The following is a 123,094-nucleotide window of genomic DNA, read 5'->3' as shown; positions in this document are numbered from 1 at the left end:
TGCTATTGTGGGAACCCATTGCTCCAGCCTTCTTCAATCGTTCGTCTAGGCCTGGCACGGTGGCTCATGCCTATAATCCCAGCACTCTGGGAGACCGAGGCTGGCGGATCACTTGAGATCAGGAGTTCGAGACCAGCCTGGCCAATGTGGTGAAACCCCAGCTCTACTAAAAATACAAAATTAGCCAAGCGTGGTGGTGGGTGCCTGTAGTCCCAGCTACTTGGGAGGCTGAGGCAGGAGAATTGCTTGAGCCCAGGAGGTGGAGGTTGCAGTGAGCCACGATCACACCACTGTACTCCAGCCTGGGTGACAGAGCAAGACTCTGTCTCAAAAATAAATAAATAGAAAACAGTTCATGTAGCAAAAAAGAAATTGACCCCAGTTTCATTGCAGGGAGGGGAGAGATGATTCAGGTTACAAATGGGATGAGGCATTAATTGTTCACTTTCCTTTGCTGGAAAAAAATGGAGGATTTTAAATATTATTTTCTCCTTTTACAGTCAGAAAAATCCTATTTGCTAATTCTAAACGTACTATTTTTTGAAAGTGTATCCTAGTGAGATACTGTTAATTGATATCAAATTTTAGTGAGCCACAGTTTGAAAGAGTTTTAATAAAAGACTATCATAAGGCTGGGTGTGGTGGCTTATGCCTATAATCCCAGCCCTTTGGGAGGCCAAGGCAGGTGGATCACCTGAGGTCAGGAATTTGAGACCAGCCTGGCCAACATGGTGAAACCCCATCTCTACTAAAAATACAAAAAATTACCTGGGCATGGTGGTGGGTGCCTGTAATCCAAGGTACTGAGGAGGCTGAGGCAGGAGAATCACTTGAACCCAGGAGGCGGAGGTTGCAGTGAGCTGAGATCACGCCATTCCATTCCAGCCTGGGCAACAAGAGCAAAAGTTCATCTTAAAAAAAAAAAAAAAAAAAAAAAAAAGACTATCATAAAACAATTATATTCTGTTAAAAAAAAAAAAAAAAAAAAGAGCCGGGCGCGGTGGCTCAAGCCTGTAATCCCAGCACTTTGGGAGGCTGAGACGGGCGGATCACAAGGTCAGGAGATCGAGACCATCCTGGCTAACACGGTGAAACCCCGTCTCTACTAAAAAATACAAAAAGCTAGCCGGGCGAGGTGGCGGGCGCCTGTAGTCCCAGCTACTCGGGAGGCTGAGGCAGGAGAATGGCGTGAACCCGGGAGGCGGAGCTTGCAGTGAGCTGAGATCCGGCCACTGCACTCCAGCCCGGGTGACAGAGTGAGACTCCATCTCAAAAAAAAAAAAAAGCTTTTTTGCATAAGCTTTATTACATAGACAAAATTGGGTGACCAAAATAATTTTGTATTATAATATTTTAGTAATTTTGTATTTTAATACAAAATTCTTCTTGAGGAGAAGCCTTCATATTGGCAAACTTTCTTCCCTCTCCAGATAGACGGTGATCTGGCATTTTCATATCATAGCTGTATGAGTGCAGCCCTGAGGGGACATGCCAGTCTAGTCGATGTGAAATCGATGTGTACTCCCATTGTTTCATCTTTTTATACCGTGCAGCCACAGCTCCGTGATAATCCACATGTACTATTGGCTGTCTAATTCCAGAGCAAATAATATCCTCTTACTGGAAGGAATTTTTGCTTGTGTTCAGAGCATAACACATCTTTCAAAGTCATTCTGGTTTTGAGAAACATGTTATAATCGAATGAGTCTCTGTCTTTCCTGGCAAGGCAGGTAGGGGGCACTAGTCTATTTTTCTTAGGAAGCTGGGGCAAGAGCCAATAAGGGCTGCCCCTGTAATTATACAGTGTCTAGAAATTAATCATTTTGCCCAATTCTAGGAAGAGCCTCTCAGTTCTCACCCAATTGCTATTCTTATTTTAGGGAACAGCTAACTTACTTAGTTTTCTAATATAACCACAACAGATCAGAAGCAGTAAATGTAAAAGGCTCACACTAAAAGCAGAAACAATGACTGAACAGTAAGTGAAAGGTGAAGCACTAAGAGGCAGATATTCTGGAATTCTTTTTAAAAAGCAGCGTTCTGGGGCATTCGATGTAAGAAGGGGTGAACAGCCTTCACCCATGACGGTTCCTTCTGCATTAATGCCTTGTGTGATGCTTCCGAGCAAGAAAAAGAAATTCTTTTCCGCATGCTCTGAATAGAAAGTCAAGGAAACATGCCGTTTATTTTAGCTTGCCAACAAAAACTACAAACACACACACACACACACACACACAGCTTAAGGCGATGTTAAAAAATAAAAGGATTACTCCATTGTGCCAGATAAACAGTTATTCTGACTCTGTTACGTACTTCATGTTAGTTCATGGAAGATACCTTCGAAGTACCTACTACATTTCATCGGGTGTTGAGGGACTGAATAATATTGGTGTAAAGTTGAATTTTTCTAACTGTAAACCAAGTGGGCTTGATGAGAGCTCAGCTGACGTTAGGTCAGAAAGGGCCATCCATAAAGTGGTTCTGCAAATGCTGATGTCAACCGAGGACACACAATTAGAGGGGTCAAAGAATATAACCACCTCACTTGTCCTACTGCCCAGCCCTGTTTCACAGTGATTGGGGGCCAGCACCCCTTCAGGGAGTGTATGCATGTAATGTTACCTATTCCTTCCCCACCCACCACCACACACACACTAGGCCATCAGCTTCTAGTTAGGTAGGATTCATTTTTGAAACCTGGTGCCCCAGTGCCATCCCTGGCACTTAACTATGTGTTCAATACATAATTTTGAATAAAGAAAACATGGTGAACAATACAGAGCAGGATCTCAGCAAATCCCAAATTGTGTGAAACTCATATCGACCACAGGTGCCATGGGAGGTGGAGAAACATTCAGTGATGTGCCCACAGGCTCTGTTAAGCAGGCTACAGAGTGGAGTAAGATGCTCCCACATCCCAAGGACCTCGCAGTCCCGTGATGGGGACAGATGCAAGAATGCCCCTGAGAACTGGAGAGAGGGGAAAAAGCTCACGCCAAAGGGGTGCGAAAAGCTTAGTAGGGAAGCGGCACTTGAGCTGAGTTTTGAGAGAAGGGTAAAGTGCCTCTGTGTGAAAAGGAGGAACATTCCAGGAAGAGGGAGCAACCAGGGCAAAGGCACAGAGGCCCCTGGGCCCGCTGGCGGAATGCCGGGCCGTTTCTTGAGAAATGCAGGACTGGACATAGCTGAGGGGGAGGACAGATGGTAAGGGCTTGGGCTCTCCTCCTCTGGATGAGGGAAAGTCCCAGGAGGAGTGTAAGCTGCCGAGTGCTTGAGAGATCACCCTGCAGGAGTGTGGATGGATTGGAGGTGGCTGAGCTAACGGGGCCATTTAGAAGAGGGTCATCAGATTTAACTTTTGCAGCTATTGTGGTGGGGGGCACAGGGGAAGGGCACCACTGCAAGCTGAGTTCTTTGAAGGTAGGGATGACGGAATTTGGTGACTGGCTGACTGGGGAGGGGGCTGGGAGGAAGGGGAGATTCAGGCTTATTCCTGGGTTTTTGCTTAGCCACTGACTACACTTGCTGATGCAGGGAATACAGCGGGAGGGGGAAGGAGGATTGGAAAGGTAAGGTCAGGAATTACTTTTGGACATTTGTTTCCAGGTGCCTGAGGAACATCTAAATCATCTGGTTATGTCTGAAATAAAGGAGAGATTATGCATATTATCGCCTCTACAGGTCTGGATCTATTGATAAAGGAGATTTGGGCAGGGAGGGCAAGAAGGAGTGCAGAGAAGAAAGCCGGGGGAAAGCATATAACTGGGGAAGGACAGGCCATGAGGAGAACTGGGAGCAAGTGATTTGCGGAAGAGGAATTTACCAGAAGCCACAGAGGGCCTGGGCGTGGGGGCTCACACCTGTAGTCCCAGCACTTTGGGAGGCTGAGGCAGGAGGATTGCTTGAGGCCATGTGTTCTAGACTGGTCTGGGCAACATAGTGAGGCCCTGTCTGTAGAAAAAGTTATTAGTTGGGAGCAGTTGTGTGTGCCTATAGTCCTAGCTACTTGGGAGGCTGAGGTGGGAGGATAACTTTAGCCCAGGAGTTCTAGACTGCAGTGAACTGTGATTGTACCATGGCACTCCAGCCTGGGCAACAGAGCAAGGCTGTCTCTTAAAAAAAAAAAAAAAAAAAAAAGGAAGCCACAGAGAGAGGCCAGCTTAGGGCCCAGGGTCTTGTGGATTTGGTAATGGAGGTAAACACAGTGTGGGCTGATGCAATCAGTGTTTGCTGCCCTTGGGCGCTTCACTTCACGTGTAAGGGGCTCTGTAACATGATAGAGTTGGGCCAGTGAATTTGTCAAGTGTCTTCTGGCTGTTACCTTTGTCTGTGTGTGAACCCTTATTTTAGGCCATTTCTGTAGTTAGTGAGCAGGGCAGATGGAGTTCAGTCATTTTGCAGAAATGTTTCCGTTTGGATGATGAAACAAGCTCGATTGCTGAAGCTGGTGCACTCATCCCACTGGCATGGTGCTAGCCGAGAGCTTTGAAATACCTGAGGACACCTCTTGCCTATTTATAGAGGTTGCTTCTGTCTGCTGCATAGGGCTTTTTAATTAACTAGGAGGTGCATTGAGTGACACTGGCCATTTTTCTCTGCATACCAAGTCTATAACATCAAAGAAGAAATTTAAGATAAAAATTCTTTAACATCTTAGGCCAGGTGCTGCTGCTATTACCACTGCAAGGACGTGCGGCAGTCCGGTTGGGAAACGTTTGTTCTGCATGTGTTCCGTGCCAGGTGTTGGCTATAAGATTCTAAGGTTTTGGAACTAGGCTACGACGATGAAACAACTTTCTCTGTTAGGGAAGTGTCCTGGGCCGTCAAGAATTGTCATCAAGAGCAGCAGGTTTTATGAGATACGTGGACCTATTTGGCATTTACCAGCCCCTGCCGCTCGGATAGAGGGACAGGGCTGGGCCCCAAGTGTGGGCTTTCCGGAAGAGCCAAGCGCCGGCTGCTCATATGGGATGGGTGGGGGTGGTGCAGGTGCCCTGCATGGGTTCCGCTGCCCTAAGGAGGGTGCCAAGGCCACGCCTCTGCGTGTCTGCCAGGGCTGGGCTCAGAGCCTCCCCGGCTTCCTGGGCACTCTGCCTATCACACAGCGATTCTAATATGATCACGTGTTCAGAACAGTCACACTTGTCAAAGCAAGGAGAGAACGCTTGAGCAATGTTCAAAAACGTATCTCCAGGGATAAAAAAAGAAAAAAAAATGAAAGCTTCATTTTCCTCCTTAGTGGGAAAGTCTGCCTTACTCACAGACTCTTCCTGAGTTGGTGTCTGTCGTGAAACATTCTTTGAAAGCATAGTAAAGTGAAGGATTTAATTTACAATAGTAGTACACATTTGCACAGAACCTCAAGTTTGTAGTGCATTTCATCATCTTTATGTGAATCTCATGGCAGCTCTTACAGGGAAAACAGGAAGAACTGGCCCCATTTTCTAAATGTAGAGACGGGAGGAGGTGAGATGGCTCACCTCTGCCAGCCGACTGGGAAATGCAGAGCCCAGAAAGACAGCAAGTCAGGAGAGGTGGATCCAGGGAGATTTTCATTCTGCCACCCACCCCATCGATGGAAACACCGACATTATCAAGGCTGCGTTTAGATTTCAAAACAAAAACAAGCAAACATGCCAGGCTCGTAGTATGCTGTTGTTTTAACCAAAATGATATAGCTCAAAGGGTGAGCAGCCATCAGTGCTGTGAGTGAAGCGCGATCACACATCTTGTGTGTTTAGCAACCCAGGAGGTAGCTGAGCCTGGAAGTGACTTTCCTGGTATGTAGCAATTCAGAGAATACAAAACCACATTCATTATCTGAAATGGGCTCAGCTGCCTCTATGTTTTACCATATAGAGCTGGGAACTTTGATGTGTGTGGTGTGTGCGTGTTTTGCTGCATATGCAGATAATCTACACAACTGGAGGCTTCAGCCTTGATGTTTACACACACACACACACACACACACACACACACACACACACACACACACCAGCAGATACATCACACACAGACTTCTCACCTGTTATGTTACTAACAGTGGTGCTGGTTTGTTTGAAAAGTATTTGAACTTATCAACAACCTTCCCCCAGAAGGCTCAGCATAGCTGTAGCATATGCTGTGTGTGGAAAATATAACCTAAGAAACACATTGGAATTGAATCGTGACCACTATTGCTATGAGACAGAATCCACAGCGATGAAGTGGGCGCTGGGGTCAGACTGCCTGCGTGTGGACCCTAGGTGAGTCACATAATAGCTGGATGAATGGCCAAGTTTTCACCGTTTTTCCCTCATTTGGGAAATGGGATGATAATAGGAGCTATCCTGAAGGGTGGTGATGAGGATTAAATTAATAATATAGGTAAAGGCTTAGAACAGTGTGTGGCAGATGGTAGGTAAGCCCTTAATAAACATAAAATATCATTATTTGTCTCCATCATTTGAGATATATCTCACATCTTATCCAGAGGACTCCCAAACACTCGTGCCTTCCCTTCTCTCTCCTGTCTCTGGATTCCTCTACAAGTCAGTTTTGTACCGTGCAGTCTCACATATGACGGACATGCAGCATTACTTAGCTCCATGAATGATTCATGTGTCTTAATGTTGCTTCCCCAACAGACTCTAAATTCCTTGATGGCAGGAACCCTGTAACTGGCTTTTGTTAGATTTCCACAACTCAAGACCCAGTCCGGGGCAACTGTTGGACCCTTAAACATCTTTCATCACTAGCTGTGTTCATCACTAGGAAAAAGTAGGAAAAATCCAGTGTTGTGGGATTGTAAGTGGGTATTAGATCCAGCAGCTGAAACTTAAGATGTGAAGATGTATATTGACACAGATGTGCACACAAAACGTTTATAGCAGCTTTATTGATAATAGCCAAAAACCAGGAACAACTTGGATGTCCTTCAACAAGGGAAGGGTGACCCAGCCAGTGATGCATCCATCACACCATGGATTGCTGCTTGGCAATGAGGAGGCACAGACTCGATACAGGAACCAGCTTGGGTGACGCTCCAGAGAACTGCACTGAGTGGAGAAGGGCAGTCCCACTGTGTGATTCCGTTATTATTACATTCTTGAAGTGACAGAATTATAGAAAGCAGAACAGAGGAGTGGCTGCCAGAGTTTAAGGAGGGAATGGAAAAGGGGGGAAGAGCAGCGTGCGGGATCCTTGAGATGGAAGTGTTTTGTGTCGTGTTGGTGTCTGTCAGTATCCTAGCTGTGATACTGTACCATTGTTTTGTAAGATGCTGCCATCGGGGGAAACCGGGTAAAGTATATGAGGACCTCTCTGTATGATTTCTTACAACTGCATGTTAATTTACAGTGGTCTCAAAACATTTAATTACACAAAAAACCCACATACATTTAAAGTAGTCCCAACAGAAGCAGAAAAAGTAGACCAGGCTTCCCACTGTTGGGAGAAACATGGCAAACCTCTTCGAGAAGGATTTTGTATATTTTTTATTTTCTGGGTTTGGTTTTTTTTTTTTTTTTTTTTTTTTTTTTTTGAGATGGAGTCTTGCTTTGTCACCCAGGCTGGAGTGCCGTGGCGTGATCTCGTCTTACTGCAACCTCTGCCTCCTAGGTTCAAGCAATTCTTCCGCCTCAGCCTCCTGAGTAGCTGGGATTACAGGCACCCGCCACCACACCCGACTACTTTTTTTTGTGTTTGTGTATTTTTAAGAGAGATGGGGTTTCACCATGTTGGCCAGGCTGGTCTTGAACTCCTGACCTCAGGCGATCCACCCACCTCGGCCTCCCAAAGTGCTGGGATTACAGGCATGAGCCACTGCACCCGGCCAGATTTTATTTTTTAGGAATAAAATGTATCGATTGTCCTTTAACACTTTTGTTTATATTAGTATTTACTCCTTGGAGTATAATAGTAGCAGTGTTTAGTTATGTTAAATGATGATTGTTTAATACAAACAAGATTCCTCTGTTTTCAAAAAGATATATACGGAGAGAAAGAGAGACAGGGTCTCACTCTGTCACCCAGGCTGGAATGTAGTGGCGCAATCATGGCTCACTGCAGCCTTGACCTCCCAGGCCTAGGCAGCCCTCCTGCCTCAGCTCCAAGTAGCTGAGACCAGGCATGCGACACCCTGTCTGGATAATTTTATTTATTTATTTGTAGAGATGGGGTCTCACCATGTTGCCTAGACTGGTCTTGACCTCCCGGGCTCAAGCGACCGTCCCACGTTGGCCTCCCAAACTGCTGGGATTAGAGGAGTGAGCCACTGCACCTGGCCAATACTATATATATATATAAAAAATGTATATATGGTGATATATGTATACACAGTATATATCATAATGTATTTATTGCATTATTATATATTACATTGTATATAATACTATGTGTGTGTATATGTATATATTTCTTATAGTTACTTAAATTGGGGGAATAATTTAGAGAAAATCTTTTCCAATTCTCTCATTTCACATATTCAAAAACTCAGAAGTGACCCAAGGTTACACAGCTAGTTAGCAGCCTTAACAAGGGTTAGAACCCCATCATCTGAGAATCCAGTCCTGTATTTTATACACAATTGTATTTTATAAATGCAGCACAATTAAATGTACATAGAGGAATATTCTGAGTTACTGCAGTTACTCTGCTTGGTACTGAGATGACTCATTGCCACCCAGAGGGGTGCCCCTGCTCCGTTGATGGGTGGCAGCTGCCCATGGAGAAGTGAAGAAACCAGGGTGCTGGATGTGCTCACCCTAGAAGCACATGTAGCACCCGAGTAGGGAAGGACAGGCTAACACTTGGAGAACTGGCAAAGAAAAAACAAAGAAGAAGGAAAAGTTTAGAGCAGAACTGGGATGAGAACCAGCTCTCCAGGCTCAAACCAAGACCTCTCCGATGGGGCACCCCAGAAGTGGGCACCCTTAATGTGAGCTTTTCATCCGTGCTAAGCTGAAAGCACTTATGTACCTCACCACTAAGTGGGAAGCCAGGCTAGAGATGGAGAGATGGGAATGTAAATGTTCTGAACAGCAATTCCTATCCTGGGACCGTGGGCAATGTCCCTCCTTCCTACTCTCTTGCCTCAGTTTACCCACGAGGTGCTTTATTAGCCAGAAAAGCCATTGCAGCTTTTGCTGTAATCTATCTGTGGAGACTGAACACACACACGCAAACTGAAAACATCATGCTTACAAAATGAGGATTGTGCAGATTGCTGTTGAGGCTGGCTAACCAACAGCAAATGTGAAACAGACCCAGATAATTTCCCCAGGCTTATTAAATTGATTCCTGCTTCCCCATGAGTGGTGGTGGAGATGCTGGCTGCAGGGAACAGACACAGGGAAAGAGTGGTAAAAACTTCGCTTTTTGGTATGTTGCACAAACAGCCCCCACTGCCAAGTGAGTCAGAACTTCCGAACAGCATAATTTTAGTGCCCTTCTTGTGGTTCTCTCTCTGGGCTGCTTCTGAAAGGAAGGTCTCAGGGCGGGGTTTCCTGTGTTCAATTCCAGAGATGACAAAGGGGCTTTTCCCCCAATCCTTTGCCAGATTTTTTTTCCAGATAGGTTTTCATGTCCACCCCCTTCTATAGCTGCAGGTAATGCTGAGGACTAAGGCACTGTGGACTTCCTAGTTGCAAACTGCCCCATCCCTTCGTATTGCTTACTCAACTTCTGTTTTTCTTCCATATGGACTACTTTGGAGAGGAAAAAGACTGGCATCAAATAAAAAATAGGGTTCTGTTTTTGATGTAATGTTTATGTCAGGCTTAAGAAAAGTAATGGATGGCCGGGCATGGTGGCTCACACCTGTAATTCCAGCACTTTGGGAGGCCAAGCGGTCGGATCTCTTGAGGTCAGGAATTCGAGACCAGGCTGGCCAACATGGTGAAACCCTGTCTCTACTAAAAATACAAAAAATTAGCTGAGCGTGGTGGTGCATGTCTGTAGTCCCAGGTATTCAAGTGGCTGAGGCACGAGAATTGCTTGAATCGGGGAGGTGGAGGTTGCAGTGAGTCAAGTTTGCACCACTGCACTCCAGCCTGGGTGATAGCGCGAGACTCTGTCTAAGAAAAGCAATGGAATGGGAGAGTATTCTGAAAAGCAGCAAGCCCTGTAAAGCCCAAGATAATAACAATCACATTGATAATAATAAAACTATCTGCACAGTATTTTGCATTTCATAAAATATGTTTATCACATGTGTTTTCACCCATGAAAAATTGTTACTATCCCCATCTAACATGAGAAAAACCAATGTTGTAAGAGGTCACATTCAGTGTAAGATTACACTGTATGTGTACACTGTATGTGTAAGTCAGTCTTACATTGTAAGATTCACTCAGCTAAATAAGTAGCAAAGCTTGACCAGGAAAGTGAATATCTCCCCTGCTCTGAACTGGTGCTCTGCACTGCACCAGCAGCAGGAGGGACAGTTCGTCTCTGTGCACCATGGTGCCCTGACACAGAATTACTACACCCCGACCTTCTTGGAGGTAGTAGTCTGTGCCTCATTCGTCCTCGTATTCCCAGAGGCTGGCACATAGTAGATACGCAGGAATGTTTGACGAAAGACTGAATAGCTGTGTGCCAGAAACTGCAGCAGTCATACCATTCCCAGAACCATAACATAACAGCTCACCTGAGCTGGGTGCTCAAATACCAGGCACAAAACCATACAAGATAAGCTCCTATTATTAGATCTATTTAACAGAAAAGGAAACCAAGTATGAGTAATCAGCTGAAAGTTGCAAATTGGGCACTTTGTCACTAGAGCCTGAGCTCCCAACTATACTCAGCCATCTCTTCCTGCAGGACATGGAGTTACGGCGGCCTGCTCCACCCTCGGAGCAGCCTGGGGGAGCCATCTCTCTCCTTGTGCAAATCACCTGCCCGCTTTGTGCCTTGGTTTCCCTTGTCAGGCGAAACTCATTAAACTTTTCCTAACTACCTGGAGGATGTTTGCAGAGATTTAATGAGGAGACACATTTGAAAGCATTCTGAAAAGCAAAAAGCATGATCCAGATGCAGGCATTATAATCATTGTTACTCACCGCCTTCACCTGCAGTTTGACTGTGGTAACCTCAAGGCCTGCGGCAGCACTCCTAATTGAGTCACAGTGATAAAAACACGTATAATAGCATACTTGGAACCAGTCAGTCGCAGGGAGATGGGAGGGGTCTTGTGTATGTCTTCAGCAATGCTGTGAATAATTACAGCTTAATAAATGGGATCTAACTAAGAGGTGTGGGTCTACCTCAGAGTAAATTCTGGGTTTTGGCTAATTCTTCCACCTCCCTCTCAATTTCGAAAAGACATACACACACACACACACACACACACACACCCCCCATTAACTATCTTGTCCTGCTTTACAATTTAATCTCTTAGGATACTGACTTTTACACGATCTGTTCTGCAAACATCTGGCATCCCTGCTAAGAAACAAAAAAGGAAAACGGCATCCCGGAAGCACTGGATTTGGGTCAGTTACTAACTCCTCATCTGTAAAATCGCTAGCCGCACCTAAATTGTGATGACTGGAGTTCACGTAAAACCTAGTTTTACAACTTGTATCCCTCATTAGTGGCGCTCATCTGATCCAGAGGCGGCGGAGTCAATCATGCAACTATGTAATTACTCGGAAAAAGATAAGAACTGGGGCCCAGGGCTGTTCAAAGCCGGGCTGGACGCACAGGAAGGCCAGTGACTGCTGACCTGGGAGGAGAGGGAGAGAGCGCCAGGGTGCAAAGGCTTCCAGCCACCAAGCAGTAGGAGTTTGGCAGAAGACTGTGGAGCAAACCCCAGGCCAAGGCAACCTCATGTGCACAGGCACAGAGGCAGATACGGTTTAGACATTCTGGGACAAGGTTAAAGGGTTGGCATGGCTGGAGCAGGGGTTGGGAGGACGGGAGGATGTTTCTGCTGGATGGGGAGGGAGAGAGGAGGAGCATTCTGAGGCCTTGGGTTTGTTGGGGGTTCACATTATGCCTGGTGATTCACATTCCTTGCGACTCCCGGACTGTGGGCCCGAACTGTGGAGTGGGAGAGGATGGGCAGGGTGCCAGTCCCCCCGCCCCAACCACCCCGCCCTTTCTTCCCGCGTGAGGCTACCTGATGGGTGTCATTTTCTTCTTGGATTTCGCGCCTCTGGGCGATGTGCCCCTTCCTAGGCCCCCACCTCTGCTCTGTGAGGGCAAGATCTGCCGGCGTCCTAATCCCTTTTCCAAGTCTGGGCGCACAGATCCAACTTTCCCGGGGGAAAGGCAGCTCCGCGCCATTCCCTAGAATGAGAAAAGCGACGGTGGCTGTGTGTGTGTCGGGAAGACAGACAGGGGCCAGGGCTCCGGGCTGCTTTCCAGGCCACCGTGGACAGGACACCCCCTTAACCCCCGCCCCAGGTCCGCGACAGGGAGCGGTAAGGCTCTTCCTCGGCGCTGGTACCCGGGGCCACGCAGGGTGTCCGCCGGGCTGGGGTTGCGCACCCGGGGCCTCCGTTGAGCGCGTGCGGAGAGGGGCGCGGCCTCTCCCGCGGGGCCACCGGGCGTGCCCCGGCGGGGGCGGGGGTACTCGCGGTGTCCGGGCCCGCCCCAGCCCTGCCCCGCCCCGGAGCCGCCCGGGACGCAGGGAGGAGGGAAAGAGGCTCGGCCCCAGCTACCCGCGGCGCCGCGCTCCTCCACGCTCCGGGCGGGTAAGTGGCACGGGGCCGGGAGGCCAGGCCGGGGGCCGGGGCCTGGGCGGGTGGGGTCCTCAGTCCCCGGCCCAGCTCTGACACAGCCCCGGGGATCCAGGGCACCGAAAGTCTGGGGGACCTGGGGAGGCGCGCCCGGCGCGGGGGCGGGGGCTCCGGCGTGACAGCTGCGGGCGGGCGGGTATTTTTAGTTTAAATCCAACCGTTCCGTGCTGGCTGCGAAATTCCCGAGCCTTTCCTTTCAACCCCGGGGAGCTTCGGCCCACAAGAAAAAGCCCTAAAGCCCGGGGCAGCACGTCCCAGGCGGGCCGGGTGCCTCCTCGGGGCTTCCCTCTGCCTCCCCTAGGGACGGGCTGACTTGTCACCAAGGATTGCGCGCGGCGGGGGCCCGACCCGCTCCTGGCGACCGCGAGCGCGCTCAGTAGTGTCTGGGAGAGCAGAGCAGGCGGCGAGGAGGGGAAGTCCAACCCCGAATGCTCAGTTTTATTCTGACGCCTCTTGGCTGTGCAAACTTGACAAGCAGCTCAACCTCTCTGAGCCTCATTCCCACATTTCTAAAGGGGAGGGCAGTGAGGCCAGAGATGGCTTGCAGGGCCTGAGAGAGCCTCAGATGGATGTTGACTTCCCTTGGGGTCTTGGGATCTTGACCCCAAACAGCAGACCCATTGATGTGGCCCATTGGTCAACCCAGGAGCAGTGTCCTACACCGACCAGCCGACTTCTGCTTCAAAACTGGAAGCCAGGGCCTCCAGCCTGGGCGGGGTGATAATGAATATTTTTAGTTAACCACTTTGGCCCTGAAGCTCCAACCGTGGGCTGCCGTGGGACTCTTTCCCAGGTCCCTGGTCACCCCTTTCAACTCTGAAGAGTTACCCTTATCCCAGCACTGGGTGCAGGGGCTGTCTACAGCCAAGGGCTGCTAGTGGGATAACCTGATGTGTCTTGGGGGCATGCCCCATCCCACGTGAATGAGGGCATGAGGAGAATGGACGGTCCTCCCAGAAAGGAGAGCATGTCAAAATCACTGCCGTTCTGAGCTTGGCAGGACAGCCTCCCTCATCCACCAAGAGAAGCAGAAACAGACCCAGAGAGGGGGAGTGATTTGCCCAGAGCCACACTGCCTGGCTCTCTTAAAGGGCCTGGCCTTGCCGCCTGCACTTCCAGGGCAGCTAACAGCCCACAGGAGTCAGGAGCTGGGAGGTGGGAGGGGCGTACCAGTGCCAACGAGCTGTTTTGCTCAGTTTCCTGTCACTGTGCCCCAGCGGGACGCTCCAGCACATGTGGGTCTGCACATTCCTCAGGCCGGACAGCACTCGGCAGGCTGACAGCCACAGCTGTGCCAAGCCTGCTGGCCCCGGGCGTTGTTTTCAACCAGAGAGGCCCCTCTGGGGGTGGCTGAGCGGGAAGTGGGCTGGGATGTCTTATTTCTGGAACTTGTGTCTTGCTGGGGGTCCTGAGGAGAAGACCTGAGGATGTGTTGGTGGCACAGAGGGAAGTGGTGAGAATCCAGGCTCAGGTTTCTGCCTCCAGGTACAGTCTGGCACCTGGCACCTGGCTCCCTGCAGGTACACTTCAGGGTGAGTTGGAGTCCTTTCTGTCTCCATGGGAACAACCCTCCTGCCCAGGTGCTTTGCATGCTCTCCAGCAGCCATGGACCTGGCCATGCCTGGGCAGCCCCTTTGCCTTGTGACACAGCCTGGAGCAGGCTGCCGGGGGCTCTGGCTTGGTGGCCCCGGGAGGCAAGACTGGGCAGGCCCAGCTCAACCTTAAAATCACCCTGGAGGCTTTGGGAACCCACTGGGCAGCTAGGTCTCCTGCACTGTCCAGCTGTTAGGAATGAGGGCAGTCAAGTTGGATTGCCTGAGTCCAGTCCTGCCTTAGCCAGCTCCTGGCTGTGTAGCCTTGGGAAAGTTGCTTCACCTTTCAGAGCTTCAGCGTCCTTCCCCATGGAAAGGGGCTAACCATGGCACTGCAGGTGTTGCCTTGCAGGGCGTCATGAGCACTAAACGAGCTTTGTCCTGATCAGCATCTCATATGATGTCAGACACAGCACATGTGAGAAGGTGTCACAGTTTGAGGCGAAGGGGCCTCATCAGGATACCTGGGTTCCCCTCTGCTCTGCCCCTCCTCTCCCTACCTTGATTTCCCCTTGTCTGTCAATGGTGAGTGGTCCTGGCTCACCCCCTCACAGTCCTTCCAGCACTGAAAGCTGGCCCTTGGCCCCGGGGAAGGCAGGAGGTTCTAGAGAAGCTACAGAGGGACTCAGATGTGTCAATGGGGTCTTCCAAAGCACTTCCTGCCTCTCACCTCCTAGGATCTGGCAGCAGGCAAGGCTGTCACTGCTGGCCCGTTTACAGATGAGGAGGCTGATATCCGTGGCTGGATGTGGTAGAGCCAGGATTAGAACTCAGGGCTTTTGACCTGATGCTCTTCCTGATACCACACGGCCTCTCCTAGACAATCCAAGGACAATGTTGTACATTCATCACTGGAAAAACAGTACCGACCAGACGGGATGCTTATCTTCATTAGGTCATCAGTACTTGCTGGAAAATAATATGGATTCTGAATATATATATATTCCTAAAGCAGCCCGACTGGACCACAAAGATAGGAACCCAGGAGCAATAGTGTTTCCTGACCCTCCCATCCCAAAAGGAACCTTTGCTTTAGGACTGAGGGATGATGTTCTGGGGCTGAGCAGCTATGAAGTGGATGGGAGACAGCTTCGGGAAGCTGATGCCTTAATTCTGTCCTCTCTAAATACTTCCCTTTCGGGCTTGCTGTGAGGATAAGTGAGGTAACTGGGGATGATGCTTAGCAGAACGCCCAGCATGGTGGGGGCACACCATAAATAGGACTGATGGTTTTTATTATTACTCACCTTCTGCTATCACTGTAACACCAGAGTGCAGCCTGGATCTCTCACCTGGGTTTCTAGGCTGCAGTTGCGGCATAGAGAATCCTAGCATCTCCATGGAGAACTGCTAAGGCAATTGTAAAAGCTCAAAACACAAGCACACTAAGCAATGAGTTATTTAGTGACACCCAGCTGAGAAGTAAAATGATGACAAAAAGCAAGAAGGTGATCATCTTGAATAAAAGCCAAGCATTGCCACATGTGCTGAGGAAAGGTGACAGAGGGTCAGGAGACTCAGGGGGGGCAGTTGCAAAGGAAATCACTTTGTAGTTATTGGATGATTACATGTATGTGTTATACATGCGTTTATACATCGATTCTATTTCACAAAGTTAAGCCAGTTTGAAAAAGAGGCCGGGCGCGGTGGCTCACGCCTGTAATCCCAGCACTTTGGGAGGCCGAGACGGGCGGATCACGAGGTCAGGAGATCGAGACCATCCTGGCTAACACGGTGAAACCCCGTCTCTACTAAAAATACAAAAAAACTAGCCGGGCGAGGTGGCGGGCGCCTGTAGTCCCAGCTACTCGGGAGGCTGAGGCAGGAGAATGGCGTGAACCCGGGAGGCGGAGCTTGCAGTGAGCTGAGATCCGGTCACCGCACTCCAGCCTGGGTGACAGAGCGAGACTCCGTCTCAAAAAAAAAAAAAAAAAAAAAAAAAAGAAAAAGAAAAAGGCAAGGGAATGATAATGCAAAATCAAGGTGGTTATCTTTGGGGAGAAGTGGGTAATTGATCAGGGAGATGCCTGTTTCACTCTTAGTGGGATCCATTATGTTCTGTTTCTTCAGTCCAGTGGTAGGCTTGTGGGTGTCGTTTTTAATTTTAATATCTATTTATTTATTTGAGACAGAGTCTCACTCTGTTGCCCAGGCTGGAGTGCAGTGGCGCGATCTTGGCTCACAGCAACCTCCATTCCCCAGGTTCAAGCGATTGTCCTGCCTCAGCCTCCCGACTAGCTGAGATTATAGGCATGTGCCACCATGCCTGGCTAAGAGTGTTATTTTTAAATATTTTTGTGCTTCACCATTTGCAAATAGGAGACACATATATTACATTACATATATATATAATCTTACATAATACCAATTAAATTAAAAGATCATCTGGAGCATTTTCAGATGCTTTCTTAGAAAATCTGCCTCTCTCCTCAGATTCAAATGTTAATCTGGCTGGATTTAAAAAATAAAGCAACAAATCCTGTTGTATGACACATACTTCTCGAGACATAATCTCCCTCTTCCCAAATCATACAATGAGCAAGATAACAATAACACTATAACCTCAGGTGATCAACAGGATTTGTAAAGTTCCTGGCCTAATGATTTATGCTTCTGAATCATAAAATCCTGAAATATTTGAGCTGGGAGGAACCTCAGGTCACCTGGACCAATCTGCTGGTTTTATAACAAAAGGAAGTGTCCCAGCCAAGGGCAACACTGGCACACACGTAGGGAAGACACTTCTCTCCAGACTGCCACACCTGTGTGACTATCATGAGGATACCACCCGACAGACAGACCAGTGTGAGTCCTGGGTCACTAGCCTCCTCCTTAGGGCAGTCAGGGAGAGAGACGGGAAGTATGCATGAGATTAAACTGATAGGATCATTTTATTTATTTATTTTATTTTTATTTGTTATTTTTTATTTTTTTTTTTGACATGGAGTCTTGCTCTGTCTCCCAGGCTGGAGTGCAGTGGTGTGATCTCGGCTCACTGCAACCTCTGCCTCCCAGGTTCAAGCAATTCTCCTGCCTCAGCCTCCTTAGTAGCTGGGACTACAGGCACGTGCCACCATGCCCAGCTAATTTTTTTTTTTTTTTTTTTTTTTGTATTTTTAGTAGAGACAGGGTTTCACCTCATTGGCCAGAATGGTCTTGATCTCCTGACCTCATGATCCGCCCACCTCGGCCTCCCAAAATGCTGGGATTACAGGCTTGAGCCATCATGCCTGGCCCAGGATCATTTTATTTTTTAAAAGTCAGAGGAGAGTTACATTTTACAATGGAACCACACATTTCTAGAACTTATATGAACAGAGACATCCTCAAAGAAAACATATAAGCAGTGCCTAGAATCTTCTTTCCTACAGGAAGTCCTCTTAGGAAAGAGCTCCCCTTACTCATCCTATTTTTGGCTGGCATATTTGATCGCCAAAACAATTGAGTGCTGCAGGTATGGTTATTTCCATTTTTCCGTGGGGGAAACAGGTTCAGAGAGGTTCAGTGCCTTGACCCAAATCACTCAGCAGGTGAAGATGGAGCAGGACTTTCATCCAGAGGGGGAGTAGAAGAGATGAGCCATTTTTGTTTTCAGTGCGCTGTGCTGTGAGCACATTCTTCACTCCTTAGATGCTGAAATTCCGCAGCCCGGCCCAGCCTGGGCGGGCCGTGGGGAAATACCCTGGTGGAGGACAGTTGGGTGGTGGCTTTCCAGCTGTCAGATCACAGAGACGATCTAGAGGCTAAAGCTCTGCCTCTGCCTTGCTGCTCTCCTGCAAGGAAGCCCACTGCCTTTGTGGCATGGGCAGTGGTGAGTCGGGAGTTGGGAGAATCCATCCCATGTTGGTCCTGCAATTTTTTTTTTTTTTTTTTTGAGATGGAGTCTCACTCTGTCACCCAGACTGGAGTGCAATGGTGCAATCTCGGCTCACTGCCACCTCCGCCTCCCAGGTTCAAGCAATTCTCCTCCCTCAGCTTCCCGAGTAGCTGGGATTACAGGTGCCTGCCACCACGCCTGGCTAATTTTTGTATTTTTAGTAGAGATGGGGGTTTCACCATGCTGACCAGGCTGGTCTCGAACTCCTGACCTCAGTCAATCTGCCCGCCTCGGCTGGGATTACAGGCGTGAGCCACCGTGCCCGGCCAAGTGCTGCACATTTTGATTCTTGGCCACTTTCTTCTCTCATCAAAGGTATTCTTCCTGCCCTCCCTCTGCAGAAGTGCCTGTCACAGACAACAGGCCTCCAAGGGACAGATGTTCCAGGACTGCTTAGCTTCAGATGATGGTTTTCCTAATGCACGGTTGCTGTGTCCCAGCATGGGTGCTCCCCTGGGCAGTGGAGGCCTGGGCCCAGGTCTCAGCCCTTGCTGTCTACCCTCTGCTCTGTGAATCCATTTCTTGGCCAGTTGCTGCACTGTGAATCCGTTGTTTCCCATCTAACGGGGTTGGTGATACCTCCCCGTGGGGCAGGGCTTAGTAAGGACCTGATGACAGAGAACTTCACATGGGTAAGGCAGCTTTCGGAGACTAGAAACAAACCCTCATGTCCATGCCCAGAGAGACTGTGTGTGGGCGCTGGAGAAGTATTTAGGAGTGACAGCTGCAGCGGAAACAGCCCGAGCCTCAGAGATGATTTACGCTTATACTTTTACATATGGGGAAACCGAGTCTCCACAGCCGAAATGGTTGGCTCAAGTCTTGCAGGTGCTTCAGGGCCAAGATGGTATCTCCTAACTCCCTGACCAGTGCTCTTACCTTACAACCACCTTCCCCAAGAGTTTGTTTCATTGATACTTGTGGTGTAACACAACTTGGGATGGCTGCTTGATGAAGATGAAATGGCAGCGTTCAGCCCGTGTGGTCATCACCAAGGCGTGGACAGAACAGGGTGGGCCACCATGGCTGGTTGGACTCTAATTTAAGCCAACAGTTTTATTTGAGATCTGAAAAGGACTGAGCCCCTCCCAAGTGACACTTGCTGAAATAATGCAGCCGGCTGACTCACTGGGGTAGCCTCATTCCTTAAGGATGGGAGGAGCCTGCATTTGACCTTCACCTGGGCTGGTCTCTGTTTCCTGCCCTTTAAAGAAAGAGGTTGAGATTAGGAGATTTCTAAGGTACCTTGAAGTTCAGATGTTTTCTCATTCAAGGACCACAGCTTCAAAGTAGGTGTTTGGGGACCTGGGTCTAGCCAGTGCAGTTCACCCACTCACCCCAGGAGGGTCCAGATCACTGGCAGGTGACTCCTTGCTTACCCGCCTTGCTCTGAGGATTAGGTTCCACGTTCCCAACTGGTCCAGCTTTCTACAACCTGGGCCACCTTCAAGGACCATCAGGCCCCTAGCTCATCCTGGCCTTTCTCACCTAGACACCTGTGCTCAAGCTGCTCCCCCACTCAGCTCTCCTTCTCCCTGCCCCTTCCTACCAACACCTGGCTAGACATGACCTCCTCCTGGGAGCCCTCCTCAGCCACCTCCTACAGGATTGGTGATCTCTGTTTCCCTGTTCCCGTTGCACTTTGCCATTGATACTAATCCACAGTTTCAAGAGTGATTCCCCACTAGCCTGTGACCTCCTTGACGGCTGAACGTAGGATTATTCATCTTCACATCCCTGCTCCCAGCCCAGAGAGAGTGTGCCATTATTACTGCTCTTATTAAATTAAAAGCTTTAAAATAGGATCTTACAAACTTTAGGGGTGCTCACAGCTCCCTTGAATGAAGTATAAAGGGCAGATCCTGATATTTCCAGGACACAAGAAAAAAGTGAGCTCTGGAGCCGTGACCTGAGGCTGGGGAGAGAAGGTGCAATACGCAATATCTCCTTCTGTGGCCCCTTTAGGGGACTCTTGGAGATCTCTCTTGAAGATCTCTCCATTCTCCTGGGTTCTGTGGGGGTTGGCCCTGGAACCTTGCAAATATCTCTTGGCTTCCCTGGGGCTCACATCTGATGTTCTCTCTCCTGCGCGTGCCAAGTCTTTCTCCCTGCAGCTTGACTTCTTGTTCTTTCCTCTTCCTAAAAAGTGCCTCCCCCAGGCCTTCCCCTGGCCACACCCTCTCTGCGTTGAGATCTCAGCTCACAGTCACAGCCTCAGAGGGACCCTCCTGCCCACGCAGTGGCACTCATCCCATCCTGCCAACATGCTCTGTCCTGTCACCCTGAAATTATTTGCATTAATTATTTGCAGTTGAGTTTATTGTCTGTCTTCTGCACTAGAAGAAGATAAGGCCAGGGATTGTTATCTGCCCAGAACCCAGCCATCAAAGCTGCTCAATACTGTACATATTTCTAGAATGAATGAATGAATGAGTGAATGGGCCGATGGAGTCCATTGGGTGCCATCTAAGATTCCTGCATGGTTCATCTTTACGGCTCATATCTGCTCAGTGCTTACTGAATGTCTAAGTGCTCTCTGCCTTTTCTCTCTTTATCCTCACAACAGCCTAATGAAGGATGCTCTGATGTTGTTCCCGTTTGGCAGAGAGGTTAATTAACCCATCCTCAGCTACCTCAGTTAGCAGTGGAGTTGGAAATTGACCCCAGGTTACCTGATCCCAGAGTTCTGGCAGGTAACTACCAGGCTACACTGGCCCTTCCACGCCAGGAGTGCTGTGGGCTGGAAGTGGCGAGTCACTCAGCCTCCTAACCAGGCATCTGGTTCTTTCTCCACAGTCCCCAGTGGCTCTCACACTGCCAGGCCATTCCTCAAAGGAAATCCTTTCTGTGGGACCAGTGTCACATGGGCTAGGAACACCAAAGATTTTCCAGAGCCAGGGCCCACCCCGGAGCCTGTCTTCTCTGACCACATCCTTTTCTCCTAGGGAACCCCCTCTGCCACTTGTTCACTAGCTGTTGAGAACTTGGTGACCACAAGCCACTGGCTGTAGGGTTGGGTGTGAGCCGGTTGGGGTTGTCAGGTTAATCTCTGTCATTTATCCAGCACCAGGCAGTGAGCAGGCCTGGCTTCCGTGATTTGCCTGTTTATCTGTTTGCCTTTTTCAAACTCAGGTTTGCTCAGGCATAATTTTAGAAAATTGATTTTTTAAAAAATTTCATCTTGTGGCATCTCTTGTCTCACTTCCCTCTGGGTGAAACCACTCGAATGCCCAGGGAGGGGGATCCAGGCCAAGCTCTTCTGGTCGCAGTCTTCACTTGCTAATGTGCTCCTTTGAGTGGGTGAGAGGATAGCCCCGTAAGTTCCTGTCTGGGTCTCCTGCAGGAAGCTGCAGGGTTAGCCATGCAGCGCTTAGCTGGAGCCAGCTTTGGTTTGGGAGCCAAAGAGGCACGTGTTTGTGGCTGGGATCTGGGCTCTTCCGTTTTGTAACCAGTGCCTTGGGCAATGGCATTTCTTCAACGTACTGACACTGGCTGAGGAGGACACGAACTAGGAAGACTCCAGAGACATGGCCCTGCCCTGTGGGAGGAGTCCAGTGGGTGAGGTGTGTGCTTTAAACAGTCCCATCCTAGGAGACGGTGACTCCATGAGAGAAAAGCTCAGGGGGTCGGGAGAGGCACCAGGAAGGACCCTTTACTTTTGCCCAGAGGCACAGTCTTTCTGGGCCTCAACTCTCTTCTCTGTAAAGTGGGGATGCAGGTGCCACACTCCTTGCCTTGCTGGCTGTGTTGTGAACTGCAGACCACCCCATGGAGGTAAGGGGTCATCACTATTGTTAGTTTAGCCAGCAGAGCAAGGCGTCACTGGTGTCGTCTGTGCAAAGGAAGTTCGACTTTCGACTGTGGTGGAGTTTCTCTCTGCTCCAGGGCGTCAGGTGGAATCCTGCAGATCTGAGCTGGAACCCTGATTTTGTCACCTGTGGCAAGTCACATAACCTCCATGGGCCCGGCTATCACACCTGTAAGATGGGGCTGGCCACACCTTCCCTGCAGAGTCACTGTGAGGCTCAGATGAGATAACAGATGCGGGGATTCCCAGTAAACAGAAAGTGCTGGGTCACACCCATTCCCATGGATTCCCTTCCCAGCCTCTCCAAGTGCTCCCTCTTTTCTTTGGGTGCTCATTAGCTGGGGAGGTGACTTTGCCATTATGCAGGTCACTTGGAAGGGAGTTCAGCACTTCTGCCTGCCTCTGCCCCCAGCACGGGCAGTGAGTTGAACAGGGCACAGCTGCTGGTGTGTCAGCCCTTGGCTCAAGTGTTGCTGGCCGATGCCCGTGCCCTGGCAGGTCTAGGAAGGCATGATGGGCCAGAGTCGACCCAGCTAAGCCTGCGCCCGTGTGCACAGACGGTGTCCCCCCTTTAGAGGTATACAGGGTGCAGACCACACACCTTGACCATTCATTGCCTGCCCAGGGCACCAGCCATCTGCAATTGGCCAATGTGACTTTTTTCTTTTATGGAATTAACTATGGAGAAAAAAGTCAATATCATCGCAGCAGGTCCTGCTGTCTCATTCCCAACCCTGAGCCTCGGGGTCCTCCTCAATACCTAAGCCTCAGGATGGGCTTAGACTAGGTCAGATCTTGGTGAATTTGGACTAGGGGCTACTAGTAATTGCCAGGATAAATTTCGTGGTACAAGCCCAGGGCATTGAATGACAGCCACTCCCTCTTCATCTCCTCTCTATCTTTTTTTTTCTTTTTTACTTTTTCTTTTAATCTTTCTCATTATATGACCTTCTCATAACCACCTGGGCTCCACCCTGGACCAATGAATTAGAGAGCTCTCTGGATGTGGGGCTGCTTACCTGTAGCTTTTTAAAACTCCCCAGGTGATCCTGATGCACAGGGATGGTTGCGAACCTCTGGATTTTGTCTAGGAGAACATCTCAGTGAGTTGCTAATGTGTTTTTAATAGCTCTCCCACACTTGCCTCTGTCTCTAACAATGAGCAGGCCCCAGGTGCAAACTAGCAACATTATCTAGAGTTAAACACTGTTTATGTTCATTATTTTATGATATATGGCAATTGATCCCAACCCTGTTTTTTATTTAAGGTAAAAATATATTTCTTAATCCAGCTATAAGAAAAAAAAAAGAAAAGAAAGAGGTAAAAAGAAAAAAATCTTCATTTAAAATAAGTTTAAATGGGTCAAATTGAAGAATATTAATTAGAAAAAAATGTGGATGTGTCTGCATGGCAGATATAGTCAAAATCATGACTAATGCACAAATGGCCACGCTGTGAAGACGTGGAACTAGATGACCTCTAAGGCCCAACATTCTGACAGATCTGAGGGCTGCCCAATGAGATCACTAACCCAGGACCATTGGCACCAGCCACCTGGACTGGCAGAGAGTGGGGGAAGCAGGCTTGAGAGTGGTTGTATGCATAGCGGGGTTTCCCAGTGTGGCTTTACCCAGAGTTCTCCAGGGACAGTGCAGCTAGATTCTCTCTGTTTCAATGCATTTGCCCTCTTGCTCCACCTTCCCCAGACCATAGGGGCAGCCTGAGAAGCAACCTGTCCAGCAATCAGGGCCATTTCCCTGGGGACAATGCTGCCATGTAAACTCATTGACTGCAACATTACAAGACCCCAGCGCCCACAGGAGCCCAGCTTCTTCACTGGTGCTTGGGTGAACCAAGCCATGGAGGGAAGTGAGTCACCCAGAATCCCAAGGCAGGACCCAGCAGCACTGCTGCTTCCCAGGCCTGGATTTTGTATATCAAATAGGGCCCCTGCCCCCAGGTCTTAAGCTCCCCAGAAGGGAAACAGAAACAGAATGTGATATAAACAGGCCCTGCCTGGCCCTGGCCAGCTTTTTCCACCTGTGTCTGGTGGCCCCTGCCTGTTATCACTGGAGAGTTGGCTGGTGAGCCTTTCTTTTGTGAGTGATTGCGTGAGGCTCCTATTGTCTTTTTTTTTTTTTTTTAAATAGAGGTGGAGTCTCGCTATGTCGTTCAGGTTAATCTTGAACTCCTGGGCTCAAGTGATCCTCACTCCTTGGCCTCCCAAAGTGCTGGGATTACAGCCATGAGCCACCATGCCTGGCCTCCTATTGTCTTTTAACTGATGTAGTAATTCACACCGTGGGCCCCTGGGAGGGTGGGGCCCAGTCTAGCAATGATTCAGATAGTGCTTGGAGGACGTGGGGAGATGGTTTCAGTAGAACAGCCGTGACGGTGTGGGGGATCCTCAGCTTAGTGGCAAAGGCCCCCTAAATGACTGTAAGTAAGATAAATGCCAGATGGAAAGCCCTGATGAAGACACAATTCTTAGCATTTGGAAACCTTTGCCCATCAGCAAAGCTGGCTATCCAGATTGTGTCACGGTTTGCTGAAAGCACTAGTGTAGAATTTTCTAGGAAAATGGACCTGCAGGAATGCCGTGCTGATAGGCAGAGGGTGGGGTGAGGTAATTCCCTTGGGCTGATAAATAGCACTGGCCTCTGGAGCTTCTAGAACAAACTTTTTTGGTAAAAGGCCAGAAAGGAAATATGTAAATATATTTTGGCTCTCCATCATATCGAGAAAGCAGCCACAGACACTATGTAAATGAATGGGTGTTGGTTGTGTTCCAATAAAACTTTGTGGACACTGGAATTTGAATTTCACATAATTTTCATATGCCATGAAACATTATTATTCTTTTGATTTTTTCCAACCACTTAAAAATGTTAGAAAACATTCTTAGCTTGAGAGCTGTACAGAAACAGGCAGTGGGCCGTGGTTGGCAGCCTCCTGTTTAGAAGCCCCGTCTGCAGTGGAGGGTGAGTCTTGCAGGTTTGAGCTAGTCACTCTTCTAAGAATTTCAGTTCTTAAAAATGTAGTTCTGGCCGGGCACAGTGGCTCACACCTGGAAACCCAGCACTTTGGGAGGCTGAGGCAGGAGGATTGCTTGAGCCCAGGAATTTGAGACCAGCGTGGGCAACATGGTGAGACCCATCTCTACAAAAAATATAAGAAAATTAGCTCAGCGTGGTGGCCCATGCCTGTGGTCTCAGCTACTCGATAGGTAGAGGCAGGAGGATCACTGGAGCCCAGAAGGTCAAGGCTGCAGTGAACTGCGATCACACCACCGTGCTCCAGCCTGGGCAACAAAGAGAGACCTGTCTCAAAAAAAAAAAAAAAAAAAAAAGTAGTTCTGAAACAAGTCTCAATCTTGTGTCTACTGTTTAAAATAGAACCTAGTGTTAATTTGTTTGCTCATTCAGCAAATATTAATGGTCTAGTGGTTAAGAGCAGGGGAAACTTGTCATATACTGGCTGTGGGACTTACGGCAGGTGGCTTAGCCTCTCTGAGCCTCAGTTCTTTCATCTGTAAATAGGCAGGAATAGTAGGACCTACGGCAGCAGTGAAAGGATCCTTGTAAGACTGAGCCCAGTGTCTGGCAGATAGCATGCCCTTGGTGAAGGTTTGCTATTACTCTCTCATGTCTATAAAGAGTTAGAGATTGGTACACAAAGGTGGATGGCAATGCTTACCCTGCATGGTAGGGGAGGCCCAGAGAAGTTAAGGGGCATTTCCAAGGTCACAAGCTAATAATAAATGCTAGAACTAGAAAACAGTGTGAGCCACAAGACCCAGCCCTTTCCATGCGACGCCCTTGCAGGGGACTTGAGGGTAGATTAAATCCACTTTATCTGGAGGCTGGCTAATGGGATTAATTTAATCATTAGCACCTTTCCCATGAGAGCTAGAGCTCTTGTAACTCCTCATCCCCGTGCCTCAGATTCTTGGGGAGACCCACATTGTTTGGGGGACCTCAAAACTGGGAGTCAGACCTCCAGCAGCTTGGGGCGGCACCAGCCTGACTGTATTCTGTGAATGTCTTTGGTGGAAACTCGCTGCTTGACATGGAGCTCTACTTTAGAAACCTAGAAACAAGCATCTGCGGAAGACTCAGTTTTTCCGAGTCCTGTGGTTTCTGAGTCTCTGCGGGGCTAGTGGAACGGGCTCTGGAAGTCAAGATTGTGAGTAGCTGCTTTTGAATAATGGAATCCTCGGGGCCTTGTGAAATGAATCCCAGAGGTGAGTTCCTGACCGGTTTTCCCTGCTGGTTTTCCTTCTGCAAAATGGAGATGGTGGTGTCATAATTAGTTGCTCGTTGCTTCAGTTTGGCACGTGGTTGCTTGCGGGGCACCCACAATGGGTCTCCTTCTGAATGCACAAAGACAGGCCGGGGAGGAAGCCTGTCCTTGGATTGTGGAGGCCTCAGGAGATAAAGCTCAGATAAGGAAGACAGTGACTGGATCTGAGAGCCTGTGGCAGCTGTGATTAGGAGCCAGCCGGGGAAGATGGGGCCTTAAAGGCAGGACACACAGGCTGTAGGTGGCTGTCCAGTCCATAACCCAGAGCAAGTCTCCCTCTCCGCCCCGGAGGAAAGGCTGCTCGTGAGCCTGGCTAGTTCTGAGGATGCAGGCTCCGGGAACCCAGCCCCTGTGAGTGGCTGGAAGGTGGGGGTGGGGGTGGGGTGGGGTGTCAGTAAAGTGGGGGACAGTCTGGGGGTCTTGGAAGGGGATATGAAGATGAAAGTAAGTGTGACCAACTGTCCCTGGTTTGCCGAAGACTAAGAGGTTTCCTGGGGTTTGGGACTTTCAAGGTTAAAACCTGGATGGTGTGCATCAACTCAGGATAAATTGGTCATCCTAGGTTAAAGTCACGCTACTCTGACTGTAGCACTGGGCGGTCGAGTCATTGGTAGAAAGAGTAAAGGGGGGATCATCTCTCCCCTGAGCCTTGTTGTACCCTCAGACTAGATTGCCCCTTCACAGTGCTCCCAGAGCCCCCGTGCTATCCTTCAAGGGCCTGTGTGCTCCCCCAAGAGTCTGTAAAGGCAGAAAACGCCCTTGTGCTTGGGGCCAGCTCCTGCCTGCTCTAGGCCAGCGTGTTTTGTAAATACTGTTGAATGAATGAATGAGGCTTGAGGCTCTCCACCTTCATTTCTTCCCCGCTGAAGACAACCTACTCAGATGCTAATTCATGCTTTGCTGCTCTGCACATCTTGTTCCTTCCCCCCATGCCCTTCCCTCCTGCGGCCACCTCCTCCACTGTCCTTTCAGCTCAAGAGTCTCCTCCTCTGTGACTGCTCCTGACCAGCCCTCCTTCTGAGTGGAGTTTCTCCTGCCCCTGCTGTGTCCCCTCTGAACCGAACCTCACTCAGTTCCCTAATCGGGCCTGTTTGTGAATGCATCTTTCTCCCACATGCGCTGTGAGCTCCTCAAGGGCTGGTGACCAGCTTAGTGTTTCCTCTGCTGTACGTGGCACCTGGATGCCCCATGGAGGTGCCTTGAGAGAATGAATGGAGCTGAACACACCGAGCACAGATCCGTTCATTTCCTCACTCACCAGCTCCTCAGCAAGGCCTCCTGTATGACAGGCACAGTCCTGGGCAGTGGGGTGGGAGTCATGGACAAGATTGGCAAAGCCTTTGTGCTGTTGGAGCTCGCATTCTAGAAGGATCTAGAGTCAACAAGCAAGCAAATAAATGAGAACATATGAGAAGGATGCGTGTGCTCCGAAGAAAACACAAAGGAGAAGATGAGTCATCTGAGCTCCTGCCAGCTGCTTGCAGGCTGGGATGGAGTCACCAGCTCCATGGAGCGGACATTGCTGAGGCCCAGCACATGTGCCCATTCTATGGAGGCAGAAGGCATGCATTGTCCCCTGGGTCGTAGCATAGTCAACTTGGGCACAGTGGCTTTTGCCTTTCATGCAAAGTGTGTGGACTGTCAGTCCCTTTAGAGAAATTCATTAAAGCCAGTATTGTCTGAGAGGAGAGAGAAAATATTTTAGAAAGTCAGATGGGGTTTTGTGCCTGGTGTGGGAAGCAAGCGTGTGTCCTTCCCGCTTCACCACTCCCCCTCCCCCACTGGGAGTACAAAGAATGGGGCTCGTGTGCTGACCGTCCGCCTCTTCCAGTTGGGTGGGTGGCCTTGGAGCTGTAGCTGCAGCAGGAAGGGTCAGTGACTCTGCTATGGGGCTGCTGGGGAAAACCCAGGGTCCTGCAAGGGAAAAGGTGTTAAAATGGCCAGCCACTGTCCCTCGGGCTGTCAGGGAGAGGATCAACAGGGATCATGAAGTTGGTTGCTCAGCTTCCAAGCGCTGCACACAACAGTGGGGCATTGTTCTCTGGGTCTGATGGGGAGCTCAGCCCCGGACACAGGCCAGCTCCAGGAGGAAGGCAGCCTCCTCCCACTGAGTCCAGCTGGGCCAAAGCAGAGTCCCAGAGGGCAGTTTCTCTCTGCTGCCTGGCTGTGGGCGGCCGCTGGTGCTGAGGTCTGGGGACTCAAGAGGACACCTACGAGTCTGCAAGGTAGTCACTCACTCCTGCGGGTAGCCCCTTCAGGTTGGGAGCCGCAGAGAGCAGTGGGACAAAAGGCAGTTCCTAGGCTGGGTGCCTGGCTTCTCACAGGCACATCGTAAACCTGGCGTCTCAAAGTTCTGGCAGGAACAAGCAGGTACTAATTATAACCTGCACAGCCTGTTAATGATCGACCTCGGACTCCAAGGAGGTGAAGGTTCTGGGGAGAAGGTCTCAAGGGTTGTCTGGATATTTCAGATATAAGACAGGAGGTAGGCTGGGTGCAGTGGCTCACGCCTGTAATCTCAGCACTTTGGGAGGCCAAGACGGGTGGATCACCTGAGATCAAGAGTTCAAGACCAGCCTGACCAACATGGTGAAACCCCGTCTCTACTAAAAATAAAAAAATTAGTCGGGCATCGTGGCGGGTGCCTGTAGTCCCAGCTATTCGGGAGACTAAGGCAGGAGAATTGCTTGAACATGGGAGGCGGAGGTTGCAGTGAGCCAAGATCGCGCCACTGAACTTCAGCCTGGGCAACAAGAGCGAAACTCCTTCTCAAAAAAAAGACAAGAGTTAGTGATACAGGGGGCTCTTCTAGGTAACTCAGTGACATCATCCTGCAGCCCCAGCAGAATGAGGACAATTTAAAACCGCCCGGGCTCTGCTAAGGTATTGCTTGCTGTGTGACCTTTGGCAGGTTACTTAGCCACTTTGAATCTAACCTCAACTTCTTTATCTACAAAAAGAAGCCAGTCATTCTGGTTTAACGGTGGGTGGGAGGACTCAATGAGCTGATGTGTACAAACTCCTCATGGGTACTTAGTAAAGTGTTAGTTCCCAGTCCTCTACACTATGAAAAATCCTGGAAGACTTTCTGGAGGTGGTGACGCCAAAGCCAATGGGTGAATGTAGCCAGGCAGAGAAGGGCGGAGGGACCAGCAGGAGCAAAGATCAAGGGGAGAAATGATGCATACAGGAGACACAGGTGGCTCCTGCTACAAGCAGAGGAGATGGAAAGTAGGGGAGGCTGAGGCTGCAGGGATGGATGGAGAAGGACTTTGAATGTCCTGTTAAACACCTTGGACTTTCTTGGGTGGAGGCTGTCAGGCACAGGAAGCATTCATTCAGAAAAGCCTTTGACCCTGAGCCTTTAGATGCTCGTTTCTGCCAAGAGAGGACTCTGGTCCCACTGCCTCCTGCAAAACTGGCAGGTTTCCTGGGAAATGAATGGAAGCATCCTCGTGCCTGAGCCTCTGGATCCAGGCATGGATTTGGCTCTGCCAGTCAAGGGCCTAGGCACTGCAGGGCCATGGATCTCCCTAAAGGTTCAGTGAGCTCTGAGATTCACTCCCGCCAAGAACTCCCATTTGAAATGAACCCTACCATTTCTCAGGCTGGGGTGCCAGTTATTAAATTAAAAGTGAGATTCAAATGGTTCTGTGTTGTTTTTGTAAACCAGAGCTGAAAACTGTGGAGAGTATTTTTTTTAGCTGGAAAGTAAAGCATGCCAGGCTTTCTAGTCCGCCTTGTCCTGCTGCCATAGACCCAGGGCCAGCCGGATCCAGCCTGGGGGAGACTGACAGGTGGCTTCTTTGTGTTGAGGGCCTATGGTGCGCCAGGCTTACTCAATGCCAGGCTCTTTGCATGCTTGTCATCCTCATTTGTAAAATGAGGAAACTGAGGAACAGAGAGGTGAATACACTTGCCTGAGTCACACAGCTAGTAGATGGAGAAGCCAGATGCAGTCCTATTCTATACATACTTCAAAGTCTGTGCCTTTTGTGTCTCATGTAATGTGAATGCTGGACTTAATACTCTTAACTTTTTCTGAAAGTCTAGTGGAACAATGAAATCTTTTAATTTCTAGGCCAGGAGTGGTGGCTCACACCTGTAATCCCATCACTTTGGGAGGCTGAGGCAGGCGGATCACCTGAGGTCAGGAGTTCAAGACTAGCCTGGCCAACATGGCGAAACCCTGTCTTTATTAAAAATATAAACATTAGCTGGCTGTGGTGGTGCATGCCTGTAATCCCAGATTTCCGGCGAAGTGAATGGAATCCCAGCTACTTGGGAGGCTGAGGCAGGAGAATGGCTTGAACCCGGTAGGTGGAGGTTGTAGTGAGCCAAGATTATGCCACTACGCTCCAGCCTGGGTGACAGAACAAGACTCCGTCTCCAAAAAAAAAAAAAAAAAATCTTTTAATTGTGATTAAAATGTAACTTTAAAAGCCTCTATTTTTTTTTAACTGTTAATACCATTTTAAGGAAATTGAAATCTTAGAAACATAGCCATGATTTTGCTGCTCTGTGATGCTACTTTTTTCCTTTTTTTTTTTTTTTTAAAGAGATGGGATCTTGTCCTGTCACCCAGGCTGGAGGGGAGTGCAGTGGCGCTCCTGTCACAGCTCACTGCAGCCTTGGATTCTGGGCTCAAGAGATCTGTCTAAGGCTCTCTAGTTGTTGGGATTACAGGCACGTGGCACTGCATCCGGCTTCATTCTTCATCTTTTTTTTGACAGTTTTTGAATGATTTGCACAGCAGGGGTCGACAAACTGTGGCCTGCTGGTCAAATGCCACCTGTTTTTGTAAATAAAGTTTTGTTGGAATGCAGTCATGCTCATTTATTTACATGCTATCTGTGGCTATTTTCATGCTACCATGACAGATTTGAGGAGATGTGACAGAGACCATATGGCTTGCAAAGCCTAAAAGCCTTGCTCTCTGACCATCTCTAGAAACAGTTTGCCAACCCTCATCCTAGAGTGCGGCGCTTTGCAGTCTGCTCTTTCTCTCTGCAGACCGTACATTATTCTAGGGCGTTAATTTCTCATTATAAATGGCCAGAATATGCCGTAGAGTGGGTGGATGTCACAAACTTTCCTTGCTGGACTGTTATATTGCATCTTCTTTTTCTCCCCTCAGGAGAACTGTCACATTTGCACATTTATTATTTATTTAGCAGGCACTTATATAGCACCTACTGTGTGCCAGCATTTTCCTAAGCACTTTACCAATATTAACTCATTTAGTCTTCAGACCTGCAGTGAGAAGTTTATGCTAATACCATCCCCATATTATAGATGAGAAGGCAAAGTCAGAGGAGTTAAATATACTGGGCTAAGACCGCGTAGCTTATTTGGCAGCAAAGTCAGGTTTGAATCCTTAGCAGCTGTTAGGAAGTGTCCCAGGAAAAGCAAGCCTTTGTGAATCCCTGTGTGAGGGGACAGGGGCTGGGGCAATTTTCTCACCAGGAATGAGCCCTGCCAGACCCTACCTCGGCCCAGCCCTGGAGCCTCACACCATCCAGATTTGACTTGGCCCTGATCTTCCAGCTTGGGCCAAGTGACCACAAATTTTATTTCTTTGTTTAAAATGGCCCTGAAAAGAGGGCCAGCAGCTGATGCTGAAGAGAAAGTGCAGAGGCCTAAGAAAATAATGACTCCGGATCAGAAAAATACCATTTGGGTGTAAGAGTACGAGAGTGGATGGCTGAGCCTGGCAGGAGCTCTGCTTTGTGGCCGGAAGAGTCCACAGCTTGCTCACTTGTTAGATAAATGGTAACTCTGCAAATATTTGAGTTGCCTGGAGAAAACAAAAATGTAACGTAACTATCCAAGAAAAAGGAGGTGGTTCAAGAAAGTTTGTGATCTTCACTCCATAGAATATTCCGAGCCATTTACAATGAGAATGTAATGATGGACACCGTGGATTGCTTGTGGCAAGCATGTTCTTCGTCCTCTGTGAGATAGGGGGTCTTAGGGGAGCAGGAGGGAATCCCAGACGTTCTCACCAGGAGAACAAGCTTCCTAAGATTTCATGGAGCCCTCGTGGCCCATCCAGGCACCCCCACTCCAATGATGTCAGAGGAGGCTGGTTAAAATCCCCTGCTCAGAGACATTTTAGAATGTGAATTTAGCCAGGGCTTCCCGCAGAACATTCATGAATGGGTGGATTCCAGAAGATCCCGTGTTAGGAAATGCCACGTTATAGAGACTGGAGTGGAGGCGGGCAGGGGAGGGAGTCCACAGTGTTGAGAATCCTCCAAATGCAACACTCACTTTCCAGAAGATGAAAGACACACTGAGCTGTGTCAGGGCAGGACGCGCTAATCTGTTTGGTTCATCTCTGTGAGCTTCAGCACTGACCACAGTGTCTGGCATGGGCTTTGAAGTAATTGTTATTAAATGAATTAAGCATCTCCCAAGCTTTGGAAAGGAGACAAATTGGGGTCTGGCATGGTTCTTGGTCAGAAGACAAGATGACCACAGCCCAACTCTCTGCCCATCCACTTAGGGTCCTTTTAGGGCATGGCCTTCATCTTCTCCCAGCCCCTCTGAGTGGAATGAGAGGTGGGAGAGCCCTGGGTTTTGGGGCCGCTGCCCTGTTGAGCTGCTCTGCCTGATTCATTTCAAGCCATACTCTTGAGAGACCCACTGAGGAAGCCTTCGCAGGCCCAGCTGCCATAACCCTAAGCCTGGCTGGCTCCTCGGGCTTGTCCCAGGCTCAGGAATGCTCACAGGGGATGGTCCGGCCTGAGCCGCTGGGGCTTACCCTCCACCCTGTCTGTCTCTCAGTCAGTTGGGAGGGAGATGGGAAATCCTGTTCTGAGTCAAAAAGGAACCCTCCTCCCTTGCCTTCCTGATTCACTTCCTCATTCTGCCGACATTTTACAGCCTGGCACAGGCGCGGGAGCCACGCAGGCCTGGGCTTGCTTCTGACTTGGTGTCTCAGTCACTGTCTGACCTGGGCAGGAGAGCCAGCCTCAGTTTCACCATCTGTCAGGCAGCATGATGACCCCTGCTTTGAAGGTTGATGGGGGCCTTCATGGTGTCTGCCCAGTGCCTGGCATGCAACAGGCCTCACACGTGGGAACTCTTGCCATTGTAAGTAGCATTTGGTAACATTTTACCCAACCAACAGGAGTCTCCTTTGGCATCCTAAGCTCAAGACCCAATGATAGCCTTGACACCTACCAGGACAACCATAGGGTCGCAGATGAGCCCAGAGCAGGAGATAGGGTAGCAGCAGGCAGGGGACTCCTTAACTGTGAAACAGCATTGTCCAAGATGGGCCCGGCTGGGCATTTTGCTGGGAAAGGGACTGTAAGGACAGACTGGGCACAGACACTCTTGGAAAGAATGGAGGCTGCTCTCACAGTTCATTAGATATTGGCAAGTTTAATCAGTTCTTAAGAAAAGACCCTTCTATCTGAACCCATGTCTTGCTTCTCTCTCTCTCTCTCTCTCTCTCTCTCTCTCTCTCTATTGAGTCTTGCTCAGTGATCTCGGCTCACTGCAACCTTCTCAGTGCCCAGTGATCTCGGCTCACTGCAACCTTCGCCTCCCAGGTTCAAGCTATTCTTCTGCCTCAGCCTCCTGAGTAGCTGGGATTACAGGTGCCTGCCACCACACCCGACTAATTTTTGTAGTTTTAGTAGAGATGGGGTTTCACCATGCTGGCCAGCCTGGCTCAAACGCCGGACCTTAGGCGATCCACACACCTCCGCCTCCCAGAGTGCTGGGATTACAGGCATGAGCCACTGCACCCGGCCCCCATGGCCTTTTTTTTGAAGAGCAGGTTTACAATAAATAGGATGCCTTGGGGTTAAATGGCGCCTTGCAAGGCATCTCCTAGCATGTGACTTAAGGTGCCCTGTTGCAAGGGCCCTGCTTGGTCCAATGTGGTTTTCACACCATTGAGCAGATGCTGCCCGGGCTGCCTGTGGGTCCTGTCACTGGGTAGGCTGTGCCACTGTCTTGCTCACAAACCCTCACTGGCTCCCTATTGCCCACAGAGTAAAACCCACACAACCCTTTGGAATCCTGTGCCGTTCAATCCCCTCAACCTGCTCTCCAGTACGGCTTCCTCCCATCTCTCTTCGTTAACAATTGCCAAGCCCGTCCTGCAGCCTGAACTTGGCCTTGCACTTCCCCACCTCCCAGCTTTTGGTCTCACCAGTCCATCCATTGGTTATGCCCTTTCCTACTTCTCATCTTACTCAGACCCTTCTCATCCTTCATATCCCAGCCACGGTGTCCCTTCCTCCGTGAGCCTCTCCTGGAATCTTCATCAGAATCATTGCTCCTTTCTCTAGAATCTGTGCCTCTGCATTTAACACCCATAGCACTCTCATTTACAGCTCGTGATCTGGAGAACCTGAGCTTGAAACCTATAGGCCCTAGTGGCACAGTGCCAAGTGCCAGGCACATCTGGATGTGGAAGTCAAACAGTCTTTTTTTTTTTTTTTTTTAGAGTCAGGGGTCTCACTGTGTTGCCCAGGCTGACTTCAAACTCCTTCCACCTCAGCCTCCTGAGTAGCTGGGATTGCAGGCAGGCACCACCACACCTGGCTAAATGGTCTTAGATTTGAATTCTTGCCTCCCAACTACTATCTCTTGAATCTTGGGCAGGCCATGAAACCGTTCAGCTTCAGTGTTCTCATCTATAAAACGGGAATGAATATTAAGACCTACCTTTCAAGTATAAATTTTTTTAAAAAAATTATCTCAACAAATGCTGTTGAATTGAATTGAGTAGCTTTCACGGGGGGGAGTTTGTTCCGTGCCGGAATTCCTACCACCAAATAATGGGCTGTTGGGTTGAGAATCCTGGCACTCAGGCTATTTGTATGCCGCTGAGCGCATCACTTAGCTTTATTTTCCTCTAAGGCTGTCCATGGCGGCTGGCTTCCCACAGCGATGCAGCCACTGGTGGCCACCCCTCTTCTCCCAAGCTGGCACTTTGCCCATCCCATGAGGCTGCATTCAGCACCTCTTTTGGGAGGCAGAGTTTGCTTCTGTTTGTTTTGTTGTTTGATTCAAAAATTTCATGCCATTTATATAAGGCCTATAAGACCAGTTTGGAGGCTGAAATGGTGTCAGGCTCTCAGAAGCAGTCTGACTCAGCAGCTGGGACAGCTGCAGCTGCGGAGTTCAAACACTTAGGTTCGAATCCCAGCTCTGCCTCCTGGGCAAAACCAGTTCGGAGATTTTATACTCCAGTTATCTCACTTCTCTGAGCCTCAGGTTCCTTATCTCTGAAATGGGCATGATGATACCAACCATGAAAGTTGTCTTAAAGAGCAAGTGCATTAATAAATGCTTGGAGAGGGAGAGGCATATTAACTAGCACCTAATGCCTGCTCAGTAAATGGAACGTACTATTCTCCATTTTGAAAAAAAGATCTCAAGCAGTTTCTTAGCTTCCTTTACGTTGACACCCCATTGATAAGGTACAGGTTTTAGCTTCCTGGAAGGAAAACCTTCCTTTGAGCCTGAGCTATGTAACAACAGAATAGGCTGCCTGAAGGAGGTAGTGAGCCACCCATCACTGAAGGTGGTCAAGAGTCTTGGGAGCCTTCGGTGGGTGTATTTTTAAGGAAATTCAAGCAGAGGTGGTTGGTTAGATTAGGTCAGTTTTAATGGTCCTCCTAGTTTTGGGATTCTGATGTTTTTACAAAACAGTTTTGTTGAGATATAATTCATATAATATACAATTCATCCATTTAAAGTGTACAATTCAGTGCTTTTAAAAAAAATAGAGACAGGGTCTTGCTGCTCTATTTTTTAAAAAAAATAGAGACAGAGTCTTGCCAGGGTGGTCTCAAACTCCTGGCCTCAAGCAGTCCTCCCACCTCAGCCTCTGAAAGTGTAGGGATTACAGGCATGAGCCACCTTGCCTACCCTCACTGCCTTTTAGTATATTCACAGAGCTGTACAGCCATCACCACAATCATTTTTAGAATATTTTTACTACCTCCAAAAGAACCCCTGCACTCCTTAGCGGTCAATTCCCAATCCTCCCACTTCCCTAGCCCTCGGCAACCACTAATCTAATTTCTGCCTCTGTAAATTTGCCTGTTCTACACATTTCACATCCATGAAATCATACAGTACACAATCCTTTGTGACTGGCTTCTTTCATTTAGCACAATGTTTCCAAGGTTTCTCTACATTGTGGCATATGTCAGCACTTCATTCTTTTTCATAGGTGAATAATATTCCATTGTATGGATAGACCACGTTTTACTTACCCATTTGTTAGTTGATGGACATTTGGGTTGCTCCCACTTTTTTTTGGCTATCATGAACATTTGTGCACAAGTTTTCTGTAGACATGTGTTTTCATTTCTCTATATGTAAGAGTAGAATTGCTGGATCCGGTGGTAGCTCTATGTTTAATATTTGAAGAACTGCCAGGCTATTTTCCAAAGTGGCTGCACCATTTTCTGTTTCTGCCAGTATCATATAAGGGTTCCAACTTCCCTATATCTTCACCAACACTGGTTATTATCTTCTTTTGATTATAGCCATTCTAATGGGTGTGAATTAGTATCTCATTTTGGTTTTAATTTGCATTTCCCTGATGGCTAGTGATGTTGAGAATCTTTTCTGTGCTTTCTGGGCTTTTCAGTGTGCTTATTGGCCTTTTTAGATGTAGGTATGGTTTAAAGAAATGTCTATTCAGATCGTTTGCACATTTTATGATTGGGTTGTCTGTTTATTATTGAGTTTAAGAGTTCTTTGGACATTCTAGATATAAGTCCCTTATCAGATATGTGATTTGCAAAAATTTTGTTCCATTCTGTGGGACATCTTTTCGCCTTCTTGATGGTGTCACTTTTTTTTTTTTTTTTGACCTTTTTGCCTTTGAAGTACAAAAGTTTTAATTTTGATGATGTCTAATTTATCTATTTTTTTATTTTGTTATTGTGCTTTTGCTATCACATCTAAGCAACCATTGCCTATTCCAAGGTCAGGAAGATGGACGCCTATGTTTTCTTCTTAAGAGTTTTATAGGTTTGGCTCTTACATGTAGGTCTTTGATCTATTTGGAGTTAGTATACAGTGTGATGTAAGAGTCTAATCTCATTCTTTTTCATGTGGATGTCCAGTTGCCCTATCACCACTGTTGGAAAGATTATCCTTTTCCATTAAATTGTCTTGGCACCCTTGTTGAAAATTAACTGTCTGTAAATAGGAGGGTTGATTGTTGCTTTCTCTGTGAGTCATTTTGAAGAAATAGAATGATCCTTCTCAGAGGTACAAGATAGGTCTTGGCCATCACTCTACACTGAGCGGCTGAATCTTGGGCGGGTCTGTTTCCCTCCTTAAGTCTCCCCATCTATAAAACGGCACAGCTAGATAAGAGGATTCCTAAGAACAGGTCCAACTGTGACATGTTAGCTGGGAGGTTTCCACAGAACCTTTCATCGTTCATTGGCTCACTGGAATGTCCTGTCATCCTGCGAGGCCTACCCCACCACCTGAGATCTAGAGCCAGCCTCAAATCTGGGGGCAGTTCCAGCAACTCCCTACCCTGATCTGGCCCCAGAAAAGCCAGCCCTGCCTTTCCAAGAATGTTGATGTTGTGTGTATTTATTGAATAAGCAGCACTGCCCTCCTCTGTGCCAGCTGTGTCCCAGGCCTGAGGATACTGAGGGGATGAGACATAGCCTCTGCTCTTGAGGGGGACATTCTAATGGGAAGACAGACACATCAACAGATGATGCAGAGCTGAGTGGGGCATGCTGGCTGGTACTGCGTGCCACAAGCTGCAGATGCGAGAAGGTGGATGGCAATGCACGGCCTTGCTGATAGGGCTGCAGGCCTGGCCACCGTGGTGAACACTTGCCCTGGGCCATATCTGAAGAGTGTCAGGTTGAGCTATGGAGTCAGGCCACCATGGGGAACTCTTCATAGCTCTTTCATCCGCCACCCAGTAGCAGCTCTTGCTTGACTTACGCCTTTGGCTCTGCAGCCAACCTCAGCATGCTGACCGGGGGCTTGCTGGACACTTGTCTATAAGCTCAGTATGGTTCAGGGTAACAGGAAGCCTCTGCAGCTGGCCTGCCTGAAGTTCAATCTTGGCTCTGCATGCTTTTGGGAAAGTTATTTAACAGCTTTATGCCTTATTTCCTATCTGTAATAAAGGGCTGGTCATGGCATCTACCTGATAGGATGTTTGCTTCTGAAGCCCTGTATAGTGCTGTAGAAAATAGCTGGGCACAGAGCTAGCTCCTGCCAAGGTCTCCAGCTGTTGCAGGTTGGAATTAGAGCTTGGAACAATATAGCATTTACTCCAGCCTGCTGTGCATGCTATAATCGGTTATAACCCATGGCTATTACACGTTATAATGTGGAAATATGGTATAATTAGCCTTTGGGTTGCCAGAACAAGAGATGACGGTGATAGTCCTTTACACTGGAATAGGGCAGGGCCTCTCAGCAGCGTGTGTTTTTCTTACTAACTGATTCTGTTAGAAAAAGCCCCAGGGTGAATCAGACGTGCCCCTCTCTTTCACAACAACCTTCCAACTGAAAGCTCACTCGTCTCAGAGCGGGTGGAAGTCAGGTGTGCACTATTGCTCCCCTCTGACCATTGAGGAAACTGGGGTTTGGGCGCAAGTTGGTGGTGGAGCCCACACTGGAACCATGACCCCTAACCCCATTCCAGAGCCTGTTCTGCCCCCACTCGTGACCTGAAGGAAGCCTCTTATTTTGGGGTTACAGAGTCTGTGCTGAGGCCCACTCTTGCCTCTGACTCCTGCCTTTCTCAGTTCCCCTGAGCCAGCAGCACGTGAAATCAAGGACTAAATGAGGGCACAGAGATGTCCATTCTGGCTCCACACTTCTTTCTTTTCATAAAAAAATGAGCCAGGCTTGGTGGCTCATGACTGTACTCCCAGCTACTTGGGAGGCTGAGGCGGAAATCTTGGGCCCAGGAAGTTTGAAACCAGCCTGGGCAAGATAGCAAGAGCCTGTCTCTAAAAACAGTCAAATAAAAGAACACTTTCTGAGTGCCTACTAAGCACCAACCGAGGTCGGTATTGTAGTTTATATTTTCCAGATGTATCTTTCCATTCACAAATGTGTGTGAGCACTTACTGTGTGTCAGTACCTGTTCCATGCCACGTGTTGTGGTTAAAGTAGGCAAAGGCTGTGCCCAGAGGCAGTTTATGTTCAAATGAGAACAACAGACTCAGAGTTCAGAGGAATTGGACTGGAATCAGGTCCCTGAACTTAGAAGTTGTTGATTTCCAATCCTTATTCTAGGAGACCCCCTGGCAGCTGCACGGGTTGTTCAGAAATTCCAGGCCCTACACAGGAATCTGTCTGGGACCTGAAGGAGATGGGAGAGAGGCCCCGTGGATGTGCTGCTGGGGAGCTCAGAGAGCCCCATGCACCTATGGGTGACTCCATTTGTCTTCTGCTTTTACTGGCTTTGGCTCATGGTTGGTTCATGGTGCTTGGTTCTGTCCTCAGAGAGTTGCCTGCATTCAGGGAGTTGGCTGTCAGCACCCTGAGAATTGGAGCAGGTCCCTGTTGGCCATGTGTTTTTGTCACTCAGTCACTCAGCTGCTCACCCCCTTAGCCTTCAGCCAGCAGGCCCGGTGCTCAGCACAGCAAGGAGCTTTCAAGGAGGAGATCCCTGGGAAGCGCTCAGCACAGAGTCTGGGAGCTCAGCTAGGCTGTCCTCTACCACAAATGCCAAAACCAGTGAGAAATGCAAGCCACAGTGAGCCAGCATGACATACCTACCAGAAGGGCTAAGATGAAAAGACTGACCTTACAGTGCTGGCAAGGCCATGCGGGAACTGGAGCTCACACATGGCTGCTGGGTATGTAAAGAGGTGCAGCTACTTTGGAAATGAGTTTTATGTGAAGTTTAAAAATTTGTGTGTAATAAAAACAAAACAGTTTAAACCCTATATTTTGGCACAGTCCTTTTCAATGGAAAGACATTTTCATCCAGTAGAAGGCTGTCATTTCTCAAGTCCGTGTTGATAAGAGCACAGTCTGAGGATATGTTCTTGTGCAGCCATAATTTTGCTTTAAAAGGGTCTGTCCATGGGCCGCTGGGGTTTAGGGTCGAGGAGGACTGTGGTGAGGTGTGTGGGGTCATTGTGCCATTCCTGCTTCTTTGGGCTGCAGTACAGATGGCCCAGGAAGAGGGAGATGTCTGGGAAGGCAGGGCCAGCTGGCCAGGCAGGTCTGGGGGGTTCAAGGAGGTTCCCTCTGTGGGGAAGACTCTGTCTGAGAAGGCATGAGGCACTGGTGGGGAGGGTGAGGCCTGGCACCTCTGACTCCCAGGGCCAAGAAGACATTGGGAGAGGGGTGGGGGATGGCCTGGGGGACAGGTGTCAGTGCCATGCTGTCAGGGGTGCTGGGTGGGTCACTGGGGAAGGTACAGGCAGGTGCAGGGACCAGGGGTCAGACATCCTGGCTGGTTCTGCCTCACTGGGCCAGATCTTCTTGAGGGTGATGGGGGCCTGGGGCCTGGCTCGGTACCTGGGATTAGCCTGGCCCCAGAGCATATGGGAGCTCTCCTCTGGGGCCAGGGGCCTGGGGATTTCATCTATGGGCACTGGGGAGTGTGTTTCCGCTGCAAGGTGTGCCGTCGGGGAAGGGCTGCTTTCCCAGGGCTTCCAGAGGGCACAGCCCTTCTCCCTTCTGCCTGGCATGGTGCGGATGGAGCTGATAAGGGGTGGTGGGGGTGCAGTGTACCCCTTGAGTGCAGGCTGCTGTCCGCACCTCTGTCCCTCCCCTGACCCTTGTCCCAAATCAGACTCTGCTGGTCCTCAGGGTTGAGGTGGGAGAAGCTGCATTCATTCATATTGACTCAGAGCAGGCACTGAGCTCAACGGGGCAGGTGAAGTGGGGAGCAGGAGAGATGAAAGGACAGATATTTATCGTCCAGTGGGATCCAGGCTGAGACTGACATCTGCATAGGAGTGGCCATGGCTGGGTCAGTCATTCAGGGAAGGCGTCCTGGAAGAGGAGACATCTGAGCTGAGCCTGTGGGGCTGCTGGGTTTCCTAGAGGGAGTGGTGTAAGGGGAGAGGGGGAGGAGACAGCCTGGCGAAGGCAGAGGGAAAAAAACGCTGAGCATTTCAGCCTTGCTGGGAGGTCTAGGGGCTCTGGGGCAGGGGTGGCCATCGGAAGGTGGGGTTGCAGAGCTCCTGGCACCTGTAGTTTAGGGCGCCCTGTCCTTGGTCGGGGAGCAGCCGACTCCCTCAGTTTACCTTCAGGGCATCTGAGGAATGTGTGTGTTTTCACCCTTGAGTGAATGCCTCAGGTCTATTGATTAAGGTGGCTCCAGGGAAGCTGTGTGAAGTGAAGCCCATTGGAATCTGGGGAGGGAGCCAGCAGCCCCGCCTCACTCCGTCCTTCTCCAAGAGGAGGAAGCTTGCTCTGCTCTTCAGAAACAGAAGTGACTGATGCAGCTGAGGCAAGAAGGGCAGGGGTTCTTTGCACTTGGATTGCTTTCTGATTTCTAGTCTTGGCCCACATGGACTCAAACCTAATAGCACCCAGCCCCAACTGCCCCCCACACCATGTGGATGAATTTGCCAAATACACACTCCCGCCTACGGTTAGAATCATCTGTTTTCATCTACCGGAGCCTGAGACATCCTCCAAGCCCATGGTTCTCAGAGTGAGGTCCTGGAGCAGCAGTGTCAGCGTTACCTAAATACTCATTAGAAATGCAAATTCTTAGCCCCTACTTTTATAAATTGGGGATGGGGTCCAGCCATCTGTGGTTTAACAAGCCCCCCAGGTGTCTCTGAGGGAGGCACCAGTGTGAGAATCACTGAGCGAATCCACCGTTCCTCAAAGGATTTTGGTTTTGTTTAAATCACAACTCTTGGTGAAATATATTCTACATTTATACATATGCAACGCATCCATCCAACAAGCAAAAGTCTCACAAAACAGTATTTATCCTTCGTCCGTGAGAGGCACTGTGATATTTTTCATTCTATTCTGTCTTCTTTCCTTACAAAGCACTTTTGATCAAGACCCCTGAGTTGATTTCACAATCCATGCGTAAGTCACACTCACAGTGTGAAAAACCAGTACCAACCCCGCTGCATTAACTGGCCTGTCCACATCACACCAGTGGCCCATGGCACTCACTGTTCCAGCCAGGCTGGGACCTGTGCTCTGGAACCCTGCCCAGTGCTGACCTGCAGCAGATAGCCAGTGCCCTGCCTGCCTGCCCTCTGACCGGCTCCACCCACACTGCCAGCAGCCCCTGTCACTCTGTGGCCAGGGCTCCTGGGAGCCCCCTTGAACCTGCTGGGAGCTGTCCCCTTCACAGTCTCTGGAGCCTGAGACAATCACACCTGGCCCCAAGAGCTAAGGCCCCACCCCTTGGAGCTGCCCACCCTGCCTTAGGAACATACCTCTGCAGCAGCCTGGCCTTCATCCCTACCGCAGCTGGGGACCTCTTTTTACCTTGCACACACTCTGCCCCCTCCGCTCTGTCCCATTTCCCTCTTAGCTGCCCTGGTGTCTTCTCTCCCTCTCAAACACCTGTATTTGTGTGTTGCTAAGGCCAGCACTCCTGGGTGGAAATCCTGGCGTCCTCCAGACTGTGCCTGGGGAACTTGGGTTTCATTCATTGAACAGAGACTGGAAATGGGTTCTATGGTTGGCATATTTGGAAAAGGAGGTGCATCAGAGAGCAGCTGGCTTTCCCTACCAGGCACCACTGGTCTGTGACAGCGGGGCTGACTTAAAACGGCTTTGGGACTACCTGCCTCCAAAGCAGTCCCTGGCCAGTGTCCTTTGTGACTGTAATTGTAGAGTGGGCCTCCCAACCCCTTCCAAGGTGGAACTTCTTGTGTAACCATGCAGAGCCGGTGGACAGAGGGCGGTGTGGCCCTGCAGCCCGCACGTCTTTGGTACAGTCCCTTAACCTGCCAAGCCTCTATCTGCTCACCTCTAAGATGGAATGAAGCCCAGTAATTGCTCCTCACTTTGGATTAGCTGCCTGGCAGAGTTGCTGTGAGATTAAATGAGATAATGCATGGGCGCCATCATTGAGTTCCTATCCCTCCTTTCACACACTGTATTCTGAGAGTTACCTTCGGCCAGTGCCACAGAGGAGAGGATTGCCAAGGTCCGTCCTCTTGGTACAACCTCCTCTGCGATAAATAAACAAAATTGTGTTCCCAGAATCCACCGGAAAAAGCTTTGGGATTAAGACCAGCTGTAACTCAGTGCCTGAAATTCCATCCAAGCATAAGAGCAGTGGCAAAGAGAGGATAAGGGTGGGAATGTGTGTGGCGGGGCAGGAATGAGTCACAGGACAGCGAGTGAGTCACAGCAAGTGAGCACACCCGTGCCAGAACTCTGGGTCAGCTCGTGGTGGGCGGCCCTGGCCAGCTTGGCAGAGCAGGGGCACCAGGTGGTAATTGCTAATGGTCCCTGCCATGGGAGCTGGGTTTACCTGGGTCTGAATCCCAACGCTTTCTGAGTTCCAGAGCAGAATGTCAGTGGGCAGCTGGGTTGGCACCGGGCTGGAGTAGCGGGCACAGTGTGACAGAGGCTGCCTGGCAGCTGGGGGCTCAGCTGGTTGTCCTAAACTCTAGATTCTTGAGCTACAGCTCAAAATCGATTCCTGCTCTGGAGTTACCTTCCTGGAACTCAGCAGCTCCCATTGGGATTCTCAGAGGGACATGGAGGGCCATGGAAGCTGTGTGGCACTGGGGGATTTAAGAGCAAAGAGTTTAGACTCAGGTCATCCTTGGTTCAAGTCTTGCCTCTGCTACTTAGCGTCCCGGTGACTTTGGGCAGTGGTGTGAGTGTCATTAAACCTGTTTTCTCAGCTGTAAAGTAGGATAATATGAATGTGTCACTGGGCCTATGTAGGATAAGTGAGTTAATACCTACAAATCTTTTATCATACGGTCAGGCACATGCAGAATGCTGGGTAAATGTCGGCTTTTACTGTTATTGATGGAGCCGGGTTCATCACTTTTCAGCAGGCCGTTTGCTTCTCCGAGTCTCAGTTTCCCTCTTTGTAAAATGGGACAAATAATGCTGGCCACATGACAGTCACTCCCTGAAACTGACATTGCCCCTTTCTTTGCTCAGGAGGGGCTTGGTGTCATGTTTCAGGGGTGTTCACTAAGGAGATGGGGTTAGGTCCTGAGCAGGATTCTTAGAGCCTCTGGATCATTGAATGACAAGAAGAATTACAGTGTTTTCAAATTCCCAGATAATATTAATTAATTAATTTATTTATTTTGAGGTGGAGTCTCGCTGTCACCCAGGCTGGAGTGCAGTGGCGCAATCTCTTCTTACTGCAACCTCTGCCTCCCAGGTTCAAGCGATTCTCCTGCCTCAGTCTCCTAAGTAGCTGGGATTACAGGCTCATGCTATCACGCCCGACTAATTTTTGTATTTTTAGTAGAGACGGGGTTTCACCATGTTGGCCAGGCTTCTCAAACTCCTGACCTCAGATAATTCACCTGTCTTGGCCTCTCAAAGTGTTGGGATTACAGGCGTGAGTCACCGTGCGTGGGCCCAAAGAATTTTAAAAACTGCTGTTAGGATGTTGGAGGGATTGAGACAGAGGTAAGAACCTGGTCCTCATGGGGTATCAGCCCCTCACCAGTGGCATTGCAAAGCCAAGTAGGGGCCCCACCCAGCACCCTGAGCTTTGGAGAGCTGGGGAAGGGGAAGGGAGGGAGAGAGGTCTGTGCCCAGCGACCCCAGGACACAGGGCCCTCAGCCCCAGTTGGCAATCCACGTGCTGACCCAGCAGGCGATCTGCCTCGGGCGTTTTTTCCGTGCCAGTATCCTTTCCTTCCTGCAAGGCTGGTCCTCCAGAGACCAAATTGCATCTCGGCCAATTGCTTTCAGGCCTGGAATCAGGGCAAAGGGAGCTGATGTCCAGATGGACATTCACAGTTACCCGATGGACCACAGGAGCAGCCCTGGCCTGGGGGCCCACACATCTATTTCTCCCTGTCCTCTGCTCTGCCCTGGGTCACAGGAGAGCTGACCCCTGCAGGCTGCATTGTCCCAGCTCCCCTATACTGGCTTCTGGCAGGACCAGAGGTAAGCAGTCCGCTGGGGGTTTCTCTGACAGCCTCTCCACCCCGGGTGGCGTCTCCTGCAGCAGACGTATCTCCTTTGGGGCTCTAGTTCCTGCTGCTCAGCGGCCCCCAGCATGGGTCTAGTAAATCTAACATTGCCTCCCCGCCTTGTCTCTCCAGCCTAGGGGCTGATCTCTGGGCTTCCCTTTGTCTCCTTGCAGCTTCTCAGCTCCTCCTCCTCATTACACCCTCCTGGTTGGTAGCTGGACTCGGAGGGGCTTTGCTCTGCTGATTGGACCTTGACTCACACGGGGTTGCTTTCCTCCCAGGGGCAGTTCTATCGGATGCCCCCATGGTAGGTGAAGTTCAACTTTATTTTGGAGTCAATGTGGTCTAGTGAGAATCTAGGGCTTCAGAATCCAATAGAACAAGGTTTAAATCTCAGTGTTACTGCAAGCGCCTCCATGCCCTGGGCCAGTGACTGCAGTCTGCACATTCTTATCCAGGATCTTGGAAAGTAACAGCTGCTCCTGTGCCCTGGGCACCTATTACCACTCCAGGCACCTATTACCGCTCCGGGCACCTATTACCGACCAGGTGCTCCCACATCTGCCCCAGTCAGCCCCACAGCATTCTCAGAGGTAGATGCCCCTGCTGTGCCTGGGGGCGGGGTGGGGAGGAGGCTCTGCCCAGGCCGCCAGCTAATGGACCACAGAGCTCACCTGAGACCAGCCCCGCTGCTCCCCTCTCTGCTGCTCCTGAAATGGGCTGGGGCTGCCTTTCAGACTGGGATGCAGGAGGCCCAAATGGGGTGGTTTTTGGACAAGGGCCTCACATGGTGTGGGCCTGTCATTATTTCATGAGTGTTAGCACCTTCTCTTCCACGGCTGGCCTTTTCTTTTCGGTCTGCATCACGTTTGCCAGTATCTCCGAGTTAACCACATGCTTCCTTATGACATTTCAGCTTCTTCAAAGCACTCTGAGCTTTCTTTATGACTCAGATTAAGGTGTCCCATTTTGAGAAGATGGCTAAAGCCTGGAGCTCAGATTCTGGAAGCTTCCCGTCCTCTCCCAAAGTGCATCCTTGCTGTCCATTCCTGGGGAGACTGTGTCTCCAGCCGTGCCTACAGGCCTTATCCACCTCTGGGGGACTGGCTGGTCTTCCAGGCCCATGGCTTTTGACCCAGGTTCTGTGTTCTGAGCATGTGCTGAGTTTCAAGCCTGCCTCACCATCTGCCCCAGCTCGGGGCTTTCCATCATGAAAAAAAAAAAAAAATCACTTCTCTTCCGCTGTCGTTTGTGATAACCACATGGACGCTGAAACCCAAACCCAAGGCTGTTTCCTTTCTGTCTCCTCCGTACATCAGCGCCAGCATGACCTAGAAAGGGTCAGCACCCTCCTGGCCAGCCCTCTCACTGACTCAGTGGGGACAGCTCAGAGACACGCCTAGAGCCCCACTCTCCCGCTGCCTGCAGCCACACCCCAGGGATGTCCCCAGACGGGGCTTGGAAACAGAAACTACTTGTTTTTCTTCTTTTTACCCCCGAGCACAGTTATTTTGCAATATTGTTTGGAAAATGCACAGTGCCTTTTTTTTTTTTTAATGCTCTCTCCATTTAACCAGTCCAGAGATGAAAGTTCTCCCCTCCCAGAGAGGCATGTTGGCTCTGCTCACTCCTGCAACCTTTTCTCATTGTCCTTGGCCGTGTGTATCTGCCATCTGTGCAGTGACCCCGGTGTCAGCCTCCCTCTGAGTGCAGAGTGCTTCCCTCCTCCACCCACCCTGGCCTGGCGCTGTCTACCACCTGCCCCTCCAATGCCTGACCCTTGCCAGCTCCAGTGCCCTCAGCAGGCAGTGCCTCCCAGCCACCTTCCTCAAGCCAGGTGACAACCACTCCTTTGAGGTCCCGTGGCCCCTGACCTCCGTCTCAAAGCTCGTGCTGGCCTCACTGTAGCTGCCTTACTGTGCGTCCATCCCTGCCCTCCACCCCTACTGCACTGGACATGGAACCTCACCAAGCCAGAGCCACACTTGGTCTGTCTCCATATCCTCAGCACCTGCACTCAGCAGCCACTTAGTGCACTGATTCATTAGTCTATCAGTCGGTAACCCAGTTCCTATGCTGCTCCAGCCTTGAGCTGGTGAGACAGCTGCTGTCTGGATGCAGGTTCCCGAGGAAGGAAAACCCTCCAGCCAACACCTGTGCGTTTGGTAAAAAGGAACTATTTCCAAGCATGGTGTGTGCTCCAGGCTCTGGGCAATTTTTTATTTTATTTTATTTTATTTTATTTATTTATTTATTTATTTATTTATTTATTTATTTATTTTAGAGACAGAATCTCTCTCTGTCACCCAGGCTAGGATGCAATGGTACCATCATAGCTCAATGCTGCCTGGACCTTCCGGACTCAAGTGATCCTCCCACCTGGCTAATTTTTTTTTTTTTTTTTGGTAGGGACAAGGTCTCACTATGCTGCTTGTGCTGGTCCTGGGCTCAAGTGATCCTCCCATATCAGCCTCCCAAAGTGCTGGGATTACAGGCGTGAGCCACTGTACCTGGATGGGTTTTTAAATTAATTAAATCTAGGTGTTATCTCCATTTTCCAGATGAGAATATGGACATCCAGAGAGGTTAAGTGTCCAGCCAGATGCCACACAGCTAGTGAGTCATGGGGTCTTGACCACCGGGACCAATTCTAGATCCTTCTGGCCTCAGGGCTGGCTCTTTCCCAGACGCGTGCCTGTGGGGTCACTTAGCCAGCTAGCTTTGCTGTCTGCTGGGCTTTCCTCAGTTTCTGGTTGTAGCCTTGGACCACCTGAGGGAGGGGCTGGCTCACAACAGCCTGTAGGCCAAGTGCCCTTGTGGTGTGTTTTTGTCTAGCCAGTGAGCTGAGAATGGGTCTGACATTTTCAAAGGGTTGTAAAAACAAGGAAGACAATGCAACAAAGACTGTATGTGGCCCGAGACAGCTAAACATGTTTTCTACCTGACCCTTTACAGAAAGAGTAGACCTCTGCCAATAGACAGTGTTCCCCAGACCATTCTTCCTTGCGAGGGTTTCAGGGAGTGACCAGCGGCTGTGCAATGGTTGTGGGGGGCTGGCTTACCTCAGCCTGCCTTAGAGGGAGTGGTGACAGAGGCAGCAGTGCTCTAGGCTGGCTGAGGAGCGGTCTGACCGGCAGAGAAAGGGAGGACCAAGAGCAGTCTGATAGTCCCAGGGCAGAAGCTAGTCCCCAGAACCTGGCGTGCAGAGGTCACAGGAACATCGACCCTCTCAACCTACAACCTCAGAGGTCCCTCAGAGACTCTCTGTTCAACTGTCCCTCATACCACATGAGGTGGTAAAGAAGTGCCTCTGAGAGCTTCTTCAGAGTAGTATAGTGTCTGCTGTCTGCTTATTTGATGCTGTGGTCGTAGCATCAAGTCTGGCTCTTAGCATGTGCTTAAGTCCTATGTTTCATTGAACTGAAGCAAAATAGGCAGAATTGGCCAAGAGGAGGCTCAGGTCTCCTGAACTCTGCCTGCAGCCTCGCCCAGCCCACAGTTTGGTTGGTTTGAGGCACCCCCGCCTGCTCAACCCCGCTGGGTCCCTGGGTTTCATCTTCTATACCCTCTGGACACCAACCACTGAGCCTCACAGGCCACGGGCGTTGCCAACAAGAAGGGGTGCTCTAAAGCCTCGCTGCCCATTGATGATTAGAGCCACGCTTCCCCACTGTCCCATCATCTGAGATTCAGCGGGACTCGTCTCTGTCCCTCCCATTCTTTGCTTAATAAAAATAAAAGCTGAGTTTTTGGAAGCCAGTCAAGTCACACACTAGCCGAGAAATTAGAGCCAAAACAAATACATTTAAATGCTTGCACATCCAATATGCTTTTCAAGTAAAGCATTCAAAGGCAGGGAGTGGCTACAGGGAACATATTCAGTTGTTACAAAAAAATCAAAACAGGCCTGAAGGGAAAGCAAATCATTGGGAGAATCACAGGATGGGTTTCCAGAGCACAGCCCGCTAGGTTGCCTGCCTCCCCCAGCCAGCCCGCGTCCTTTGGCCCAGCACGCGTCTGATGGCCTCTTCCATTTTCTCCTTCTCTTTCATGGGTTCTCCCCTGAAGCTTCCTCTGGCCCCATGGAGGGCCTGGGGAGGGTGCCCAGCTTCCCAGTAGATACTTACTAACTGATGAGTGAAGACAATTTTTATTTTTAATCGTGATGATTTTTACTGCAATGTAATAAAAATTGTAATGTAAATTCTAAGTGCTTAATAGAAAAAAATAAGGAAAAAAAAACTTTCAACAGTGGTCCTACCCATCTCAACCAAGTAGCCTTCAAGGTCACTGTGCCTCTCCCCCCATGCCGGGAGAGAGAGGCCTGAGGGTCCCATGGGATGTGCTTAAAAGCCAGGCCTGGAAAGGGCTAAGGCCACTGCAAACAGCCCCGGCTTGATCACACAGACCGTTTAATGGCAAGACGTCCCAGCCTTTTTCTTGAACTCCTGAGCTCAAGCGATCCTCCTGCCTAAGCCTCCCAAAGTTCTAGAATTATAGGCATGAGCCACCATGCCCAGCCCCAGCCTTTTGCTATGACTGTAATTTTTTGTTAATGTTTTGTTTTGCTTTTACTAGTTGTTGAGCTGTGACTACTTAATATAAAATTTTGTCTCTTTTTTGGTATTGCCATTATATCCTACAAATTCCCATTCATGAATTCATTTTAAGCCTCCTTTTTGCTGGCTGCATAATATTCTAAAGTGCAAGTGTACCATAACTTACTTAAGCAATCCCCTATAATTGGGCGCATGAGTTGTTTCTGGTTTTGTTTTGCCATTTTAAATAATGCCGTGTTGAGTTTTTTGATGCGTTAAACTTTATACCCATTCTGGGCTCATTTAACAACATTGGCCTTACTCTCTACAAGGTATTGTGGGAGATTGGAGGATAAATGAGATAAAATCCCTTTAAATAAAATGCAGATACAAAAAACTTTAGTTCAAAGCAGTTACGTGGTTGCTATATACTCAGACGAGAACTGGGATACGGAAGAGTTTTGCCTGGACTTACTGGGATTTCAAGAAAGTCACAGGAGAAAATCTGAGACTTTGCAGCCATAGCCCAGGGGAAGTCAAATGGACAGTCCAGCAAAAGGGGTCTCTGGTGGGTGACCTATGCCAGCAGCAGGTGTTACCTGGGCTGGCATAGCAAGCGGGTTGCATCTCAAGCGTTAAGTTCGTTTTCAGTGGTTGCGAGGAGTACTATGCGGACGTCAGAGGGGAGCGGCTCAGTGGGTAACTTTAGCAGCGCCTGCCCATAGACCCAGGTTGGTGGAGCAGTGGGGATGGCATACACCTAACACGGCCATCCCCAGCCTGAGAGGTTCATCTCAGGGAGAGCTCAGGGCTGGTTTTGGCTTGGCCCATGCCCAGAACTCTGTTCCTTAGGTTGAGGCCTCTTTGAGCCATTCAAATTAAGACGATTATGGGTCCAGACATTTCGAACTGCAGGTTTTGAGGTCCTCTTTTGGAGAGCGTGCAATCTGAATAGACAGACGAGAATTGCCTCTGGGCCCTAAGCTGGGAGAACAGGAAAGCAGGGAACCTGGGAGGCCGAAGACAAAGCAGTTTTGCCAGGCTAGAGCCCTGGACTGCTTCTCCCAGAGGACAGACCTGTTTTCCTTCCCTGCTTAATTCCAGTCCTGACAAATGCACCCACCTCTGGCCGTATTGCCCGACTAGGAGCGCCAGGGGAGGGCTGGTGGTGGGAGTGGGCCTGTCCCAGGTGTCCTGCCGGGGGCCTCTCCACAGCCCCCTACATTCCTGCCTGTTGAACTGATCTGTGGTCCTTTCTTAAGCCCCTGCAGGTGCCATGACTCAGCAGCCCCAGGAGGACTTTGACAGGAGCGTGGAGGATGCCCAGGCATGGATGAAGGCTGTGCAGGATCAGCTGCAGGTCAATGACAACACGCAGGGGCCTCGCGCAGCCCTGGAGGCCAGGCTGTGGGAGACAGAGGTATGCAGAGGCGTGACCTCAGATGGCCCTGTGGTCTTGGCCCCGTCCTGCCCCGCCCTCAGACCTCAGGTTTCCTATCTGTTAAAGGCAAGGGTGGACTAGACCAGTGTTTCTCAAACTCTGATGTGCACACAGATCTCCTGGAGATTTTGTTTAAGTGCAGACTCTGATCCGGTCTGTGGAAGTGAAGCCCAAGACTTTGCTTTTGGCAAGTTCCAGGTGATACCATTATTGCCGGTCCTTGGAACACACTCTGATGATAAGGGACTAGAGCCTGTCCTCTCACCCTGCTGTCCCTGCAAGGGGAACCTGTGCCGCCAGGTGGGTCCCCCAGCCCTTGCTGGGGGGCTTCCCACCCCTTCTCTGCTTCTGCCTGGTTGGGGTCCCTGCCAGATCTGGATTGGCCAAGGTCTTCCCCCAGAGGAGAGGAGAAGGGGCTCTGCCCAGCTAGGAGTGACTTCCTGAGCTTCTCCAGAACCGGAGTCTGGCTTTACCCACCCCACCTGGCACAAGTCCATGTAGCACTAAGTGCTGGTGCCCAGTGCCTGGCCTGGCATCGTGGTGCCCCTCTCTGAGAGTGGGTTGCCCACAGCCTGGGGACAAGAGGGAAGAATACTGAGCTAAGAGTCAGCAGCTGGAGTTATTATCTCCTTGCTGATGCTAGATTGCTGTGTGACCTTGGTCAAGTCCCTGTCCCACTCTGGGCTTCAGTTTTCCCATCTGTAAATGGAGCAGTTGACTTACACACCTCTGGGGTCACATCCATTTAGATACTCCATAATTCTAATTTATCACCCAACAATGGTTGCTCGCAGTTGGGGGGTGCTGCCTTTTCCTACAGCAAACCAGTCACCCAGCCAGGCTGGAAGCAGTGGTGACCCCACAGCTGGTTCCTTGTGTATTTCCTTTGTGTGTGTTGTCTTCTCGATTCTGCACACTGCGCACCGTATTGCATATATCTCGTGCCCTTTCTGGAAGTGGACAGTGGGAATTAAGAATCCTCATCACCTTTCTGAGTCAGTGTTTGATTTCAGTGTCACCACCACATCCAGAGGCAGGGGCCTTTTGTCTGCCTTTTGCAACTGGGAAATGGAGTCTCCTCACACCGTTTCCTGTGCCTGGAGAGCCCTCTCACTCACGTTCAAGCTCTCTGCTGTGCTCCCTTTGCCTTCTGTTTGGGAAGCTCCCTCACAGATCACCCAAGAGTGGAATACCCCCTGCTTTCCGCCATCCCTGTGCCAGGGCTGGGGCTGTGCAGGTGGGGGAGGCCCACCCTGCTCTTGAGGGTTCCCAGCCTAATGGAGACAGATATGCAGTCATGGTGACTGCACAAGCATGTATAAGGCACACCCCTAACGTGGGTCCCGTGATGTTATTTTCTTCCTCTAAAACCTTCCATGGCTCTCACTGTCCACCAAGAAAAAACAAACTTCACCCGGCATCAAAAGTCCCCCACTATCTGCACCACTCTGTTTTCCAGCCTTAGCTCTCCACACTGTCACCCCTCCCAAGCTCACACCTGCCTCAGCTCTCTACACTGTCACATCTCGCAAGCTCACGCCAGCCTTAGCGCCAGCCACTGTCACCCCTCCCAAGCTCACACCGGCCTTAGCTCTCCACACTGTCACCCCTCCCAAGCTCACACCGGCCTTAGCTCCAGCCACTGTTACCCCTCGCAAGCTCACACCGGCCTTAGCTCTCCACACTGTCACCCATCCCAAGCTCACACCGGCCTCAGCTCTCTACACTGTCACATCTCGCAAGCTCACGCCAGCCTTAGCTCCAGCCACTGTCACCCCTCCCAAGCTCACACCAGCCTTAGCTCCAGTGACTGTCACACCTTGCAAACTCACGCCAGCCTTAGGTCCAGCCACTGTCACCCTTCACAAGCTCACACCGGCCTTAGGTCCAGCCACTGTGACACCTCACAAGCTCATGCCCTCCTTCGATTGGCCGAAGACCTCCTAGACTTTCCATTGCCAAGCCTTTGTTCACGTGTTGCCTCTGTTAGGAATGCTCTTTTGTTTGGGTCTGCGTGTACACAAGAAATGAAACCCTCCTGTCCGTGCATCTTTCCTGACCAGTTTCCCCCTTTCTCAGCCCCAGCTCCTGACCTTCCCTGTCTGTGGGCATCACAGCCCTGCCTGTGTGCTCACTGTGTTAAGGTGCTTAGCATTTCAAACTTTCTACCCTTTGCTGGCAGGTCTTTCCCCGCAGCTGGTGGTTCTGGTTTAAGCAAAGTCAAGGGCGGTCCTTATGAAGACACATTGGCAGGCAGGGTGGACGGGCCCTGGAAGCCAGAGGCAGCACTTCTGTGGGCCCCGAGGGGGTGGGAGTCCAGGCAGAGGGCAGTCGTGGCCTGAGCCTTCTGCCACTGTCTCCTCCCACGGGGCTCCGGCATGCTTCATTTATTGTGTGTTTTGCCATTTTCAAAACCAATTTCACAATAAGAAAGAAAACATTTTCCTGTTGCCAGCTGGTAAGAGGGGGCAGCTAGTGCCTCTCGACCTACCCGTGGGACCTGCCCCCAGGTTCTGGGATCTCCCTTGTGCTTCCTCCACCAACTCTGTTAGGCTTGTCTCCAGTGCCTGTTTGCTGCGGTGACGAGGACATGGACTCTGATCCAGTTCTGATCCTTAATAGCCGTGCAGCCGGGGGGATGTCCCATGCCTTCCCGGGACCTCATGTTCCCATCTGTAGAGCAGGAGCGAACCCCCTCAGCCCTCGTGTTCCCAAGGGGTTAAGGGAAACTCCAGAATCCTCATGGGATGGGAGCTTTGTGTAAGGTGTGATTGGAGAACCCATCACTTCTGGGTTGAGAGCTTGGCTACTGGGCCTGCAGGCCTGGGCTCCAAAATCTGCCGTGGCTGTGACACCTCAGGAGGGTTTCCCAGAGCTCTCTGAGCTTCAGCTTGCTTCCGGGGAGAGTGATAGCTGCTGCCTTGCAGGAAGGAGGGAGGATTGAGGAGAATCACTTATAAACACGCTTGTATGCACAGTGCAGGGTATGCTGGCAGAGCTGGCTAAATGGAGGCGATTGTTTCTTGTGGTTTTAGAAGCTGGGATATACAATGTACCAACTGTCCCTGACCATCCCCAGAGCCTCCAGGAGTGGGTCTTAGGAGCTTCCAGCCACACTCCCAGGTCCAGCATAGGTAGTTATTTATTTGTTTATTGAGATGGAGTCTCGCTGTATTGCCCAGGCTGGAGTGCAGTGGCACGATCTCAGGCTCCCTTGTCCTGTATCTGGGTCCTGGCCTGAGCCAGGCAGCTTCCTCACCAGCTTCTGGGCCACCCTCTTGGTCAGGAGCATTCTGGTGTTTCCCAAAGCTTGGTTTCCCAGTGCACTCAACCTTCAATATATCTTACTTCCCTACCTTTGCTCAAATATCCTTCTCCAATTGTCTTTAATTAGAGACCTGCAGGCTTGATGCCAATGCCACCTTCTCCACAAAGCCTTCCTGGATTTCTCCCATCCCTCCTTGAGCTCTCATACAAACTTTGCGGTCTCTTCTGACCCTTTTTGCAGTCATCTACGCTCTTATCTGCAGCCCTCTTTCCTACCAGCTTGTTCATCCAGGACCCTAGCACCCAGCGTAATGCTCAGCTGGGGGTCACCTGGTCTTGGCTGGGTTGAGGGAAAACCCTGATTAACCCCATTCCTCCACTTTCCCGGTCTCCTGATTCTTCTCTCCAAGGTGTTTCCTTACATCTGCTCCCCACCTTCTCCTTGACCTCATTGGCTGCTTCAAATTGGAATAATTTTGTGGCTGCAGTTCAAGTACTTTCTCCCACTTGGCTGCGCAGCCCTTGCCAAGCACTCCTGGACTGTGTCCTTGCTGGTGACGGGCTATAAAAGAACCTCGCACCAGCCAAAGAGTGTAATCATCAGGGCAGTCAGAGTGGAGTCTACTTCTCAACATTTGGCTTTTCCAGCCCAGCCACAGCCTCTGGCCTCCCCTGGCTTCAGGCCTCCAATAAACACCCTACAGGTTGATCTTTCAGGGCAGATGTTTCTTCTCCAAGTCGGGGAAGGCGGCTTGGTGTCTGGCCTGCCTTTGGACCAGCCAGCTCCTCTGCTTTGGTAAAGAAGCATCAAACTCACTCCCTTGAAAAGGCAGCGGGTCTTGGGTCTTTGTGTCCCCCTCTGTCCAGCCTGTGCCTCTTTCATGAGGATAAGAAGGACAAAGGTCCAGGGGCCTGGGGGGACCACACAGTCAGGACACCAGGCTTTGGAGAAGGGGCCATTGTCCACACAGGACATTCCAGACCTGGCTGCTTCTTCTGGGTGTGGCCAAGGGACATGGAATTTCACTTCTTCCCCAGAGTTGTTGGCTCCTGTGATTTTCAGAGCTGGACTCCATCCGAGCTGCAACTGGGAGCAGGTGTGGAGGAGACTTCTCTGGCAGCTACAGAGAATCATTCCTAAGGCTTATGGTTTCCGTGGGTCCCCAGCTCCCCCGTTTGTAAAATCGGACTTATCGTGATGCCCGTCTTGCTAGCTTGGGGAATATGAGTCTCCTTTCACATTTCTGGGAATCAGAAACATCATCTTACTTTTTTTTTTTTTTTTTTTTTTTTTCCTGAGATGGTATGATGCTCTGTCACCCAGGCTGGAGTGCAGTGGTGTGATGGCTGGAGTAAAGTGGCGCGATCTCGGCTCACTGCAGCCTCCGCCTCCCGGGTTCAAGCAATTCTCCTTCCTCAGCCTCCTGAGTAGCTGGGATTACAGGTGCACGCTGTCGTGCCCAGGCTAATTTTTGTATTTTTAGTACAGATGGGGTTTCACCGTGTTGGCCAGGATGGTCTCGAACTCCTGACCTTGTGATCTGCCCGCCTCAGCCTCCCAAAGTGTTGGGATTACAGGTGTGAGCCACCGTGCCTGGCCCTTTTTTTCTTATTTTTATTTTTTTAGTGACAGGGTCTTGCTCTGCTGCCCAGGCTGGAGTGCAGTGGTGTGATCATGGCTCACTGCAGCTTCAACCTCCTGGGCTCAAGCAATCTTCCTGACTCAGCCTCTTGAGTAAAAAGGACTATAGGCATATGCCACTATGCCTGGCTAGTTCTGTTTTGTTTTGTTTTGTTTTCATAAAAAAAATGCTTTTGGAGAGGTGGGATCTCACTATGTTGCCCAGGGTGATTGCAAACTCCTGGCCTCAGCAATCCTCCTGCCTTGGTCTCCCAAAGTGCTGGGATTACAGGCATGAGTCACCACGTCCGGCCTACTATTATTTTTAATCAAATTAAATCTCTCTCTGAATGGCAACAAATTCATCCTCAGCCATGCTGTGGAACCCTGCCCCTGGGTGGTGTGAAACGTCCTGGGTGGATAATCATATTCAGTCTAGAACATTCCGCACTGACCCTTGGGTCTTCGGGCCACACTGGCCACTATGGTACTTTTGTTTGCCCCATCGTTGCTTGCTGCTGAGAGGGACTAGGGGTCCCTGTCTGGGTATTGCTGTGGCCATCACCCCCTGGGCTCCTGCCACATCCTGCTGCTTGGCCAAACAAACCCTGTTTCCTCTCTTGGGGCGTCTCCCCATTCTTCACTCTCCCTGAGCACCCCCCATGCACATGCACACAGAGAGCCTTTGGAAGGAGCTTGTTTGCCTCACTGTTTGGTAATACACGTAGGAGGGGAAGACCCCTCTATACTGTTATCATCGTCATCATCATCATCATCATCAACGATTATTGTATGGAGTAAAAAAAAAGGATGGGGACCGTTACCCATTTGCACACATTGGGGAAGGGTCTACATAACTGTTCAACAGTTTACAAAGTACACTAACTTATACCCATGTTTAATTCATAGTGTTTTTATTTTATTTTTATTATTTTTAATATTATTTTTTGAAGCAGGACCTCACTCGGGCACCCAGGCTGGAGTGTAGTGGCTTGATCATGGCTCACTGCAGCCTCGACCTCCCAAGCTCAAGCAATCCTCCCACATCAGCTTCCCAAGTAGCTGGGACTACAGGCGTGTGCCACTACATCTGCCTAACTTTTAATTTTTTTTTTTTTGGTAGAAACGTGGTCTCACTGTGTTGTCCAGGCTGGTCTCAAACTCCTAAGCTCAAGCAATTCTCCCGCCTCAGCCTCCCAGAGTGCTGGGATTATAGGCATGCAGCACTGTACCTGGCTAATAGTGTTTTTAAAGTTAATATTATATAACCCTGGGAGATGGACAAGCAGAGATTGTTATCGTTGTCTCAGGATGAAAAAGGGAAACTCAGAGTAGTCTAGTGACCTGCCGGGGGTCACACAGCTGTCAGTGGGGCCGCATTCCACATGGCAGGAGCTCCTCCCTCACCCCAGCCGTGGGGAAGGGTCAGAGACAAGCAGGCTACTGGGAAGCCAGTGTGAGGACACTGACCGCCAGCCCCCGGGGAGACAGGCTGGGAGTCTGAGCTTGAGCTTTAGGCCATGCCTGCTGTTAGTAAAGACAGATCCGAAGATAAGGATAATAATAATAATAGTGAGCAGGTAGTGACTGGGATGCAGTGTGGACTGGGCAGTGTGCTCATGGCTCTCCCTACATTACCTAATGCTTATCTTCCCTCATTCTTAGGCCTAGAGAATGTCACTCCTGTGACAAAGGTCACATCAGTAGTGAGGAGTGGCCCTGGGTTTGGAATCCAGTCATATTTGCCTACAGAGACCAAGCCTTGGCTGCCACTGAATAATAACAGTGGAATAGTAACTGGAATAGTAACATCAATGACAACAGCTAGCATTGCTTGGAGATTTACTCTTTGCTGGACATCATGTGTTGGTCTTGGTCCTCCAAGAAGCTGACACCAAGATGAGATAAAATGTGCATGGCATTTATTAGGGGGATCACCCCTGGGAGAATATGGGGAGGAAGGGAACCAGGAGAGGCTGGTCAGAGGGATGGAGATGTGACCCCAAGGCCAGGAGAGCAGGGAGGAAGGAGCAGGGTCAGGAGGGGCCATCTCAGACTGCTGTGGGTTCTAAGGCAGTTAGCAGGAACATGGGCTGTCTGTGAGTTACAGTCACTCACTCAGCATCTCCCAGGAATGGAGCTGCTTCAGTGTCCCGGCTGCTCTTGGTCTCTGGTGGGAGCAGCCTCAGGAGCAAGTCTCTGGTGCAAACTGCAAAAGACAGAGATGATTCGGGAGCCTCAGCTGGACCCCGGGTTGGGCCAGCTCCCTGCTGTCCCCTGAGAGGTAGATTCTCACGCTGTACACTGAGACATGTACCTCACATGCATTTTCTCATCATTTAATCCTGAAAAAAATCTGAGAGATAGATGTGATTAATACTTTCTTTTTACAAATGAGAAAACCAAGTCCAAGGAGAGAACAAAACTTGTCTGAGTTCACACTCTAGAAATGGGCTGAGTGGGGAAGGAGGAAGCCATTCGTCGGACAGCACCCAGCATGCTAATCGCGTTTGCTCCCGCCTCTTACCCTCAGAGCTATTAGCAGGTTGCCCAAGACCCCACAAGAAGGGGTGCAGGGGCTGTGATGTGAATCCCAGATCCTCTGGCCTTCGAGTCCTGGCTCTTTGCACCCTGCCACTGTCTTCCCAACGCTGTGCCTGTGTGCCTTTTGCTCAACCCTGGAAACTGGCTTGTGTGTCCACAACAGAAAATATGCCAACTGGAGCCCGAGGGGCGTGTGAAGGTGGACCTGGTGCTACGGATGGCCGAAGCCCTCTTGGCATGCTGCCCTGGGGACCAGAAGCCCGAGATCCTGACCCAGCTGAAGGACATCAAGGCCCAGTGGGAGGAGACGGTCACCTACATGACTCACTGTCACAGGTAGGGCATCCGGGGCCTTTGTCCACAGCCGCCATTGACCCTCCTTGCCCACCGCAACACTAGCTTGGGCCCTCTGCCCAAGAGACATTTCTCTAGTCCTGGGATTCCAGGAGACAGGATATTCTGTTGGGATTAGGGCCAGCCCTGCCTGCCTCTTTCTAATTATAATCAGGTCGAATGATGATAACAGACACTGGGAACCCAGCATATTTTGCCAACAATTCCCAAGAGACTTACCGTGTGTGCATCCTCCAGAGCATGGCACGGTGGCTCTGGAGAAAGAAGGCCTGGGGCGCTGCTAGCACTGTAGCCAGACTCCCTGCCTGTACCAGGAAGCTGGGTGGTGGTCGGCGGGGACAGGGGGTGGTGGGGAGCAGACACTCGGACAGACCTGGCATTGACTCTTGTCCTGCTGGTTACTTCCTGTGTGGCTTTGGGAAAGTGACCTGACCTCTCTGAACCTCAAGCACCTCCTCTGGACAATGGGAATAATCAAGTGCTCCTTGAAGGTTGTTAGGAGGGTAGAACGGGATAGCAAGTGTCAAGAGCGAGGTACACTGCTTGGCGCAAAGTAGGCCCTCAGTAAACAAGAGCTGCCAGGATCATCTCCATTTTTATAAAGCAAGGATGTGCATGGAGATGGGAATGACTCTTCCCAGTGCTTTCTGTTTTCTAAATCCTCGCACTTGAAATTCCGAACAAAGTGGCTTGATGTTGGCTGGGGAGATAGAGCCACCTCCATGTTAGAGATGGAGAAACTAAGGCACGCGAAGAGGCAGGGTTGCAGAGTGAGTTCACAGCACCCCTGGAACCCACACGCAGGCTCCCAGCCTTCTGTCCCCATTGGGTTCAACAAGCCCACAGATGCAGCGGTGCTTTGCCGCTGCCTGGACACATCCCAGCCGCAGTCTGCTCCTAATATTAGTGGGTGTGCGTGTGCCAGGGGCCTGGAGAAACTGTGTTCAGAGCCCCAGTGCCAGAGAGAAATGATTGGGGGTGTCTGTGCATTGATAGTGGGAGTTCAGGGCCAGGATTTAAGGTGCTGGAGGTAAAGGACTCCCCAAGATGTGTCCCCAAAACTGGTGGTTCTGAGAGAAGGTTTGGAGTCTGAGCTCCCCGTGGCTTCTACCCTCACACAGGGAGCTTATTTACTGGGCAGAGGGTCTTATCCAGTAGGACTGAGGGAGGGTCTAGAATCTGGAGTGTCAACCAGCTGCCCAGGTGACTCAGGGGCCAGAAAGGGCATCATCATGTCCCCAGACCACAGCCCCCTAGTATTGGGGAGGGGGTGGCAGCACGGATCCCCGACCCGGGAGGCAGGTGGCGGGTTCCCTCACAACCTTGAGGTCTCTGTGCCCACAGCCGCATCGAGTGGGTGTGGCTGCACTGGAGCGAGTACCTGCTGGCCCGAGATGAGTTCTACCGCTGGTTCCAGAAGATGATGGTCACCCTGGAGCCCCACATCGAGCTCCAGCTGGGCCTGAAGGAGAAGCAGTGGCAGCTGAGCCACGCCCAGGTGCTGCTGCACAACGTGGACAACCAGGCGGTGCTCCTGGACCGGCTGCTGGAGGAGGCAGCCTCCCTGTTCAACAGGATCGGGGACCCCAGCGTGGATGAAGATGCCCAGAAGAGAATGAAGGCCAAGTATGATGCAGTGAAGGCCAAGGCCCAGGTGAGGGTGAGGCTGAGTGGGCTGCATCTTCACCCACCCATCCATGTATCCACTCTTATCTATCCATTCCAGCCACTGTTTGCCTACTATCAAGCTGTCTACCTCCTGTCAATCTATCTTCCTACTATCAATCCATCTACTCACCTGTTCCCTATCCAACCACCCTCCCATCCATCTACCCACTCACCCATCTACCTCCCCACTAAATCACCAAATCTCCCCTTCACTATCCACCCACACACCACCCCATTCACTTATCTACCCCACCATTTGTTCATCCACGTATCCTGCCACGCATCTGTTGACTCACTCTTCCATCTACTTCCCCGCCAGCCTAACCAATCTCCTATTCATCTCTTCAAACAATTGCCCACCCATTCATCTATCTATCCATTCACCTACCCATCAACCGAGCCACCTCTTCCTCACTCACCCATTCACTCATCCATCTCTCCACTGCCTACCCCTTCACCACCTACCTACCCACTATCGACCGTCACCCACTCGTTTATCCCACCATCCACCCACCTAGCTACCCATCCCCCAACCCTCACCTACCTAGTCTTCCACCGCCCCCTCACTCATCCACCATTATCTACCATCCAGACACCCAGTGTTGCGCAGTGCTTAATATACATATGGGTGTGTTGACCGACTGGTGGACTGTGATGTTCACTTTGATCCAAACAGCTTCCCCCCTTCTCCTCCTTTCTCTCTCTTCCTCTCTCCCTCCTCCCCTCCCTTCCTCCTTCTACCCTTTAGTCCTTCTCCTTCAGTGTTTCCTCCTTGCTCTCTCTTGCCCTTGCCCCAGTCCCTCTGTCCATCCCCTGTCTACATTTCCTCAACCCATTCTTGCCTTAATTAGGAAACAGTTCATTGAGTTACCAAGTCCAATTATATTTTTTAGAAATTTCATTTGGTTCTGTATTATGTCTCCCTGTTCTTTTTAATACATTTTGTCATTTTCCCCCTGAGATTTTGCATTCCTCCCCGATATAGCTTATATTTGCAATCATTCTAAACATACGTATTTTACAGTCTCCATCAGATTGTTCTAGTGGCTGAAGTTCCAGGGTCTAAGGCTGAAGCTCCATGTCAGGCACCTGTGTGTCCCCTGACATGGTGGATTGTTTCCTTGGGAGGCGTCGTCCTTTTGAGCTCTGAGCTCAGCCTAAGCAGGCTGTGTCTGCAGAAGCCCACGGCTGGGACACCGCCTGAGAGTGGCTTTCTGTTGGCTTCAGCCGGGCTCCCCCGGAGGTTTATCTTCATGACTCCTATTTTTATGTCAGTGAATTGGCTTGGGGGTTCCCAGATCAAGCAGATATTGTAAACGTGAACCCCAAGCCAGAATCATGCAACAGGCCCCAACTCCATATTCTGAAGGGTGATTGGGTTTTTTGTTTGTTTGTTTGTTTGTTTGTTTTCAGGCCGAGGCTAAAACACACAAGTTTCCTTCTTGAATTGTGTTTGTAACAGTTTTTTTTTTCTACTTCACCCTTTGGCTAGTGGGGGCGGGCAGTCACTTGAGGCTCTCTTTTTGCAGTGGTCTCTGTTGCCTCTGAGCCCAAAGTCTCACTTCTTACCCTAAGCCTGAGCATTAAACCCAAGCTTCTAGTAACCAAGACTTCAGGCACCTGTGTGAGCTTCACAGGGTGGTTTCCTGGGCATCTTTACTTCTGGCCCATGGGAAGGTCTCTTCCCTCGGTGTGACGTGGGTCTGCATTGAAACAGTGTTTGCTATGTTACATTTTATCTGGCATTTCTGGCTCTCTAGTCAGCTGTAGAGCTGGAACTGGACGTCTCCTGGGTTCTTCATGCTGACGGTTTAAGGGAAGTAAGCTCTATGATAAGCAGAGCTAGAGAATCCACCAGGAACAGGACTCTGGCGCTTGGGAAAGGACTTGGATTCCAAGCCAGGCACTGCTGCTTCCCAGCTGTGTGGCCTCAGGGCAGCTCACCTGACCCGCACCCTGGTTGTGGGGGCTGTATGGTTACATGTGAGCTCTTTGAAAACTGGCAAGCATTTTGCCAATATAAAGAATGACTTCTACTCTCAGTAGCAGTGAGAATAAATAGTAACAACAGTGGCTCTTTGCCATGCAGCAGGTGCTCAGAACTATCTATTGAAATAATGAGAACTCCACCCCTGCAGTTTGAAGGCAAGCAACCCCCAGGGCCACAGAGAGGAGCGACAGGAGGCTCCAGGAGACTGCACAAGGTCCCGAATGGATGGGATTCGACTTGGTTCTTGCAGAGGCAGCCAACTGGCCCTCATCCGGTCCTGCCAAGTCCTGTGTGGCACAGGCAGGCTTCATGGAAGTTCTCTCTCACTCCAGGTCTGCCCCTCTGGCCCAGCTGGGACAGGTGCCTGGCTCCACAGCCTCTTTGCTGTGACTTTACAGGAAACAGGTGCTCGTGCCAATCAGCAGAGAGCGCCTGGTGCAGGGTGTAGAGATGAGATCAAAAGTTGTTGGTGTGTGTGCAGGTTTGCATGTATGTGCGTGGGTGTGTGTGCATGTTTGTATGTGAGGGTGGATGCTGGGGTGCTGAGTGAGCATCAATTCCGGCCCAGATGCTGAAATGATTGCCTCTAAGAGCCTCATTTTAATTCCCGGAGGCTCTCCCCTCACATGATCCAAAACACTATAGATACCATAGCTCTTATTAGTGAGAGCTGTTTTTTCTAACCTTTTCCTGTCTCTGACCTCATCTGCTCCCCCAACCTTTCTATGAAGTAGATGGAGAAGCTGTTATTGAACTCTTTTTTTTTTTTTTTTCTGAGACTGAGTTTCACTCTTGTTGCCCAGGCTGGAGTACAATGGCACGATGTCAGCTCACCGCAACCTCCTCCTCCCAGTTTCAAGTGGTTCTCCTCCCTCAGCCTCCCGAGTAACTGGGATTACAGGCATGCACCACCACGCCTGGCTAATTTTTTTAGTAGAGATGGGGGGGGTCTCTCCATGTTGGTCAGGCTGGTCTTGAACTCCCGACCTCAGGTGATCCACCTTGGCCTCCCGAAGTGCTGGGATTACAGACGTAAGCCACTGTACCCGACCTTTTGGACTCATTTTTTAGATTAAAAAACATTCTATGTGTCAGACACCAGCGGCCCAGTAGAAAAAGCCAGAGGTGCTTGCGACTCCTAAGGTGGTACTCCCTGCAGCTGCACCTCAGGTCCTGGGTGAGTGCCTGCACCTGTGACCATCAGGATGCGCTGGGGCCCCGGGTGCTTCTGTGGTCGGGCTGGGACAGTGAAAGGCAGGTTTGAGCTGCTGAAGAGGGAGCCCTTGCGTCCAGGGCTCTCAAGAGGCAAAGGCCCACGTGGCAGTGTCCTGGGGCAGGAGCGTGGGAGCCTGCGTCATGTGCGGAGACAGCAGTGATGGGGGAGATTTGGGGGATGGTGAGGGGGAGGCTGCCTCCATGGTGGAAGCCCTTGGAGTTGCCAGATGGCTGGCCAATGCTGATGCCAATGTGGAAATGGGGTGCTGTTGTTTGTGGGGTGGCTGGACCCTGCATGGAGAAGTGAATTCAGTTTTGGCTTTCTCAGCTGTTGGTTGAAGGCCCCTGATGAAGTGTTCCTGCAAGCTTGAGGACTTTGTTCTCACTCACAGGGAGCCGGGTCAGCTCTTAGACAGGAGAGCTGTGGTGTACCCTGGGGGTGTTTCCTGCCTCTATAAGCTGGTCGTGGGGAGGACTGAGGGGTAGGTGGGGAGGGGCTAGGCAGACCCCTACGGCCCCTTTGATCTTGTATTCAGAAGGTGTGAGCATGCATTTGTAAGGTATGAGGAGCTATAGCATCCACCAGATTCTATGGATGGAGCTTTCATGGATCCAGAGGGTGCTATGTTCTTCCTAAGCCTGAGAGGCTCCTGAGAGGGGCAAACTTTTCCATCGCCCTTGGCCGGAGATTTAACCACCCAATCCTAAGCTCCTCATCAGCAAGGTGGGATGCAGTCCCAGGCGTCGACCTCCTGGGTGTCCCCAGCCCTCCAGCCCCAGACAAAGGGGGAGGATTCCAGCCTTATCCCAAGGTGGGTGGGGACTCCACATACCCAGCAGCCCACAGGGATCCTTGATGGACCCGGCCTCCCAGTCCCTGCTGTGAACATTTGATGAAGATCTCCCCTGCATAAAAGGTCTCTCAGGGCAGTCCTCAGACTCCAGCAACAGATCTGTCCTGGTGCCTTCCTGGGGATCCAGGCCTGGCTTCGGGGTGGGATTGGTGTCTAGGTTCAGATTAGTGCTCTTACTTTTACCTATGAGAGCCCATTGCCACTGCTTGCCGTGCTAGGAACAGGCCACTGCTCCAACGAGGACGACCCATTTTTGACGTCCAACATGTTAATTAGCACAGCCTCTAGGGTTGATGGGGACAGAGCCACAGAAGCACCATGGGGTCCTCCCTGAACTGGAGCCTTTGTGACCACCTGATGGAGGGAGATTCTTGACTAGGGCCAAGGCTAAGCCCAGAGGGGAGCAATGGCACATTATCACCCCACAGCGTTTGCAAGTGAAGTGTAGACAGGGCAGGCTGGCTGCGGGGAGGGGCTTGCTTGTTTGTTTTTAATCCTGATTTAGTTTTCCCAAAGGCAGGCACATGGCAGCATCCTCACCCCCCGCTGCTGCCCGTGGCGGCCCTCACAGAAGGCGCGTCTGTCTGGCATCTTGGCCGTGAACCAGAGCTGCTTGTGATGAATCAGAGCTGCTCGTGCAGCCCTTTGCAGGGGCATAAATCCACACCACCCTTGTTAATTGGTTGAGTTTTGACATTTCTGACAGCTCTGCCCGCCGCAGATGGTGTAATTGCTGGGGCTAACAAGAAGGTTGAGCACCTTCCCGTTTGTCACCCTGTCATTCTCCAGCACGGCTGGATTCTGCCCTGTTACTGTTATGCCTGGCGCAGGTCTCAGCTGGATCCCCGCACCTCCTGCCAAGGTCCCCTCTGAGCACCTGCTCCCCATCACACAGACTTTTATTTACCCTGGACTTCTCCGGGTGCCAGCACCTCATCCTTCACACCCTGGGGGCTGCGGCCGGCACTTCCATGGGATAGTTCACTCCCGGCTGCGTCTATCACCATCAGCGCGGCCAGGGGCCCAGCATTCAGCCTCCGCCTGTTACTCCTGACCCGCTTTGTTTCATGAATGAGCCTTTCCTGTGGATGGAGGAGGCTCCAGGAGAGGTTTGACGGATTTAAATAACCCTGCAGGAAGGGAAGCCAGCAGGGGAGCTTGCGGAGGCCTCGGAGCCATCCTTAGGGCTGCAGGCGGAAAGCATGAAGGGCACCACACCCACCCCGCCGCCACCCCCCCCCCCCGCCCCGCGCTTGCTCCACTTTCAGATTCAAGCAGGGCCCACGTTTTGTAAGAATTTTGTCTGTCTTTATTCAAGTTGTAAACTAGTTCAATTACTATAACTTTAAAATAGGCTTTTGACTGGGCGAGGTGGCTCACGCCTGTAATTCCAGCACTTTGGGAGGCTGAGGCGGGTGGATCACTTGAGGTCAGGAGTTCGAGACCAACCTAGCCAACATGGTGAAACCCCATCTCTTCTAAAAATACAAAAAAAAAAAAAAAGAAAAGAAATAAAAGAGAATAAAAGCTAGACATCATGGTGCACCCCTGTAATCCCAGCTACTTGGGAGGCTGAGGCATGAGAATCGCTTGAACCCAGGAGGCAGAGGTTACAGTGAGCCAAGACCAGGCCATTGTACTCCAGTCTAGGGGACAGAGCGGGTCTCTGTTTCAAAAAATAAGAAATAAAAATAGGTTTCTAAATAAGAATGTATGGTGCCTCCCATGTTATTTCTGTTTTTCACAACCCCAGTTGGAGTGCTCAACATTTGTTATTGTTGTTGTTATTTTTTGAGACAGAGTCTTGTTCTGTCAGGTGAGATAGGCTGGAGTGCAGTAGTGCAGTCACAGCTCGCTGCAGCCTCTACCTCCCGGGCTCAAGCAATCCTCCCGCCTCAACCTCCCAAGTAGCTGGAACTACAAGCGTGCTTCACAAACCCAGCTAATCTTTAAATTTTTTGTAGAGATGCCATATCACTATGTTTCCAAGGCTGGTCTCGATCTTCTGGGCTCAAGCGATCCTCCTGCCTCAACCTCCCAAAGTGCTGGGATTACAGACATGAGCCACCATGCCCAGCCTTGAGAGAACTTCTCAGCTCTCTACGGAAGGGCTTGGTCCTAAGCCTGGGCTTCCCGTTTCTAAAATGGGGATATTTTCTTCTACTTGCAGTGGTGGTTGCAAGGTTTATATGAATTCATATTTCTAGATTCGGTGAGGAGCTTCCCAAAGAAGAGAAAGGCATGTCTGAAAGAGCTAAGGGTGCATTTCAGATGCATTTGCCCGTTCACTCTGCCCAGCTGAGAATGTCTGACTTAGCTTGATGGATGGTCAGAACCCTCCTGGACAGGGCCTGGCTCCACGATGAAGAGCTGAGGTCAGCCAGCTATGGTTCATGCACCACCTCCAGCCCATTCCTAGCTTCAGCCTCAGCCTCCCGAGTAGCTGAGACTACAGGTGCACACCACCACACCCAGATAATGTGTTTATTTATTTTTTATAAAAATGAGGTCTGACTGTGTTGCCTAGGCTAGTCTTGAACTCCTGGGCTCAAGGAATCCTCCTGCCTCAACCTCCCAAAATGCTGGGATTATAAGCATGAGCTAGAATGGCTTTTATATTTTCAAACGGTTGGGAAAAAATGAAAGCCAAATATTTCTTGATGTGTGAAAATGACATGAAAAACATTTCAGTGTTCATAATTAAAGTTTTATTGGAATGCAGCCATTCTTTTCACGTTATCTGCAGCTACTCATGTGCTACAACAGAAGTTGCATGCCGGCGATGGAGGAGCTCCATATGGCAGGCCAAGCTAAAAGCATTTCCTGGGTGGCCCTTGACAGAAACAGTCAATGATATTGGAGTCTGACACTTGCTGTTGGAATCTTTTCTGCAAGAAAAAAATCTTTTCTGCAAGAGAGTTCTGTGACATCCCAACTCCAGTCTGGACATTTGCAGAAGAGGAGGGTTTTGTGATTGATTGAGTATTAAATAAGACAATGCTTTGAAGTTTCACGCACACCTAGCATAGGTGCTTATTGAATGAGTCTCCTTTTTCCCTTTTCTTGGCTCTCTTTGGAAACTTCCCTCCGATGGCAAACACTCCAGATTTGTGCTTCCTGCCATTCAGGAAGCGTTCCCGGAGCATGCCCTGAGCTGGACCCCGGGAGATGAAATAACAGGGGCAGCCTTTTTTCTAGGGGCCTCCTGGATCCCCCAGTGGGTGATGATGCCATGGACAACTGCTGTGATGAAGTTGCATCCCAGTGGTTTGGAAACGCAGACGGAAGGCCGTTAATTCAGCCTGGGGCAATGGGCACAGCCTCAAGAGTGAGAAGGGAGCCTGGGGTTAGTATTGCAGGTGGGCACCCGCTGGGCGTGTCCGAAGAGCTTGGAGAAGGCAGGAGATGATCAGCAATGCCTCGAGGTTGTTAAGCGCTTACCAGTTGCCAGTCTCTGTTTTGGGAGCTGTGTGAGCTCTGGCCCATTTCATCTCACTTTCTCCCAATGAGGCAGGTGTTATTAACCATACCATATGGATGAGGGGACTTGGGCACAGAAGGGTTAATTAGGTGCCTAAGGTGGGGCCAAGGTTCAAGCCACAGGCAGTGGGACCCCAACCCCAGGGTCCTGACTGCTGGACCACAGAGCTACATCATGGGGACCTGTCCTTGAAATGATAGGCTACAAGGATTGGACTTGGGCCTGGGGCCAGTGGGGAGCCATGAAGGAATATGGGGAGACAGCACTGTGATCAGGGCGTGTTTTGAAAAACTTAGTCTCTAGGAGTACAGTCTGGCTCATAGCAGGGACACCATCATTTTTCCAAATGTCAGCCACCCTCAGGACATCATCTTGCCCCTGTGTTGTTAAGACCTTTGGTGGGACTGGCTGAAAATAGAGATGACTCCAACCCATGCAATACATATCACCGTATTCATGGGGAAATGGGGCAACTTGCCATTGATTTGCACACCCTGTGGACACTGTTGTGTAATGGAGCTAGAAATACTGGTTTCTAGCATTCAACCCAGCTCAGATTGAATCTTGGCACTTTCCTAGCTGGGTGCCCTTGGGCAAATCGCTTTATCTCTCTGTATCTTGGTGTCCTCATCTGTCAAACTGGGATTGTAATGGTACCACCTTATGGAGTGGTCAGGAGAGTTCGCTGAGCTCGTGTGTATCAAGCTCTTAGAGCAATGCCCAGCACCTTGGTGAGTGCTCAAAACGATAGTGTGATGTAGTAGTAGTAGTAGTGCTAATGTTGTTGCTGCTGCCGCGCCTCAGTCTTGAATGCCACTCCTAGGATGTGGCAAACAAGAAAACCAGCTGCATAGTGACAGGGCCCAGTGCCAACATGCTCTGGTCTCCAAAGCCAAGTCTCTTGGCATATTGCTTGTAAGGCAGAACAGAGTATCTGAGAGCTCTTTGTGTCTAGAGAAAGGGCTGGGGGTTGGTTGCACCTCCTGCCAACACACACAATCACAGACACACACACACACACACACAGAGGCAGGCTACGGGTTTTCTGGCCTTTGGGCTGTCTGGGCTGGGGACCCTCATGGCTGGTGATTCTCCTCCTCCTGCAGGACCGGGTAGATCTGCTGGAGCAGGTAGCCCGGGAGCATGAGGATTACCAGGCAGGCGTGGACGAGTTCCAACTGTGGCTGAAGGCGGTGGTGGAGAAGGTGAATGGCTGCCTCGGGCGGAAATGCAAGCTGCCTATCACACAGCGCCTCTCCACACTGCAGGTAATCCCCAGCTGTGTCTCAACCAGAGGGACCCTAGGGACACTCACAGAGGGTGGATTCTATGGCATAGTTTCTTTAATAGGACAGTGCTCGGTGCCACAGAATATATAAGTACCCACAGACCCCCGTGAGGAGAAGCGTGGAATCTAGTCTAAACGCTTGGGTCCTCAGAGGCTTTATGGAAATCCCTGGCCAGCAGAGCATTTGGAAACCCAGGACCACAGAAGCACGGTCTAGGCCAGTGGTCTCAAATGGGAGGCATTTGGCAGTATCTAGAGACTCCTCATCCCGAGGAAAATCTTTGGCAATGTCCTAAGAGGGTAGAGGGGGTGGATGCTGCTACTGCATACAGGTGGCGGCCAGGGGTGCTGCAAAACCACTGTACAGTGCACAGGACAGCCCCACACAGCACAGAGCAATCAGCCCACGTGGCAGTGGTGCCAAGGGAGAAGAACCGTGGTGCAGGCACCAGGTCTGCCTTCGGGAGAGTGAGCTCCCCACTTTTCACCTGCTGTGTGGCTTTCAGTGAGCCCCTGACTCCCTCCACAAAGTGAGTGGGTAGAATGTCTTTAATAATTCAAGAAGCACTTGATAAATTTTGCCACAACTGTGCAGTACCTGAACTATTTCTTTAATATTTGTATTTAAATGGGCTCTTTTTTTAAAAAAAAAAAACTGATGATTATTTATTTAGAAAGAAAACATCTCACTGTCATAAATGGAAAAGATGGTGCCGATTCCAAATGGGCAGATAACCACACAAATAAATACAATGAAACCGAATGGAGCCTTTGGTTCTGTTTGGCTCCACACTGTTTCCAGCTGAAGGTGTGGAAAGGAAGATAAACAAATGTCAGAAAGTGTTCAAGACAGAAGCACCCAACAGTGACTTCCTCCTTGACTTAATCAAATGGCTTGAAAAAGACTTATGGGGAAGGAATAAGGTTCTCAGGTGGTGAGTCCATGCTGCTTAAGGCAGACAGTCCAGCCCTTGGGAAGGCCCCTCTGGCTCTAACACGGGACTCTAGGAATCAGTGTTTTACAGGGCAGTCCTAGGTCTGCTCTGGAAGATGCACCAACTGTTTTCTTTTTCCCTGCCTGTTTTTCCCTCACCCCCGCTACCCTCTTCAGGACATTGCCAAAGATTTTCCCAGGGGCGAGCAGTCTCTGGAGAGGCTGGAGGAGCAGTCTGTGGGCGTCATTCGGAACACCTCTCCTTTGGGTGCAGAGAAGATCACCGGAGAACTGGAAGAGATGAGGAAAGTTCTGGAGAAGCTGCGCGCCCTCTGGGAGGAGGAGGAGGAGCGGCTGCGGGGCCTGCTGCAGTCCAGGGGAGCCTTTGAGCAGCAGATTAAGCAGCTGGAGGCCGAGCTCAGCGAGTTCGGGATGGTCCTGCAGAGGCTGGCCCAGGAGGGTCTGCAGCCTGCGGTGAAGGCGGGGACCGAGGATGAGCTGGTGGCCCACTGGAGACGCTACTCGGTAAGCGTGTCTGGCCGAGTCACGAAGCCCGGGTTGCCGTCTATGCCCCAGGGTCCTGGCACTCAGACCTCCTCTGTGATGGAGAATCGGGCTGAGCCCTGAGCACACTCACTCTGCTTCTCCAGGATTCTTGATATCTCAGCTCCCTGAGTGGGGAGTAGACAAGGTGGATGTTTATCCCCATTTTCTGGAGGAGGAGGCTGGGGCCTGCAGAGATTTTTTTCCCCCAGCATCCCTAGAGTCACCTGGTGGGTCTGTGAATAAATAACAGCAGAGGTGGATGAGGCAGCCAGGGTTGGGCCTCAAAGCTAGTCTCTTGCCCAGTGGTGGGATAAGATGTGGGCTTCCTCTGCGTGGAACAGGGAATATTGGATCAGAAGGGGAAACTCTTAGTGTGGAGATGATGGGGAACAAACATGGGCCTCTGGGAGGCCAAGCAGCAGAGGCCCACGGTGGCGGGGGTGCTTCCCAGACCAGACACGACATCCCATCAGAGGCTCCCCAACCCTCCCTGCAGGTGTACGCACCGAAGCTTGACTTGTGGATAAAGAGAGTTTTAAAATAATAAGCGGCCGGGCGCGGTGGCTCAAGCCTATAATCCCAGCACTTTGGGAGGCCGAGACGGGCGGATCACGAGGTCAGGAGATCGAGACCATCCTGGCTAACACGGTGAAACCCCGTCTCTACTAAAAATTACAAAAAACTAGCCGGGCGAGGTGGCAGGCGCCTGTAGTCCCAGCTACTCGGGAGGCTGAGACAGGAGAATGACGTAAACCCGGGAGGCGGAGCTTGCAGTGAGCTGAGATCCGGCCACTGCACCCCAGCCTGGGCGGCAGAGTGAGACTCCGTCTCAAAAAAAAAAAATAAAAATAAAAATAATAATAATAATAATAAGCAACGGCCCTCCCCACCTCTGTCTGTATATATTGTTAACTCAGGATCACGACTCCATGAGAGGCGATATCTCCAAGGGAAGCCATCCCAGATCTTACCTGCACTCTGCCACCGTTGTTATATTTTTCCTCTTCCTTCTAATCTTTGCCCATATGCAACAATATTTTTTGTAGGGAGAAACAAAGGGCACGTATTCTTCAGGGCTGTCTTCTCGTTCGATCTTGTAGCAGAACAGGTTATCCTGCAGTGATCACCTTCCTGCAAAGGGAACTGTCCCCCCCTTTAGGACTGTGTGCCTCAATGCTCGTTGGAGGTGATATGGCACAGTGGTGAGGGATGGGGACTTTGGGGCCAGACTAGCTGGGTTTAAGTCCTAGTTTCTCTCCTTGCTAACCGAGTGGCTTTGGGAAAATTACTTTAACTTCTGTTATGTGTGAAATGAAGCACTGAGAGGCTGGGAGACTTGCCCGTGGTTATATATCCAATAGGTGGAGATAGGGATTTTAACTCGAACCCACGTAATCTGACTAAAGGTCATATGCTTCCAACCACTGGGCCAGCTCGGGCTCCCAGTTCTAGAAAATTAACATAGCAAGAGGAACAGACCAGGAATCCAGACATCAGTGGGTCTGTCCCCTCCGGGACTGCAACCCTGGGATGCTCCCGAGAGAGCAGAGGGCTGGGTATGACTTGCGTTATCCCTCTGCTGGTCAGAACGGGACCCTTGTCTGTTTCAGGGAGACTGTTTTCATCGAACGTTGAAGTCAGGGTGGATTTGTGGCTTATCCAGTGTCAGGTCAGAAATGCAACTACCTGGCAGGGTCCACCCTCCTGAGCCTCCCAAGGAATCAGCAAACTAAACCTGATAACAGGACAGGTCCCAGCACGGCATGTCAGAGCTAGAAGGGATGCGGTCTTATTTTTACAAGGAGGGAAGTGAGCCTAGAAAAAGGTCATGCTTAGCCAGGCCACCCAGCCATGGGGCAGCATCCTTCCCAGGAATGAGGGCCCTGGGTGTTCCTGTACTGCCTCAAGTTGATGATGGGCCTTCCAGTGGCCGGGACAGGCCTCTCTCCAGGGCAGCCCCCAGTCTTGCTCACCCTCTGCACCCTTGCGCTTCTTTGGCTGAATTCCTGCTGGCCAGCCAGCTTTCCTGACCACGGATATGCTGGGCTTCTTCATGAATGATTTTCAACCTGCCAGTTCCCACAAACCAACTGTGTCTGGTCTGTGAAAACTTTCATAGACGTCATTATATGTGCTAACTAATTGAATAGCGATAGGAATATTTTTGAGAATGAACAGGGCTGGCTGGGCAGATTCGGTGTCCTTCTGCCTACATAGTGGCAGCCGCTATGCCCGTATTGCCCCAGCCACTGCCTAAAATCCTTCCCTCTATTTGTGCTTTCTCCCTTGAGCTTAATCCTCTAAACCCTGTTCATCCGTGGGTCACCCCAGGCTAAGCCTAATTGGAGCTGCCCCCAGTTCCTCGTGAATGAAGGATCGAGCAGAGGTCGGTATGGTCAAGAAGGGCAAAAGCACAAGGCTGCCTCCTGGGATTGAGGGAGCTGGGGATGGGGAGGGACCAATGTACCCCTGCTCTGTACCAAGTACCTTGTCCATATCACCCGACCCATGTGGTTGGTGAAAGTGGCCCCATTTATCAATGAGGAAACAGCCCAAAGTGCACAGCTAGGAAAAGACAGAGGTGGGTCTCCAGGCCAGCTCTGTGTTGTGGCAAAGCCCATGCACTTTCCACTACCCCACTTTGCCTCCTACTGAGCAGGGCCAAGCAAGGGACTGGGAGTCCTGCAGATCACGGTCAAATGCAGAACTTCCCAGGACGGCAGGGAAAGGCTGTGTCTGGAGTGTCTGCACACATTGAAGTGAAGCAACTTAGGAATAGTCCATGCAAATATCTTCTAGGCCTGCTGAGAATAATAACCGGGTTCACAGGCACCTTTAGAGGCATGAAGAGGCCCTGCTCTGATGTCAGGTCCACCATCTGCAGACTCTGCAACCATCAGACAGCTCTTAGCCCAAGTTTCCTTGTAAATAACATTGGGACACAGAGACTAGCCTTTCAGGACTGTTGCGAGGCTTAAACAAATGGGACACCCAGGGCGCTCAGCCTGGCATTGGTGTCCCTTAGTTATTTGTATCATTAGGTTCCAAGCTTTGCCATGGCAATGCTGGGAGGTAGGCGATACAAAAGAGCAGAACCGTAGCCCAGCAACAGACAGGAAAGGCTGAGTTCCAGGTCATGGAGCTGGAGATGGGAGGACAGGGATTGAGCTCAAGAGTGGGACCCAAGTTCCTGCCCCTGGTGACAGTTTCTGCCCAGCCTGGCCCACCCCCACTGGCCATGGTCACCCCCCTGCACACACACACTTATCCTGTTGAGGAGCCTCATCCTCCTGCTGTGGTATCGTCATGTGCTGCAGGCAACACGGGCGGCGCTGGCCTCAGAGGAGCCCCGGGTGGACCGGCTGCAAGCCCAGCTGAAGGAGCTCATTGTCTTCCCCCATGACCTGAAGCCACTCTCTGACAGTGTCGTCGCTGTCATCCAGGAGTATCAGAGGTATCTGGGAAGGCTGAGGGCGGTGGGACTCAGGGTGTGCTGGAACCCACATTTCCCCATCTCCAGAAGGCAGGCTTGCTTTCTCCTGCAACATAGTAACTTCTAAATCATTCTTTGCACCTCTCAATGACTGGCTTTTGCAGGTTCTCTCTTAGCTCAGACACTGTCCCCTTTGACTGTTCTGCATTTGCTCCCAGAAAGAGGCCTGAACTTTGCATTTATCCAGGCTACTGGTTGAGCCACCCATCCTATCATGACTCTTTATGCAGGTTAGCACTGGGGAGGGGTGATGGCCCAAAGGGAGGACTTTTCAATAGACAGACTCCATTCCTCTGCCTTCGGGTGCTGACTTCAACATCCGAGCTGTCTCCAGACCAGCCTCCACCTACCCCCTCAGCCTCTGGGCTCAGGCACAGCAGGACCTCCAGCTTCCTAGTTTAGCAAAAGCAGCAGCCCTGTATCCTCCCTGTGCGGAACTGAGCCAAGTGTTGATTTGAAATCTGTTACCTGTCCTCACTGCATGAGCCTCCGAGGTGTTCTGAACATGGTACAACTGTCCACACAGCTGTCGTGCGTCTCCCACCTCTGCCTGGTGCAGGGAGCTCTTTCAGAATGAACGAAGGGAGCTCCTTCTTTGCCGTGTGTCTCTCATCCCACAGCATGCTCAGGCCCACATCTATAAAACTGGGGCAGTGGCCTGGATCCCCCATGGGATGCTAAAGTAGGGGTAGGACTGGGGTTGGGGGGTTGAATTTCCTGTGCATGAAGCAGGCAGGGAAACAGAGTGGCCAAGGGTCTTCCTCTCTCTCTGGTTTCTCTCACTGAGGTTTCAGGTACTGGTTTCCTATGACTCGGTGCTGGACATTGTGTTTGAAAAATTATTGGCCGGGCGCGGTGGCTCAAGCCTGTAATCCCAGCACTTTGGGAGGCCGAGACGGGCGGATCACGAGGTCAGGAGATCGAGACCATCCTGGCTAACACGGTGAAACCCCGTCTCTACTAAGAAATACAAAAAACTAGCCGGGCGAGGTGGCGGGCGCCTGTAGTCCCAGCTACTCGGGAGGCTGAGGCCGGAGAATGGCGTGAACCCGGGAGGCGGAGCTTGCAGTGAGCTGAGATCCGGCCACTGCACTCCAGCCTGGGCTACAGAGCGAGACTCCGTCTCAAAAAAAAAAAAAAAAAAAAAAAAAAGAAAAATTATTTGTAGAAATTAAATGGGCCTAGAATGATGTTATCTTACTCAAGAAAGGGTTTTCTTTGCTTCTGCCAGATGCCTGGGGGCAGGCAGGACTAGTCTAGGGTCTCCATAATTTATCTTCAAGGCTTGTATTCCCTGGTCATGCAGCTGGGCTATCCGTCTGTTGGACTGGCTTGCTTGCAGTGCATTTTTATCCTGAGGGCATGGACCTTTGCGATCCCAGCTTCACGTGAGGTGCTGTTTTCAGAATCTGCCCCTTTTTGATAGACTCTTATCCTGAGAGGCTGCCAAAACCCTAAGTCAGTTTTGCGGCTATTTCTTCCAGATTGGCAAGTGCCCTCAGGGTCAAAGTAGCTTTGGATGTTAGACTCACATTTTTATTACTTGTTTTTTAAAACTTTGATCAAGCAATTTTTTTCTTTGCCTTTTGTTTTTGTACTCAGTGGGAGGGCCAGTCTGAATTAATTATTCTTCTGTTACTGGAAGAATAATGTCTCCATGTGTCATCTCATCTAACACTTAAAATGATTATATGCGAGGGACACTGTGTTGCCTATTTCATAGGTGAGAAAACTGAGGCTTATTAATATTGAACCACTTAAGGTCGCATAGCTGGCCTGTCTGGCTTCAAACTCCCAGCTCTTTATACCTACTATAGAATCAGAGAACACTCATGCCTCTTATGTATTTACGTATTTACTTTGGAGACAGGTGTTGCTCTGTCACCTAGGTTGGAGTGCAGTGGTGCAATCACAGCTCACTGCAACCTCGAATTCCTGGGCTCAAGCAATCTTGCTACCTCAGCCTCCCGAGTAGCTAGGACTACAGGCATGCACCATGATGCCTGGCTAATTTTTGTTTTTTTTTTTGTAGAGATGGGGTCTTGCTATGTTGCTCAGGCTAGTCTCATACTCCTGGCCTCAAGTGATCCTCCTGCTTTGGCCTCCCAAAGTGCTGGGACTACAGGTGTGAGCCACCATATCTTGCCCATGAATGTAAATTATATAAGAGCCTATAGGTCCCAAGGAGCCCCGGTGTCTGTCCTCAGGAAGACCCCAGGCCTGCTGCTGATGCCTTTTCATAGTAATATTAACCAGAGTCCCTTCCAGCTACATCTTGTGTCTACTGCTGCAGACACTCCCAGCAACTGAGATAGGAGAAGGCCCACCCTGGGAGCAGTGCACCCTGGGCCTCTTGAGGGTCTTGGTGGAGGCCTCATCCTTGGACTGAACCCACTCTCTCTCCTCCCTCGTTTTCTCCCTCCACGCTCCTCGCAGCCTGAAGGGGAAGAGTGCCAGGCTGCGCAATGCTGCAGGGGTGGAGCTGTGGCAGCATTTCCAGCGGCCTCTGCAGGATCTGCAGCTGTGGAGGGCCCTGGCCCAGCGGCTCTTGGAGGTCACTGCCAGCCTGCAGGACCTGCCTTCCCTTCACACCTTCCTACCCCAGATCGAGGTAACCGTGGTCCTGCCAACTGGGTGTGGCTGGGGTGGGCCACTGGCGGGGCATGGAGTTTCAGCCTCTCTCCCAGGGCAAGGCCCATTGCTGGGTCCTCCGGATATCTGGGGAGAGCTCACTGCGCCCGGTCTGCTGAGTCCTGGTGCACAGGGAGTGTCCATGCTTGCTTGTTACAGTGACAGAGGTCAGCTTGGCTCCGGGTTAACCCGGGGCTCCGTAGGGACGCTCTCCGCCCGCAAGCACCTCCCAGGTGGAGGCATCAGCAGTCCTGAGAAAGCAGCGTTATCAGGCCATTGCCTTTACTGCAGCTGCAAGCGGCAGGAAATCTGACCTGACCTGTGGTATCTTAAAACAGGGACATTCAGGCAGTCCAGGGTGCCAGGCCATAGCTCAGTGGTGTCACCAGGACCAAGCCCTTTGTAGGTCTAAGCCAGGTCTCCCTTCATGGCCCCAGCATGGCTGCTCTGGCTCCAATGAATATCCCATCTCCCATGAATATCAACTGGCTCCGGTTGGAGCCGCGGGTGCACGGGGCTCTCTCCACCTCCACTTCCGCCTTTCAAATCCTCCCGACTCCTGCACACTCCCCTTACATCTCATTGGCTGGTCAAGGTCATATGATTATTCCTGGCCCAATCACCGGCAAGGATGATGGGATTACCGTAACTGGTTTGTACCAATTAGACTCAGTGCCCCGGAACTGAGCACTTTGCCTCCCAAAATGCTGGTTGTTTGGGAAGAGAGGAGGAGGAATGACTGTGGAATGAGAAGACAGCATCTGCCATGATGTCCACCATTACGGTGCCCCCAGTATGCCTGTACATACTGTCTCTGACATCATTGAACTCTGAAGTGCATAAAATGATTTTGTGTCTAGAGATTGTTAGACACAAAGAGTGGGAAAAGGCTCAAACGTGTGTGAGATGTATAATCATTCTGGTTATAAAAGGCACACCTACTTGGAGAGTGTAAAGGTATGTGAAGAAGAAAATGAAAAGCTCCCATTATCCCACAAGCCATAGGGATGAACATGTTGGGGCAATTTCTCCATTGCTTTTTCTGCCACCTTGGTATTACTGGGGAGAACCAATAACCAAGATTGGCCTCTGCTCACGCTTGGGTACACTACTTGGTCATGTGCCTGCATTTTGAAACGTCTACCCTTGTGATTTTCCGCTTGGGGCTTATGTTGGGCCAATAATTTGTTTTCTTTCTTCATGGCTTTTTTTTTTTTTTTTTTTTTTTTTTTTTTTTTTTTGGAGACGAAGTCTTGCTGTATCACCCATGCTGGAGGGCAGTGGCGCAATCTCGGCTCACTGCAACCTCCGCCTCCCAGGTTCAAGAGATTCTCCTGCCTCAGCCTCCCAAGTACAGGCATGCATCACCACACCTGGCTAATTTTTTGTATTTTTAGTAGACTCAGGGTTTTATCATCATGTTGGCCAGGCTGATCTTGAGCTCCTGACCTCAAGTGAGCTGCCCACCCCAGCCTCCCAAAATGCTAGAATTACAGACATGAGCCACTGCACCAGACCTCTCTTAATAGTTTTTAAGCTGCAGGGCATGGCCTTTCTTTCCAAGGGTCCAGGGGCCCTCTTCTTCCAGCCCCATGCTCCAAAGGATGGTGGGACATCTTTTCTAGGTACTCCTCAGGGCATCCTGGAGTGAATTTCATGTGTGCCACAAACCTCAATTTTAGATCAGAAGATCCCAAATCTGTCCTTTATATCTGATTAAATCCATTTAGATATTTCCATGAGATATGGTCACCAAGAGACAGAAGATTTAATTACAATGTTTATGTATTTGGGATCAAGTTCTATAATTGTATATTCTGATATTCTCACTCCACACATTTGAGCTTTTGTTCTCAGCATCATTTAAAATCATTCAAATGAAAGTGATCATTTTCAATGGCTGGATAATATTCTGTTTTGGAGAATGCCATAATTTAATGTTTCCACAATTAGAGGCTTAGGTTGTTTCTGATTTTTTATTGTCATAATTCACATATTTTGAATATCTATGCACTGTAGTTTTATTTCCATTTCTACCATGATCTTCCTTATTTTGCAGATGAGGGATCAGAGCCAGGGAACCTATTTGACGAAAGAGGAAACTGAGGCTCAGAACTGCCCCTAGCTTCCCAACCAGTACATAATCCAGACTCATGATCTCAACTCCCCAGCCTAAACTCTTAACTCCCATAATATTGCGTCTGAGCTTGGTGAAAAGGGGGTAAAGGTGACTCCCCTACAGTGAGAGGCTTGACCTCTGTGTGACTGAACACAAACTAGATGCCCTGGTTTGCAGGTCATGCCAGTACAGCTGTATCAGCTGTGGCTACACTGCCTCTTCCAGAAACACCTACCCTTGAAGGCCTGTCATCAGTACTGCCTTCTCCAAAGTAGTACTCGATTTCCCAAACCAGGAGTGTCCACCTCTGCCTTGAACTCCCACAGCACTAGCTCCAGCTTTGCTTAAAGAATGACCACTTTCTGTCTTGTATTGAAATGACTTACCTGGGTTGGAATCTTTGTTCTTTCTCTCCCAACCCTGTGCCTAGCTCAGGGTTTTAAGTCTGAGAGTGGGTTCTCAGCAACATCATCAGGTATAAAATGAAAGAACTCTGGCCACAGACAAAACCTCTGACTTCCAGAACCCCAGACTCTTGATTAGAAATGCAAGAGGTGCTTACCTGAAACAGCTGGAGAGGCAACAGGAGCCAGAGGCTTGGTTCAGGCTCTAAGAGTTGCAGGGCTTTTGGGGCAAGAAGAATGAGTGTAGGCTGGGAATGGGGTCAGGGAAGGCTTCCTGGAGGAGGTAGGGTCTGGGCTGTACAGAGTTCAGGCCGTATGGCAGCCTGCTGCCATTATAGGAGGCTTCTGAGCCCCCTTAGTTCTCCTCTTTGCCTGGCAAACTCCTGCACATCAGCAGTGTGCTGAGTATCACCTCCTCTGGGAAGCCTTCCTGAATTCTCTCTGATCATGCTCCTACAGGCCTGTAGCTCCCTTCAAAATGTCCAAAACACTGTTGCAGGTAGTGCTGGGGGGTGCATCCACTGTTACTGGTGATGGGGGATCACTGAGTAGAGGATCAAGCTGGCTGGGTCTGGGTTCTGCTGCAATGTGGTGGGTCGGTGGTGGGGAGCCAACTAACTGGGAGGCAGCAGCTGTTTAGGAGCTGTGTGGTCCAGGTGCCCAAGGCTGAGGGTGCACTGCAGTCAGGGGCAGAGGCCATGGAGAGGAGACAGACTTCTGAGGCCTGTAGGAGGTGGATGATACTCAGGCTTGAGTATCAAGACAGATGTGGGAGGCGAGAGAGGAATCAAAGTTGACCCCAAAACTCAGGGTCTTGCCAGCGCATGCCTGCCAGCTCTTTTTGTTTCTACTTGAGTTTGCTGCTTCCTCAGACACCTGCACAAAGGTAAGCTTCCTAAGCAGTTGCAACCAGAACAGTTGTGCCCCTGGCTCTGTTTCTGAGCTGTGTCCTGCCTGGTCTGTGGTTCACAGAAGCCTTGTCTCCCACAGGCGGCCCTGATGGAAAGCTCCCGCCTGAAAGAGCCGCTGACAATGCTGCAGCTGAAGAAAGACCTCCTGATTGGCATCTTTGGCCAGGAGAGAGCCATGGCACTCCTGGAGCAGGTGGCGGGTTCCGTGAGGGACAGAGACCTGCTGCATAACAGCCTTCTGCAGAGGAAAAGCAAACTGCAGGTGTGCAGCACGGGGCGTCTGCTCGGGACTCGGCCTGGCCACGGGGCTGGAGCACCCGCTGGGGAGGCAGATGGCCCTATGTTCTAAACTCAGCTCTGCCACTTGCCACTGTGTGGCCCTGGGTGTATCCCTTTGTCCCGGACAATCTCAGGCTCCTCGTGTGTAAACTGGGTAGGATTCTTGCATGCTCCCTCTAACTGGCTTCCTAGCCACCACCTGTCTGCCTGCCAGCCCTGTCCCCAAACCCCCTGCAATCAAATTGAATCCAGTCCAGTCTTCTGCAGAGAGTGACCGGAGGGTCAAATAAGAAAATGGCAATAAGAGCCCTTGTAAAATTTAAACCACCCTGGAGCTGGAAGCTCATATTAGCGACACATTTCAAAATGACTACTCTACATCAATGACATGGCCTGGCACGTTGTGGACAGCTTATTCTTTTAGGTAACAAATGTTTGCTGAGCATCTAATGATGACGACAATAATAACTATGATCTATGGGGCACTGGCTATGGGCCGGGGCACTGGCTATGGGCCAGGGCATTGCTAAGAGCTCCAGATCCTTGATCTTATCGAATCCACGTAAGAGCACGATGAGGGAGGCACTGTTATTTTTCTTGTTTTACACATGAGGACACTGAAGCAGGATGGTCAAGAAGGTGGCTCATGGTCCATATGGGGTACAGCCAGGACCCTGCCCAGGTACAGCCAGGACCCAGTCTGTGATTTCAGCTCCCATGCATGTTCCCTCCATCTCCAGGGCCTGGTTCAGTTCTAGGAGCTGGGGGATGAAGAAAGGAAGCCAAGGTCTTCACCCTCAAACACTCACAGCTTGCTGGTGGACACAAACAAATAGGCAATTACTGGAAGACATCAAAGTGCTGTTTTACAGCAAGGGTTGGCAGACTGTTTCTGTGAAGGGCCAGATAGTGAAGGTTTTAGAGTCTGCAGGGCAGGCCGTCTCTGTCGCAGCTCCTCAGTGCCACCACTGCAGCATGGACACAGCTGTAAATGTGTGCACATGGCTGGGTTCCTATAAAACTTTATTTACAAAAACAGGCCTCCTGTGGGATTTGGTCGGTGGGTGGAGGGGTGTAGTTTGCCCCAGTTCTAGAGGGATGTGGCCAAAGTCTTCTGTGAGGACACTATGGTGACTCTAAGGAGAGGCACCCAACTCCATCAGGGCTCACGGGAGGCTTCCTGGAGCGGGTGGTGCCTGGTGAGCATGAGCTGGCCGAGACCAAGAGCAGCCTGGCTGCCCAGGTCAGGTCTCACAACACGGTGCCCATGAGGAACGCTCTTAATGCGCACGCTGTCCTGTGTGTCTGCAGAGCCTGCTCGCTCAGCACAAAGACTTCGGAGCGGCTTTCGAGCCCCTGCAGAGGAAGCTCTTGGACCTCCAAGCCAGGGTCCAAGCTGAGAAGGGGCTTCAGAGGGACCTTCCTGGAAAACAGGCCCAGCTCTCAAGGTTACAGGTGAGGGGTCTGCGAGGCCTGAATCAGTCCTGCCCAGGTGCTCAGCGGCACCTGGAAGCAGCTTCTTCGTCTAGCAGTAACCGGCAAAGCAACAGCTGCCGTGAGCCAGAAATTCAGACCCTTAGTTGAGATCTGACCTTTCATCTCAACAGAACCTCTGCTTGTTTATCTGATGGTTCCTGACCTCAAACAACTGAGTCTTGAGCTCAGCAAAACGACAAGCTGTCTTTTTGTTTACTCCTCCGTTCCAAAGTTTAACACTGGTATTTGTTTTTAGAATTGCTTTGCTAAGTATTCTTAATGAGCCAGGTGTTCAGTTAAACCAACTTTGGGATTAAGAATAAATGTTCTGAAGCATGGACTGTAAGTAGGCTGGCCGTTGATCATTGTTGGCTGGATAAGGAACTTGCTGGTTTTTAAAATGCATGTGATACAATAGTTCTCTTTTGAAAACCCAAGCACAACTCCTACACAAATTGAGAGTGTTCTCTGGAAGACATTAAAAATAGTGCATTTTAGGCCAGGCGCGGTGGCTCATGCCTGTAATCCCAGCATTTTGAGAGGTGAGCAGATTGCCTGACTTTAGGAGTTTGAGACTAGCCTGGGCAACATGGCGAAACCCTGTCTCTACTTAAAAAAAAAAAAAAAGCAAAAAAAATTAGCCAGGCGTGGTGGCGGGAATCTGTAATCCCAGTTACTTGGGTGGCTGAGGCACTAGAATCAGTTGAACCCAGGAGGTGGAGGTCGCAGTGAGCCTACATTGTGCCACTGCACTCCAGCCTGGGTGACAGAAGAAGACTCTGTCTCCAAAAAAAAAGAAAAAAGAAAAAAAAACAGTGCATTTTGGGTTTTAAAACTAAAATTGGGCCGTGTTTCTTCACAATGAGAGGTGGTCGCCAACTATGAGTCCCGATGTGAGCTTGTCCCCGGAGATGCCATCTGGCCTGTAACAGAGTTTAATTTCATGGTGTCCCAGAATATTGGTGTCTGATTTTTTAAATCTCTCCAGCCCTGAGAGTGGGCCCATCAGACCAGCCATGTGGTTGGTACTTCCGCTGGTATGAAAGAGCCGCACTGCCTTGGGGAAGTCACCCCTCCCAGACTCTCCCACTCTGAGCCTCCGCCCTGATCAGCCACCCTGAGGGAGGGAGAGGTGGGAAGATTAGCCTACCTGTTCCCTTCTCTACTGCAGGGGCTGCAGGAAGAGGGGCTGGACCTGGGGGCACAGATGGAGGCTGCGAGGCCTCTAGTCCAGGAGAATCCCAACCACCAGCACAAAATGGACCAGCTTTCCTCCGACTTCCAGGCCCTGCAGAGGTCTCTGGAGGTAAGGGGCTGGCAGAAGGGCCTGTGCTTTGACAGTGAGCAGACCCCTGTCATCCAACATGCCTGGGGCCTTTCTCCCCATTTCCTGCGTTTGTTCCTTCTAACCTATCTTTTTTCTTTCTCCATTTTTTCTTACCTTCCTCATTCATACAACAGATAATTATTGAGCACCTCCCATATGCCAGGCAGTGCTCTAGGTGGCCCTAAGGATGGAGGTAGCAGAGCATGACAGCCCAGGCCCCTGCTCTTCTGGGAGTTACGCCCCAGTTGGGTAGATGGACAATTAATCATCAAGCAGACAAGTCAATGCACAATTACCTATCGGGATTAGGGCCATGAAGCAAAAGAAGAGAGCAGCTCGCTGGAATCCTTAGGCAGCCCAGAGCACAGGCAGCCTTGGGTCCCCAGCAGCCTGTACTAGGCCTGGAGGCCACAGAGCTTCATCGCCAGTGCCCTCTAGTGGCCACCGTGACTCTTTCTAGGGTTCACCCAGGATTCAGTCCCCTTCCTGCAGTGGGGATGGAACTTGAAGCTCCTTCAAAACTGCCCTGAGGACAAGTGGAAATGCAGACTCCAGGCCTCACTGTGACACTGATCGAGATGCAGTCCTGGGTCTGCCTTTGTAACAAGCCCTGAGGAGTATAAAGCAGGGTCTCTGGTGCTCACACCTCAAGAAAAAAACCCAGTGAGGCAGTGAGAGCTCTCCATCCTACCTGACTTTGCACACCCTATTCCATACCAAATATTCCTAACCTCCTCTTTACACTCCTGAAATTCATAGGGAATATAAGTTACCCACCCAGGAAATAGAAAAGAGAAATCAAAAGAAATAATTATAATACAATATTGTCCTTCAATATGTAAGTACTCCCAGACGGCCACACTCAAGACATAAGGAGGGGGTCAGAACGTGCCCTCCCTGCATGACAGCTATCAATGTCATGTCAAGTGGCACAGCCATCACGGCCTTTAGTGATGTGGTTTTCTGAAATGTGAACAACGCTTGATAGAACTTTGATCAAAGCCAAGAGCAGTCTCCCATCCACTTACACAAAGGGTGCAGCTCTAGAGAAGTCTACGTTTGTTAAAACTGCAAAACCTGGGGCCGGGCGCGGTGGCTCAAGCCTGTAATCCCAGCACTTTGGGAGGCCGAGATGGGCGGATCACGAGGTCAGGAGATCGAGACCATCCTGGCTAACACGGTGAAACCCCGTCTCTACTAAGAAATACAAAAAATAGCCGGGCGAGGTGGCAGCGCCTGTAGTCCCAGCTACTCGGGAGGCTGAGGCAGGAGAATGGCGTGAACCTGGGAGGCGGAGCTTGCAGTGAGCTGAGATCCGGCCACTGCACTCCAGCCTGGGCTACAGAGCGAGACTCCGTCTCAAAAAAAAAAAAAAAAAACTGCAAAACCTTCTTTGTATTTGTGTGTTGATTGGAGTGAGAGTCTGAGCTCAGGTCATGACAAACAGGTTTTTTTTCCTGCTGTGGATATTAGGAGGACATGAGAAAATCGAGTGGGATGTGAGCCAATTCTGCTTTGGTGGACTGTCCGCCCCAGGGTGGAATGCGAGCGCCCATCCCTCTCACTCCTCCTAGGGTCACCCTCACCACCTCTATCTCAGCAACCGCAAACCCTCCCCACCAGTTTCTGGGAAATAAGGCACCACCTGTGGAGACCCGTTGGTGTAAGTGACGATTGATGTCTGGATGAATTCATTTAGTTACATTCAATAAACTAGCAGTGAGTAGTTTCAAGGTCGAGGCAGTAGAGAAATAGGACACACTGTCCTCACTCCTCAGGAGCCCATAGAAACCCACAGAAGCAGCAGAAGTCTCCTAATACCTCCATCCAAATGATGGGCTCGATTAGTCGTTATAAGAAGCAGCATTAACTGAGCATCACTAGGTATTGCAAACGATGATATTCCAACTCTTATTGATTGTTTATATTCTTCTTTAAAGAGAAATTGCCATTTTATTATTTTGGTACCCAGGGCTTGTTAACCTAATATGTCCTTCCCTACAGCGAGGCAGTCTCTGCGTCCCCCTGGGGGGCAGGTATCCCATGTTGGAGATCACAGCTCTATGCACAGGAAGCCCTTGGAGGCGTCTGGTCTAATGTTGGCACACAGGGACCAGGAGGGGACAGCGGTAGGGACAACTCAGAGAAGTGGAGTTTTAGATAACTTCTCAGGCCCTCATTGGTGGTTCACTGAGGACAGAGGCAGCAGTCTCCCCAGCCCCTGGTATGGGCCTGGTATCCAGCGGTCTCAGCCAGTGTCTGTGGAATGCAGAAGGCAGGGCCTATGGTAGCCCCGCAGAGAGTCATGACCTCATCCAGCTAACACAGCTGGAATGGGAACGGCAGGCCCTGGGGTCTGACTGGTTCATGGCGGGCTATGGAAAGAAAGCTCCAGGGTCTCAGGCTGGGTGGCCAGGGGCATAAAGAATGGCTGCCCTTCTGGGGACAGTGTCTGCCTTTCCTGGGGACAGAGAGCTGAGCAATAGATTGGCCCAGGAAACAGTACTCAGGGAAAAAGAACAAAGAAAGACCAAACGTGAATATCTGAGCGTGCAGCTCGATGAATGTTTTAAAAATTAAATGCATCTGTGTTACCAGCACACAGATAAAGCACAGAATATTACCAGCCTCCCAAAGCCCCTGTGCCTGTGGTCATGCCCAGCTCACCATTCCCGACCCTCAAGGGCAGCTCTGACTTCAGGCTTCCCGCAACACAGCTTGGGTTTGTCTGATGTTATCCTTCATTTAAATTGAATTGGACAGAATGTTTTCTTTTGTGCCTGGCCTTTAGCTCTCCACATGATGGTTGTAAATTCATCTACTGTATGGCATGTGGTTATAGACTGTTCATTCTTGCTGCTGTGAAACATTCCATTATGTGAATATATACCACCGTGTATTTATTCATTCTACTCTCGATGGGCACTTGGATAGTTTCCAGCTTGCGGCCGTCACATATATGTCCCTGGGTGAGGATATGTTCCCATTTCCGGGGCACGCACCGGGAATGGAATGGCTGGGCCATCAGCTACAGCCACATTCTGTTTGGGTAGATTTTGACCCATGGTTTCCACAAGTGATTGGGCCAATTTACGCTTGGATCAGTGGTGGACAGGAGATCCGATTTCCCCCACCCGCACCTAGACTTGGTCGTTTTCCTAAAAGTAAGACAGGCTTTAAACCAGTTGATCTTCCCAGGGTAAATTCCTTGTGCTGTGCGGAGGGAAGGGCCAGCCCAGCCTCTTGTGGTGCTACTTGGTGGGGAGCCCTGGGGTCCCCAGCAGGTGTGAGAGCCCTGCAGGGTGGAGGTGGTGCGGGGGTCTCCCCCTTGGACAGCACTCAAGGCGCCCTGGGCTCCCCGGGCTACTCTGCAGGACCTTGTGGACAGGTGTCGGCAGAGCGTGGAGGAGCACTGCACCTTCAGCCACCAACTGCTGGAGCTGCGGCAGTGGATCGCCGTGACCACGCAAAAGCTGGAGGCACACCGGGGAGAGGCTGGCCCGGGGGATGCTGAGTCCCAAGAGGCCGCGTTTGAGGTAAGGCGGTGGTTCCCCCATCCACTTCCCAAAGAAGCAGCCTTGACAGGCCCACGTTCCCACACCGAGGAGCAGAAACCACCCTCCACCTTCACCGTGTATGTTTCTGTGTGTCTGTGTGTCCTTTAGAGGCTGGTGGCAGAATTCCCGGAGAAGGAGGCCCAGCTGTCCCTGGTGGACGCGCAGGGCTGGCTGGTGATGGAGAAATCTTCTCCGGAGGGTGCTGCTGTGGTGCAGGCGGAGCTCAGGGAGCTGGCAGAGTCGTGGCAGGCCTTGAGGCTGCTGGAAGAAAGTCTGCTGAGGTGAGAGTGCCTCCTAGGCTCTGAGCCTTGTCTGGGACACCGCCTCTGCCCACTCAGGGGCACTCAGGTGCTCGTGGAGCAGATGGCCAGGGTGCTGCCCAGTATGGAGCCAGGAGCCTTAGGCACCTTCACACATTGGCCCAGTTGGCTATTCGAGCAGGAGCAGGAGGAGCCAGGAAGTGTCCCCATCTTGGGAGTTAGCCTCCAGTCCATACTGGTTTGAGCCTCAGTTTCCCCATCTGCATCAGTGGGCATATGCACCTTCATGACAGGTTACTGTGAGTTTAAAGTCAGAAACCGGATGTGAGCATGCCTCAGGAACATTCTGACAAACTTCAATGGGGGGCGCTGACTCGTCACCCGTAGTTCCCCAATTCTATTACTTTTCCCATGTCCTGGTGGGTTCCCACCACATCTCTGCATTGACTGGGCTGAGTTTGTCTTCTCAGCCTCATCAGAAACTGGCACCTGCAGAGGACGGAAGTGGATTCAGGGAAGAAAATGGTTTTCACCAACAACATCCCGAAGTCAGGATTTCTCATCGACCCCATGGATCCTATTCCCAGGCATCGTCGACGGGTGAGTCTGTGTAGCAGGACTGTGGGAGAAGGGGCCAGGCCCCAGGTCAAGAGATGGGTAGGGGTCTCCAGCACAGGCGCCTCCCTGTCTGGGGCAACATGCTCTGCTCTGAGGACTTGGCCACATCCTGTCTCATTTGAGCCTGCCCCACCTGTGGCCCAAAGAGCAGTTGATCCTGCTCCACAGAGGACCTCAGAGATCCCAGAGTCTGCAGAGCCAGGCTAGCAGCAGCCTCTGCAGGGAAGAGAGTGTCGGGGCTGAAAGCTTCCTGCTGGCCCCGGATTGGAAACCAAAACCGTACAAGATGGGAATATTTTTGTGCCATGTTTCATCCATCCCTTACTGCCCTTAAGCAAACTTGAGCTTTGTTGAAAAGAAAGTTACTCCTTGTTATTCAAATACATCAAATTATTCATTTTCCCATTCATTCTTTCATTCACGCCTCCATTTGCTGAGTGCTACTTTGTTCCAAGGACTGTGCTCAGAGCTAGGATACAGCTGTGAGTAGCACTTCCGACTCTCAGAGAACTTGGAATCCAATGTAGAGCTTTTCAGTGGGCACACAGCCTTGTATTAAAATGCAGGTTCTGTTGGGAGGCCGAGACGGGCGGATCACGAGGTCAGGAGATCGAGACCATCCTGGCTAACACGGTGAAACCCCTTCTCTACTAAAAAAAATACAAAAAAACTAGCCGGGCGAGGTGGCGGGCGCCTGTAGTCCCAGCTACTGAGGAGGCTGAGGCAGGAGAATGGCATAAACCCGGGAGGCGGAGCTTGCAGTGAGCTGAGATCCGGCCACTGCACTCCAGCCTGGGCGACAGAGCGAGACTCCGTCTCAAAAAAAAAAAAAAAAAAAAAAATGCAGGTTCTGGGCTGGGTATGGTGAGCTACACCTACAATCCCAGAACTTTGGGAGGCCGAGGCAGGAGGATTGCTTGAGCAGGAGTTTGAGACAAGCCTGGGCAACATAGCAAGACCCCATTTCTATAAAAAATATTTTTAAATTAACTGGACATAGTGGTGTGCACCTGTGGTTCCAGCTACTCAGGGGCCTGATGTGGGAGGATCACTTGTGCCCAGGAGTTTGAGGCTGCAGGGAGCTGTGATTGTGCCACTGCACTCCAGCCTGAGTGACAAAGCAAGACCCCATTTCAATCAATCAATCCATCAACAAAAAATAATAAAATAAGATAAAATGCAGACTCTGAGTTAGTAGATCTGGCTGGGGCCCACAATTCCATTCTGCATTTCTAACAAGCTCTCGGGATACGCCTGTGCTGCTGGGCCCAGGAGATACTCGCCTCTGTGAGCCACTAGCAGTAGCACCTGCAGGGGAGAGAGCATGGGGGCTGGACACTTCCTCTGGCCCCAGAATAGAAACTAAAATCAAGCAAGATGGGTCTATTTTTGTGCCATGGCTATGTTTTGTAAAAGAAAAAAAAAAAGAACTAACTACATTGTTTCACCCATCACTTTCCCTTACTGCCCTTAAACAAACTGAGCTTTGTTGAAAAGAAAGAAGCAAGGGAGTGGCATCCACAGGCAGTTAAATAAGGGTTTCCAAAAAAACAACAAAAAAAGTGGTGCACCTTGGCAGACAGGCCAGAGCCACGGGAATCTGCAGCAGTTCCCAGGTCCAGGACAGGAAAGCCCCTCCTGGAAGATAAGAAATCTCAGCTGAAGTTTCATGGCTGAGTGGCAGTGAGGAGAGGAGGGAGGGAGGTGTGTTCCCAATAGAGGTGTGTGAAGAGCAGAGGGAGAAATTCGAGTGCCAGTTTGAGGGGCCAAGACACGTCTCCAGGCCCAGGCTCAGAGGACAGGGAAGGCAGCACGTGCAATGGAACCAAGACTCCCGGGTCACACTGAGGAGGAGTGAGAGGCACCAACGTGGATAACCGGAAAGTTAGCCGAATGGGCTTACATCATACATCACTCTATTCATGGAGCCCCAAGGGGACAAGCATGGTGGAAGGGTGACTATTTGTATAGCCACCCTGGTAAGAGGTGGCGGTGGCTTCTGTCACCTCTCAGGGGACCAGAGAGGGGACAGTGAGGAATGTTCTTGGCCCCTAAATGTGGCCATGTTCAGTAGAGATTCATTGTTCATCCCCCAGGCCTCTCCTGTCACCATTTTGGGCATCTTGTCCTCGTCCCCGCCCCTCTGCCTCAGGTGGAATTCCCAGGACACACGGCCAGGGAGCCTCTTTCACCTCTGATGCTTTGGCCGTGTGTGATCCTACAGGTAAATCTTGTCCAGGAAGAAGAAGGGAGCCATGAAGATTTCTCCCAGCTCCTGAGGAACTTTGAGCAGTGGTTGCAGGTGGAAAATTCCAAGCTGGTTAGAATCATCGCAATGAGGACTTCTACGGCCGAGGACTTGAGGACCAGAGAATCAAAGCTGCAGGTCTGTTCCCCAGGAAAGGTCCCTCATCCATAGGGTTTGCACCCACAGATGCATTTGCCACCAGGGGGCTCTTCAAAAGAAAGAGCACACCCACAGTTTGTGAGCTGTTCCGCCGTGTGTATAGATAATGGCTTTTACACTTTTTTGGTTCAAAGATCTTAGAACTTTTTCTGGCATTCATTCATGTATTCAGCATGCTTATGTATTTCCCTACTTGGAAAATATCACCACTAATCGCTTGACTCCTGTGTCACTTAGCTATTGCTGTGTGACAAACCATCCCAACAGTTTGTGGCTGAAAGCAACAACTAGGTATTTAACCCGTGGTTCAGAAGCACAGCAAGCTAGGCTGAACCAACCGGGCAGGGCCTGCAGTCTGTCTGCTGTCAGTTGTAGGTCAGTTGGGTGTCTCTACTTCTGGGGGCTAGTGGGCTAGTAGAGACGAGAATGACGTGGACTACACATCTCTTATACTCCTGTGGCACAGCCTGGACTTCTCATAGCAGAGGCAGGGCAGAAGAGAGCAGTAGCAGCAGGCAAAGACTTTTGAGGTCAAGACTAGGAGCCAGCATAACATTAATTCCCCTGCATTCTGTTTGCCAAAACCAGCCTAGAGTCAAGGAAAGGGAAGGAGACTCTACCACTTGATGGAAGGGATGGCAAAGTCATGTTGCAGTGGGGAGGGAGATGGGGAAAGTCACAGCCATTTTTGCAACTGTACTACCACTTCTCTTCTGTCTTCTTCACTCCCACATCTAATCAGTTGCTAAAGCTCCTTGATTCCACCTCCTAGATATGTTGTGTTTCTCCTTCCTCGCGCTACCATTGTCTGAATTTAGGCACTTACCGTGTTTGGCCTTGACTATGGCTGTAGCCTCCCAGCTGATCCTCCCTTCTTCCTGTTGGGTTCCCATCTAGGTCATGGCTCATTCTGCAGCCAGAATGACAAATATGACCCTGTCCTCCCCCTAATGAAAACCTTTCACTATGGAGTTTAACCCCTGAGTTTATTACTCAAGGCCTTTCTCAGCCAGGCTCCAGCTCACTTCTGTTTCCCTATTTTTCTGCAATTTTAGGTTTGAATTTCTTTTTATTTATCTGGGTTGGGATTCATTTTAACTCCCGAATCTGTGGTCTAGGATCTTTCTGGAAAACTCTCTAACATTATTTTTTTTCCTCTTAATTACCAAACTTGTTACTTGTATTTTTTTCTACTAACAATATTTCTTAAAATATTACCTCTGCCTTCTTCCCTTTCTCCTCTCCTATTGTGATATCATTTAAACATATGTAACTACTTCTCACTGTGTGCTTTATGTCTCTTACTCTCTCTTGTGTATTTTTCATCCTTTTCTCTCTTCGTGTTGCATTCTGGATAGTTTTTCTGATCCGTCTTTCAGTTTACTAATTCTCTCTTTAGCTGTGTTTCGTCTTCTGTTACACATGTCTGTTGAGTTCTTAACTTTTGTTGTTGTAGTTATCAGTTCTAGAACTTCTTTTTGGTACTTTTAATAATCTAGGCTATCATTTTTCTTACCTTTATTTTTTTTTTCTTATTTTATAACTCCCGTCTTAACTGAAACTCTATCATTTTTCATACTTTCCAGATGCTTGCTTAAATTTTTAAGCCTATCTTTTAATTATTTGAACATAGTAAACATAGCTTTTTACAGATTGTGTCTAATAATTCTAATATCTCAAGGCATTTTATGAATATTTCTGTTGTATATTATTTCTGCCTGTTCTTACTCTTGGTTTCTTGTGTCTTTGTGTGGCTGCTTTGTGTGCTAGACATTGTGTTTGCCAAAATATGTATAAGAGTGATTTAAGATTTAGGAGAGGCCGGGTGCGGTGGCTCACGCCTGTAATCCCAGCACTTTGGGAGGCCGAGGCGGGCAGATCACCTGAGGTCAGGAGTTGGAGACCAGCCTCAACATGGAGAAACCCTGTATCTACTAAAACTGCAAAATTAGCCAGGCATGGTGGTGTATGCTTGTAATCCCAGCTGCTCAGGAGGTTAAGGCAGGAGAATTGCTTGAACCTGGGAGGTGGAGGTTGCGGTGAGCTGAGATTGCGCCATTGCACTCCAGCCTGGGCAATGAGCGAAACTCCGTCTCAAAAAAAAAAAAAAGAAAGAAAGAAAGAAAAAAAAAAGATTTGATTTAGGATAATCTTTTCCTCCAGAGTCTATTTCATTTGCTACTGCCAGGCAAGTAGGGACCTTTCGTTCTGGGACCACTAAATCCAAGTTCAAGACTTGAGTTTCCCTGGTCTACTAAGATGACTTTGAACTGGGCTGCAAGTGTCCATAAGGTCCAGGTTTACTTCTGGTTCATTTTTTACAGGGTGAAGGCTTTAGGAGCTCAGCAAAAGGGTGAATGAATCCTATCAGAATCTCCACCTTGGTAGGGCCCAGACTTTGACCTTTGTCTCCCCAGCCCAGTGAGGCTGCCAAAAGCAAAGATGTTTTACAGCTATTCCTTCCAAATTGGCAAATGTTCTATGGACAAAAGCCGGTCTGAACACAGCGCTGACTGCCCTGGGTTTTCATTCTTTCCCAAGTTGTGTCCCGGTGTGCCTCACATTCTTTTGTTAATACTTTTATGCCTTTAAAATGCTTTAAATATTTTGTCCTTAGTGAGAGGTTTGGTCCCAATTATCTAGTTGGCCATTACCTGGAAATCTTCCTTGCCTGCCTCTCCCATCTCATATTTGGCTGCTCCTCTCACTCCCCCCACCGCACCACCACCCGATTCCAGCCATATCAGAAATGACTTTCTGTTCCTCAAGTTAAACCCCCTTGCTTTTGTACAGCATACGTTCCTGCGGGCTCTGAGAAGCTAAGCAAGGTGTCGCATATTACATGCTAGTGGGATGGGGCAGAGTCAGGATCCAAAGCCAGGACTGAAACCTGGGCTCCCGGATTTATAGCCCCGCTCCTACTGCCCCATCACACCACCTCTCCAGAGTCCTGCGAATAAAAGGTTCCATCCCAAGGGAACACAGTACTTACATTTCCTGAGAAAAATCTGCACATTCCAACCCCACTCTGCCAGGCTCATAATGCCAACAGAAAGACCTGTTCACAATGACAACTTTTAGAATGAGGCAAACTCTAGTCAAGCCCTCTGGAGGACTTGGTCCTGGAATGTCAGAGTTGGAAGTAACCACTGGAGGTCTGCAGCCCAGCTGCCCGTTCCGTGCAGGAGGCCATCCTGTAACATTCCTGAGAGCAAGGGCGAGGCCTTGGCTTGAATTGCACAGATGGGAGTCCCACTTTATGGATTCTGTCTGCCTCCTGCCTTCCTACCTGTCTGTTGAGTGAAATTTGATGGACCCATCCTTACCGGCCAGGTGAGGCTGTCTGGGCCATTTGGAAACCCCACCATGACGCTGCTGCTTCCCCCAGGAGCTGGAGGCTCGGGTGCCAGAAGGTCAGCATCTCTTTGAGCATCTCCTTCGTCTCGGGCCAGCAAGGGGGACCTCGGACAAGCTGGAAGATCTGCGCTACCAGTGGATGCTGTACAAGTCCAAGCTGAAGGACTCCGGCTACCTGCTGGTAGGTGCCAAGGATGTGCAGGTCCCAGATCCCAGGGACAGGACTGTAGCTGGGCCTGGATTTGCCTGAGGATACAGTGCTCAGCCCGCATCCACCCTGCCCTGTGCATTCACACACCAGGCAGAGATGACTACTCAGACAGAGGACAGGGACACCCAAGGGTCCCGGACACTTGACTCAGGTGATGCCATTTGGCCATCCAACCACCTCATGAGGCTGGAGTCCCAATCAGGACAGCAGTGACCTTGTAATTAATGTGTAAGGAGTGCTTCCTACCTCCCAAGCCGAGGGCTCTGTGTGCACTGTCCCATTCAGTCCGTATGGTTCCCCTCTGCTCAAGTCATTGTATCTCCAGCCTCCAGACAGGGAGCTGAGACTCCAAGCAGTGAAAATACTTGTCCAAGGCTGCATGAGTGGTCAGTGGCAGAGCCAGCCTGCAGACACACCCTTGTGTTGTAGGCGTGACCTTGGGAAGCACTGGAGTGGCATCAGGAGCCCTGGGGTCCAGCCCCATGTCTCTAACTTGCCCTGTGTCTGAGTTGAGCAAGCACCTTCCTTTTTGGGGGCCCCTGTGTCTCCTCACACAAAATAATAATAATAATAGCAAAACAGTGATAATCATAACCTTTGCTCAATGCTATGTCCTCATAACAGCCCATTAAAGGAGGTGCTGTTATATGCCCTGTGAACCAGTGAGGAAACTGAGGCACAGAGGTTAAGTTTCCTAGGTCCCTAAGTCTGAGGAGGGTGGTGAGATGGCCCCTAAGGGCCCTTTCAGCCTCAGACCCCAGGCCCAAGCTGGGCACCCCAGGCTTTCCTGGCCCTGTAGCAGCCGAGATGGCCGCTAGGTGTCACCCTAGCCCAAGCCAGGTCGGCCATGGCCCCAGCCGGCCTTGGCCACCGCCTTTCCAGACAGAATCCCAGCTGGGCCTGAAGTGTGTTAAAAAGCTCATTAAATCGAATCACCTGCTGGCTCAGGCTGTCCAGATGACCAGAAGTTTTAAAGAAACACTCCCCTGACAAAATGAATATTCCATTACAGGCTCTGTTGGGATTTAAGTTTCACTCACTTAACTTATTTTTTTCCCCCCTTTTCCTCTCCTTCCCTAAAATAACAGACACAAAGTTCTCCAGGGGAGCCGACTGGATTCCAAAAGGTACAGTGTCTGCCATCTGCTCCACACAGCCAGCGGGCAGGGTGCCTGGAGGGTTGGTGGGCCCGTGACACGGGGGCAGGACTCGTGGGCTTTCTGGAAGGCTCCAGGAAGACCAAAGAACATTTATGGGGGATCAACTCTGGGCTGCGCTGTGCTGGGGCCCAGGATTCTTGGTCTCAAGAAGCCCCAGGCTCGGGGGGAAGCTGGCCAGGGTGTGCAGCGTCCTCCGCTGTGACAGGCACATAGCAGAGAGGGGATCTTGGAGTTCACCCTCCCAAATCAGGACACGCTGGGGAGTGGACAAAGATGCTACCAGTGATTACGCTGTGACAACAGGTGTGAACCGGGACTGTCCCAGGAAACCTGGGTTGTTGTGGGCAAACTGGACGGTGTGGCCACCCTGGTGGTGGAGGGTCTGCGGGGCTCAGTAGGGACAGGAGAGGGAGGGATCGTGCCTTTGAGTTCTACTAGGCAGGTGTTTCCACTTACCCTACGGAGCCATGCTCAGAGTCACTCCCAGGGCCTTTGCAGGCCGAAGCAATAACAATAACGGCAGTAATAATGACAACAATGAGAAACAGGTATGATTCTTACTCAAGATGCTATGTATTGGCCATCCACTGTGTGTGTAAGGAACTGTGCTAAGTTGTGGTTAGGGCCCCTCCTGTAACTCTCCCAGTGACACCCAGGAGGCAGTATAATCTCAACTTTCAGAGTGAGGAAACAGAAGGGGCAAGCCTGAAGTGACTTGTTCAAGGAAGGCCTCAGCCCCTCAGTGGTCTCTGGCCTCTGAATCCAAACCCCATGTTGTTAACCTTCCACGTTGTGACTTGCGGAAGACTTCCCTGGGGCCCGGAGTGTCTCCCCATTTCTGGAAAAGCCAGGTGTAAATTGGTGTCCCCTGGTGCCACTGTTTCCAAAAGAACGAATGCTGTGTTTTCCTGCTAGGCACTGGCCCGTACTGACACAAGCCTCCAGCGTGCTCTGACCCACGGCGCTCTGAGTTCCTTGAGATCTCTCATTCTTTGGAATCTGAGTTTCCTAGAAATCTGTGATTTCTTCTTGGCCTCAGGCTGGTGTCATAAGTAGCATCTATAGGAGAGTGGATGACACATGGACTGGCCGGGGCAGTCACAAAATCAAGGCCGGGCTCTGGGCCCAACACCAACTGGCTTTGTGGTTTTGAGGGAGTTGTTTGGCTCCTTGGGGCTCACTTTCCCCATCTATAAAATGGAATTTTTTTTTCTTTTTTTTTTTTTTTTTGAGATGGAGTCTCTTGTCACCCAGGCTGGAGTGCAATGGCATAATCTCAGCTCACTGCAACCTCTGCCTCCCGGGTTCAGGCACTTTTCCTGCCTAAGCCTCCCGAGTAGCTGGGATTACAGGAATGTGCCACCACGCCCGGCTAATTTTTGTATTTTTAGTAGAGACGGGGTTTCGCCATATTGGCAAGGCTGGTCTTGAACTCCCGACCTCAGGTGATCCACCCTCCTCGGCCTCCCAGAGTGCTGGAATTATAGGCGTAAGCCACTGTGCCCAGCCTAAAATGGAACTATTAATGGCAACCTTATTTACTTCATGAACTTAGTTTGAAGATTGTGTGAACTGCTGTATATGAAAGTAGAAGTACTTCTGATCACTTAAACCCTGCCCCCAACACACCCCAGTTTCGAATAACAAACAGACTTCTCACGAGATAGGGAAAATCATCAAGAAAGGACAGGTGTTCTACACAGGCCGGCCGGGTGGGTCCTGGTGGGAGACGGGGGACCCAGGACCTGATGTCCAGACCGACTCTAGCTCCTGCACTTCAAGCCTGTCTCTGGTTGGAAGCCCCCACCTATGCAGCCCCCAGGCCAGGATCCATGTGGGTGTCAAGTCTGGGCCCCCTGGTGTCTAGCCATGGTGCCTAGCACATAGTAAGTGCTCACTAAATGTTTTTGAGTAGTGACATTTGTAGGCTGACACCAGCCCTCCAGTGCAGGCTCAGGTTCCTACAACCTGTAATTAATGTGTTACTGTGGTATGTTCATAGCCACAGCGTTCATTGCTATCTCTATGTTGCCTCCCTCCCTCCCTCCCTCCCTCTCTCCCTCCCTCCCTTCTTTCCTTCCTCCCCTCCTTCCTTCCTTCCTTCCCTCCTTCCCTCCTTCCCTCCTTCCCTCCTTCCCTCCTTCCCTCCTTCCCTCCTTCCCTCCTTCCCTCCTTCCTTCCTTCCTTCCTTCCTTCCTTCCTTCCTTCCTTCCTTCCTTCCTTCCTTCGTGCTGACTTTGTGCCAAGCTCTGTTTTAGGCACTGGGATACATCAGTGAACAGAAGAGCAGTGACCTGTCCTGTAGACTGTACATCCTGCTTGGGTGGAGAGAGGGGGATGGGGCCAGAGCACACATGTCCAGCTGATGTTTCTCAGTAGCACAATGGGAATCTCTGGATCAGAGAGCTCTGAAGGTCACACCACTTGGGATCCATGTAGCCCTGAGGTGTATCTTGTCTATGACCAGAAGACGTTGGGCACAGCTTGGTGGGGTATGCAAAGCAGGAAAGCTCTAAATGACTAAAGAATCTGCTTACTTGGGCTATGTTTAAAACAATTGGATGTGTAAACATTTGTCCTTGGTGCTTGCTGGCTTTTGAGCTAATGGATATCAACCCACTGTGAAGAAGTAAACAACGTGGGGGCCAATACACAGAGACCATCTATGGCTCCTTTATAGGATAGCTTGTTAAAACATAGATTGTTGGACCCCACCTCTGGAGTTTTCGATTCATTAGTTTTAGGGTGGCCCATGAATCTGCATTTCTGACATGATCCCAGGTGTTGCTGCTGCTGGGGGCCCGGGGACCACACTTTGAGAACCACCACTTTCCACTCTGGATTCAAACCCAGGCTCCACCATTGGTGTGTGTGACCTCCAGTGAGTCATTTAGCTGCAATCTTCCAAACTCAAATGCGAGTTCACTGAGCTCCTGGTAGCAAAGTTCCTGTTGTAACAATGGCACATAGTAGGTTCTCAAGTGCTGTGTGACTGGGGACCTGGGAGACCTGCAGACACCGTCCTGCTTTTCCTTCTGAGAGCAAAGGGAGCAACGGCACATCTGAGGGGGAAATCCTCCCTTCGCTTCGGTGTGTGCGTGGTTCTTTGTGGGTTGGGGTGTGGCGTATGCGTGTGTGGTTCTGCGCACGTGTGCACGTATGCACATCCACAGGCCTGGCAGGTAGAAAGTAGGTGCTGTCTTCAGAGGCTGTAATCTTGCCAACTTAAAAACATTCCACATATTATTTTTGGTCTAAAGGGAAACGGGGAAAAAAAACTTACCCCAAAGCTAATTATTTATGAGCAGTTGGTTCTCCACACTTTTTTTCCTCCCTCCATGCTCCAAGTCACTGAAAGCCCCAGCTACGTCAGTGGCTTCAGCCTGCTTGTTTGTATAAACAGAATAATTAAGATTTATTAAATTTGCAGCTGCCTACGCACTTGCCAACTCACTGCCGCGGGCGTGTTTGCCTGCAGCATTTAGACACGTGAAATGTCATTGCTTTTGAGTTGCAGTTGCGCTGTGAGTAAATTGCATTCCTTGCATTGGCCCAGGGAGGTGGAATAGCCCTACCTGAGGCAAACTTTTAGTTGGGGATGGATTGGCCAAAGGTTCTGTGAGCCAGGGTGAAATAGGGCAGTGCTAGTTTGCGGAAACAGAGAGCAGGCATCTCCCATCCATTTCATATGTGGGCTCTTGGACTATAGATCCAGATGTTGTGTGACTTTAGAGTAGCATTTTATTTATTTGACTATGTTTCATAGGTTTTAAGACTCATATTTTTTCACATTTTCACATCTCTGGAATTCGGGTGTCTTGTTACAATGTAGTTCTTCTAGTGAAGATTTAGATTTACTGCCCGTCACCCCCAACCTGAGATTCCTTTAAATTAAAATGTCTGCTTGTGGGTTGTGTCCTGTTTGGGTTTCCTTTGGACCACACTGGTTGTGTAAACGGAGACCGCCAACCTTGGGGAGCTCCAGCCCGTGGTTCAGACTCTTGAGGAAGAGTTTTGGTTTCCCACCCTTCACCCAGTGCCAAGAGAAGACCTGGAATTTCCTTGCCCCCTCTTTCTGTGAGGTGGGTTTATTTCTCATTTCTCCTTATATTGAAGGTGCAGCTCCCTGGGTCCCCCATACTGATGTGGGCTGTCCAATCAGATGCGCCATCTTGGTTGCTGTTCTTTTCTTTCTTAGCGGTTTGTAAAATAATGAGGCACTTTTTAATCAGCGTCTTAGATTGGATGAGCTACTGCGATACCCAATCTCAGTGAGTATTCCATATTAGATTGTAACTTTCTCTCTTTGCAAAAATCCCTTTTGTGTGTCAGGCACTGTGCTGGGCACGCATGTGCTTGGTCCTTAATACTCACAACTGCCTTCTCCTTTTATAGTGGGAGGAAATGGTTTCTGGGCCCCTTGGCCCCTTCTCTCACTCGTGGGATGGGGTCAGATGGGAGTCAGGAGAGGCAACATAGCTTGAGTTTGTACTCCTGTGACTTACCGTGGAACTCCAGGGGCAGGTCAAATCTGCTTCTTCCCTAGTCACAACCAAAGGCCTGGGCTTTGCTAGGGCCATGCAGTCTCTGACCTCTAAAAAACAGAGCCAGGGACAGCCTTCACCATGCTCTGTGTCATCCCACGGCCTCGCCACTCCATCTATCTACAGAGCCCAGAAACAATCAGTCTTTGATGATTTGTGAACAAGTTGGTGCTAAAACTTTGGTGGTGAAGTATTTGAAACTAGTCCTTGACTACCAAGATCCAAAGAAGCATTCTCTACACTTGCTCACTCACCTTCCACCCCACAACTCGTCTGAAATTCATCGCAGTGAGGTACCCAGCAGCTACTTCTTCACTAAGGCCAGTGAACTGCTGTCCTCATCACACCTGGCCCTGGGGCACTGGGACTGATGACCAAGGCCTCCTCTTCCAGCTGTCTCTATCCTGATACCTCTCTCTTTGTTTTACTGTTTGCCAGCTATCTAAGTCAGTGTTGATAACACTCAATGTTAATGAAATACTATTATTTAATCCACAGTCCATATTTTAAAATTTTAAGCTGTCTCAATAGTCTCTTTTGAATTGATAGACTTTCGTTTTTGAGCAGCTTTCGGTTTATAGAAAAATTGAGCAGAATGTACAAAGTATTCCCATAGACCTCCTCTCATCCCAGCCCCCTCCGTCTTCCACATTAGTTAACATCTTGCCTTAGTGTGGTCCATTTGCTAAGGATGATGAACCACTTGATACATTGTTAATAACTCAGTTCACGGCTTGCCTGAGCACCCACTCTTGGTGTTGTACAATCTATGGGTGTGGACAAATGTCTAATGACCAGTATCCACCACTAAAGTATGATGCAGAACAGTTTCACTGCCCTGAAAATCCCCTGTGCTCCACCTGTTCATCCCTCCCCACCTCTCCACAGGCCCTGGCAACCACACATCTTTCTGCTGTCTCCACGGTTTGCCGTTTCTAGGATGTCCTATGGCTGGCTTCATACACTATGCAGCCTTTCAGACTGACTTCTTTTACCTGTCAACATGCATTTAAGGATCCTCAGTGTCTTTGTGGCCTGACAGCTCATTTCTTTTTTCTTTTTCTTTTCTTTTTTTTTTTGAAATGGAGTCTCACTCTGTCACCCAGGCTGGAGTGCAGTGGTGCAATCTCTGCTCACTGCAACCTCTACCTCCCAGGTTCAAGCAATTCTTCTGCCCCAGCCTCCCGAGTAGCTGGAATTACAGGTGCCTGCCACCACACCGGGCTAGGTTTTGTTTTTTTTTTTTTTTTTTTTGTATTTTTAGTAGAGATATGGTTTCACCATGTTGGTCAGGCTGGTCTCAAACTCCTGACCTCAAGTGATCTGCCTGCCTCGGCCTCTCAAAGTGCTGGGATTACAGGCATGAGCCACTGCGCCTGTCCAATAGCGCATTTCTTTTGACCACTGAATTATATTCCATTGTCTGGATGTACCACTTACAGTCTTACTGGTAGATTTTTTTTTCTCAGTCCAGGATCCAATCCAAGATCACACATTGCATTTATTGTCACATCTCTGTTTTCCTCCAGTCTGGCCCAGTTCCTCAGTTTTTCCTAATTCTTCTTGACCTTGACCTTTTTGAGTACAGGCTGGACAGTTTGTGGAACATCCCTCGGTTTGGGTTTCCCTGCTGTTTCCTTGTGATTGGATTTGGTGACGGGTTCCTGGCAGGAATGTCACAGAGTGGTGCTGTGGTTTACTTGTGCCTCTTATCAGGAGACACATGGCGTCAGTATGTCGCACATGGGCTGTGTTCACTCTGATCATCAGTTAAGAGTGGGAGGGATTACATTGGGAGTTATACCTGTTGTAAATGACGAGTTGATGGGTGCTGACGAGTTGATGGGTGCAGCATACCAACATGCCACAAGTATACATATGTAACAAACGTGCACATTGTGCACATGTACCCTAGAACTTAAAGTATAATTTAAAAAAAGAAGAAAAAAAAAAGGAAAAAAAGTGGCTGCCCTTAGGGAGCTTCTCCCTGTGAAGTTCCTACCATTGCTTTTGTAATGGATAAGTAGTGACCTGTAGGGGCTGGGTAGAGGCACTAGAAATACAATACCTCTTTCTTCTTGGGTGGTATCGTCAGGTTCTCCAGGACCTGTCCCTCTCCTGGGTCACTCTCCCTGGCACCTCCTTCCATGCCTGTGGTTTGCACACTATCTTGTGGGTAACTCTCCCTGGCATCTCCTCCCATGCCTGTGGTTCATGCACCGTCCGGTAGGTGGCTCTCCCTGGCACGTCCTTCCAGGCCTCTGGTTTATGTACTATCTCTTGGGTCATTCTCTTCTCGGCATCTCCTCCCACACCTGTGGCTTTCTGCACCGTCTCGTAGGTGACTCTCCCTGGTACCTCCTTCCACGCCCGTGGTTATGCACCGTCTTCAAGCTGTGTGAGCTCTTGCTTCATCTCTAATGCAGGTCTGTCCTTCTAGCCTCAGTCCTAAAACCTCAACTGCCCACTAGATGCTTCCTTGGGGGCCCTGCAGCTGACTCAGTGGGCCTCCTCCACCGTCCTGCACTTGGTGCCAGCCTGGAGCATCTTTGTGGTGGGTACTGAGACCTGGACAGGTCCTGGGTAAGACCCTTAACCTCAGTGGTGATGGGATGTGACTTCCTCTCTCTAGGCCCCAGGTCAGAGCACACCCACCCTCCACAGATCCAGGTTGAACAACAGAGGCCCCAGATACTTTTGTTGTTGTTTTATTTGTTGTTTCTTGTGAGAAATGCCACGTGGGATAGTAGGAAGAGCCTGGGCTCTTGACTGACACTGGAGAGCTGAGCCTATCTGTGTGACCTTGGACTGGGTACTCTCCCAGCCTCAGTTTCTTCCTTTGGAAAATGGGCATAGGAAAGTCGGCCTCACAGAGATGCTCAAGGTGCCCAGGAGGCCGCTGAGTGAGGTGAAGAGCAGAGCTCAGGACCTTTGGGGGTGTGTTTAGTGAGTTCACTAACAAGTGGAGCCCAGACGTCCTGGTGAACCATAGGCACAGTGAGAACAGCTCGCAGATAGCAGGTGCCCGTGTCTCTGGGGTGGCCTCTGATGTATTGAGGGAGAAGCGAATGGCCAGAGGTGCAGGGAGGGAAGGAGCCTTATATTCATGGTTTCATTCATTCAGCAAATATTTACTGAGCACTGCTGAGGATACAGTAAAGTACAAGACTAATGTGGACCCCGCCTCCGAGGAGTTAAGGGCAGCACAGATCTTAATCAGTGATCCAGAGGAAAGGGTGCCCTGAGGATGTGTAAGGCCAGGGAAGGTCTCCTGGAGGAAGTGACTCAGGGTGAGATTACAATGGTCAGTCAGCACTAACCAGGTGGAGTGGAGAAAGAAGGGCAATGAGCATTCCAGACACAAGGGACAGCCCATGCAAAGGCCCTGCGGCAATAAGGCATGAGGGTCTTTAAGGAGCTGAGAGATGGCATTTAAGGAGGGCAGTGCTTTCTTCCCTGATGGGACTGAAGGTGATGATGGTGCCTAATCCCTGCATCCCTGGTGGAGGGGAAGCTTGTGGGACTTGCAGGAGCTGCCTCTCTGCCCACACCCATCAGCCAGAGGAGAAAGGAAGTGAGCCTTTGTTGGGTGCCTACTGTGCCTTTTATGCATAGCATGCATTGCTTCATTTATCCTTCCTACATTGGTAGGCAAGTGTCACTGTCTCCCAACAGAGAAGAAACTGAGGCTCTGAGAGGCTAAGCAACATGCCCTAGATCACACAGCTAGAAAGTGGTAGAGTCAGGGTTAGAACCCAAGACTCCAAACCTTTTATTTTCCCCACATCCCATTTCACCAGTGGTAGAAGATTAGGTCTCATGGACTGTGATGAACTCTAGCCTGCGATCCTCAGAAATCTGGAGTCTCAGGATCATCATGTAAGACCTTGGAGGACTCTTGGTCAGAGCCTCTGATGAGTATGTTAACTCCTCTACTCCATCCCCACCCCCATGGGCTCATCGACCCCTGCTTCCCTACCCTCAGGGATGGTGTATTAGTCCGTTTTCATGCTGTTGATAAAGACATACCCGAGACTGGGTAATTCATAAAGAAAAGGAGGTTTAATGAACTCACAGTTCCACGTGGCTGGGGAGGCCTCACAATTATGGCAGAAGAAAGGCATATCTTACATGGCAGCAGACAAGAGAGAATGGGAGCCAAGTGAAAGGGGAAATCCCTTATAAAACCATCAGATCTTGTGAGACTTATTCACTACCACGAGAACAGTATGGGGGAAACTGCCCCCGTGATTCAATTATCTCCTACTGGGTCCTTCCCACAACACATGGGAATTATGGGAACTATAATTGAAGATGAGATTTGGGTGGGGACACAGCCAAACCATATCCGATGGGGAGCTTATAACTTCCTGAGGAAGCCCTTTCTCTCTTTGGAAAAGCCAAGATTGTCATTTTTCTTGTTGGCTTCTTAGAGGGTTGTATATGTGTGTGTGTCTGTGTTTGTATGGACGTGTGTGTGTGTGTGTTTCTAAGCATTTAGAAACATATTGAAAGATGTCTTTTTTAAAGAGCATTTTGGAATCCAGGGACCTTTAAGTGAGGATGTGAGCTCTAAGTAAACAGGCACTGGGCAGGCTGCAGGAATCCTTTGAGAAGACCACCCCTTGTCAACACTTGTATATGTAAACACTTTTTGGACCTTCAAAGATGTTTTTCCCAGAGGATCACGGCCAAGGCACAACCCCTCTCTTGAAGAAGCAAAGTGTTAGCTCTGAGAATGGAGGGGCAAATAAAAAAGGACACTTGTAAGCAGACCCTCCATTTGGGAGATCCTTAATTACAGGCTGTTAGTTGCAGTGAAAACCCACACCGGGTGGCCCTGCAGCTCATTGTCTTTTACCTCTTTTCCCTCTCCCTGGATGGGTCACATGTGTCAGAGATTTGGCTCCACCCAGCCCAGCAGTTGTGGGAAGAGCCACCGTCTCTGTGAACTCACACTCATTAAACAATGTGTCACCCCCTACCCTCCGCTCCCAAAGTCACCGCTGAAATACATGCAGCCAAGAGTACTTATTCATTGTTATAAGCAGCCTGTTTCATAAAATCAGTGTTTAAGGACTTTGGTGAGTGAACATATTTGAGGCTGCAGGCACAGGGTTAAGTGTTATCATCTGGAGGAGATACTTGGAGCAGGGGAATACATGAGTTGACTCAGAGAGGAGAGGTAGAGAGACAGAACTGCCCAGGTTAGAACCTCCCAGGAACATTTGCATTTAACAGTGCTTCTTCATCACCATCGTCACCGTCACTACCACCACTACTGCCATCACCACCACCATTGCCATCACCCTTAACACCATTGCCCTCACCTTCACCACCACCACCGTCTTCACCTCTATCACCATCACAACTATCACCATCACCACCACCATCACCATCACCATCATCCTTACCACCATTACCGTCACCATCACTACCACCACCATCTCTACCTCCATCATCATCATTACTATCACCATCACCATCACCAACACCATCAATCTTACCACCATTACCCTCACCATTATCACCACCACCATCTGTATCTTCATCATCATCACTATCACCACCACCACCATCTGTATCTCCATCATCATCACTATCACCATCACCACCACCATCACCAACACCATCATTCTCACCACCATTACCCTCACCATCACCACCACCACCATCTCTACCTCCATCATCATCACCATCACCATCACCATCATCCTTACCACCATTACCCTCACCATCACCACCACCACCATCTCTACCTCCATCATCATCACTATCACCATCACCATCATCCTTACCACCATTATCCTCACCATCGCCACCACCACATCGCTACCTCCATCATCATCACTATCACCATCACCATCATCCTTACCACCATTATCCTCACCATCGCCACCACCACCACTCTACCTCCATCATCATCACTATCACCATCACCATCATCCTTACCACCATTATCCTCACCATCGCCACCACCACCATCTCTACCTCCATCATCATCACTATCACCATCACCATCATCCTTACCACCATTATCCTCACCATCACCACCACCACCATCTCTACCTCCATCATCATCACTATCACCATCACCACCACCATCACCATCACCATCATCCTTACCACCGTCACCCTCACCATCATGACCACCGCCACCATCACTCTCATCATTACCATCACCATCATCACCATCACTATCATCACTATCACTCACACTTACAATCACCATCACAGTCACCACCATCCCCATCACCATCACCATGATCATCACCATTTTCACCATTACCATGGTCATTATCACCATCGTCACCACCTTACTGTCACCACCCCACCCCCACCCCACCACCATTAGCATCATGATCATTATCACCATCACCACCATCATCAAGCATCACTGTCATCATTGCCCTCACCTCCATCACCATGGTCACGATCACTATCATCATCACGGGACTGTGGCTTTTGGTGTCCTGGAGGGTGAACCTCGGTTCTTCAGGGAGCCAGCACATATATTCTATGATAATAGTACTAGTGCTATGATTACTAATATTAATAGTAATGAATGTTACTAACAGTTACTAATTGCTAGCACGATTATTATAAATAATTACTAATAGTACTAATAGTAAGAACTGGTACATTTATCAATCGAGGCATAAATATACTTTTGCTTTGAGCCCTCACCACAGCCCAGCAAATAGGGGTAGGTATTTGATCCCCATTTTGCAGAGCAGGAAACAGAAGATCCAGTATTGATTTGCCCAAGGACACATAGCTGTTGAGTAACAGAGTCTGGGTGGGGACCTGGTCTGCTAGGATCCTAAAAGCTGGGCTCATCCTGCACTCTGCAGCATCTTGACCATGAGGGCCTCACTTTTCTGAGTGACCAGCTCTTTCCCTGCACTCCTTGGCAGTCAGACATCCATGAAGCCAAAACCCCGCCAGTCCCTCCAGAATTTAGAAAATATTTTCTTGACCACTTTCAGGGATATTGTAGCAGAGAAGTCCATTAGGCATTTGGACTTGTGAGACTGACCTTTATGTGATACTGATGGCGATGGTGATGGTGATGAAATTGATGATGAAATAAAAGGAGGAGGAGGAAGAAGGGGAGAAGAGGGAAGGGGAGAGGGAGGAAAAGGAAGAGAGGGGCTGGGCACGGTGGCTCACACCTATAATCCCAGCACTTTGGGAGGCTGAGGAGGGTGGATCATGAGGTCAGCATTCAAGACCAGCATGGCCAACATTGTGAAACCCCATCTCTACTAAAAATACAAAAAAAAAAAAATAGTTGGGTGTAGTGGCAGGCGCCTGTAATCCCAGCTACCTGGGAGGCTGAGGGAGAGAACTGCTTGAACCTGGGAGGTGGAGGTTGCAGTGAGCTGAGATCACGCCACTGAACTCCAGCCTGGGTGACAGAGTGAGACTTCACCTCAAAAAAAGAAAAAAAGAAAAAGAAAAGAAAAGAAAAGGAAGAGGGGAAGGAGAAAGAGGAAACAGGGAAGAAAGACAGGAGGAAGAAAGTGATGATGGTGAACTTGATGGTGGTGATGATGGTGATGACGATGATTTAGATGGTGACAATATTAAGGATGTGTACTAATAATGACAGCAGCTGGTACATACCTACTATGTGCCAGGCTCTGCCTCATTGGATCCTCATGACAACTCTGTCGTGTAGGTACCATTATTGCCTCTATCTGTAGACGAGAAACTTGAGGTTCAGAGAAGTCAGGTGACCTTAGGATTCATAGCCAGCCCTCTGCTACACCAGGCAAGCAAAGATATATGTCACAATGGCAGAGCCTGCAACTGTATTTTCTGTTCTTCCTTTCATGCCTTGAATGCTTTGGGAAAACTGCAGAAACCTTTGTTTCTGGCAAAACTTACATTAGCCCCATTTCACCGATGAGAACACGGAGACATGTACTGTCATACAGTCAGTTCAGTGCCATCGCCGCTCCTGGCATCCTCCTCGCCCCCTGAACCTGCCCCCCACCCCCCAGAGTCCCCCAGCCCACTCACCTGTGCTGTGTTGGTTCCGCAGACTCGGCGGTGGCGAGGACTGGGCTCCCTCTTCCGGAGGGTGTGCTGTGTGGCGCTCCCACTGCAGCTGCTTCTGCTGCTGTTCCTCCTCCTGCTGTTCCTGCTCCCCATCAGGGAAGAGGACCGCAGCTGCACCCTGGCCAACAACTTCGCCCGCTCCTTCACGCTCATGCTGCGCTACAATGGCCCGCCACCCACCTAACCCGCTGGGGCACACAGGTGACTTTGTTCTCCAACCTCCAGCAGTCCCAGGGCCCCTCCTGAGGATGCCCGCCAGGGAAACTGGAAACAGGGGCAGGCCAAAGACTGCAGAGCTGCATCCATATCAGTGCTGTGTCAGCATTCCCAGAACAGACTTACTTTTTATACAGTGTTGTCTTAGTCTATTTATACCAAATGTGTACTACATGTGACTAGGGAACAATGTCTAGAATTTTTATATGATCTGTATGTAAATGCTCAGTATGTATTGTTTCATATATGAGGTCTATCTGGAGTTGGGAAGATTCCTAGCAGTGTCTCCCTCCAATGGGATTTTGTGGTATTGTTGACTTGGTCTGCAGTCAACTCTAGAAAGCAAGAACAATAACCTGTCACTTTCATGGCAACCTCTTCTCCAAAGCCAATCCCAGAACTCGGATGTAATGAAAGGCCTCTGAGCTGCAACGCGGAAGAGCGGCACAGACCCTCACTCGGCGCCCAGCGACTCTGGCTTTATGCATAATGAGAACAAGTATGCTTGTCTAGTTTTAACAACCACAGAGAGTAGCTGCCACGTACGAGAACTAGAAATGGCAATGACCAGAGGCAGGTACAGTGATAGCAGTGACAAGTGACAGAGCGATATCAAGGGAGAAAAAGAAGAGCTGCAGAGAGCAGATCCCTGAACTAAGAAAGTACAGCCGCGTGGAGGCATCGCGTGCGGGAGCCCTAACCCCAGCTCTCAGCGGCTTCTGATCACACGGACCTATGAGGACTGTCCCTGGTGATGACACCGAGCCCCCGTGAAACGGTGAGATCCTGTGCTGTGTGTTTCATTCAGGGAGAAAGGGAAGAAGACAGGCTTTATTTTTAAGATTTCCATGCAGAATGGTGAGGCACACTCCGTGAGCAGCACCCACTAGCAGTGCCCAGGAAAGATGCATTTCCTCTGTCGCTCTTGGACTGAGTTTTCATCATCGAGAGCTCAAGCTGCAGGACAGAAGGGAAGCGTCTGCCATGCCAGGGGCCAGGGATCGAGGGTCCAGGACAGAGGTGAGAGAATCTGCTTTGGAGTTCGGCCTGTCTCAAGGGCTCTCCTTCCCCTTCCCAGAAAGGACTCTGGAGACAGCAGGTCCACGGGGCCAAGGAGGTCTCACGTGCATTCTCATATGGGACTAGGGCCCAGGCCACCCAAAACCAGGCCCTCTCCAGCCAGGTGTAGGCGAGCTGGGCTCCATGCACCACCTGAGCTGGGGCTGTGGTGACTCCACGTGAGTTCCCAAGGCCAGAAACTCATCCCTTCCTTGCCAGGGAACTCTGGGATGGTTCCTAAGTGCTTAGCAACTGGATCATGTTTGTTCTAAATCAACACTAAATTTTCCCCTTAAAAAAAATACTTAATGCCCACTCTTTACAAATGCATTTTGTCTGTTCAACTACAAATAGGAGCTTCAGAGGGGATTTCCTTGGACTTCCATCTGGCTTTGGAATCATAAGGTATTATAGACCCAGAAAGGCCCTTTAAGTAAAGAGGAAACTGAGGCCCTAAGAGGGCCTGACGCCCAGCACCACTGCTGTCTCACACACACTGACCGTTGGCCTTTCACCGTGAGCTCTGCCCTTGGGAGCCCCGGCCCTCGGCAACCAGGATATTCACAGGCAGGAAACCCGTGCTGCCAAGGAGAGCCCTCGGGCCTGACTCAGAAAGCGTACTTTTGTTTTTCTTTTAACTCGCCTGTATTTGTTACAGCTTTAAGCAGAATGTGACTTGGGAAGTATATTTCCATCCACAAGCCTGGCTCTGAGTTATTATTATTATTATTGTTATTATTATTATTGAGATGGAGTTTCGCTCTTTTTGCCCAGGAGGGAGTGCAGTGATACGATCTCGGCTGACTGCAACCTCCGCCTCCCAGGTTCAAGTGATTCTCCTGTCTCAGCCTCCCGAATAGCTGGGATGACAGGCATCTGCCACCACACCCAGCTAATTTTTGTATTTTTAGTAGAGACGGGGTTTCACCATGTTGGCCAGGCTGGTCTCGAACTCCTGACCTCAGGTGATCTGCCCGCCTCAGCCTCTCAAAGTGTGGGATTACAGGCATGAGCCACCATGCCTGGCCTTTTTTTTTTTTTTTTTTTTTTAAACAGCTTTATGATAAGCTGTAGGCTTATAATTCTGCTCCTCCAAACAATACTTTTCTCTGGAAAACAAGCCCTGTGGACGCTCCATCCTTCCATCAAGTTCCTTCCCTCAAGTTGCTTCAGTTTAACTTATTTCTACAGGACCAGTACATGCAGAATTGGCAACTACAGGGGATGAAAAGTTCAAAAAGTAGATCCTACAACCCTGTGGCTTGGTTTCCAAATATCTGGAGAAATATGTGATTTCATGGAAGAAGAGAAAGCACACTTTTCTCCAGATATCTGGAAACCGAGCCAGAGGGCCGTTCTCTGCAGGCGACCATCTTACTGGAAAACCAGGGGCTGAGCGAGCCCAGGCAGCCATGCACAGATGTCCAGTCCTGGAAGTCAGAGCTGTGGTGCAGGGGGGCTTGCCAGGTTTCTACTCTCCTGTGTCACAGGTGAGAAAGCTGAGGCCCGGAACGGGGAAGAAACTGATCCATGGCCACACAGTGAGACACAGCAAGGCCAGAGCCCAACTGGCCGCCACGGCCCTCAGGCGGTGCCCTGCTCACTGTGGTGTGATCCCTGCGTGTCGGCAACTACAGGAACAAAACAGCCACCGGGCATGTGTGCAGCCTGTCACATATGCCACATACTGGGGAGGGAGGAGCTGGAACATGCGGGCGGGGATGGGGATATCTACCTATATTTTTAAATTTTGATAATGATGCCATCAAGTCTGCTTGTCTGCATAACTGTTTTTTAAAAAAGAATTGCTATTTTCAGTACTTTCTTATAAATATACTTGTAATATGATGTAACAGCCCAATTACTGGTGCTTCCACGTGCAAGTGCAATCTCCTTTGCTTAAAGTCGAGCCAGGCGATTGTTCTTATGACTTTAGTTTCTAGCCTCTTTAACAGCCATGCAGAGCTTTAGGTGCTGCTTGAAAAGGTGGCGCTGTGGCACGTGTGTGTGTGTGTGTGTGTGTCTTGTTCATCTGTCTCCAAAATGAAAGGGGTCTTAGAGTTTATAAGAACTGGTACTCTGATGGCCCAACACAGGGTGTGTGTGTGCGTGTGTGTGTGTGTCAGAGAGAGAGAGACAGGAGGGGAGGGGAGGAGGGAGAGCGCGCCACCAGTGGGTCGGTTGATGAATTAGTTATCCCTGCTTACCTGTCCCTCCCACCCCTTTCTTAACCCATTTTCTGTATGTGGAAAGGCACACGTAGCACCCAGAGGGTGTTTAAAAAGAAGAGCTGGGAGTGGGTGGGATGGGCAGGTACTGACAGCACATGAAGCCAGGACCCTGGGAGGTGCTCAGTAGTGGCAGGACAGAGGGAACACTGACAAGGGAGACAAAGAACATGCTCCCTTTGGTGCTCGTGGGTGCGTGACCCCCTTGGGTGGCACTTTGCAGCCTCGCTTTGTATAATTCCCCCACGGACACCTGCCCCCAGGGCTTGATACTGTTTTACCCGCATGTTTGAGATGGAACACTGAGGCTTAAAGATATGAAGGCCCTTGCTCATGCTGCAGTGGGTCCAAACCCACAACATGGGGCAATGAGGACCCCAAAGCCCAGGCTGGAGGGGGGCTTGAGGCCGGTTCTACCAGGTTGCAGTCTCTGTAGCCTCTGGGAATGGAGTTCCCTGGGCAAGCAGGCAGAACTCCCTGCCCATCAGCTTGCCTGGGACATGGGCAGAGTGGAGCATCCATATGATTCCCCGAGGGACTGGCCCTCAGCTCTGAGATGAGTCGCCACCAGCAGCACGTTCCCCTGGGCCATCCATCATTATCTTCACATTGCTCACCTGGAAGATGAGCCCCTCTAATGTCTCACGATGAGGTCCTCAGTCATGAATGACAGAACTCCACACCCCCAATGCCCAGCACAGGATAAGAGCTTTGGCTGTGCTTTGTTGAATTACATTAAAAACCCAAAGGCAAATGTGTTTCCTGACACCCAACTCCCTTCCAGAGGAAATGGGTCATGGATGACCTGACCCAATTCCATCTCTCAGGCCCCGTTTGCCTCGGGCAGGTGGCTGGAGCTCCCTGCAGGGCCCAGGGGTCCAAAGATGCTTGTCTCCGGGCAGCTTCAGGGGAAGGAAGCTGGGGACCCTCTGCAGCCTGGGGGCCACAGAAAATGACAGGCAGAGGGCAGAAAAAGGCCTGAAGGTGGGCAGTTTGTGCTAACCAGGAGTTCCCTAATGGATTTTACTGCTGGCAAACGGGGACCGGCGGCATCATCCTGCCCTGCTTTGCAGGGGATGGGAGGCTGGGGCTGCCCACAGTTAGGGAGTAAAGAGGGGATCTTAACTCTTCCATTAGACTGGAGCCAGGCCTGACTGGGAGGCCGGGAGGCTTTGCAGAAGCTTTGGGGACCTGCACTTGATGCTGGTCTGGCTGGAGAGGGCAGACAGGGAAGTGGGCCAGAGGGAGTCAAAGGCAAGAGGTGATGTCAGGCTCGATGCACTGAACTGTGTTCTTAAAAGTGGTTAAGATGCTAAATTTTATGTTATGTTTATTTTACCACAATTTGAGGGTGAGAGGAGAGAGAGAGAGAGTGAGTGCAAAAGAGAAAGAGAGAGAGAAGAGAGAGAAAAGGAGGGAGGGAGGGAGGGAAGGATAGTGAGAGAGAAGAAGAGAATGGGAATGGCAGGCTGTACCTTCATGGTTCCCAACTTTCCTCCAAGGACAAGCACTAGTGGCAAGCTTTCACTGACCAAAGGCGAGTGAAACAATATGAGGGAACGCCTTGAGTTTTTCTTTCTATAGGATTTATTTCACCCAAATGCTGACTCTTCATTCTAGGATTATGTTCTTCCTACTTCAAGGGTGCTCAATGGCCTTTAGGAAATGAAGAATGGGTAAAGGTGGCTCTGTCTTCTTTGATGGTTTCTATTGTGTTTTGGGAGCCCTCATTGGACAAAATAAAAAGTTGCCAACTCTATGTTGGTTTTGCTCCCAATACAGTGTTCTTCCTGAAAACACATGCCGTCTGAAAGTTTGGGAACCCGGGAGATGGTTGGAGAAGAGAGCAGCTTGAGGATTGCTTAGTGCAGGAGTCCCCGAGGGAGAGAAGGAAAGAGAAATGGGAAGAGGGACATTGCGGAAATTTGTGTCAACCGGGCTCAGCGGAGGCCAGGAGCCTGCCAGCTGTGGCCCCCCCCAAAAAAACAAAACAAAAAACCAGGTGCTCACTGGCCCTGCCTTCCCATTGGCCATTTGGATGCTGTCCGGGATCTGCGGCTTTCTCTCTTCTGGTTGGTGGGCAGACGTGCCCTGTGCCTCTTTGCATCTTAATCCAATGCAACAAGCATTCTCCAGCCTGTTGTCAGGCTTTGTGCTGGGAGATTTGGGGTGAGCAAAGCCCAGTCCCTGCCCTCAGGGTGCTCGCAGATGAAGAAAAGGGTTCGTGCCATTGAAGATGCCCATCTGGATTGTGGTCATTGCCCTTGACTTTGCCTATCTGCCTCTCCAGAGGGGGCAGGCCCACTTCACAGAAACTGGAAGAGTCACACGGGGCAGACAGTGGGAGAGCTCAGGACAGGGCATGAGAGTGTCTTGCTGCCTCTTGGAGGCCACCATCATGACTATGAACCATGCTGGGCAGAGGAAATGGGTCAAGGCGGCCAGGGCAGCCTGGCTGGGCAGGGAGAGGACCTGGGCATGGCAGAAGGAGGGGAAAATAGACTGACTCGGCCTCAGGAGGTCAGAAGGATGTTGGGCTGTGCTGAGTCTCAGAACAACACAGCTTGGGAGGCTCCTGGAGGCTTCAAGGTGAGGCCCAAGGCTAAGGCAGTGGATGTTGATTGTCATTTCCATTACTCCAAAGCCCATTTTTCCCCACTGGGGATTGTCTGGGTTGGCATGTACATCCCAGTGACCAATGTGTCCATGCTCAAGGATAATCTCTTGCCCTTTTCTGCCCCCTGCCTAGGATTTCTCCTCAGAGGAGGGGAGCTGAAGGACCCCCCAGGGAGGCTGTGCCTGTGGCTGTCACCCCAAGGTGCCAGAGGCTTCCTTTGGATTCTATAATCAGAGTATTTTTCACTGGTGTCTGTAGTGATCGCCAGGGAGCCTCTGTGTCCATAGCCCAGTGGGATCCTGCCCTAATTCCCTCTCTCATGGGGACTCAGCCAATTCTCACCCCAATCTGATTGTCACCAGTCTAGGTCAGCATTGGAGGGAGGTGTGGGCAACTACAGCCCTTGCTGCTTCCAAGACAGACATCAATAGTTGATCACCAACCTTTCCCACTCCCTACTCTCCAGCCCAATGAACATCACAGTCCTCAAAACCACTCCAAGCAGCTGCCAATCAATCATATTTGCATGTGAGCAAAACCTGTTTGACATCCGTACACCTGTACCAGCCCTCTTGGAAAGCTCTCAATTCTGGCCTCCTTTTCTTTTCTTTCTTTTTTTTTTTTTTGAATGTATGTTAAAATTAGGATGTTCCCAATCAAAAATCACTTTTCCTTCATCTAGTACTTGGGTGAGACAAACTAGCCCCGGAAAGCAGACAATGGGATAAACTGCCAGGTAGGACTTTTAGGGGAGGCAAAATGGATTAGGAAATGCTAAGTTCTCTGTTGAAAGAGGATACCTGGATTTTTTTAGGCTGTCAGAGGTGGAGGGCTTCCATAGACTGTCTTGTTCCAACTTTGTACCCATTTTACAGGTTAGGACTCTGAGACCTCAGTAGTTCTTGTTTGGCCAGTGAGCTCGGGGAGTTAGTTCCAGGAGTGGGGGTCGGTCTCTGCACCCTCTGGATGACAAGGTAACATTGCTCAGCACTAGACAGGGTTGAGTTGGACCTCCGCTGCTGATGGGCTGTGTGACCTTGGGCCAGTTCCTTGCCACCTCCCCGCACCTAATGATAAGGAGGGAAGTCAGTCCTGGAACGTCTAGTGCTCCTTGAAATATTAGGAATTCTAGGAGGGTGCAGGTGGGCTCACATCTGGAAGAGAAATCTCTAGATTCAGCCACAAGTAACAGAATCCCTCCTCCCCCGACCAACTTTGGCTTAAACCAATGAGAGACTTTACTTTTCTCTCCTCCTGAGAAGTCTAGAGATAGGCGGTTGCTGGTGTCGTCTCCTCAGCTTGTGGATGTCAGAGCCAAGGCTTTGCAACTCTCTTTCCTTTATATCACAGTCACTTCATGGCCCAGGATGCTTGCTGTACCTCCAATTTTTCATCTGGGTTCCAGGCAGGAAGGAGGGGAGTGAGTTAGATGAATCTGCCCTCCTCATGAGGAGTTTTCCTAGAAGCTCCACCAGCCACTTCGGTTCTCATCTTGTTGGCCAGGATGGTGTCACATGTTTTCCCCACATCTGCAAGGAGTCTGGGAACATGCACCCAAAAAGATGGGAGCCTTCTAGTAAGAATGAAGGGTAGGGTGGCTTGGAGTGGGACTTAGCTGTCTCTGCTACAGTTGGAGGAAAAAACCGGGGTTTGTCCTGACCCTCCATGCCTTGGCCGTATGCTCCTTATGCGGAACTTGAAGGCATCATCCATCATCCTTGCAGGCCTCCACCATGGCCTGCCACCTCATCTCAGGGGTCCCTGAGTCCTACAGGTCTACCCAAAGGCATTGTAGACATTCTTCCTGCAAGACTTGGGAACCGACAAATAGGTGTGCCCTGCTTGCTAGAGTTTTTGTGCAGGAACAGCCCCTCCCGTCTTTGTCCTGGCCGTGAGCACCAGGGCTAAGCTTTTGAACACTTCCTTTATGTTTGGATTCAGCCCAGGCAATGCATATTTGCTTTCATTTCTTCTTGAGCTTGAGAAGCTCCTGGGTGCAAATCTTGGAAAATGAGGATCTCTGAGCCCTTCTAGGCCAGCCCTTTGTTTTCTAGCAGACAATTGAGGCTTTGAAAGGGAAAGTGGGTGCGGGCACCCCACAGGTGGCCCTCATCACCCAATTGCCAGTGCCTGCAGGCTCCTTCAGCAGAGGCCCAGAGTCAAAGAGGACTTAAAACCAGCTGTCATTTCTCTCTTAGCTTCTGTGTATGAGAGAAACGCCTTCTGTTTTTCAAAGTAAGAACAAGGAGGAATTTGTTTCTAAAAGAACATTAAAACACAGGCTCGGGGTTTAAAAGCAAGTGGTTCAGCGGGATGTTCAGGGCCTTAAAACACAGTCAGCGGGACTCAGCATCTCCCAGCGCCTGCTCTCCGGTTGTCATGGTAACACCATCCCCAACCCAACCACCTTGTCCAGCCGGGAGACAGCAATCACAAGGAGGGACCTCAGTTTCCCCTGAGGATCCTGGGCTTCCTTTCTGAAATGCTTGCTTCTGAGCTCAGCAACCAGGAACACCCGGCCAGCCCATCCCCAGCACCTCTGTGGAGATGAGGGACAAAGTCCTACGGCCAGTCTTCCTGTTCAGATGAGAAAGAGAGGGAAGGAGGCATACCCCGAGGGCCTGTAATATGGTCATGACACTTTCAAAAAGCCTGTGTGCTATGGAGTCATGATCGGAAACCAGGTACAGAAACCAGAGTGCGGAGGGTCAGCAGCCTGCCTCAGAGCAGCCAGCTAGGGGGTGAGTGGTAAATGTGGGACTTGTACCCAGGCAAGACTGACTCCAAGCCCGATGCTCCACTCTATGGAATGTTCCCTGGGCCTCAGTTGCTTTCCTTTCCTTTGCAGGCTGCGGGCTGCTGTCACTCTGGCAGCTGGTAAGCTAGCTGGAGGGCGACATTCCAAAGCAGGGGCAGTAGGGCTTGTGCCCACTCCCGCGGGGAAGTCTGTTGACTCCTACCGCTGACGGGAGCTGGCAACATCAGGATGAGGCCCCAGGGGATGGGAGCAGGTACCCACTGACTGTCTACCTTCCCACTGGAAAAGCACGGACAGGCCAGCGCTTGGGGGGGCAGGCAGAGGGCAGAGTTGGCTTTGCGTGGTCTCTGCCTGCTGAGCAGCTCCAATTCCTCTCATGGGAGAAACAAGGAGGCAGTCGCTTGTGCATATTCCAGAAGTTTTATTGGGGAGGAGGAAGCAGACAGAGGAAGCTGTGTGTGCGTGTGAGGGAGTGGGCGGCGTGTGAGGGAGTGGGCGGCGTGGGAGGGATGCACGCGTATGTGAGCATAACCTGTGCGGGTACTACACACACATCTCCATGCAGAAGCACACCTGGGCAGCCCTGGCTTCCAGCATTGGGCTTCAGCACAACAGACCCCAGCCTGTGGTCTCTCTGAACCCAGGGAGACCGCATTAGGCTCAGGGCGTTTTCCCCGAGGTCCAGAGTTTTATGCCTCTCCCGGGCATTCTCCATAAAGAAGGGAAGGTCAGATGACCCCTTAGATCTGTGTCATCTGGGAATTTCCTTGGGCTGGTTTAGAAACGATGCCCTCTCTTTTTCTCAGGATAGCAGATAACCTGCTGTGAAAGAGGGCTTAATTCTATGGGTCCTAAATTTTCTCCTTTCTCTCTCTCGTTCTGTATGTGTGTGTTAGGAAAAATGGTAAGTTTCCAATACCATCTTTGAGGGAATGATTATGTTTTCCCTCCATTTCAAGTCCAAAAGACCAGAGCCCTCATTCCAAAGGGCATCCACCCAGATAGATTTTTTAGTTTCATTTGTCATCCCTCCCATGGGAGGGCCCCATGTCTCCTCAGAAACCATCCTGGGCCAGGCGCAGTGGCTCACGCCTGTAATCCTAGCACTTTGGGAGGCTGAGGCAGGTGGATCACGAGGTCAGGAGATCGAGACCATCCTGGCTAATACAGTGAAATCCCGTCTCTACTAAAACACAAAAAATTAGCCAGGTGTGGTGGCGGGCGCCTGTAGTCCCAGCTGCTTGGGAGGCTGAGGCAGGAGAATGGCGTGAACCCGGGAGGCAGAGCTTGCAGTGATCCAAGATTGCACCACTGCACTCCAGCCTGGGCAACAGAGCAAGACTGTCAAAAAAAAAAAAAAAAAAAAAAAAGAACCCATGCTGGATGCAGCAGGTGGGGCAGAGTGAGTTTGGCCTGCCCATGACTTCCACCCCTGAGATTGTGAACAAGGAGGTCTGGGGCAATGCTGAGAATGTTTTTGAAGATACTCCCAGATGATGCTGATAATCACACGAGATTGAGTGCTGCGATCACCTTGAGTCCAACCTCCGCATAAACGCAGTCCTCATAAACAAGTTCACTCTACAAATTCACTCTACCCTAAGCTAAGTCTATGTGAGCAAACTCACTTCATCCTTTGTACCTGGAGACCTGGACCTGATACTGACCTGTTCATGTAGCTGGAATGGTGTATTTCATGCAATGTGGACCAAGCAATGGCATGGTGTGTGTGTGTGTGTCTGTGCGTGTGTGCATGTGTATGCGTGTGCACTTTTGTGTGTATATGTGCATGTAGATGCTGCATAAATGATTTTTGATGTCAAAGGCAAACTCATTCCATTGTTTTAAATGTTCTATTATGTAAACAATATGCAGAGGGACCATATCTACTCTTGTCATATTATTTGTGATGGTAAAACATGCATTTGCAATAAATTAAGCTTTCTGGGAAGGCAAGCAGTATTGGAGCCAAACGACTGTCTCGGAACATGTGTGTGTTATCTCGGTTCATATCAAGTCCAAAGCCGATGGAGCCTTCCCCGCCATCCAGGGAGGAACACCAGGACCCCAGAGTTTCTTCTTAGTGCTATATTTTAAAGTTGCATTGACGTTTTCCTCCCCTTCCTTTTGTGCAAGTTGGAAGTAGCAGTGTTCTAAAAGATGGTTTGACGTTTTTGCTGTTGTTTTATGTTTTTAAAAATGTATCTGCTTTGTGTTTAGAAATAAAAATCTCTATTTTGGTCTATGAAATAGTGTGTGGTTTGGAAATTCGTTTTCTGAAGTAAAGGAGTTTGTCCAAGAGGTTATGAGAAGAAAGATGACATGTGGCTGAGGCTGACATTTTAAGATTCTGACTTCCAGTTCAACCTCGTTCATGCGGAGGTTAGACTCAAGGCGACAGCAGCACTCAATCTCACGTGGACATCAGCCTCATCTGGGAGCATCTTCGAAAACATTCTCAGCATCACCCCAGACCTCCTCGTTCACAGTCTCAAGGGTGGGGGTCATGGGCAGGCCAAGTGGATACTGAAAATTCTGAAATGTACTCTGAGTGCATTTTGTAGAGAAACAGCACCCCCAATAGATCCAGGCACTAGCCCAGATAGAGGTAAAAGGAGGCCTTCCCAGCCATTTCACTCCCAACCCCAGGGATCAAAGCCCCACCAGGACAGTTTGTTTAACAAAGAATTCTTGGGTTTGGCTATCTGGTTTCTTAACTCACAGCGCACTGGAAGCTGCGGAGGAGAAAGGGAGGACTCTGCCGGATGCGGGAGAAGCCAGAGACACCGTCTTGACTTTTGAGGGCAGGTCTAAGAAACCGGCAAGTAAACCCAGGAGCTGCCACAGGCTAACAAAAGCGCCTAACGATGGCCTTGGTTTGCCAAGAAAAGGAAAGTGTAAGTCAGAATCTTCTGCTTACAAAGGCACAGAAGTGTACCCTTCAATTCAGAACACCGTCATTAGAAGGATTTAAAATAAAATGGTTTTGCCTCTTGTTTAATTTGTTCTCCCAAGTGAGAATGTTTTAAAAATCTGCCATTATTTTAATAACGTGTGTAATACGTTTCCTAAGTTTTTCTCATCTCTGGGATCTTAAACCCTTCTCACCCTTTGGGAGGTGGGGCGGGATGGGGGGTGGGGGACTTGAGTGAGAAGCATTGTATCTGTAGCCCCTCACTCCTTACATGACTGGTAAAGCAAGAGACAAAGTTTTAGTCTCCATATGAATTCAAGTGGAGTCCAGAGCAGGGCATGAGGCTTTGAACCACTGGTGCACAAGTTGCTACAGGCTGGAAGTGGTGGCTCATGCTTGTAATCCCAGCACTTTGGGAGGTCGAGGTGGGCAAATCATTTGAGGTCAAGAGTTCAAGATTAACCTGGCCAACATGGTGAAACCCTACCTCTACTAAAGATGCAAAAAAAAAAATAGCCGGGTGCGGCAGTGCACACCTGTAGTCCCAGCTACTTGAGAAGCTGAGGCAGGAGAATCGCTTGAACCCAGGAGGTGGAAGTTGCAGTGAGCAAGCCAAGATCATGCCACTGCACTCCAGCCTGGGCAACAGAGTGAGACTCCATCTCAATAATAATAATAATAATAATAATAATTACAGTTTTTGCCATCAAACGTAATAGATTTGGATCTGGTTCAGTGGTGCATGCCCTAGAGTTGAACACCATTCAAATGAGTCTCTGAGTTTTTGACTTGGTGAAGCAGTTCTGTAGAGAAAGGGCAAAGGGTGGGAAATCTGTTCTATTGGGAAGAAGGAGTGGTCCTTGGTTTTTCCATCTGCCTTGTTTAGGTTGCTGGCACTCCTATAGCAGACCCTGCAAATGGAAGAATCACTTTCCACTGTCAGGCTGCAGCGAGACCACTGCTGGCTACAAGGAATTTACAACTGAGGGAGGTGATTTCACCCAGCGTATCTGGATCCATTGTCTAAAGTCTTAGAGTAGTGTTAAGTACCCTCCCAGAAACATTTGTGAGTCTCGTGGCCCTGAATAACGAGAACCCTTACCTTCTAAGTAGTTGTCCAAAAAATAAAGCAGCATGTTTTTTGAAGAAAGACAGAACTCTGTCCACTGGGGTGCTCTGCCTTTTAGGTCTATATGGAATTGATCACGGCATAGCCCTGTTTAGCTGATCTGAAGAAGTCTTAATCCATATAACATAAAGGTGTGCCACGTGTCATTTATGTTAACTAAACGTGGTATACATGTTTATTTCTACAGCAGAAGCATCAAACCTGGGGTCAGGAACTTCAGGGTTAAAACACTGTTTCAGTGAGAAAACTAGATTCACCCTTCCTTGTTTTAATTTAGCACTTTTTGTGAGAACTCAACCCACTGGGAGAGTAACATTAAACACACACGGTTTCTAAATCTTTACTGAGTTCTCTAGTGTTTCTGGCTGGGCGACTCATTCATTTTTATGACCGTGTGATTTTTTTCACAACCAGGCGTCCCATGGAAATAATTATCTTACCTCAGTTTTCATCCATGGCTTCGAAGCCCAACCATGACACGCTTAATTGGAGAGATTCATCATCTTCTCGTGGAATCCCCTTGGTGAGACTGTTACTCCGCTACTTGGCCCCGCCGGCCTCCTCTGTCCCTGCCTCTGCAGCCCTGGCTCTCCGTTCTGCTACCCTTCATTATGCTGCCAGAGGAGATACCCCAACTTGCTCAGGGCTTCCGGGCTGGAATTCTGTATTGCAATTGCATGCTGGCATGCGTCCTGGTCCCTGCTCCCCGCTCCAGCTTGGTCTTCACTGTGGCCTGCTGCTGCCAATTTCTAACAGGAGGGCTCCTCTACCAATGGACAGCGAGGGAAATTGCTCTAAATTGTTCTGAGACATGGCCTGTCTCATGCTGTCCGTATTTGCTCTCTTTGAGCTCGTGCACATCACTGAGGCCCTTTTCCTTTGGAATGAGGTGATGGGATAACAAAAAATAAAAAGCAACAAACCACAATGCTGAATGCAATGTGGAATCCTGCATTGCATCCTGGAACAGTGAACAGGCGTTAGTAGAAAAGCCAGTGATACACAAATCGAGTTAGCAGTTTCATTAACACGATTGTACTGGTGTTAATTTCTTGGTGTTGACAAATGCCCCACGGACATGTAAGATGTTACCATTAGAGGAGACTGGGGGTGTTCGCCTATTTTTGCGTTGCTATAAAGGAATACCTGGAGCTGGATAATTTATAAAGAAAAGAGGGTTAATTGGCTCATGGTTCTGCAGGCTGAACTGGAAGCATGGTGCTGGCGTCCACTTCTGGTGAGGTCCTAAGGAAGCCTGCAATCATGGCAGAAGGTGACAGGGAGCCAGCGTGTCATATGGCCAGAGCAGGATCGAGAGAGAGGGAGAAAAGTGCCATACTCTGTTAAACAACCCGATCTCTCTGAGCAAGCATTCACTAATCACCAGGGGAATGATGGCGCTAAGTCATTCATGAGAAATCACCGTGATCCAACACCTCCTACCAGGCCCCGCCTCCAGCACTGGGGATTCCATGAATTCTGGAGAGGCAAACATGCAGACTGCATCACTGGGTGAAGGTTATGGGAACTTTGTGCTGTTTTTGCACCTTTTCTAAATGATTCCAAATAAACATTTTATGTATTGTTTGTTCCATTTTATTTCATTTCTATTTTCATTAGAATGAAATGAATAGAATCTCATCAATAATCTGTTTTGCCTATCTAGTAAATGAAAAGACCTGAATTTTTAAAAGCATCGAACATTTCAAAAACTGAGTTTGCAGTTTTTAATGATACCTTTATAATTAAGAAATAGTAAAAAGTTATATGCTAAATAATGGCAATGTTCCAAAAAAGATTAGTCTTCCCTTCCAAGTGGCAAATTGAGCAGTATTTAGGACAAGCACTGTATGATTTGAACGCTAGAAAATGTATATTTCCTTCTTTTTTCATCAGCTTACATATTTTTCTTTTTTTCTACACTTAAAATTCTTTTTTTAATGGACAAGTAATAATGTTACATATTCATGGGGTACATAGTGATGTTTTGATACATATAATATAAGGTATCGGATCAGGGTAATTAGCATATCCAGCATCTCAAACATTTATCATTTCTTTGTGTTGGGAACATTCAGCATCCTTCTTCTAGCTATTTGAAACTATATACTATTGTTAACTATAGTCAGCCTACAGTGGTGTAATATACTAGAACTTACTTTTCCTATCTAGCTGTAATTTTGTATCATTTAACAAATCTCTCCCCATGCTT

At 50.0% G+C, this 123,094-nt stretch overlaps 1 protein-coding gene, 1 long non-coding RNA gene and 1 pseudogene across 11 annotated transcripts; 2 read left to right on the top strand and 1 right to left on the bottom strand.

Moving 5' to 3' along the window:
• Window positions 1-6,859: 6,859 nt before the first annotated feature.
• LOC107130488 (uncharacterized) lies at window positions 6,860-13,110 on the bottom strand. Of its 2 annotated transcripts, none has more exons than XR_012416092.1 (3): window positions 12,648-13,110; window positions 12,104-12,273; window positions 6,860-7,037 (listed from the first exon to the last, which is right to left on the bottom strand). It is a non-coding gene; the product is annotated as an uncharacterized lncRNA (long non-coding RNA). The 2 variants fall into 2 exon arrangements; XR_006699668.3 differs by lacking the exon at window positions 12,648-13,110 and adding an exon at window positions 12,434-12,506.
• Window positions 12,617-119,089, top strand: SYNE3 (spectrin repeat containing nuclear envelope family member 3). 9 transcript variants are annotated; one of them, XM_065549330.1, is made up of 19 exons: window positions 12,617-12,680; window positions 45,573-45,706; window positions 51,200-51,357; window positions 58,974-59,146; window positions 60,509-60,818; window positions 69,479-69,640; window positions 70,772-71,119; window positions 74,458-74,594; window positions 77,070-77,244; window positions 80,778-80,960; window positions 82,289-82,432; window positions 83,625-83,759; window positions 87,155-87,316; window positions 87,446-87,618; window positions 88,068-88,197; window positions 90,440-90,601; window positions 94,011-94,160; window positions 95,279-95,317; window positions 107,945-119,089. In XM_065549330.1, exons 3-19 carry the CDS (start codon window positions 51,214-51,216, stop codon window positions 108,143-108,145), a joined length of 2,928 nt encoding a protein of 975 aa, XP_065405402.1. In that variant the 5' UTR covers window positions 12,617-12,680; window positions 45,573-45,706; window positions 51,200-51,213; the 3' UTR covers window positions 108,146-119,089. The 9 variants fall into 9 exon arrangements, 8 of the variants coding, with proteins under 8 accessions (XP_065405402.1, XP_045252865.2, XP_045252866.2 ...); XM_045396930.2 differs by lacking the exon at window positions 45,573-45,706; XM_045396931.2 differs by lacking the exon at window positions 45,573-45,706 and having other exon boundaries at window positions 12,617-14,257.
• On the top strand, window positions 110,649-119,089 carry LOC102134866 (putative uncharacterized protein encoded by LINC00341; annotated as a pseudogene).
• Window positions 119,090-123,094: the final 4,005 nt, after the last annotated feature.

This window comes from Macaca fascicularis, chromosome 7 (genome assembly GCF_037993035.2).
Source record: "Macaca fascicularis isolate 582-1 chromosome 7, T2T-MFA8v1.1".
NCBI lineage: Eukaryota > Metazoa > Chordata > Mammalia > Primates > Cercopithecidae > Macaca > Macaca fascicularis.
The sequence above is the reverse complement of the archived record's forward strand: the minus strand, read 5'-3'. Positions and strand labels throughout refer to the sequence as shown.

What these genes read in the sequence shown, in the direction of transcription:
- SYNE3 (XM_065549329.1), top strand. Translation starts at nt 26,210, where the DNA reads ATGGAATCCTCGGGGCCTTGTGAAATGAATCCCAGAG. An exon ending in GTCATCCAGGAGTATCAGAG is followed by an intron (nt 74,595 to 77,069) that starts GTATCTGGGAAG and finishes CGCTCCTCGCAG; the next exon opens with CCTGAAGGGGAAGAGTGCCA. An exon ending in AGGACTCCGGCTACCTGCTG is followed by an intron (nt 94,161 to 95,278) that starts GTAGGTGCCAAG and finishes CTAAAATAACAG; the next exon opens with ACACAAAGTTCTCCAGGGGA.